Source organism: Miniopterus schreibersii (genome assembly GCF_964146895.1).
Source record: "Miniopterus schreibersii genome assembly, chromosome: 3".
Classification (NCBI taxonomy): Eukaryota; Metazoa; Chordata; class Mammalia; order Chiroptera; family Miniopteridae; genus Miniopterus; species Miniopterus schreibersii.
The window spans coordinates 77,272,353-77,414,304 of NC_138103.1; the positions used below are offsets into that span (position 1 = coordinate 77,272,353).

Sequence of the window (141,952 nt, forward strand, 5' to 3'; positions counted from 1 at the left end):
CCCTCCTGGGCTCCCTCTCCAAGGTCCCTCCCCCATGGGTCTCCTATCTTCTGAATCTCCTACCCCCAAGCTTATTCCCCCACCCATCACACCATCAGCCAAGGATGCAGGTTGTGTTTCCAAAGTCCTGGGGCAGTGGCCCAGGGTCCTCTCCTGCAAAAGGAGGGACTTTCAGTTCCTTTAGGGTGGGGGACCCCATGACTTAGCATGGTCTGGTCAGGAGCTTTCCCCCAAAAGACCAGCACAGAACCAAAGGGTCCACTGCAGCCCCTGACCACTCTCATAGGCGGTTCATCCAGCTCGTCGCTGACCGGTGCCTTTCCACCACGTCCGGGAACTGGCACATGCCCCAGGAGGGCCAGGCCCAGACCAGGCCGAGCAGGGCCTAGAGGTGGGTGGGGGTCGGGATACAGGGGGCGGTGCGCTGCGGGCGGTGGCCGAGGGGGGCGCTGCGGGGGCCGGCGTTAAAGCCCGAGCGCGGGAGCGCGCGCTCAGAGGGAGCCGGGCCGCTTCTGTCGCTTCTGTCGCTGCTGTCGCCACGCCCGCCCGTCCGCTCGCTCCAGCGTCCCGGCTGCACCGGACTCCGGAACCCCACTCCCCCCGACTTGGCGCAGAGGCCTGGCGCCCGGTCCATGCGGCCCCTCCACACGCCCAGCCCCGGCACCGGACCCCAGACCCGCACCTGAGCGCGCGCCCGGAGCGCGGGCGGCCGCCGGGGGCTGGGGCAAGATGGGGAAATTTCAGTCCAAGCACGGTGAGGCTCGGGCCCCGGGGCGGGCGGGCGGGCGGGCTGGCGGGGCGGGCGCCGGCCACTCACTGACCCTTCCCTCTCCCGCGCCCTCCCTCTGGCGCGCCGCAGCCGCCGCAGCCTTCAAGCGGAGAGAGAGCCCAGAAGGTGAGCGGGCCGGGTGGGGCGGCGACCGGGCCGGGACCCAGAGCCCAGAGCCCGACGTGCGTTCTGCCCTCGTGCCCTCGGGTGGGGGAGCCTTGCCGCGGGGTCTCCGGGAGTGCGTAGGCCCCCACCCCACCCCGCCCCGCCCCTGCCCCCGGCCCCGGCTCCCCAGCTGGAGCCCTGCGCCCCAGGCCGCACGGAAATGGGGTGGGCGCGCCGGGCGGCGGGGCATCTTTAAGGCACAGCGCCCGCGCGGCTCACCGCGCATCTCCTTCCCTCCTTGGTGCCCGCTTCCCGCGCTTCCTCTCGCCGGGCCGCAGGGGACAGCTTCGTGGTGTCTGCGTACGCGAGTGGCCGCAAAGGCACTGTGGAGGCAGAGCGGCGCGGCGGCGTGGAGCACCGCGCGCGGGACAAGCAGGTAGGCGTGGCGGGGTCGCCCTGGGAGCCCGGGGACGCCAGTGCCAGAGTTGTGCCCCCTCGCCCGGACCCAGACGTAGAAGGCGCAGGCTGAGATGGCGGGGCGGGGAGTGATGCCAACTGGGATGAGAGAACCTGTGCCTCTCAGCCTCCACAGGCCAGGCCGGGTGGGGCTCCTGAGGGTGAGCCCTGAATTTCCCAAGCTGGAGGCTTGGTGAGGGAGAGAGCATGATTTGCTTTAGGATCAATTGTTTGCACAGCAAAGATGGCCAGAATTAGAGGCCTCCCATCTGCAGGGTGAGGGACCACTGGCTTACAGAGAGGTTCATGGGAAAGCCAGGCTCCAGATGGACTTGGGAAGGGGGGGTGTACCTAGACTGCAGGTGCTGCCAGGGCCATCCAGAGCAGAGACCTGCTAGATTGGGGGGGGGGGGGCGCACCAGAGGAGCCTTGGGTAAACTAGACCTGCAAATGTTTGCCAAGCAGGAAAAAGTGGACGTTGGATGGGCATTAGTGTGAACTGGATCTGTGTGGATGGCCACTCCAGATGGCTGAGACCCCTACTTGCCCACTGCGTGCCCCCCAACCCCCCTTTTCACTGTTCATGGAAAGTCATCTCTGTTTTTGGAATTACATTCTTCTGGCCATTTGATAAATGAAAAGTTCTGAGTGTATTTGTAAACACTGCACCTCACCCTGGGAAGGGCCCAGATTTGCCCTGAAATCAAACCCATACTGGAGTTAGAGTTCCTGCTTTCTGGGAATGAAGGTTTAATGCCATGCCTGTGAAGGTAGGAAATACATTTTAAGGTAATTTCTGGGTATGTTATAGTAACGTTGGATGCTAACATTAGGTGGACTTATGCTTCTTGGTACCGAGGGCTGAGGGCTGAGGACGGGTACCCAGGGAGCAGCCCAGGTCTGTCTTTCTCCCTCCGAGAGAGGTGGGGGTGTTGATAAAGGGATGGTACCTCTTAGCTTGGTTCTCCTGTGTGTGGCATGTAAATGGGGGCAGGCAGGAAGATGCGTGGGCATTAGCTTCATGGTCAAGGGTTTAGGCTGGGCCTGCTTCCACCGGCTGTACTGCCTGGGGGCTTTCTCCCTGGGGACATGGGCAGGCTGGACCTCGAAGTGTTCACTCAGTCCTTAGGACTCTCCGGGCACTTGCTCTCATTTGTTCAGAATGTGGTGGCACTAAAGAGGGTGGCTCCAGCAGCACCAGGCAGTGCTTCTCCTGGGCTGAGAGGCATGCTCTGGTGTCACTATGAGGTTGTCAGAGCTAGGGCTGGAGCAGTCTTTTAGGCTGATGGACTCCACACTCCTGGGACATTTTTTGAGAGAATGGTGTGGGAGTTGGCTTAAGTTGTTCTCTTTTCATTTTGCCCTCTGTTATGGTCTGAATATTTGTGTGTCCCCAAAATTCATATGTTGAAATCTAACCACCAAGGTGATGGTGTTAGAAGGTGAAGCAATAAGGAGGTGAATAGGTCCTGAGGGTGGAGCCCTGATGGTGGGATTACTGCCCTTATGAGAGACTCCAGAGAGCTCCCTGTCCGTCTGCCATGTGAGGACACAGCAGGAAGGTGCTGCCTATGAATCAGAATAGGGCTCTCAGCAGACACTGAATCTGCCGGCTCCTTGATCTTGGACACCCAGCCTCCAGGACTGTGAGAAATAAATTTCTGCTGTTTATAAGCCACTCAGTCTGTGGTCTTTGTTGTAGAAGCCAGAATGGACTAAGGCACCCTCATTTCGTGAAAGAAAGGTCTTTTTAACACAAAGATGTAAAAAGAGCAAAATCTCAGAATAAAGGTTGGTCCTTTAGGTTAAATAGTTTTTAGCTTTAAGACAATAGCACTGCTTTTTTTTGTGTTTTCCTCATTTGGCCATGGGGGCTGTGAGCCCCTGGCCAAGCACTGGCCTGGAGTTTAGACCTCCCGGACCAGGCATACTTCACCCTGCCACAGATGCACAGGTATCCTCACCACCACTACATCACTGCTCCCTTGCTTGCCAGGCACCACTGGGCATACACTGGGATGGCTCTGGCCCAGGCTCAGTGTGAACCATGCCTCACCACCCCTGCTCCTGGTTCTTCCCCTGGAAGTTGCACAGTCGGGGGATGTTTGGGTGTCAAGTCCTACAAATCTCCTGTTTCCACCCAGGGTCCTGTGCCCTTCTCTTTGTGTGGTGCCCAGAGCTCCATCCGTCATCTGTGCCTTCCCAGGTCGATGGCCCTGAGGAAGGCCAGCCTGGATCAGGCAATGCACCCGCTGAGTCTGACTGGGGTCAGCAAGGGGACATGCTCCTCCTTTCCCTGAAGTTCATTCACCCTGCGTGTTGCCCAAGAACTGTGGCAAATGACCATGTGGAAATAAAGTGCATCTAACTGTCACCTGCCCTCCCCCACCCCCAAAATAAAGGAAATGAAGTTGGTTTTGCCCGTTAATTGTCAATGAGTTATGTTGTGCACATCTAAAAAATTTCTTATAAATAGTAGCATTTTCCAGGCAAGTGCACTCCCTGCTTCACAGTCTAGAATGGTGTTCCTTGTTGATTCTGAGAAATGCTGCAGTCTGGTTGTGGCAGGACCTTCATGGATTCATTGCTGAGTACCCCCTGAAGGGCCAGGGCTGTGCCAAGGCAATGTGGGATGTTGGCAAATACAGCGTAGAGGATCTAAGAAGTGGAGTAACTGAGGTCATACATGTGTTAAAATTATGAGAAGTGACAAGTGGTAGCACCAGCAGCACTTGGCAGTGCTATTTCTAAAGGTGGATTCAGCCATGGAGCAGCAGGGGTCATGGTTACAGGTGGGGCCAGCCATGGAGCAGCAGGGGTCACGGTGAGGCTCTGTAGAGACACAGTTTTCCCTATCCTGGAAACACAGCCTTCCCTGCACACAGTCACTCACAATCTGTCCGCCTTTCTGTAATTTCTCCAACACTCCCTGAGGCTGGCAGGCGAAAGCTCAGAAGATAAGAATCACTGCCAACAATTGAAATTTTGTTGTGGATAAAACACAGATTTCCATTTGTAAGCCTGAGAAAGGGATGTTTTGGCAACTTCGGAGGTGACATTTTAACTGAGACTTGAGACAGAAGTGCATGAGTCGAGGAGGCCACTGGGGCCTGGCTGAGGCCTTCTGCCTGGTAGGACTCTCAGCTGTCCTTGAAGGATGTAGCTTCTCAGCCTCTAAGGCTTTGTGACAGACAGCTGGGCAGGACTCTGCCCATACTGCCTTGGGCAGCTCTTAGCTACAAGGATCTATACACCAGTTCCACACATATGCACACGACAGTTTTGTGTGCGCTGACATTTTCCATGTTCTCCTGATGGAGGCTGCCTTGCAGGGAGTCTAGGTGGTGAGCCCTGAAACCCCACCAAGAGACTCACCCCTGGATAGGCCTCTGGCTTCCAGCAAACTCCATCTGCCCTCCATGTGGTCTTGTCCACAGGTGACCTTGCACTACTTTTGGAATCTGGGGGCTCAGCCCCATGGCATGGTTTGATGCCTTCCACCTGGTTAGAGTTCCCTGGAGCCAGTCACCAGGACCTTGGACCCCTCTTGTCTCTGCAGCAGGCTTTCGTCCCACTGTGGTGGGGCAGGGCTGCTCCTCCCACTCACCTGGCAGCCCAGGAGCCAGCTCTCACCTGCCTACCTACTCACTATACCACCAGAGTACATGGCAGCAGCAGGATTTACATATTTCAGTTAAGAGTTGTTGAGACGTTAACTCTGTGGCTTCTTGTCTGGGAAATTCCCTTGGCTTTGCATGAAGCCTGGACACCACCCCATCTGCAGTCAACAGAGAGCAATCAAAGTGTGTTCTAAGACGAGGTGTGGATGCCACAGCTCCTCCTCGGCTATCTGGCCACAGGCCTCGTAAAAGGAGAGGCATCCCCCTTGTGACTTTCAGTGAGACAGGTGGCAGGTCCTCTGGCCACAGTGCAACTCCTTGGGATGACCTTCATTCCTCTGTGACCTGTGCTTTGGGATACTAATCTCATGGAGTCCCAGCCTTTGTGGGGTGTCTGGACATCAGGGCTGGGAGCTCTTTCTTTCAACACCCACTGTGGGAACCTTGGACACAGGCAGCTGTGTCTCTGCCCTCAGACATGGCCCTGCCGTGTGAGGCTGGCACAAATGGGCACAGAGGCCTGAAGGCTTACATGGATGTGGGGGCACTGACAACAGTCCTGGGGGTCTAGGCCTTGTGGAGCACCAGGGGCCTCTCCCCAAAGTCAGCTGTATCAGCCCCTTACCCCCACCCCTGTTCCTGAAATTGCAAATGGCCCTCCTGGACACCTCTCTACCTAAGGGTGAGCCAAGTGATCCCAACTAATTCACATCTGAGGAGCCACCTGGCCACTTTGTGGGAAACGCCTCCTGGAAAGGGGTGATAGGACCAACCTAAGGACCCTGTGAGGGAGCTTGCTGCTCTGAGTGTGTTTCTGGAGTGAGTAGCTGAAGTTCGCCTCCTCTCCTCACCTGCAGACAGGACTCTTGGAAGGGAAGGGGATCCGCATACTCACCTGTCTGTCCCCCGTGTCAGTGGGGATTGCAGGAGTTGCTGGGATCATCTGTGGGCATGCAGCCAACAGTATCAGACATTCAGGAGGGGCTGAGGGCTGTATGGACCGGCTGGATGCTGTGCACCTGCACCTGCCCCAACCAGGTGCCCATGGAGGAGCTGCTGTGGGGGGTGGCTCAGCCACCAAGGGGCAATGTGTGTGCCTGCCTCTCATTAGCTCAGGTGCAGGCACCCTCATGTTGTGTGTCAAGGAATCTGATGTCCACCAGGCAACGCTGAGCTGAGACCCTGGCCTTGTGGCTAAGCCAGAAGATCTGTGTTGGGCACAGTGGGGCCACAGGCTGGCTGCAGAGCCTCTCCCCCATGCCAGGACAGTGGTCAGTAGAGGCACTTCCCTTGAGATGCTTGTCTGGAGAGAAGCTCCCAGGAAGCTGTTGGAGACGCAGCATGTGCTGCTGGCCTGCCGAGGGACATGGCACATGTGGAGATGTGTTCTCATGGGGCAGCAGCTTCAAAGAATATTGACCCTCCATGTCCACAGGTACACTGGGGCCCCACACGCAGACAAGGTGCAGGCTGCTCCAGGGATACAGTTCTGAGCTGGGGGATTTCACAGACAGTGAAGGAGCCCACATACTGCAGGAGATCTCTTGACAACTTCCTCGGGCACTGACAGCCCCGGTGGCTGCTGAACGAGCTGAAATTTCAGCTGCGCAAAAGGAAAAGACAGACCGGAAGTCGCCCTGCCCTCATCAGGGAGGGGATTGGCTGCTGTGGGAAAACACCATGCTGCATCCAAGTCATGCCTGTCACTTCTCCTACATTTTTACTGTGGCTAAGTTGTTTGAGTAACTTTGAGGGTGTTGGTTGTTGAAGAGCTTACATCTTATTTTTTCTTTAAAAATTCATGCTATTTTGCAGTCTTCAGAAATCAGCGCTCAGCCCTGGTAGCCATCTGGCCAAACTGCCAACTTTCTTGATCTGTGAGAGCACAGATCAAGACGAAGGTGTAAACTCCTGAGTGTGGGTGGAGAGCTGCTGCTGGTGAGGGCCAACACGGTACAGGGAAGCCACAGAGCCATGGGGCTGACCAGATGTCAGCTCCAGGCCCAGAATTCCTGTGTGAGCTGGACAGAGCCCTGGTGAGGAGTGAGCCTGGTCCTTCTGACTCTAACACTGCAGGATCTGAGGTGAGCTCAGAACGATGAACACAGGCCATCAGCAAGTGCTCTGTCCTGGGCACCGTGACCCCACCATGCACATAGGACACCTAGCCTCCTGAGTGATCTTCCTGGGTACCGTGACCCCACCGTGCTTGCAAGGAACAGACTAATCTCTCATTTATTTGAGCAGCAAAGTGATCGATGAAATCTGTATTTTAGATTCATCTCTCTTTTAAGCAGTACCTGGTTCTCCGTCACCCACTGTCACCTTGTGGCCAGCACTTGTCCCAACCTGGCTGGACCAGGGCAGCACATCCCTAGCTGTGCCAGGCCAGACCTTCCCTGGGTGTGGGAATTGGACAGCATTGTCCTACCACTCCATCCTGTCTCTAGGTTGGGTCAGGGGTTTGGTCATTTTTTTTCCTCAGGCGGTAAGAGGTCAAGGCTCATGTCTCCTGTTCTCCAGCCCTCGTTGTATGGCCAGGGGGCACCCACCCCGCCAGCCCCAGCTGAGGCTGTCAAAGAAATTCTGCTCACAGATAACAACTGGGAACCCCGTGACATGGCCATTTAAAAATGTGGCAGGCTAGTCCCTCCCAAGGATTCCCTTACAGGATTGTTAGTGAGAGGTGGCCTGTGTGGTGACTCAGAGCCACCCAGACCTGGCTCCAGCCTGGTGCTACTGCTCACCTTTGTGTCTGTAGGTCACAGCTTGGCCTCCAGGGCTCATAAGCCATGTGCTTCTGTTTGGAGTCCTATGAGGAAAGATGAAGTGACTGGGTGAAGAGTCAGGAATAGGAGCTGGCTCTGGCATTGCTGGGTTGTGAGCATGTCCTGCTATACAGCAGGCCACATGTGGTCAGTAGATACCAATGTCAGGCTCCATTCCCGACCTTCTTGAGCTCTGACACCAAGTGCTCCTGAGCTGGAGGGCACGAGGCCATGCATTTGTACCAGGATCAGTGAGCTATACCCACAGGGTCATCTCCTTATGAAGGAGTATCATGCTGCGTGGGCAGGTGCACTGAGCAGGCATGGGGAACATGGGGTCATGTGGCCCTGCCTCTCCTCTCCCCAAGAAAGGAAGTCTGTGCTACCGTGTCCAGGCTAGCAGAGGCTTGGTTTATGGAAGCAGCAGTTCGGGCCTGAGCTGGGCACAGTTCATCTCCTGAACTGAGTTGTCCAATAGGTGGGATTTGAGGAAAGCCACTAGCTGAGCCACTGTGATGTCATCACCCTCAGCTGGTCCTGCAGGTGTGAAGTGGAGCCTCTCCTAGGTTGACACCTGCCTCAGAAAGTGTCTGGGTTTGGAAGGAAAGGCCTGTGTTGTCCCTGGAAGTTCTCAGGACAGCCTCTAAGACTAGGGGCAGCCTGTGGGCAGGCCCAGCTGGTTCCCAGCTGCTCTCTGTGGGGAATCACAGGCAAAGGGCCATTCAGGGGGCAGCCTGCTACACCCTTTGCCCCAGGTCACTTTCCTGGGCCATGCCAGTCCCCATCACAGCTTCACTGGGTTGTCCTGGCCACCTGGCCTGCACCCACTATAGTTTCGTCCCCTTCACTTGTGAGGAGACCTTGGAGGTGGGACAGGTAAAACAACCCTTCATGCTGTTGGGTTAATGCTGAGCTTCCAGGAGAGCAGAGAGAAGTGTGTAGGCAAGGTCTGCTTTCTGCCTCACATGGGGACATCCTCCTAGTGCCTGGTGTCCTACCTAGCAAGATGCTCTTTTGATGATGCCACACATGTGGAGTGAGGAGCTGACACAATGTCAGAGCAGAAAGCCCACCTGGTATGAGAAGAGAAGGTGCTCCCAGCCCTGCATAGGGAGAGGGTAGGAGGGTAGGCCTTGGCAGCTAACTGCGTATGGATTTCCTGGGGCAGCCACAACCAGCACCACAAACGGGTGGCTTAGCAACAGGAATTTAGTCTCACTGACCTGCAGGCCAGAATTCTGAGGTTAAGGTGGTTTCTCCTGAGGTCTTTCTCCTGGGCCTGTAGACTGTCCCCTCCCCATGTCCTCACATGGTCATCTCTCTGTGCATCTTCATCTTTATGTGATGTTCCTTCTGCCAGAACACAGGTCATATTGGATTAGGCTCCACCCTAATGTTACAAAAAGTTTACACCCAGAGGCACCGGGGACAAGATTTCAACATATGAAGGGTGAGGGGCACAATTCAGTCCCTAACAGGCCACAAGGTTTCCTCAGCTCCCTTCCCCCACCCTGTCCTCCCTCCATGTCCACCCCTGTGCTCTCCTTGCTGCCTCTGCCGGTTGCTGGACTGTCCGTTTTGATGATCGGAAGGAAGCAGTCAGTCCCAGCCGAAGGACCTGGGGGATGCAGCCCACTCTCAGCCTTGGCTACTGGGCACCTTTTCCTGTCATTTTATTTTCTAAACCATGTCTTTTCACTGTACGCCAACTCTGCATCCCTGTCTTCAGCATCTTCCGTGGCCCCCTCATATTTTTCTGAGCCCCCCAGGTACTTAGGGGTGGAGATGCTGCTTGTCTCTCCTGAGATGGTCTCTCCGCATTACTCATCCCAATGTCAGAGTGCTTTCTTGGCTTTGCTGTCCCCTCACCTGGGACCTGTCATTTGGGAGAGCAGGGCCAAAGGATCTCTGGTCTTCAAGTGATGGAGGCTCCTACAGCCTTGTCCTCCAACCTGTAACAGCCCAGAGCTCCTCAGGTCCCAGCCAGGTGGTTGGTCTCCTGCACCCTGGCTTTTTGGTCTCTGGGCATTACTGTTCCTCCATAAGCGACCCCTGCTGCCACCCATAGGTCCCCCGGAAGGGTTCCTGGGGAGGGGAGCTGTGAGTTGCATTTTCTATTTCCTGTTTCTAGAGCCAATTCTTGTAACTCCTTTGGGTTGTTTTGTTTGGAAGAAGGAAGGGTGGATATTTTTCTGTGGTTCAACTATCCCTGTTTTAACTCATAAGAAAGTGTTTCCCTGTTCTCATCTGGAGAAGAAAATGCATTGAAACGCCCCTCCCTCTCCGAGCACTCATTTCCTTTCCCTGCGACAGACGTGAAGAGCCTCTGCGAGGGCTGGGCTGGGGCTCCTCACACAGGCCACACCACTAAGCCCGCCCTGGTGGGGTTGGTCTGCCTGCTGGACATAGTTCATGGTGAGGCAGAGGCCGGCCTCACCCCTGCCCCACTGTCCTCTCAGGGATGGGCACACTCTCCTCTCCTCCTTTCCCATCCTCCCCCTCCCCCTCCCTTCCTCCTCCCCCTCCCCTTCCCCTTCACTCCTGGCACCTCCTCCCCCTCATCTCCTTCTCCAACTCCTGCTCCTCCTTCCCTGTCTCTCCTCTTTTCTTCCTGTCCAGAAGCCCAGCAGACCCTGGCGATCTGGGGCGTCCTGCTGGTCTGGAGGGATATCTGCTTCTCTGAGATCCTGCTCCTTGAGGAGGACAGGCATCCCCAGCCTGCGGGGTTACAGAGGTCCACATGTGTGTCCTAAACTCAAGGGGGCTGGCCCACGGCCGTAGGATCCCTGGATCCTCAGGAGAAGTTGGGGACAGCCATATCCCACCAGGATCTGAGTAATTCTTCTTAAAGGAAGCCGGCCATGTGGTCTTGTCACGTGGTCAGCAGAGACGTCTGATGGTAGATCATTCAGAAATTATTGGACTTTGATAGCTAATCAATATAAGCATGTGCTGGGAAGGCCTTAGGGTTAAGTATTTTAAATAAAGATAAAGCAGCCTGAACCTACCCATGTTGGTATCATGGGGCTGCTGTGACCATTTCACAAACAGTGGCCTAAACCAACAGACATTGATTTTCTCACGGTTCTAGAGGCCAGAAGTCTGAAACCAAGCTTTTGGCAAGGCTGTGCTCTCTGCAGGCTCTCGAGGAGGGTCCTTTCTTGTGTCTTCCAACTTCGGGGTGCTCCAGGTGCCCTTGGGCTTCTGACTGAATGGCTCTAGTCTCTGCTTCTGTTTTCATCCAGCCTCTCACCTATGTCTGTGTCCTCTCTTACAAGGACACTAGTCATTGGATCAGGGCTGACCCTAACTCCAGCATGACCTCATCTTAACTAATCATATCTGCAAATACTTTTAAATACAGTCACATTCTGAGATTCCAGGTGGACGTGGACTCTGGGGGTACTGTTCAGCCCAGTATATTACCCACAAAAACATAAAGTTAGAATGCTCACCATTTTCTACTTTGTTCGGCACAAAAGGGACTTAGCAACAAATGCTGTCCGCAAAGCTCTTCTGTCCAGATTGGTGTGGTCTTCACATTAATGTTTCAATCTTTAATCCTTATTTTGAGGTCACCCCTTCAGTGTCCACATTGAGGGGCAATTAATGCTGCTCCATTTTTAGCATTTGTTGATTTAATAATGTTCCCAAGTTTGAGCTCTATGCTCAGGAAAACTAGTTGCTAAACCATGAATGCCGACAAACCTCTGGTGTAATGACGAGCTCTTTTTCAGCCACATGGAACTCGAGGGCTATGCTCTCAGATCACCATTTGGTACCCATCTGGGTCAGCTCTATGACTCTTGGGTAGCCCTGCCTGGAAGGGAGGGCGGCCGGCAGGGTGGGCCGGTCACAGCAGTCCAACTCAGCCCCACATCTGGACCTGCTGGAAGCAGGATTGTGGATGTGGTTGTCTCTACAATTGGAACAATTTTAATTAGCTTAGGGCCAATTTAAGCATATTGAATTATCTAGCTTGAGAAGAAACACTTCTGGAGTCCACTTTAGACTGAGGCAGCCCCCTTGACCAGGCAGATGGTGACACGTCACTCCATGCACAGTAGTGTCCCCAAATGTTAAGGAGACTTTCCGCTTTGCAATTTCCCTCTTCACAGTGCAGTTGAGGTAGGAGGAAGCTGCCTGCACCCTGTGGGAAGAAGGCAGGACACAATACAACTGGCCAGCTCCTCTGTCTCAGCAAAGTGGTCCTTCATCCTCTGTCTGTCACACCAGGTCCCATTCCTCAGGAAACCCGTCAACTTGGTCTCTCATAATAGGCTATTTCCACCACCTCCCCTTCCGCTGTGCCCCGTTTCCAACACCCTCCCCTCTAACCAAACCTCCGCTTCTCTTTTCCGCCTCTGTTAGCCAAGTGGGTGTTTGGAACATAAGGCCGGCCAATACTAGCACCTCCTTGGAGTGAAAGCCCAGTAGGCTGACAACCCTTACCCTATATCTTGCCCCTGAATCTCCTCAGAGAGTACTCACTCCACCCCGGCCTCCATGCTGGTCCTGCCCCAGGGTCTTTGCACATGCTGCCCCTCTGCCAGAAGGCCCATCCCCCACAGCTTGGTTTGCTGCCTCCTGCCTTCAGGTGTCTGTTCACACATCCCTCTCCAGAGGCCTTTTATTGACCCCTGCCTGGCACCCCCCACTGCCTCCCCTCTTTCTCTTCATAGTGCTGGGCTGATACCTGCAGATCAGGTGGTCAGCTGCTCCCTAGAGAGGCCTTTGCAGGCTCAGTTCTGCCTAATTCGTCCACCTGGATGCCAGGCAAAGCTTCCACAATGCCTGGCGCTTCGGGTCACTCTTCTAAATTGTTTAATTTCCACATGAGGTGAGAGCGATCCCACCCACAAACTGGATGTCTCACCAACTGTAACAGTCACCCATTTGGGTAGAGTTCACCATGCAGTCCCGGAAACAAAACAACAAAATGCAGTGTTGGCTTGGGTCAGGACTGCCTCTTGGGGGGCTGCCAGCTTTGCTGGGCTGACCACTTCTCTGGACTGCCCATCTCTCTGGGCTGACCACCTCTCTGAGTTGGCTGCCTCTCCACTGAGAAGCCTGAGTGCAATGGACTCGGGGCCTTGCAGGGACACTGTCCGCCTCACCATGAACTATACCCACTGCCGGCCTGGGAGCTCCTCACCCGCTTTCATGTTGATGGATACGTGGCAGGAACGCTGGTAGCCTTTTTCGTGCCAGAATGAAACAAATTGGGTCTGTTCGATCCTGTTCACTGTGCCAGCTGGAAGTTTGCTCACAGTGATGGCCAGGCCTCTGCAGCCACAGGAGAAGGACTTCCTTTTGTTCTGCAATGTCTCCCAAGGAATTGTAACAAGTTTTGAGCTCTGAAATCAGAGAAACAAAAACAACAACAAAACCCCAGCATATTTTAATATAAAAATTTAAACGAGATTATTTTAACACAACCCTGCAGTGTCTTGGTGGGTTTGATTTTGGAGTGCTGCTGTGGCGGAGCCCTCGGTGGGCCAGGGCTGAGTGGTTCATTATAGTGGGAGGCCCCTCCTGCCATCAGTGCTCGCTAGCATGAGGCTGCCAGCCATGGTCCTGGGAAGTCAGTCAGCAGTAGCAGGACCCTCCCTGGGCTGTGTCCTGCCAGTAACCCTGTGTGTCTCAGGTCTTAAGTGGACGACCCTCTGGAACACAGCCTCTCACATAAGTTCAGGGGCAAGTGAGGCCCAGGTACAGTTTGTCTTCTGAAATAAAAAAACAAACCTACCTTATCCTAGCATTCAAGAAGGACCTCCCTAGAGGTGGTGCACCAATCCTGGTGGCCTTTGGCAATCCTTCTCTCTTGCCCAGGGACCTGGATGGTCCAACTCTCCACGGTCAGCGCCCAGGCCTCTCTGCATTCCCCCGCATCCACCCCTTGAAGCTCCGTGCCTGGCGTACCTGAGGTGACACCCACAGGCCTTCACTCATTAACTCAGGAGTATGATGGGTTCATAGCACTTGGCGCAATTACTGGTTACCCTCACAGTGGTCATTTCCCCTTTCACAGAGAGGAAACCAAGGCACAGTAGAGTTAGGCAGTTTGCCCAAAGGCACACTGCATGGAGTCATGCAGCTGGGACCCCTACCCAGGCAGACCCCCACGGCCTGTGCTCTGACCAGCAGGCTTCCTTGCCTGTTCCAGGCACCGTGCTGCTCACAGGCTATGGGGGAGCCAGACAGCGAGTGACCAGAGCAGGTGCCTCCTGGTGCCATTGGTGCCTGGAGAACTAAAGTAAGGGTGCACAAGAAGCCAAGTGGGGTGGAGACTGCCACAGATGTGGGGACATGAGCACAGTTGGCTGTGACATGGCATTGACGAAAGGTCTGACAGAAGTGGGAGTAGCCACCCTTGCATCTCTAGGCTCGGAGAGCGGGTAGGACAGGGAGGGGGAGGGAGGTGTCTGGGCTTTGCCACGTTTGCCACTGAGGCCACGTGTGCAGAGGACTTGTGAAAATAGGGAAGTGGAGAGAATAACCATGGCCTACACCCTGTTCCCACCTCCGAGGAGCAGCTACACTAAATGTCAACATGGTTGCCTCCCAGACTCTTCTGTAGCTCTGGGAGGCTGGACACTTTGTCTATGACAAGTGCCGCCTGCTGGGAGAAGGGCCAGGCGGCCCTTGGGCCCCACACCCACCAAGTTGGCATTCTCGGGGTTCCCAGATGCCATCTTCCCAGCTTTGTTAAAAGGGGCTGGAGCTGAGAAGGGGACATCTTGCCCGTTCACACTTTCCATTGATAGGCTTAAAGTGGTTTAGGTTTTCTTTCAAACAAAACTGTCTCTAACCCTTGGGAAATGCGTGCGTATGGCCGTTCTATGAGGTTTCTCCAGAGGCCTTTTTAAGCAGAGGTACATTTTAAGCAGAGGCCAGCTCTAGTTTCTTCAGGAGCTCAGGGAGTGTTTGGGTGATGAGTCAACCACATCTGCGGTCCTTGTGCGGAGGTGGTAACACTGTGGCTCCCCGAGTCCCTGAGGTGAGCAGAGGAAGGTTGCAGGAGCTGGCAGCTGCCCAGTAGAAAGGCTGTCGGCTGCAGTGGGATAACTGTCCTACTGCTTCCAGCCTGTGGTCAGGAGGACCCGCACCAGCCTGACTCAGGCTCAGGCCCCTCGGTTGGGGCTGTGCATTGCTGTACAGTGTACTGTTGGAGTGGCCAGGGAGCTCAGGGTGGTGCCAACCTCCTGGAAGCAGCCTGGAAGGTCCTGGGCCTGGAAGGTTCCGGGAGCCCCCTCCTTAGTTTCACTTCCTTTTGGCTTGTCATGGAGAGAACGTGGCCCAGATAAAGAAGGAATGTGCTCGTCCTCTGGATGCAAGGAAAGAGGGAACAAAGTTGCTGCTTTTAGGTTTTTAAGGGTCAGTAGGCAGGGGCAGTGGACATTGACCACATCAGTCATGGCTTGTCTGGGGGTCTCAGAACCCCAGCAAGGCAAGTATTGGGGCAATCTAAGAGCTGTGTGACCAGGCTGCTGCCCTGAGTGGCCAGACAATGGGTCCTTGGCTGGCCAGTCAGCTTCACACATCACTGTACCAGATCTGTCTTCATCTCAAGAACCCTGCACTGGACCTTCTTCCAGCTCTGTGGTGTTGGGAACAACCTGCAGAAGGGCTGCAGGGCTGGGTATCCCTCACTTGGGCTTGTGCCCTGCCCCCAGTTTCCCAAACCATGCAGCGCCTGGCTTCAGGACAAGATTGTCGCTTAACAAACGTGTGCAGGTTTCCTCTGAACCCTTTTTATCTTTCACATGTGGGGTCTCAACTAAATTCCTTTAAGGGTGGATTTTGGCTGGCGTTTGTAAAAGTAGCTTGGGTTTCGCCTCTGCTCCTTTAAGATTCCGTTGCTGTAGCTGCCAGATACCAGAGCTGAGGGAGGGGTGCGCCTCTGGCCTCAGCCTCCTTCCTTTGATCTCAGGAGCCTCCGCCAACAACAACAGAGCTGGGCTGAGGTTATTACATCGTCATCGTCCTGTGCAGGGTGTGTTTCCACATGACGCTACAGAGGTGCTTTCTAAAGAAGAAAACAGGCTCATTACTTCTCTCAGAGTAGCTCAGCCCGGGGGTCCTGGTGCTGTAATCAGATAATAGCCCTTCCAAGTTTCCAGTCTGTTCATCTCTGCAAAAGTCACTGACAATGCGCGGTAGGTAGCGGAGGCTGCCTTCTACAGACTTTAAGGGTATATTGTTCCTCTCCAGCTTTGTAATAATCGTCCTTCGAAATAGGAAGCATGAGACTTTAACACTAATGAAAGAAAAGGAATAGTCCAACTGGTTTTCCCGTGGAAGGATCCAGGTTTGGGGAAGACTAATTCAGCATTCGAAACCCAGGGGCATGGACCTCGTCTGAATGGGGGTGGCAGAGGGTGCAAAGGGGTCAGGAGTTTGGAGATGTGGGTCTTGTTTTCATTGCGTGTGTTTGTGACCTGTAGCCAGCATGCTCAGAGGACAGCGGCATTTGGAAGATCGATCGCCCTTGATTGTCCTTCTGTGAAACTCTGAATCATTAGCTCTGAAGACAAAAACAGTAGCAGCACAACTGGGAGGAGAAAACGAGGTTTGCTGAGTGGCTGCAAAGTGATTCTATAACATTTGGTGTTGAACTGAAAACAAAATTCCAGGATGCTGAGGATGGAAATCCCTGAGGGTTGTGGCATATTTTATGGTCGCTTCTCAATTGTTGAGGGTAAAAAAGGTGTATGTGTGTGTACATACGTATTGTGTATATATAGTGTGTGTTACACCCGTATGTACATATGTATTCACAGACTAGATACACACACACGTGTGTACGTTCACATACATTTAGCATCCGTGCTGAAACTTTTCATCCCCCACTCGGGGGTCTGCTCACCCTCAGCCACACCTGATTCAAGTGGAGACTCTGGGAGGACATGGATTCTGGTCCTAGTGACAAGCCTGGGGTTTGGGGTCAGGGGCTCTTACGGCTTCCTTCCCGATCGTGTGAGTTAATGTAGGTAACATGAGTTACCTGTCGCCGGTGTCCTCAGTGGATGTGTTCCCATGGTGTGTGCTTTCAGTCATCCTTAGCACAGACTTGGCTGAAATTCTCCAGCAGGGTCCAAGTGTGGGGCTCTTGGGAACTCTCCAGGGTCAGGGTGCTTTTTGGGGTGGGTGAGTGCCAACAAATAAATCTCCATAGACCAGGGTGAGCGGGGTGTGTAATACATTTCATGTCTTATTAAAATGAGCAGAATTATGAGAAGCTGGGACAGGGATAAGAAGAGAGAGACCTCATACAGGACGTAAGTTACCACTGTCATGTGAAGAGACACATACACTTATTTTAGGAGACCCTTTGATCCCAAATGACTGGGTTTCTACATGTAAATTCCAAATTTGGTTATTACAAAGCCCGATTAAATACAGTAGTCCTAACACAGAAGTACTGACGGGCAAAAGCTAGAAACACCCCTCTTGGGTCTTGAAGCTCTGTTTTAATTTTGAAAGTAAGAAACTAAAACCATCTGCAGCTCGTTGGGAAGCCTGTTTGCACGGCCCCCTGCCCGTGAATGCTTGGTTTCATCGTCCCTAATCTTTCGCTTTAAAATCAGAGGTTCAGAATAACAGTTACAGCGGCCCCTTGAATGGGACCCTCCGTGGGCCTCAGCCGCACATGTGTCGGAATTATTAAGCCCATAAAACTACATTGTCACATCTGAAACTGTTTAGCCGTTGAAACCGAGACTTCCACTTCAAAGCTGCCGTGGTGTTTCCAGACAGACGCTGGCGGATCACCTTGAAGTCAAATTCCATCCACTGGCAACCAGCAGAAAGCGGCCTCCACCCCCTCACAGAGCGTTTCTTACAAACAGCCAACTCTGAAAGAAGCCCGATTCCCTCAGCCACTCGGGGGCAGATGTGTTCCCACACAGCCTTCAGTCTGGTGGCCTCTGGAAACCCGCCTTGAATTCCTGGCCCTGACGATGGGGCTCTTTTATTTAAACAGCCTTGGAAGCAGCTGCTCCCCCTCCCCCTTCCAGATAACCCCTGTGACCGAGAGTGTGGGCCCTGCAGGCCCATGATCCCAAACGTTCACCCAGCATTTAAGGCCCTCCTCTCCTGAGGCACCCACTGAGTCACTGAGGGGGCATCCAGTGACTGCTCTCTTAAGAACAGTTAGTTCTGGAAAAATGCCACCAACATGCCTACTCAGTTTTCCTCCTCCCTGCCCCCATCTTTCTGTTTCTCCCCCCACACCTCTTTCTCACCTGCTCAGACTCTGGTCTACACGGAGCCCCCTCCTGCCCCCCTCCTGCACCCCTCCTACACCTGGGAGGAGGAGACAAGACTTAGGAACTCACCCAGGACTCTGAGGGGCAGCCCTGTCCTCATACTCAGGAGGGCAGTACTTCCAGAAGCCCAGATGTGCTAGGGCTTTAGGTCGTGGTCCATCACAGCTGTGAACTCCACTGAGTGCGTCACCTGAGTTTGTTTTCATGGAAAAGAAGGGGCAGTTCTGAGGGCAGCAGTGGAACTGGAGCAGCTCCTGCGTGGGGGGTGAGGTGTGCGCAGGTGCCAGGTCCCCACTCTCCTGACAGTCACACTGGATTCTCATCACAAATATCCTGGACCCTTTCACAGAAAGGGGGCCTGCTCCTGGGCCTCAGCACACAGAGCTGTTTTCAGGACAGCATAAATATTTGTCCCTGAGGAACACCACATTCTCAGGAACACAAGCCAGACAGGCCTCTTGGAGTCTGCAGAGAATTTCCTTTGAGAAGCAAACGAGTTTCCGGCAGTATGTTCATCTCAACCCTCACTCGAAGCAGGAACTGTGTCTCCTCTGCCCCCAGCCTGTCACAGCCAGTGGTGTCACCTTGTCCTCACAGCACAGGTCTCCCCGTCGGAGTGAAGGTCCTACAATGCAGTGTGTGGATGCTCCTGGCACACGGTGGGCACCTGGAGAGCCCCAGCTCCCTCCTCGGAATCCCTTCCTTGTTTCACCGAAAGGAAACCGAGGCCCAAGTGATTAGGCAGCTGATTCAGGATTGCTGGCCAGTCGTAGCAGAATGGAGACTGGGTCCAGCTTTGGACAGTGGGAGCAGAGCACTGGCCCCAAATATCCTGTCCTCCTCCCTGGGACCTATGGCTGTGACCTGATGTGGAAAATTGGGGCCATGTGTGTGGCTGCCCTAGGACACGATCACACTGTCCCCCAGGTCCTGCTATCCTCGACAGACCCTGCTTATTGAAGCGCAACACTCCAAGACCTCTGCTGTAACCTCCTTTAAAGAGGTTGAGCTAACACGGATCTTTCAAGGAAATCACGTGCAGGTTTTATCTGTTTGGAAAAGAGACACCTGCCCTTCCTGGAACAAAACAACTGAATTAACCCCAAGGGCTGCTAGTTGGAAATGAAGGAGTTCTTACAAGGTCCTCCTTTCATGATTCTGCCTGGATCCATCGCCACATGAAGAAGTAGTAACTCTGTCACACAGGTTTCCTCAAAGATCTTTCCCAGAGGCAGGAATGGGAAGCCTTTTTTTAATGCAAGTGTTGGAGTCTAAGGAAAACAGAGGCCCCTGAAAACTGGGAATGTGTTTGCTAAGATCCCAGATGCAACAAATTTTGAAGGAATAGGTGAACATTGAAATCTGAAAAGCAGAGGCTCAGGTGTGGTTATTTGCATCACAAAAGGTTTCTCCTCTCCTACGTCACCTTCACTGCCTTAAATAGGAGCCTGTCTCCTGTCCCTCCCTCAGCCAGGTGTGGGAGATCTCCCAGACCTGGGTGGGGGTGAGGACTCTGGCATGGCCGCTGGGCTCCACCAAGTGCTGTCCCACAGGAAAATGTGGTCGGACCTTCTGGCTTTTCAAGGGAGGCCAGGAGTTGAGATTTTAGGTGAATCTCCCAACACCCTGCACTGGTAGACAGCTGTGGGGAACATCTCACAGTCTCACCTGAGCAGATGTGCAGTCCTGGGCCTTTCTCTGGGACCCTTCCAGGACAGGGCTGCTTGCTGGGAGGACAAGAAGCTTAGTCTTGTGCTGTGGCTTGTGGAGCAGAATTCCTCCAGAGTCTGAGCTCAGGACAGAGTTAGGCAGGAGATGTGGACGGTACCTTGGGACAGTTGACCCACAGGCCTGGGTCGGCTCTCCTGAGAGCCGCTGCAGGGTGAGAGGGGTAGGGATCAGACCATGGGGACCCCACAGCAAAGATCGCAGCCACCAAACATTGTTGTGCAAAAGAAGGACCTGGGTGCTTAAAAAGTATTAGGATGCATCGGGCAGAGATCCTGTGCCCAGTGGCAGCAGATGCTGGGAGAATGAATGGACAATGTACCAGGGCAGCTGGAGGTGGGAGCAGGAAGCAGGAGAGAATGCCTGAGTGGATCAGTAGGTCAGTAATGCTGGATGGGCGGAGTTGCCAGGAGCCCTGCTGGCTTGGTAAGGGAGCCCCAGGGATGGGGGGGGGGGGGGAGGTGGCAGGAACAGAGCTCTGTCAGCCAGGGGACTAAGGAGAATAGTGTTGAGCACCCTCTACAGAAACCTGGCCAGGCAGAAGGTGGGGCCAGATGGGGATGAGAGGCGGAGTTGGGGACTTTTATAGGCCTGAGGCTGGGACTCCTTTGGGGGTGGCAAAGGGAGTGAGAGCAGAAATTGATGCTTCAGGAGGGGGGTCTCCACCACAGGGTCCTCAGATCAGGGAAGGAGGGTGAGGCGCATCCCAGGAGGGCATAGGGCTGGGCCCACCTTGGGTAGGGCTCTGGGAGGTGGGCACTTGCTGGACTTTAGTAGATGGGGTGTCTGCTTGCCCCTCATCTCACTTGAGGGCCCCAATTATCTGCGATTCGGCCACCTAGGAGGTCACCCCAGCGGGGAGGGGTTGCACATCTGGCCAGCATCCCTGTGGTAGGTTTATCCGTTGCAATTAAAGCTTTTGGCCCTTCTGTTTAGCCAAAGCAGCACAGATTAAAGGGCCTTTTTATGTAACCAGGACGAATTTGACTGAAACCACCAGTCACAGGGACAAGAATTGTTACTTTTCTCCCAACTGCTGTTTTTTTCTTCCCCTTATTTGAGCCTCTGCATCTCAGAGGTAGTTGCTGATTTAGCTCGTAGATAAACACTGTGGATTCCAGCTTTGGGATATATGTGGATGAACATTTTTTCAAAAGGAACTTCAGGGCACTTTAGGGCACTAGTCACAGGCTGGCTGTTGTAGGGTTCCTGTTCTCATGGTTGGCTGTTGTATCCACCCTCCTTCCAGGCTCCAGCCAGCAGCATAGACAGTGACCTTAGAGCCTACAGCCCCAGCCTGGATGTCAACTGATCCTGACTACCCTTTAAAACATAATTTCTGTTTCTGTTGACCTTAGACCTTCAGCACCCTGTTTTTTCCCCACATCCAGGAAGTCTGGGTACTTGCCCCTGGTCCCCTCAAATGCCTGGGACCTCAGCTTCATGGCTTTAGTTTTGCAAAAATATGTAAACAAAAATCTGGTTTTTAGAAGTGATGATTGGGCTTTATCTTAATGTTAGTCTGGGTAGAGCTCGGCCCTGCCCACAGGTTAGGAAAGTGCTTGGGACTCTCAAGGGCCCGTGCTGCTTGGTGCATTGAGTATGAAAGGGCGTTCGTAGGACTCTGAGTGGGGCCTAAGCACTGCAGCAAAATCAAGATCTTCAAATGTCAGCAGGTTGTACAAAAAGGAAAAGAAATAGTATCTTTTAATAATTAGGTGTTATTTCTTGTTAAAACAAGCTCAAGCATATTCCCCAACTGGCATCCTAAAAACGAACTATGGAAGTAGCCTGGTTCTGAGGGTATGACATGGGGCAGGGGGCAGATGAGAAGAGAAGCCGACACTGGGCAGAGAGCAGGGGTCTTCCTCCTACTTGCCCATCCACAGCCCTTCCTGAGCACGGGCCATGTCCCCTCAACATTCCATCTTCCTCAAGGCACAGTCTCCGCAGCAATGGCTTCTGAACTGTCCTGGGCGCTCTGTGGTGGTGCCCATGCCCTGCTCGAACTCCGGGAAGGCTTCCCTTCATGTGCCCGGGGCCGCTGCCCACTCTGCCCATTCCAGAGCTCGCCTGCTTAGCCGGCTCATCTGAGGCCGAACACATCTTCCAAAACCCCCAAAGAACTGGTGCTCCATCCCTCAGGTCACCCCTGTTGTATTCCCAGGAGGTCCTGGGGAGACCCCAGGGCCTGCCAGGGTTCCATTCTCCATGCAGAGGGGATGTTCAGGCTCGTCCTCACCAAATTTGGGGAGCAAGTGCCCAGAATCGTGGATCTCCTCCGTCCCATGCACAGGGTATGTAGGGCATTTTATGTTCCTCCTCAATGCCTCCTGAGAAAAAATCAGTTTGTATTTTTGGGTGAAAGTGTTTAGGTTTGTGTTTTATTTTGTTTGCCATTGAGCCTCTCCAAAAGAATGAGCTGGAGACGCTGTGCTTTCTTAAATACTTCGCTTGCTCTGTGTTGGAGGAAGGCAGGTGTCCCTTTTCCTACAGCTGATGGCCATGGGCTGCCCTGGAGATCACTCGCAGGGCCTGGCAGGAGGGTCTGGCTGTTGGCACCAGGCCCCTTGGATGAGGAACCTGAGAGCACATGACAGGCATAGTGGCCATGTGGCCCGTGGCTGGTGTAGTGGCAAGTGGCTGGTGTAGGCATATGTCTCTCTGCCAGGCAGGGTCTTCTGGTTCAAGGTGTTTCCCTGATGGCTGGTGTATTGGCAAGTGGCTGGTGTAGGCATATGTCTCTCTGCCAGGCAGGGTCTTCTGGTTCAAGGTGTTTCCCTGATCACCCTGTTCATGTTTTCCTCCCTTGTGTTCTTCACTTTTGTGGGCTCTCTACAAGGACCATGGGAGCCTTTGTTCTGTAGAGTTTCTGTTGGGAGTCTCCCATTTTTCTGTGACTGTTTCGGGGATTAGCTCTAGAAGCTGAGGAGCTTCTCTGAGCTTACCCCTCAGCCCCACCTGGCTTCCCTGGGGGAGGCATCTTTCCCCCAGCAGCTGGGAGCCCAGTCACCTGGGTTCTTGGGCAGCTATGGGGGCAGCGCTCTTCCAGTTCTTGCGTCTGGCAGCTGCATCTTGTCCTGGAGATGGTTCTAATGGAACCAGACAACACTGTAGGATGTGCGTATGTTTTACTTTCTAAGAATCTGAGGCTTAGTGAGGTGTGCACAGGTTGGTGTCTCTGCAGCGACACCCCAGAAGGCTGATGTCTATGACCTGCCACACTGAGCCACGTGGTCACACACTCCCTCTTCTCTCTGCAGGAGCTTCTCAGTGGGGACCCCAAGGAGGGACCTTTCCGGGAAGACCAGTGTCCTCTAGAGGGTAAGTCCTGCTCCTCAAACCTCATAGACTCTACCCTGTATCCCAGGCGTATGGCTGAAACCTACCGTCAGAACACCTGGACAAGCTGAGGCCCTGATGACATAGACCCCTGCCCCATACTCCACACTTCTTAACTTCCCCACCAAACCCGGACCAACCCAGGGCAGCCTCCTCCCCGCCTTGATCTCTGAAGCCACTGCTGGCTGGGTGGGCAAAGCCAGGAGGACACACCTGGCTATGGCCATCCCAGGCGAGGGCTGAGGGCACACCTGACCATGGCTAACCGAGGTGAGGGCTGCCCTGCCCTCTGCACAGATCTCCTGATGCCTCCTTGTTCTGGGAGGATGGGCTCTCAGCTCAGGCACATCTGGAAAGGATCACAGGCTCCCTACCTGCACCTTCCTGCATCCCCACTGCCCTGAGTCACCTACTTGGGCTGCTTCAAGGGGAAACAGCTCTTCCTCACTCCTTCTACCTCCAGTGGCACTCCCCCCGGAGAAGGCTGAGGGTCGAGAAGGTACTGGACAGCTCTTCAGTGCAGATGATGTTGAAAGAGCTGCAAACCGTGAGGGCCCACGAGGCCTGAGCAAGAAGCGCCTGAACATCGACGTAGGTCTTTGCTCCACCTCATGGTGCAAGAGGGTCCTGGGATAGGTGCACATCTGCCCTAAAGCAGGGTCCTGCCTGGACAGTTTACCTGAGGTTCAGCTGATTGGGGGAGCTACAGCAAAGCCTGCATGTGCTTCCAGAGTCCACAAGCTTTGGGAAAGGGGGTGGGGGGTGCACAAAGAAGGTGTCCCCATGAATCCAGCCCAAACTGGCCAATATGGCACCAAATAATCCAGGGACTTTCCCAGGTGTTGCTCCAGCACCACAGGAATGACACAAAGGTCCACTATTGGTCTTCCAGCCCACACAGGGCATGAGCTCAAGGGAGCAATAGAAGGACCCCTGTTTTCCAGAGAGATGAGGGAGACCCAGGGCCCCAGTCCAGGGTGATGGCCCCACCTGCCTCTGTCCCCACCTGCCTTGCAGGCACTCCAATGCGATGTCTCGGTGGAGGAGGACAACCGCCAGGAGTGGACCTTCACCCTCTATGGCTTCGACAACAGTGGGAAGGCCACCAGGGAGGTGATGCGCTTGTGTCTTCGGAAGATGGTCCATAGGGCAGGGGGCTGGCAGCAGACAGATGCCTCTGTTCCTGGTCTCTGTGATGGGGAGACAGGCTGAGCTCTCTAGGGTGGGAGGAGAGACTAGACCTTTCCCAGGCAGGGGAGGGGGTGATGGACCCAGGCAGCCACTGGAGCCTAGGGAGTCTCATGGCCCCAGGCTGCCAGAGCTGTTTCCAGCAGAGCCCTTGCATGGCCTGTTTCTGGATCCCTCTGAGGGTCAGTGGGGCCAGCAGCCCCTGGACAAGGTGGTAAGGGTCCTGGGAATGCCCCCAGCGCTCACCTCCACTGGCCTGTGTGTCCAGGATGGGCAAAGCGCCCCTGGAAAGGAAGCAGACATGTAGGAAGATGGAAATAAGTGTTTTTGGGTTAAAGAGCAAACCTTTGGTAGTTATCTGCCTGCTGAGTCCTTTGAACATATAGATTCAGTGTGAAATTTAAAAGGTCCAAGAGATGTGATTCCAGCACTAACAGGGCTACTTACCCCTGCTGCCTGGTGCCACACAAGGCTAAATTTGGGGTGCAAAAGGCTGCTCAGTAAGTCATCCTGTCTGAGTTGGGGTCTGTATGTATGGGATGCAGAGTGACTCAAGCAGGCAGGCAGCCTGGAGGCTGTTCCCCAGCCCAGTCTGCCTGTGGCAGTGACGTTGGTGCCATCCTTAGGACATGTCCAGCCTGATGCACACCATCTACGAGGTCGTCGACGCCTCAGTCAACCACTCCTCTGGTAGCAGTAAGACCCTCCGTGTGAAGCTGACTGTCAGCCCCGAGCCCTCCAGCAAAAGGAGGGAGGGTCTCCCCACCGGCCAGGGTGAGGGGCTGGGCCCCCCACTCAGATGCCCAGAAGACTCTGCTTTAAATGGAAGCCCACCTCTCCCTGCAGACACCCCTCCTGGCACCCCACACCCACTCTGCATTTCCCCATAGCCCTTACCTCCCACCCACCAGGCCATGGGGGTTACTGTTAATTGTGCCTATTGTTCAGTGCTCCTCCCTCCCCTCTGCTGGGGCAAAAATCTCTGGTTTCCTTAACATGGAAAGCAGGGCCTGGCACCTGGCAGGGGCTCAGAAGTATTTGCTCAGTAAATGTATGAATGAGTGAATGAATGAACAAGTGAACAAATGAATGAGTGAATTCACTCTTTCAGACCGAGAACCCACTCGCTGCCGGACAGAGGGTGAGATCTCCGAGGACCCCAGGGTGGCCGACAGGAGGCTATCTGCTCACATCAGGTGAGGGGCTGGGATCTGGCTCTACCCTCCAGGTGTACCCTCCTCACACACACCCCTGCTTCCTTCAGGCCCAGGGGCTGCCCCCTCAGGGCAGAATTCCAGGATGAGTACCTGGGTGTGGAGGAGCCCTGGGTACAGCCTCCGGTTGGGGTGAGGGTGCTGTCTTGTGGCCTGGCACTCTGGCTGGAGCTAAGTACACCCAGCATCTATCTGAGAGATGGGTGAGGCTTGAAGGGTATAGGTCAGCCTGGAGACCCTCAGTATGGCACAGGTGGCTCTACTCACTGGCTATGGTGGTGACAGGGACAGTGGAGGTCTCAGAGCAGTGACCCTCTCTGCCTTGGGGCCTGACTGGGCATCCTAGGTGGATCGGAAGATGGGAGTTCCTGCAAGTTCCCTAAGGCAATTTACAACAGTGATCCTGGGGTTTTGATGGGGTCCCAGGCCAGCTAGGGACCTTGCTGTCCTGGATGCCCATCCTTTCTGATGCTCTCTGGGCGGTGTGTGCTGTCAGAGCCCACTGCCCAGGACCATCCGCTCCAGCGCCCTGTTTGTCTCCGAGGAACATCTGCTCTGGCCTTATGTGAAGGTCAGGCTCCTTCTTCCCTGTGCCCCACGCAGGAGGCCCAATGCTGACCCCCACCCCTGCCCTGTGAGGGGGCTGTACTGCGTGGATGAGAACACTGAGCGGAGGAACCACTACCTGGACCTGGCCGGAATAGAGAACTACACATCTAAATTTGGACCTGGTAGGTACTAGAGACCAGTCCCCTGGGTAAGAGGCCCCAGGGTGTGGATGCCTCTCTTAGGAGCATGAGCCCTGGCCTGAGCATGAGTTCTAGGGATCCTGCAACCATGTGGCGGTACTGCGTCCAGGTGTGTGGGGGGTACCTGGTCCAAGGTGAGATGTTCAGGCCCTGCAGAGGGTCTCATGGTCTGTATCCCACGCATGCAGGGTCCCCGCCAGCACAGGCCAAGCAGGAACACCAGGGCAAGGCCTCGCACCCCCCGAGCAGGTCTCGCTCCCAGGAGTCAGATGCACACACTGTGCACAACCGCAGGTCCCAGGTGCTGGCTGACCACGTCCTGCTGGCCAGCGAGCCCACTGCCCGAGCCCTGGATGTGCAGCCCCGGCTGAAGGGGCAGGAAAAGCAGTTCCTCAAGTCCCCCAAGGGCTCTGGCAGGGCGCCCGGGGTGCCCAGTGGGGGCGTGCCCATTGGGGGCAAGCTCGGGAGGGTCTTCAGCTACCACCCGCCAGCTCCCTTGCCCCAGGTCCCCCAGGACGGCCACCACCTCCCACAGCCCCCGCCGCAGCCCCCGCCTCAGCCCTACGGCCACAAGCGGTACCGGCAGAAGGGCAGGGAGGGCCATTCACCACTCAAGGCCACGCTGGGCCAGCCTGCGGTAATGGAGCATGAGGTGGTGCGGGACCTGCCGCCCATGCTGGTGGGGGAGGGCTACTCAGTGCCCGTGGTCCAGCGCCACGAGCACCACCACCACCACGAACACCACCACCACCACCACTACCACCACCACCACCCGTCCTAGCGTGCACGTCCCGACCCAGCTGCCCCTGCCGGCCGGGAGCCTGGCTCCAGGTCTTCGGTGTGGGCAGCTGCAGTGGCACCAGGTGGACACTCGTGGAGAAGGCCCTTCGCTCTTCCTCCGCTCTCCTTTCCTCCGCACTCTTGATGGATGTCATGTTGAGATGCACACGTTTGATGCCACTGACTTTTCCCAGTTATGAAGTGATTCTGTGTAACCCATAAAAGCATATGTAAGCATAGAAAAGTACCATTGTATCTTTCATTTATGACCCCAAAGTGAGCCTCGTGGCGTAGAAGGGACGCTACTCAGATGACTTTTGCATTTTTCTCATGGTGCCTCAAGCTTTGGGTGCCTTGGACTGAGACGTGCAGGTGGCGAGGCCTTGATGTTACGTAGCCGAGTGAACGTACAGCGTTGCAGCTCTCACGTAATTGTTCATTCTGAAGCCCAAGGTGGTGTTCATTCTGAAGGTGGTGTTGGGGAGCGGCTGTTCCTCGGTGCGCTACGTGTGCAGTGGTGAGTTCTGCTCCACACCGAGCGCGATCATAACAGAAGGGCAGCCACGGAGGCATGAGGTGTGCCTCAAACAGTGGTCGAAAAATTCGAGAGGTGATACAATTAGAGCAGAAAAGGGCACAGGTGGGGTGGGTCTGGCACCAGCATCTTAAATGGACACAGACATGGACAGCAGGGCCAGGGCAGGTGGTAGGTTCACCTGAAACACATACAGTTCGCAGGACAGGTGGCAGGACGCTTGTTCTCTGGGCTCACATAAGCCATCATAGTGCTCGCTCACAGCTTCTGTGATGCCCACCTGTGGAAAACTATGATGATCCCTCTGGAAGGGTCAGGAAAAGGGGCAGTGATGGTGTCTGGGGGTCATGGGACCTTGGCTGGCAGCATCCCCCTGTGGCAGAACCCTGCTGCTCCTTCCATCCGAGATGAGCAAGTGGACTTTCTGGCAACTTGAGGGTTTGTGCAGGTGATTTTGCATTCACCTTCTTGGAACTGTTTTTAAGAATCAGCAAACTGGTGATTGACTTGTAACTGAGTTTTCCATCCCCTGGCTTAATAAAAATACGTGCATTTTGTAATAATGTCATTCCCTATTTTAAAATGAGCTTTTTAAATAGATACGGTCAGTCCATGTGCACCAGCCTGTGGGGGCTCATGCTGCATGGAGAGCGTGTCTGTCTCTGTTTATACAGACGTTTGCAGAAGGAAAATTAATACTTAAGTCCAGGTTTATGGGTAATGTATTTTCCCTACTTTACTGCTTTAAAAAACAAACAAAACCTAAGCTTCAAATTGGGTTTATGATAACAGAGCACTTCAGGCCACTGTCTGGGGTTGCGAGGACCAAGGTTTTACATGGAGACCCTGGGCTCTGTGTGATGAGACCCTGGAGAGCCGATGTGTCATTTGCCACCGTTTCCTCCTCCCTTTTGCCATCACATCCCTGTTTCTGGCCATTGTAAAGCCCCTTAGGATTTCTGAGTAACATGTCTGTCCGTGAGCCGAGGCCATGTGTGTAGGGAGAACTGGGGGGTTCTCGGGGTCTTTCAAGGCCAGAGCACTCAAATCTCAGTTTTCCAGGCATTTCAGATCATCAGACCCCAGCTGGTGCCTGGCTGCCCCAGGGCAGAGCGCCCTCTCGTGGGGACACATCTACACTCCATTCACGGCACAAATCCTGCACAGTGACAGCCACACCGCTAGCATCAGGGTTTTACAGAAATGCCTGTCATAATGACCTGCGTGCGTTCCTCAGTGTGCAGAGCTCTTGCACCTGGTCCCACATTCAGGGACCTTATTTAGTTAATCCCAGCAGACCCCTGTGGCCCTGCCATAGCCCTCAGGCAGCTGCTCTGCTGACCAGCTGGCAGGGAAGTGGGTGGGCCCGAACTCCAGCCTCTGACCCAGACCCTGGTTTAAGAACAATTCTAAGTGCAGTGAACGCCAGCAACCACACCGGAAGCTGAGCGTGTGCTGCTTGTGAGTCCATGCAGGAGAGATGCATGTCATTGTCCGGATGGAAATGACCACGCAAGTCCATCCTACCAGCTCCCCGCCCCCGGCAGTAGCGGCCTCTGGCAGGCAAGGGTCACACACCTCACCTCCTCATGATTGTGGGTGCACTTTGTGATATCCACAGAGAAGAGATAAAAACAGCACCTGGCATGTGAATAAAAGCTCGAGCAGATGTTCCCACTTATGAACCATTAATTTCTGGACCAACAACACAAAGACCATACTTCCAGGGACGTCTCACAGATAATGGGGCTGGAATTCAGTGGGCGGTTTTCTCTGTTCGGCCCCCTTCTCCACAGCAGTCATGCTTATGAGGGCAGATGTGAGTGCTGTCTGGAGACCTCTTGGACCCGACTCCTGCACCTTCATCTGCCTCTCAGGGGATGAAGACAAGCCAGAGCTGCCCTCTTGTCTCCTGAGCACTTGATAAGGTCCCGGTGAAACAGAGCTTTGGGGGAAGTTGTACTCAAGAGGCCCCAGCAATGCCAGAGGCCAGAGTGGACAGGCTGTGCTGGCTGGGCCCCAGGGACCTGTGTGTGGGAGCAGAGGGGTGGGTGGCAGGGAAGTAGGGTGGGCAGGAACTCCAGCCCCAGAGTGGGGCTGAGTGGAGCTCAGAGACCAACTGCACCCAGGATCCACAGCCCAGGCTCTGCTTATGGGAAACCAGCCCCCAGGGTGGAAGGAGCCCCCTTGGAGGATGACAGACATAGGTGGAGCACTGGGTTTGGCTAGGTGCTGGCAGCCCACCTGGCAAGGAGGAGCCTGCCTGCCATGGCCGAATGCAGTGGAAACCTCAGAAAGGGCGAGTGCTTCCTCCGGGCACACAGGCACTGTGAGCTGTGGCTGGCATACACCAGCAGTTCTCATATCTTAGCAGTTCGAGTTTGCTTTTCACACCATGTTGGGGCTCTAGTGTCTCGTGCATCTGCACCCCTTTCCAGGGCTGTCCATTGGCAAAGGCACCACGCTGAGTGTGAGGCCCAGAGGACTCTGTGCTGCACTGACCACAATGCCCAAACTTGTTCCACCACAGAACCCATTACCTGGATGCCCATGGGTACATGGCCGAGTAAGTACCCTGGGACGCTACCAAGTCTTCCCTCAAGTCTCTGCCAGCCCCATGGGGCCTGATCCTTCCACTCCCCTGTGACATCCTCACTCCTTCCCCCAAAACCCTGGCCCTGTGCTCCAGGTCATGGATATAAACACACAGCAGAGACTGAAGCACAGCTCAGCACTCTAGGTCTCTCCTCAGCAGTCCTGTGTCCAAGGCCCCCAGGAGGCCTGGGTAACAGCTTCACACTGCATGGCATCTGGTGTTCTTACACATTCACACACGGTGTAAACTTCACCATGAACACTTCAGAATACCCTCACCCCAAAAGCAACCCCATGCCCACTCAGTCACTCTCCCCTCCCCCAGCCCATTAACACCAACCCTTGTCTGGATTCTACTATTCTGCAGTCTGTGTAAGTGGAATCATACGTGACCTGTGGCTGGCTTCTTTCACACAGCTCATCCGCGTGGCAGCACATGTTAGAATGCCATTCCTTTTAACGACTGAATTATGTTCCAGTGAATATGTTTACATTTTGTTTAATCACTTATCCAAGGATAGGTATTTGGGCTGTTCCCACATTTTGGCTGGTGTGACTAGTGCTGCTACAAACATGTGCACAAGTTTATGTAGACACACTTGTCTGGACTATACACCCAGGAGTGGCATTGCTGGGTCACACAGTGACTAACAATTTTAGGAGCTTCAACAGTTTCTACAGCACCCGCACCTTTACACATTCACACCACATTGCAGTTTTCCTGTCCCCTTGGTTCACCTCCATCCTGGTGGGTGTGACGTGGTCTCACTGTGAGCCTGTGTTAGAATAAGGGGTCCCTCTAATGACAGGTTTTATTTGCTGATTCTATCCTGATAGAAATTATACACTAAGTCATTTCAGCAAATTCCTCCAAGAGAAGGGAGGCATGGGGGCATTTTCTGCAATTGCCTAATTTTTATGCTGAATGAGACACATGAGATTCAACATAGATTTTATTCTTCTACTAACAAAAATCATACAAAGACGAGACTGTAAAAGGAAAACAAAATCCACTTGAACGGGCTGCAGTTACAGTTACACAAAGCTCAGTGTGGAGAGGCTGTGTGGTGCTCAGGGACTGGGCAGGCAGGTGGGACACAGACGCATGGGCCTCACCACACATCTATGAGTGAGGGGTTTCGCTTAACTCAATGCTGAACCAGGACGGTCAAAGTCTGGACCCCACCCCACCCCCAACCCGGCTGCAGCTATTTGGCACACACTCTGACCAGTGGCCACTCTGATGGCGATGCTGGCCCTCTAGGCTGTCCTATGGCTCCTCAGAAACATCTGGAAATACACACTTAATCTTTGTCCCAACACGAAATCCGAGGCCCAGGCCAATTCCCTTGGCACCCCATGGAAGCCCGAGAAAGCCAAGGGTCTGGTCCTTTGGGCTTCTTTCATAGATACGACGTCTTTATGGACAAGTTAATTAGCACTGAAACGTCCAGGTGTTTAAACAAATAAATAAGCCACACAGAAAGTGTGGCACAAATTACTGCAGCATCTACAGTGAGTGTGATCGCTACCACAAGCAGAAAGACCACAAGGTAAAGTGCAAAACCTACGGATCACTAAAAGGTACCGTGTCAGTGCCCTAAACACAGCTGTCACTGTCCCCTCCATTCGGTGGAGTGGCACAGGCTTCAGCCAGACAACTCAGTGCATGTGCCCTGCCCAACCCAGGACTCCCACAGCTGCAGACCTACCGGTACCCCTCCCTGGAGCCTGAAGGGAGGACATGAGGTCACAGGAGCAAGTGCATGTCATGCTGAACTGTGTGGTTTGCCTGTGGTTCTGAAGGTATGAACACTCAGCATTTACTATTTCCGTGTCCAGAAATGTGCGCACAAGGCTGGGCCCACCAGTGCTTATGAAGGGCTGGAGTTCCCAGCAGCACACACCTGGGCTAAGGGCTTGACTGGGGGTTCTTGCCCTGGGGAGCTTCCTGGAGCACAAACCCAGCTGGACAACCCACCTTGAGTTCACGAACAAGCACATTCCCTTACCAGTCGTCCCCAACAAGATGGGGACATGACCAAGGCCACCCAGCTAAGCCTGGGGATGAGGGCGTGGGTGGCTGGCTTCTCTGCCTTTACTTTTGGAAACAAACAAGGATATCCAAAGGAACAGACAGATCAGGGGCTGATGAAGAACCTGTACTGAGCCCTTAGCCACAGGCTGACCTTTCACCTTCATAAACGGACCCTAATGGTCCAAGGGTCAACTTCAGTCCAAATATGGCTTCTTGCGAATGTCCCGGATGCAGAAGAACTGAAATGTGACTGCCACAAAAGACCAGGCGGGTGCAGTCAGGAGAATTAATTCTAGAATCCAGAGGTTGAGTGCATGGCCCTCATGAGAGGGACAGCTGTGTCCCAGGTACTCTGAGTCTCCCTCATGAGCATATGGAGCACCAAGGGCATCTCATCTCCCCTCGGACTCAAGGAAATCTTTTCAGTCACACAGTGGCTCTCAGCCTGGACAGGAGAGCCCGATGGTATTCTAGAAACTTCTGTAGAAAGCCACGCTGGCAGGTCAGGCCATGGTCTGTGCACACAGCACCGTCCCTGCGCCTGCCCAGTGCGCTTCCAGAGTGGCTGAGCATTAGGAATAGATGGTGATCACCTCCCGGCCACTGCCCCTGACCAGGAGGACCCTGTTTAGCCCCTCGGTCAAGACCTCAAGGAACTCCATATCTGGGGTGGAACGAGTTAAGGCCAAAGCTGATCCCATGGACATATAGCCTAAAGCATGAAGAGTGACTTACTCAGGGTCCTGTGTCATTAGGACTGGGTTTGAGAAAGATGAGGGCTGAGTTAGGAAAAGCCAGACCCTAAGTCCCTGGTGTGGGGTGGGAAAGTGGCCCAGGACAGGGGAGGGGTCCCAGAAGTGCAGCCTGAAGTGCAGACGCAACCTAACAAGAAGCCTCCATGCGACACAGGTGGCCTGATTGGGAACCAAGAGGATACCCCTGCCCTCACCAAGGGCTCCAGGTGCAGACCCACCAGGACGGATGTGCCTGACATATGTGTCCACTATCCACCAAGACAACCAAAGAGGCTGGAATACCCTGGTCACCAAGACATAAAGTCTTAACTTGTAGTCAGCGTGAGGCTTGAACCTGAGAGCCAAGCTGCTGACTTCCTACTCACCTCTGATCCTACTCCCCCGGGGGAGGGCAGGGGCTGAATCCTGGAGGCCTGTCCCCAGGCCACTCCCCTAGGCAGCCTGGAGCCTGTGTGAGGACCTGCTCCTGCATCATGTGGCAGCTGATGCACATTTAGGGGCTGACAAACCACTTTGGGCAGGGTTGACCTATGACCTCTTGAGGTCAAAGCCTCCCACTTTGTGGCTGGCACACCCCGACCAACTGGGAGGGGCTGGGGAGCCCACATGGGAACATGGGGCACATGTTTAATGGGCAGCAAGGTGCCAAGAGGGGTCAGAATCGAGCTTGGAAGAGCCTGTGGACCCATTGCCTCAGGCTCGGTCCTTCCCAGAGATCGAGTCACAGGTGCCTGATAGGCCCCAGGGAAACACCAGGACAGGAGCTGGCCAGGTGGGAGCTCAGAGTCCAGAGCCCATGTAACCTGCTCCCCACCCTAAGGGCTGCACAAGGCAAGGATACAGTTCTCATCCCCCTGCCGGTTTTTGGGGGGTCCTGGCATGTTCAGCAGGACCAGCTGGGCGTCCTGGGACTTGTTCAGGACGACACCGTTGAGCTTCACAGCCGTGTGCATTCTCCTAACATTGGACTGGTTCCTGCAAAAGGGAAATGGTCACTCTGCACCCCCCAGCCCACGATGCTGGGCACCAGGCCAGGTCTGAAGCCTGATCTGCCCCACTTCATTCTCATTGGAAAGGGTCGAGTGGAAACAGATCCAATTCAAATGGATTCACAGCCCTAAAGGCTCCATGGGAGGTGATTCCGTAGGAGAATCGTTTTGGGAATTAGGGGACAGGGGAGAGGGGATTTATTTAGCAACCAGAAGGCTTTGGCCTCCAAACACTTAAGACTGAGAATCACTAAAGCTGCGGAGCTTCTAGTTTACAAGCAACTGTCCACACAGGCGGAAGCAAATGCTTTGGGGGCGAGCTTGCTGTCTGAGCACAGAAAGGCAGTCGGACTGCAGTCCTTCTACAAGGTCACTACGCCCTGGACATGGGAGGGACGGGCAGACAGATACACAGAGGCCGCACACAAGGGGTCAGGAAAAGGCCTGCAGGACGAGTGCCCAGGCCGCACTCTTTGATCAACTCAACCCTTAAACCAAATAAATCTGATTATAACCACCAATTATTACCAGGAGGAAAACAGGGACACAGACCCTTTATTTTCTCCCTCCAATTCCGTCTGATAAAATTAGAGATCAGGTCTGTCCGAGGCACAACCGGGATCTCTCATCACAACAACCATGAATTAGGTGCCTGGAGAGACCAAAATTACCAGTGTGCTTGGGGAGGGCAGCAATCCTAGAAATGCATGTGTGAGATATTAAAGGATCTCTTAGGGTTAAGAGTTTGAAAACACATATAATCTTAAAATCAAAGGTTTGGGTCTGGGAGGACCTGTGGCTCCACGACAAAGTGCCCCCGTTGGGGGGCAGAGACCCAAAGAGGGACAGGGTGTCCCTCATGGTCCAGAAGCTACTAGTCTGCTGTGAGTCCACAAAGCAGGAAATGTATCAGCAATACGCTGACTCTACCAGAGGGAGAAGAGCTTTCAAAACAGGTTTCTAAGGCTGGGAATTAAGGATCCAGGGTGGGGGGTACAGGGATGAAGAACCAAAATGGAGATTCTGGTCCCTGTTGGCGACATGGCCAGGAAAAAGAGAAAACACAGAAAAAAAGACGGGCACAACACACCCCAGGCCACCCCAAAGTGCACGTGCCCTAGGGATACCACAGCAAGTCACCCACAAGTCAAGTATGGGCTGACCTCCCACCTTCCAGAAGCCTCTCCCAGCCTAACCATGAGGAGAGCCAGACAGGAGTGCAGCCCTAGAGGAACGTCCACCTGTATGCTTAGTTCTGTCCATAAAATAGCCTCTTCCTGGTTCACTTGCTTCTGTGTCCCCAAGCCTGCAGAGGTGCACTCTGGCTCAATGCAGAGGTTAGGGGTTCAGGTGCATGGAGCTCCTGTCCTGAGCCCAAGTGTGCCGCGTGGGCGCAGGGATCTCAGCAGGCCATGGTTCAACAGTGCTTTAGGGAGAAACCCTATCCTGTGTCTACATGTTTTGTGTGTTTTTTTAAATTTATAGACTTTATGGGGGGGGACAGATTTTAGATTTACAGAAAAACAGAGCAGAATGTAGTCCCATGTATACCCCCGAGCACAGTCTCCCTGATACATCTACATGTTTGCTCCCTCAGTGACCAACAGTTATGTAATTAACTCAGGTTTAGGGGTCAAAAAAGGAAGTGTAGCCACCTAGTCCCAGAGTTCTGCTATAGACACTGCCTTGGGCTGCGCCACTGCAGGAGAAAACAGCCTAGAAGTTCCTGGGGCAGCCAGGGGAGGGGGGACACGATAGAGAAAGACGTATGGACAAATGGACCAACAGCAGCCTCAGGGGGCCCTCCCTCCCGCCTGGCCAGCCTGGCCCTGGAGCCCTGGAGCCCTGGCCATGGGACTAAGTCCTGGCCTGACCGTGCAGAAAACTCATCCACATCCCTTTTCACATAGATGGTAAAGGACAGCAGCTTCCCACAGGGTGAAAGGCATCTGATTGGGGGACACAGGAAATCCTATCCCCACAGAACTGAGGTTTTGTATTTGAACACCTTCCTGGATCCAGGGATGTGGGTGAATCAACTAACAGCTATCAAGACACAAGCTTCCACTCAGAGCCGGCTCAGGACCAACCGGCCCAGGACCAACCAGCCCAGATCCCGGTTCTTCCTTGGTCTTTAGAGAACGAATCTCAGGAACGTGCCATGAGCCGCTCTGAACGGAGAGGAGCAATCAGACAGGAAATAACTGAAAGCTACAGCAGTGGCGAGCAAGCTCCGCCTGCACATGGACGGGCACACACAGACACGCACGCACACATGGGGACATGTGCACATGAGCCACGCACACACGGTTTACTAGAGGTGCATGGGCCAGGCATGCGAGGCAAGCAGGCTAACAGGTATCCTAAACCAAGTGAGTGACTTACAGGTTTCCCCATTCTCTACATGGAAGAGAAAACAGAGAACATGTTACTTTAGCAGTGATCACGATGCACACTTTCAGACAATTTTAGGTTCACCCCAGGCCGCCCTTTCCTGGCCTAACTTGGTCCTTCTCTGCAAGGGGTTCTCAACTCCAGGGGCCTCAGAAAGCCTCTAGGCCACTCCCAACAACCTGGGCTATAAGGACTAGCCCACTGCTAAAGACCCGAGGGAGATGCTGCTCTGCTCTCCTATCCTGGGACCCAGACCCTTTCCTGGGGCCGAGCCACACTGTGTCCTCCATGGGCACTTTTGCCAGCCCTGGTGGTTCTCGGCTCAACATCACAGGCAGGAGCCAAACCAGGTGGACAGGCCCCTGGCCCTGCATCATCAGCAGGGTCCAAGCTGGGAATTCCAATCCATCTAGAAACCCTAACTTCTAGCTGCTGTAAGACCCACCAAGAACACAGACAAGCCTGGCTTCATGGCTGACTCACTGCCTAGGCCCTGGCTATCCAGCCCTAAGAGGACGTGGTGGCCCTTGGGCTGATTCCCTACCCTTCCAGGTCTGCCAGCCTGCAGCTGTGTGCCTGCTGCCCTGTCACAGGCAGCAAAGGGAGCTGGGACCTGCCACCCAGGCTACCAGGTTGACACTCACGGTTTCAGGCTGAAGAGGTCTTTGAACCCGGACATGCTGGTATCTTTGTTCTTATACTTCTCAGCGATCAGCTTCTCCTTTGTCCAGGTCATCTGAACTTTGTCCGGTGTGGAAGGGGCTTGGGTCCTGGCGGTCACCACAGAATGGGATGCAGTGTTCCTGTCATGAATTAGCTGAGCCTGGTGGAAGGGTAGGGGAAGCAATAGGACTCATCACAGCAGGACTCAAACCTCCCCAGGGGGAGGTGAGCACAGAAGGGAGAAGTCACTGGCCCACAGAACCACAAAGGTTTCGTGACCAACCTAACCTAGGAACCCCCTGACGGTCTCCCAGTTGGGGCCCCAGTACTGCCCCCACTCCTACCAGTCCACCCTCCTCCTGGGCTTCCAGACCAAAGTCATCACTTCCTTCACCATTTCCACCTGCTCCAGCTCTGAAAGCCACTGAGAAAGAACCCAGGACTCCATATTGGCACAAGAGGACACTGATGTCCAAAGTCTCTATTACACATGCTGCCTCCACCTCCTGACCTGCTCATCCACCTTTCACTCACTAATTAAGCTATCACCTCATTTATCCATTAATTCATTCCTTCACTCATCCATCCTTTCTTCCTTGCATTCATTCATTCATCCCTTTACTCATCATCTTTTCTATCATTTATTCATTCATCCCCTCACCCACCCATCCTTCCTTTCATTCATTCAATCATCTCCACTCATTCATTCATCCATCCATCAATCCATCCATTCGTCCACTCATTCATCAACAGCAAGGCGGGTGCCAGGGAGCCCATGCTCTGGGGTGGGCAATAAGTGCCATGGAGTTTGGGGGTGGGTGGGATGTGGAAGGAGGCAGCTATGGCATTACACAAAGCACCGTGGGAAGCCTGTGTGCAAAGAAGGTGCTGACAAATGGCCAGAGGGAGATAGGAGAGGCCTGTGAGGATGAGGTGGGCTCAGGGCAGGGGCTAGCATCACTGAGAAACTGCAGGGGCCTGTGTGGCCAGAGTGAAGGTTACTCAGGCGACAACAGGGTCATGTGAGGTCAGGCATGGAGCCTGGGGGAGGGGTTAACAAGTTGGCTCTAAGTAGACTGTGTGTGGGAGACCAGGGGTGACACAGCCTCTGAATCCAGCCTGGGCATAATCGACAGAGGCCAGTGAGGGTGTGAGACCTTGATCCACATGCGGAGAAGAGGTGGAGGTGGAATTCAGGCCACCCAACCATTCACAAAACCAAGGATGGAGATGAGTGGCTCAAAGCAACCGCAAAGAACCTGGTCCTGCACCATCACCCATGTGACTGGCCACCTCTACCAAGGGGCATCCGGCACGCACACGCACCTCCCTCTCACGCTCCGTCTTGGATAGCTGCATCTGCTTTAGCATCTGGCTCCTCTGTTCCATGACCAGCGTCTTCTCATAGGTGAACGCGGAGATGTCATTCTCAACCTAGAACATCCCAGGGCACAGAAGTAAACTCAATGCCTGGCCAGGCGTGGTTCAGTGGTTGAGCATCGACCTAGGATCCAGGAGATCTTCCTTCGATTCCCGGCTAGGGCACATGCCCAGGTTGCGGGCTCAATCCCCAGTTGGGGGAGTGCGGGGGGCAGTCAATCATTGACTCTCATCATTGATGTTTCTATCTCTCCCTCTCCCTTCCTCTCTCTGAAATAAATAAAAATATGTATTTTTTAAAAAAAGTAAACTCAACATGTACAGAACATGACGTTTTCACCACGGATCTCCTGCTTCAGGTTGAGCAGGTACTGAAACAATAGGAGGCTCTGCCCCTCCCTCTCTGCATCACCCTCTGCAGGATCACAGCCCCCAGCCCCAGGAGGGGTGAGCATGTGTGAGCACATATAAGTGTGATCCTATGTGCAGGTGAGCATGTGCCTGTACATGTGTGAGTGTGTGAGCACATATGTGAATCAGCATGTGAGCGTGTGTAAGTATATCTGTGAGTGTGCATGAACATGTATGCTGGTGAACATGTGAGAGGAAGAGTGTGAGACTGTGTAAGCGCATGAGTGTGTGAACAGCCTTCACAACTGAACATGCTTCATTCTCCACCCATACCCCTCCCCAGAACCCACATTCACTAACACGAGATGCCTGTGAGGAGGAAAACACCACACCAATAGCTAACCAAGCACACGCTATATGTCCAGGTGTCTACACCTGGCAGTGGCCACCAGTGCACAGCCCAGGTGTGAGGGACACGCTCACAAGTAACAGAAGTTGTTTCCTGTACCCAGGAGAGTTAGCTGCCTACACAGGATAAATTGTAACTTGCCCACTGACCACAGAGCTTGGTCCTTTCCTGACACTGGCCTATCCTTCAGTGGGTGACACTGGGTCCTCCCTGTCCCTGGGGTGTACCACCCCTCAGCCCTCTTGGCCCTGAGGAGATCTGCCCATAGGACCTCCATGGAGCTCTGTGCCCCGCCCACAGGGCTTTGTGAGCTGGGTGTCATTCCCTTACACATTCTTGTGTGTCACTCTGTGGAGAAATTAATTTTTATGCATTATTTCTGTCAGTCCACTCTACTAAATTCTTACTGAGTACAATGTTTATTTTCTTGTTTTCCCCCCAGGTATTTAAATCATATCCTCTACGAAATAAAAGATACCCTCATTTCCGGTACTTAAGGCTGCAACATCAGCATCTAGGAGGCAAGATCCTGTGGACAGATGGCCAGCTGACCTGACTGCTGGGGCGTGCTGACCCTTGGCGCTCACAGCAAGCTGGTTTGGGCTTGCATGCCCTTTGAGTCCATTAACTAAATTTCCCTGATGCTCTTAATAAAATCTACTCATTTTAAAGAACAGTCTTGCCCAGCCAGGCGTGGCTCAGTGGTTGAGCATTGACCTAGGATCCAGGAGATCGGGGTCGATTCCCGGTCAGGGTACATGCCCGGGTTGCAGGCTGCAGCTGATCAATGACTCTCTCATCATAGATGTTTCTATCTCTCTCTCTCCCTTCCTCTCTCTGAAATCAATAAAGATATATTTTTAAAACAGAAAAGTCTTAGCAAAACCCCAAGCTCTTTCGTGCTGATACTTCACAGTTCACGCTCCTGACTTTGGTCTTTCTGAACCTTGCTCGCTGGTAACACCTCCTTCCTTGTTAGTGGCCCTGATTCCTTACTGTTAAATTTTAGCCTCTGACCACTGGCCTCCCCTATCCTCATTCATTTTCACACTCCCCCCAAATCCATGGCCCTCAGGTACCCCGTGGGCCCCCTGCTTCCTGAGGACCTTACAGCCCCAGGTACCCTGGGCCCTTGCTCTCTGTCAACAAGGCTCCCAATTCACATAACTCCACGTGAGAACAGCATCATGGACCATCTCTGTCCCGCGATGCCCTGGAGGAACAGACTGACCTGAAGAAGATCCCAGGAGCAGCAGGAGGGGAAGGAGGGACCTAACTAACTGGACACCAGCCACAGCCTCCTCCTCCCACAGGAGTGCTCACCTTACCTATAAACCTCGCAGGACCCACCCCTCCGATGGGTGGGTAGCAGGGTGGTCCCAGGCAGGAGCAGGACTACTCTCATGTTCACAAAGGAAATGAAATTATGTTGTCCCTAAACCATAGATGCTTTCTACTTAAACCTAATTAGCAATCATGACTGAGACCAAGCAGGGCTGTAGATTTTAATGTTACTGTTAAATAAACGGGACCAACTCCCCACTTGGAAAGCTGAATGAGACCAGTGACTTTGAAATACAATAACCATAGTTACTCAAAATTATGACAGACACCATGACTCAATACCCCCTCAAATGGGGGCCAGATCATTTGCAGCTTAATTCCATTTGGCTTCAGGTGATTTAAAAATGTGTGAGCTTGCTGATGGATGGTTACAGAATGGGGGACAGTAGCAAAGGGACACAGGAGCCACATAGAAGACATCCCAACAGCCAAAGCTGGTGAACATGGGCAAGAGAATGAACAGTAGTGAACAACCCAAAGTGCAGAGTAGTGTGAGATCTACACACAAATGCACCCAACACATGCAGAGGAGATCCTGGCAGCTTAGCCTCTCCTGCACGCTGACTTGGGGACGCACTTCCAGAGAGAGAGTCTGGACTTCACAAAGGGGGCACCTGTGACACACCTGGATCACAGGTCCTCATCACCTGTGATGGGTTAAATGTCACATTCCCCTTAATGGGGGGCATTCTACAAAATACCTGAGTCCCTCTAAACTGCCACGGTCATTAAAAAAAAAGGGGGGGGAGAGAAACTGTCATAGCCCAGAGGAGGGAGTGCAGCCTAGTGGGGTTCTGAAACAGAGGAGGACATTGGGGAATGACAGAAGATGCTGGCAGTCAGCAGCACAGAGGGCAGTAACGTACAGGGCCAGCCCTCAGCTGTGACCACCACGGTGAATGTGAAGTCAGCACCAGGGCCTGCGGGAACCCTGCTCCACCTCCACGTGCCCACAAATCCAGAACTACACCAAACTTTAACAAAACAGCACAGCCGGCAGTGCTGCCCACCCGAGCACACAGGGCCTCACCATCTCCACCACCTCCACCTCTGCGCTGATCCTGAGGTGGTACAGGAACGTCTGCAGGTCCTTCTTCATCTGGATGCTATTGTCATCCACCTGAGCCACTGTGAAGATGCGCATCCGGCACTTCCTCCACACCTGGGCGGGGCAGGGGGCGCACATCTGCACTCAGCTTCTGACACCATTGGCCCCACTGCCCCCCTCAGGGGACACAAGCCACCCAAAGCAGCCCAACTAATGTGACCCTTCCCCAGCATGATGTGTCCCCCACCCCACCACTGCATGGCCCATGACCTCCAACCTGTGACCCATGACCCTCCATCTGTGACCCCTCCGCCCCTCCGTGTGACCCCTGACCCCACCTGTGACCCACCTCACGTGACTACGGTTCCCACCTTGTGCTGCCGCAGCAGGAAGGGCAGGAGCATGAGCAGGCCGCCATCGTGCACGATCCACCACACGTCGATGTGCCCGTCACTGAAGCGTTCCTGGTTTTGCGGAAACAGGTCCACATTTTTGGCCACCAGCAGGGCCTGCTGTGCTGCCGTGGTGTCACGGACGGTGTCTGTGGGGAGACAGCACATGGTCAAGAGGGCCTCAGGAGAACTGTGCACCCCACTGACTTGCTGGGCACCAGCCAGCACAGGAGGCGGCCACGGCGTTCCCATAAAGCCCCCAACGAGGGGAGGCTCCAAAGGCAGACCTTGCTCCATCAGCCACTTGGCAGCTGGCACAGGGGTGCAGGCGGCCAAGCTGGGTACCTCCCCAGGGATGGCCAAATTGGGGGGCATGGTTGGGAGACAGGGAGAGGGCAGCTCAAGGCTTTCAAATGGATGTTCACTTTTCAAATGTTTTCAAGTGAAACAAGCTTGGGGCGCCAACAGGCCTCCAGGGAGCAGCTATCGGGCTGGTGACCCTGACACCCGCAGCCCGTGGGAGACATTACCCACCGACAAAGTTCTTCCAGGAGAAAGGGTTGTCCTCCTCCTTCCAGGACTCAGGCCAGGCCATGAGCACTGTGTTGTGCTTCATGCCCCCAAGGCCAGCTGACTGGATCAGGTGGGACATGCCATCCCGCAGGTTGGAAGACACAACCAGCTGGCAGAAGCCTTTGGTCTTTTCGACACCCATCAGGGACCGGATGTTCTGGGGAGAGGCCAAGAGTCAGTGCCACAGTGTCCATGGAGCAGACCAGGAGCAGCATGTGTCAGCACCACCCACCCACCACAAGGGGCCTGGGCAGCCTGGGAAGACCCCACACCGACATCACTGCCTCAGGGTAAGGCCACAGGCTCAGCGAGGGTGGTACCTGTGGTACTAAATTCAGGACCCAGCAGGTGCTCTGGGGTACCTGCGTCCGTGTGTGTGTGTGTGTGTGTGGAGACTGGGGCAATGGTCAGCGCTATGCATACAACTTGAGGTGGTTCTTTCACGTGATCAACATCGTCACAAAACTGCCAACTATTTCACTGGGACATTTAAGTCCTGGATTAAACAGCTGGTTTGTTGAAAACTTCACTAGAACGTGTCAAAACTAACAGCTCTTCTAAGAAAAACTGTGGTATCTCACAGGTTCAGGGATGAAATACCAGGTGCATGCCATCTGCCCCACTGTGTGCAGTTTCTGCCCACTCCATCAGCAGGCATCTGACCAGGCAGCTTGATTTCAGAGGAGGCCCAACAAGCAGTAACCAACATGTTTTCCATTAAAGAAATGCTGCGTGTGGATGCTGGTCTTCTTCCCGGCCATGCTGAGCTGCCCAGAGGCCAGGCTCAGGGCTCCCTTTAGGCAGAGCCACAAACCATAGAGAAGCACTCCGGGATCCTGACACCAATGGGCCCGCCCACTGCATTCCAAATTCCTCAAATGTCTGCCTCCTAGAATGGGAATGTCTCTCCAAGGCCTGCCCCACACTGCATTTTGGAACACAGATCCCTTGTTTTCTTAAATCTCACAGGTCTATGGACAGGGGAATTTAGCCCTAGGATGAGCTACACCCAGAGTCTCACCAATACCCAGTTCAAATGATGGAGACAATGAGATTTGGGACCTCAGCTGCTGATAGAGGGATTCTGGACCGAGAATTGATGAGCTGAGACTGAGGAGGTAGTTGGGATAAGATGAATGTATTCTGCACATAAGACAGATGAGCATTTTGGGGGGCAGAGGACAAACTATAGTGGGCTGATGGTGGTCCCCCAAAAGATAAGTCTATATCTTAATTCTGATAATCTGTGAATGTGGCATTGTTTGAAAAACGGGTCTTTGCAGGTGTGATTAAGTTAAGAATCCTAAGATGAGGAGATCATCCTAGATCATCCAGGTCGCATTGAATCCAGTGACAAGTGTCCTTATGAGACAGAAGAGGAAAGACACAGACATGGAGAAGTCATGTAAAGACGGGCAGAACTGTGAGGAATGCGGCCATAAGCCCAGGGACACCTGGAGCCTCCAGGGCTGAAGGAGGCAGGACGGGTCCTCCTCCCAGTCTTGAGAGGGAGTGCAACCCTGTAACACCTTGATTTTGGACTTCTGGCCCAAAGAGAGGGAGGATAAGCCTGTATTGTTCTCAGCCCCTCAGGTGTGGTCATGAGTTACAGCCACTGCAGGACACTCATACGAAGGGCTAGAGTCACTCCCCTCTGCCCTTGCCGAGACCTCAGAACCTCTGAGCAGGCAAACCCAGCAGGACAGGGACCTCAAACAAGGAAGGAAACTGGAGCTGGGTCGTCATAAGGGCTCTGAAGAGACCTGTCCATCAGGAGGACTTTTCCAAGGTTTGAGCTAAATGGCCTTCAGCACCAGTTTTACAACCCTCCTGACTGTAACCTACACTGGCTCTCTTTAAGGTCTCAGAGCATCGCATATTGGGAGCATTTCATAAGCAGGTTTCAGTCCCGCATGTTTCAAACTGAAAGACCACTGCTTTCTTTGAGAAAAGCAATAGCGAAGCACACAACACTACCTGGGGCATTGGAGATGGAAGACATTCGTGCATCCCAGGCAGACATGGCTGCCCTCCCCACTGCTCTCCGCTTCTTCACAGGCCACCCTGGTCCCACCTCCCCCTTCCAGACCCAGCCGGTGCCCACCTACCTCCTCGGCCTGCTGGGCCTCCGTGTGCTTATCCAAGTAGGTCCCCTCCAGCACAGAGCCCACGATGGTCAGGCCCTTGCCAGCCTTGAGCTGCGTGGTGAAGGACAGCAGGCGGGGGTGCTTCACACACTGCTCAGAGTCCAGGTTCAACATCACCAGCACCTGGGGCCTGTGTAGGGATAGCAGTTACCATGGCAACTCATCACCACACTCTCACAGGTGGACAGGTGAACAGGTGGGACAGGTGAAATAGGCAACCATGGGAAAGGTGAACAGGTGAGACAAGTGAATAGTCAAATGCATCCTGGGGCCCCAAGCCTAAGGCTGTCTGCTGAAAACCCCGGTGGGCACCTCCCATCCCTGCTCGTTAACACCTCCAGGTAAGAGCAGGATGGGGAGACCAAGGGCTTTCAGTACAGATTAAATTAGGGGGAACCTTCCCCCGACCCCCTCCCAGAAGTGAGAAGAGGGCACAGCCCAGCTGTTACATGCTGAAGTCCTCCATCCACAGGAGGAGCCCCACTAGGAAAGCTCACCCACTTCCCACCCATCACACAGCCCAGGCCCAGCTTAGAGCCCAACATTGCCCTCCAGACGTCTGATCAGACACAAACTGATCACCCCCCCTCCGGCTGACCCGCCATTGACTGAGGGAAGGTGCTCCATGGGCTCAAAGGGCAGGGGCGGTGTCTGAGGTGGGCTGCGGGTGCTCACCTCCAGTTCTTGGTGTGGGGGGTGCCATGTTCCACACGCAACAGGGCGTAGCGGGCGGCATTAAGCGACAGTCCCCTGATGCCATCCCCCCACTCCTTCTCAGCCCTGTGAAAGAAAGGACAGCAGTGAGGCCCCCACAGCACAGCACACTCAGGAAGCAGGGCAGCCACCCCAGTAAGCCGACTTAGGATCTCTCTGCACTTCTGTAATAGAGGACGGGGCTTCCAGGCCAGTCAAGAGCGGAGAGGGGCAAGACATGGGGAGGGAGCACCATGGCTGGAAGAGGTAGGAGGAGGTGACCCTGGCACCATGTATGGGACCTCAGAGTTCCGGCCAGCTGGGGGAAATGAAGATGTGGTGGAGGGACTCTGACGGGCAGTGACCTGGGCAAAGCTGGCTCCAAAAGACGGCTTCACCAGCATGAGCAGTCACAGCCCCCAGACCCTCCTTCGAAATCACTCTGAGAGCTGGGGCAGAACTTCAGGCAGCCCACCCACCTGGCCAGAGAGGCCCCACCTCTCCCTGCCACCCCGCAGGGACCAGGGCGCTGGGGAAATGCCCCAGTGAGGAAACTACAGGCTCTGAGATGCAGTTAGCCTACTACTGTTGCCCACAGCTTTTTTTGACCATGTGGTTTCTGGAAATTTTGAAATCTGCCACTTATCAGTGCCGCCACTGGGTGGATTTTAGTTTCTAAAAAGCACACTAAAAAAGTATGGCTTTTATATATATAGATAAATCTAATGCTGTGTCATACAAACACAGAATAAACTGAGAACAGTAGATGTGGCAGCTCTCCACCTGTTATGACAACGGCTGCAGCAGAGATCCTGCTCAGGTCCCTGTGCACCTGTCTCCGGGAGAGGGACCCCAGCCCTCCCAGTCCTAACCCACCCTACACAGGACTTGGCTATAAAACCCCAGGAAGGCCCCACTCCAGGAGCACGCCAGGTTGGCAGGGACCCAGTGACCTTGGTGGCCGCATTGCCCACAGAACTCACCCTCGGTACTCAATGTACTTGTAGATACAGCCGGCGATAAGCATGGCAAACAGGGCATAGTACCAGGAGCAGATGAACATCAGTGCCAGGCACAGGCTCATGCCCAGGAAGGATAGCGTCCTGGGGGAGTGTGTGGTCATCTAGTGGCCGCAAGTGGGGGCCAGAGTCCATGCCCTGGCCCGCACCCGGACCCTCATACCTCACATGCCCCGTCCGTCCCCATGCCCCAAACTAACATCTAAGCAGCTGCCTCAAAAACGTTACTGGTCCCTTAGTGAAAATCTTTCTTTCAGTTACTCCTAAAAAACAGCAGGGATGCCTGGCAACTGGCTCCTCCATCCTGAGTTGACTCTAAGGGCTGAAATGGCCCCACTGACACCTGCAGAAGCCCTGGCTCTTCAACTATGCTGAACATCCACTCTACTCCCCAAGGCACTCAGCACCCCGCTGGGCACGAAACTCAGCACCTGACGCCCAGGGAACATGAGACCAAGCAGCCCCGGGTCCCATACTGAAAACAAGGGTTGCCGCACAGTGGGCATCCCAGGTGACAAACACAGGCACACTGCCCTCACCAGCCTGGCTGGGCTCTTCCACAAAGGACAACCAGGGCCCCTGCAGTCTTTGGGCCCCACAGCAGCTGGCCCTGCAGACGCACCATGTATCCCCTCCCAGTGGTAGCCTTACAGGTGGCAGCCTTACCAGTGGTAGTATCTGAAGCGTGGGCGCCAGTTAGGGGTGCGCAGTAGGGTCTGCACAGCGCAGGCCAGGTTCACAAACATGTAGCACATGAGGAAGAACCTGGGGAACCAAGAAGCAGCGTCAGAGGGGCCGGGCAGGTTCCACAGTGGTCCCAACATCTGCTCCGTCCTGCGGGAGTCCCTGCCCACCACCTCCCGTGAGCCCCCTCACCCACATCAGTGTCCTTCCTATGGGAATCTCCTTGTCCTGACCCCATCACTGCCCTCCAGGTCTGCCTGCCTGCCTCTCATCCACATCACTGTCCCACCATAACCATCTGGGCCCCTGGGCCCCTTCCCAGTCTACTGTTCCCTGAGCAGAAGGCCAGCCCTGAGAGCAGGGCCTCATGTCCCTGTAGTGGTCACAGTGGTGACCACATCCCCGTCCCTACATGCCGTCCGCACCCGCACTCACATGGAGAGGATGGGAGCCACACTGTCCAGGGAAGCGATGAGGATGCCAATCTCACAGATGAGAGCCGTGAGCAGCAGCGCCCACGTGGGCTCCCCGTTGGCCTTCCCATGGCCGAACACCTGCGGGGAGAATGGCACGTGGGCTGGGGACAGAGGCCAGCAGCAGCCGTAGGAACAAGGGCTGGAGCTGGTTGGTCCAACCCACAGGGTCTCAGAGATGCAATATACGCAGGAGTGGACTTTCATGACGCGTCCTGCACCCTGCCCAGGGGCCCAGGAAGAAAACCTGACACCCAGAACTCATAAAGCAGATGGAAGCCAAGTGCCATCAGGGTGCAGAGCAACATCCAGTGTGTTGGATGGGGGTCTCCTGGGGTCCTAAGCCCAGCCTTGAGGGGAGAGAATTTTGCAAGGACCTCATTGAACCTTCACCCACAGCGATGTGGGGGGGCAGAACCTTCCAGAAGGTCTGCCCCATGCTCAGGGACACCAGGCTTGGAAAACTCTTCCTGCCCACTCCCTGCTGCCCAGGGGTTCTGGGAAGGGAAACTCAGAGCACACTGCAGAAAGACACAGAATGAAACACAAAATGCAGACCCAGTGAAGCGGAGGGTCAAGGTGGGTTCCCCAACACTAGGGCCGCCCCTCACGCCACCTTTCCGACAGTCCAGGACGGTCCCCGTGCCGTCAGTGCACCCTCCACGACCTTGTCTCTCCTGAGCGAACAGAAAGAGCCGTGAAGGGTGAAGAAACCCGAGTCTGCTGGGATTGGTTTCAGGAAACTATGCTGGCACCACAGCGACAGTGTCACTCCTCAGACACTCAATAAATATGAAGGTCATGTCCCCAAAATTAACCTGGTGAAGTACTGACCCCAGCACCTCAGGACATGACTATGTTTGGAGTGGAGAGCTCTGAAGAGGTCACCAATGAGGTCACTGGGGTGGACCCTGATCCAATCTGACTGGGGTCATTATAAGAAGAGAGTAAAACTGACACACACACAGAGATGGCCATGTGAGGACAAGGGGAGAAGAGGGCCATCTACACCCCAAGAAGAGGGTCATCTACACCCCAAGAAGAGGTCTCAGGAGCAACCAGCCCTGAGACACCCTGACCTCAGATTTCCGGCTTCTAGCACTGGGAGAGAACCAGCTTGTTGTTTAAGCCACCCTGTGGCCTTTGTCATGGTGGTGCCAGGGCACTAACACATCAATGGCCTCAAGTTTATTCCAGAAAGCTTTAGCCCAACTAGAGGAAGAAGGGACCCCAGACACCATGACCCTCATCATCATCACAGTGGGACAGTCCTGGGGTGCAGAGTCCCCCAGGACAGATGCCAACTCCACAGGAGGTGAAGGCATCCACAGTCACTCATGTGAACTGCTCTGCCAGCCCAGGGTAGTGAGGGGCTGCCTCTATCTGCTGCACCAGTGCCCTCAGCCCAGTAACCATCTGGGGTGGGGGGTTGCCAGGCTAGAGATGGGGACAGGGGTGCCTCCCACCATCTTTAACCATAAAGATCATGCTCTGAGACAGAACCTCGGGGACCCTCCAGACATGTTCCTTCCCAAGGGTCCTGCTCTCAGAAGGGAGCCATTGATGTAACCCCAGACCTGCGGGCAGCCACTGCTCACCTGGAGGAAGGGGATGATGCCATCTCGGGCGATGGCCTGCAGCAGACGTGGTGCCCCCGTCAGGCTCTGCAGGCCAGCACCGCAGGTGGAGAAGAAGGAGCCGATGACGATGACCCAGGGGGACGGCCAGGCCAGCATGCCGATGACAAGGTTCCCCTGCAGGGCCTCCCCGAACCTGTGGGAGGGGCAGGCGGGTGGACTTTGAAAACATAAGCTGAAGAGCAAACATTTTCCCAGCTTCTGAGTGGGCATAATGGCACCTCCACTCCGAGTAAACACATGGGTCTCGCTCCCAAGGGTCCTCTCAGGAGCAGGGAAGCCATAACCCAGCCCAGGGTCCATGAGGCCACTGTCACTTGTGCAAAAGTGACAGACAGCGGGTATGGCCTCACTGTCGGGGACCTGCAGGAGCCCTCACACCCCGAGGGGCTGATGGACACACACCCACCAGAAAGCAGGGGTAGCGGGCTACAGCCTGGGGTGCCAGCCGCTCCTCCACTGAGTGGTGGGGCCAGGGGGGTTCCCCACGGCCTCTCCCGGGATCCCCTGCAACCCCAACTGTCGGGTCTGAGATTGCTCTATGGTCTCCCAGCTCCAGGCTGGAACAGGAGAATAGACGCATGAGATCAAATAGACCCTCAACCAAGCGGCTGTGGGGGCTTATTGCTCCACACACCAAGTGTAAAATCCTGAGTGATCTCAATTTCAAAGCTAAAGTCATTCAAGAAAACCGACTCTGTCCCCAGAAATTTCTATAGGTTGCACATAAAAACCAACATACTTATCTCGTAAGATCACGCCTTCGATGCAGGCCCCGAAGAGCACGATGCAGGAGAGGTCTGCAGCTTGTATCAAGGAAACAGTGGACACCATGTGCTGGCAGCAGGGCCCTGGTTGCGGATGGGCCTGGAGCCACCCTGTGCCCACCCACTCTGGGTGCACTGCCATGTCCCAGTGGCCCTCAGGCACCTTCCTCTCTGCTGAGTCCTGGCTCCACAGAGCAGGGCCTCAGGCCAGGGAGGACATGCCAGCCAGGCCTGCAGTGTGACGACCACAGGAGACACTTGGTTGCTTAGAAAGGACAAACTTCAGTGAGAGAGAAGGATAAGGCCAGTGACACAGCATGGTAAAACTGACTAGAGCGTATGTGTGTGATTATTACGTGATACACATGTGGTTGTGTGTTACTAATGTGTGATATGATGCTTGTGGTAACATGGTTACTGTATGTAGTTTACACACAATATCACAACCAACTATGGAGGTGGTGCCCAGGTGTCGTGTTTTATTTTCTTGCATCAGATCAGTACCTTTCTAAGGTCCCTCTCTAAGGGACAGATGTTGTGATCAGAACTTGCCTAAACCAGAGACACTCACCCAAAGCTGCTGATGGCACAGTAGTGAGCCACGCAAGGTGTCGGAGGCAGGAGCCCTCAGGCCCTGAGGGGCTGATGGACAGCCCCTGTGCCTATGCCTCCTACACCTTGACCCCTTTAAGGATACAAATAAAAGATGTGGTCACAATGGCCAGGATGGTTCCTGTGGGGATTGACTTCTGGGCATCCCTGAGGTCCCCAGACCGGTTCGAACCCGCCATGATGCCTGCAGGAAGAGAGAGGCAGAGCTGACCCGTTACCAAGCAAACCTAGAAAACTCCATCCCCACTGGCCAAGGCCCATCTGAGGCTGAGTTAGGATGAACAGTCCAGGACCTCAGCTGTGCCATGCTGGAAAGATGTGAGCTGAAGACCACATCTGTGTGGGACCAATGTCCCCAGCCCAGGTCTCAAAGAGCACAGCCTAGATGTCACAGTGCAGCTGTGAGATGGCTACTGCAGGGCACATGGGAAAAGGCTCCAAATGTCTCCCACATGCTCCACAGGGTCAGCTGACCCTACCATGAACTAAATCACAGTCAAGACCAGAGCAAGGCTCAACCCCGTTGATACCAAACCAGAGTCAGCCGCCAGGTGCAACCGGCTGCGATCTCATTTTCCTTCCAGATTTGGATTAATCCACATGGCTAGGGATTGAACACTCCCTGGACAATGATGCTAAATGCTGACTTCCTCACGGTGCCAGGTCTGAATCAAGCACTGTAAGAACATGACCCTAAAGTAACTCGAGGGCTCCCCACATTAACTCTGCACTGGGTTCAATCCTCCTTCTCCAGCACATGGCTGTGTCATTGCCCACACCCTGGAGACTCAAATAAAATGATTCCAACTGGGCTCAAAGAAACGCCCAACTGTTGGCAGGTTTGTTCAGCGCCCCATGAGCATGTTCTAGGTGTGACTTGATATGCCAACATGCTCAGAAAGATGGCAGTACTGGTGGCTGGGTGGGTGGGAGTGCTGGCACAGGGCCCACAGACAGGGTGCAACCAGGACTGGGAACACCTGCACCCACAGAGGATGTTTCCACACTCTCCACCCACCAGATCTGCTCTTATCCCAGAACATGTTCCGCAATGACAGGTGTCAGGGTATGGTATAGGACGATGACCCCCTAGGGGGCAAGATCCACAGCCCACCATTCACCAAAGTAAGTCCATGACCCCACCTTTGAGGGGAGACTAAAAAGAAGCACTTGCCAACACCTCCCCCACTCCCGCCTCTAAATCCATGGCTTTAGTAAGAGCTGAGGTGAAGTACAGAAATGCACTGAGCGGCGCCTTACAGGCCAGCCTTCCACAGTGCAGACAGGCTTGTGCGGGGCAGGGGTGGGGGAAAGACTTTCATACACTAAGGGCCGTATCTGCGTGGGACAAGAGGTCAGCTGACTCTCTTGTAAGGACAAGGGTGGCTGCAGTGCCTGACCACTAACAGCTCTTTGTGCTCTCTCCTAGGCGCCACCTAATGTGCACTGGATGTTCTCAGCAAGGCCGCACCACAGTCACAGACTTACTTCTAATAACATGGGCCTCTCAGGAGAGCGTGGAACAAAGCTGCCTTAAACCACACGACTTCCTGTGCTCCCCACTCAGAACAGACGGGGAGCAGATTGCGCTCATTACTTGAGCCAAACAGGAAAGAAAGGAGGGCGGGGGAGGGGGACAGGGTTGGCTACAGTATTGCTGAGGGAGGAGGAGATGGCTTGGGCCCACCAGCCTGGAACGCCTGAGGCCTCACCAGTCACGGAGGGAAAGTAGATGCCGACCAGCATGGTGAAATAGGTCATGATGTCGGTGAGCACGTAGGGCAGCCTGCTGCTTCTGCTCTCCTCCGGCACAGGCACCGAGGGTGTACCCTTCTTCTCCACAAACACCCCTTTGTCTGTGTACACACTCCACAGGTTATCTGTGGGGAAAAGAGGACGGGTAACAGGACTCTAGGGGCTTCTGTCAGGATTCCCGCCATCGGGAGGCCCAGCAGATGCACCAGGCACACTCCAATTTCACACAATGTCAAGGACATCAAGCTCAGAAACTGTTCACCTTAATCACTGAATAAAAGATTTCGGGCCTCAAGTCAAATTTGCAGAGAAGACTTCACTCAAACAAGCGTGTCCCTGACACGGTGCCTTGGGGCTCTGAGGAAAGTTCTCCAAGTGGAGAGAGTCAGTCAGCAACCCCTGCACATAGGTCACCTCACTGATGGATGACCCCTAAGGGGCAGCAATGGCCCCATCCCACACACACAATTGAAGTGACACCTTAGGCCCACCTCCTACCTGTGCAAATGCACCCCTGGGCAGATCCAGCCTGGCCAGACTACAGCCTGTAGGCCCCCTCTCCATACAGAACCCCCTTCCCTCCCAAACCCTCTAGAGGGTCCCTGCTGCAGAGCCCATCCCCCAAGGGCTCCCTCCCCTGACATGGATCCCCTCATCCCATAGACATCCCCCAATCCCTGCAGGTCATCTCTATGCCTCACTCCTACTTTCCACCTATCCCTGCTCCCTCAAAACAGGGCACCCTGTCTCCACCTCTACCTCCCTGAGTGAACTGTAAACAGCTGCCCCCTCCAAGGGAGTTGCTCTGCCAGAACCCAGAAGTAAATGCTGGGCTCACTAGCCAGGGGCCTATGAGCATTAGGATCCCATACTGAGGGATGTGTGGACATGTGCAGCCCTGACCCATCTCTGCCCACCCATCTCAACTCAGTCCAGCCCCCGCATTCCCCCAACACCCACTGTCATCACAGCCTTGGAGGGAACACATGATATCGATCTACCACGGGATGGACAGCTAGGGACCCAGTGATCACGGCCTCAGAATTATTCTACTTTCTTTTCCATAAAAGGTCAGGCCTCTCTCCTGGTGTGGTGGGGTGGCCAGCACAATCTCTCATCACAGAAGAACTCAGAGACAGGAAAAACCAGTCCCCACCGGTTAATTACTTTCCTCATTAACAGAGCTACTAAGAAGTCCTGAAGAAAAAGATGAACTTGGAGTCCCCGAACTGCTGGCCCCCACGACACGGCTGCATCTAAAGCCCCGGGGAGAAGCAGGCCGAGCAGGGCCCTGGCAGATCAGCATCGAGGAAGGGGTGGCACACCATGGACTGGGCAGCAGGATGGATCCCCGGGACTGGGATTTGGACAACTCAGTCCTGCCAAGATCCACTGGGCACTCACCCAGGAAGACGCCGCTGGCCACACCTGGGATTCCCTGAATCTCCGTGAGGTTGTTCTGGGCAAAGTACTCATCGCAGGTGGCGCTGGGCATGGAGTTGTTGCAGAAGAGGCCCCAGAGTAAGGTGGTCGCTGTGCCGTTGGTGGTGGTATAGACTTTGGCACAGATGTCAAAGTTGCGTCTTGATAACGTGCGGTTCCCTAGCAGACAGACCCTGGAGCGGGAGTGGGGGTGTGAGAGGACATGGGGAATATGAGAAATTACTTTACCACTTTCTTCAGTGATGGTGGAAGTTTGCAGGGGTCTCCTGGAAGTAGCTCTGACACTCTCCATTTAGCATGATGGGAACATTTGCATGAGCTGCTGGAAATCAGTGTCTAAGCAGGAGATCAATTCTCATGCGGAGAGGGGCTAAGGGACGGTCTGTTCTGCCACCCTGTTCTGGAGTGTCTGTCATAGGAATAAACAAGACTATTCCCACCCGGGGGGCTCCCTCCACATAGAGACAGCAAAGCATAGGATCCAGGAGGGGACTGGGTGCCAGCTGCCTCTCAGCCCACCCCACCCAGGCCAATGGGCAACCTGATGCTTGAATGCCAGCCATACCACCAGCTCACTTACTCTCTCTGTGACCTAGGGCCACTTCATTGTGACTAAGTGTACCCATTCAAAAGGGGGACAATGTAGGAATCCCCTTGAGGGTTTTTGTGAGGACCAGGGGAGTAGGCCACACCTGGGAGGAGCTCAATGCTGCCTGACTATCCTCAGGGCCACCAGCCAACCTATACATCCTTAGACCTTCACCAAACCTCCTGTCCTGTCCTTGCAGGTGGCTAGCTACAAAAGTAGCCTGACTGCTCATCCCCGATGCCAGTGAGAAAAGGTAAGACTGACAGACACACGGCATCGCCACCCCAGGCTCCACTGTTATGGCCACAGATGAAACCTGAATTACAAACCAGGAAACACTGTATCCTTACAGATCTGACCCAAGCAGAAGGACAGACAAGGGACCCCTAACTGAAGACTGGGACTCACGGGATGTCCGGAGGGTCGAAGGCGGTCTTGATGACGCCGGCGTAGATAGCAAGGATGGACAGCACCACGCAGGCCAGGAACACCAGCGCCAGCTTGTTGACGTACTTGACGCCCACGAAGACCACCATGGCCATGAGGACCAGTGTGCAGGTCCCATACACTCGCATGTTGTGCAGCAAGGCCACAGCCTCGCCATCTGGTGAATCGGCGTGGATGATGGATGCACCAGGGGAGATGTAGGTCTGTGGGGACAAAGCAGGTCAAGAAGGGCAGCCTAAGGCCCTGGCCAGGTGGCTCAGTGGGTTGGAGCATTGTCCAGTGCACCAAAAGGTTGCAGGTTTGATCCCTGCTTGGGGAGCGTACGGGGGCAACCAACTGATGTTTCTGCCCAGCTGGGCGTGGCTCAGCGGTTGAGCATCGACCTAGGATTCAGGAGATCGAGGTTCGACTCCCAGTAGGGGGCGTGCAGGAGGCAGCCAGTCAATGACTCTCATCACTGATGTTTCTATCTCTCTCTCCCTCTTCCTTCCTCTCTCTGAAATCAATAAAGACATATTAGAAAAAAAAGAAAAAAAAAGGGCAGTCTATCCACCCTGCCTGGAAAATAACCATATGCAGAGAGGGACAGGGCCAGGCACCACCTTCTGAAGGGGTCCTTCACTGGGGGGAGGGGGGGTGGCGGGGGGCGCTAGTGCTGGGCTTCCTCCTTCCCCGAGAGCCCCTATACCACCAAAATGCATCTACAGGGGACCTTCGGGTATACAAAACATAGGCATCAAATGGTGAGGGATGGGGCACGATTCTGAGACAAAGCTTAGGACCCTTCACAGTGAGTGTTAGACACAAGGATCCCCCACTTCCCTAATTTAAAAGGAGAGCAATGTTTTTCTAACAGGGATGTAATTCCAGCTTGGAGATCAGTGCCAGCCCAGCACAGTCCTCCCAGAACCACACTGGGCTGGCAACGAGTGCAGACACACTGACGGGTACTGTGTGCATCCTGCTGGAATGATGAACCAAGGGACTGAGGAACTGGCCACTTAGCTCTAAGAAGTGGGTGGGACTGGGTATGGATACCTGACAAATAAGGGCTTAAAGAGCATGTCACCCCATGGCCCACCATCAGGAACCCTGGTTTTTCTGGCAGCCATACCCTCAGCACTGGAGCAAGGAAGAAAGTCAGGACAAAAGTGTGGGGAGCCCCAAAGGTCTCAACCTCTGAGGGGTCTGGCCAACCAGGAAGGCATATCTACCTTAAAATACATTGAAAGACTGAGCATTAAGTACTTCAGTTTCAAGTTTTGGGGGAACCTAGAATATTTGCCAGAGGGCAAGGAACAGCTGAGAAGACCTGACAGAAAGCTCTGCCCTTGGGGTCAGTGCCCAGGCAAAGGGAACCAGCCCAAACAAAGCACTTACCAGAAAAATCTCAATGGTCCCCAAAATATACATGGCCCCTGCGAAGGTCGTACCCAGATAGAAGCAGAGGCCCACGGCCCCTCCAAACTCCGGCCCCAGGGCCCGAGATATCATGTAGTATGACCCACCAGCTGCAAAAAACGCCAAACAGGAAACAGGGTTAAGGACCCACCATGTACTGTGAACATGGACTTCACAGAACAGACGGCAGTTGTGACTAAACAGGGTCATGATGAAAAACAGCCACAAGCAGAGGATAGAGCCCATAAGTCTACACATTTTGATGTAAGTGCAACACTTCCATTCTCTTAACTTCTGCCCCAAAAGGCCTGAGAACCCAGGGCTGCTTAAGCATCTTTTTTGTATCACCCCCAGAGTGCAGCTGACACCCAGGTCCCACAAGTCTGTCCCTGGCCATTCTGTCGGACAGCCGAGTCCATGCTCAGACACCAACCTAGAGACCGCTGCATGACTCTGGGAAGCCTGAAGAATTTCTCAGGTGTGCCTTTTTTCTGAAAAGCAAACCTAAAAGCCAATCTGCCACTAGAATCATCTCTCCAAATGAGCGTGTCACAGCTCCTCCTGGAGTGGGTGTAGACTGAAGGCAGACTGGTCCCCATGTCTGGGCCAGTAGACCCACAGGGGGCCTCATGCTCCATGGCTAGTGGGAGGACAGCCAGCAGGAGGATGGCCAGCAGAAGAATAGCCTCTACACCAATGCTGCTCTTGGAGTTATGGGAAGTTCTGGGGGAGGGGCAGCTATTCAAGGACTTGGGGTGTAAAACATGCTAGACCTCACTTATATACACACAGGCTGCACAAGCTGCAGGGGAACAAGGTGGCGTCATTTCAGGTCCTTGAATCCAGGTGGCAAATAAACTAGGGGCATTTTTGCCTGCACCTTGGCTAATGAAGAGACAACACAGCCTAAGGTACAAACTGGGCACAGCACTGGCCCACTTGCCTACCCGCCTTCCCTTCTCTGCTGAGCTCACAGCCCTGCAGGCACTGCCCTCCCAGGACCAGGGATGGAAGCTGCAAAATGAGGGGAAACAAACAGCCATGATTTCAGGGCTCAAATGCCACAGTGAGCCCTGCAGGAAACAGAACAGAGCTCCCCCATCCCCATCACCCAGGCAGCCCCTTCCATGTTTTTACCCCTCAGTCACACAGCATTAGAGGCAATAAATGAAGCCTGTGGTGCTTTAGTTTTGTCCATTTAAAAACAGAATGATGGTTTGTGGGAAATTAAACTTCAGAATCAAAGGGACACATCTGGTCATAAAATGCTAGCCTCTTGTCCAGACAGCAAAAGCAAAAGTTTGACAAGAAAAAATCTTGGGGGTGTTGATGTGGGTGCCTGCTCTGAGGAGAATCCCAATTGTACAGCATCCTCTGAGCTCTTGGAAAGGCGCTGGGGACAAGCCACAAAATGGGCCCCTATCCTGGTATTAGCAAAGCCCCACAGTGCCCTTGGGGGAAACATGGGAAGAGGCCCCAGGAAACCAGGGGCACTAGCCCACGAGAATCCTTGTGCAGGTGGGAGCCAAAAGCATCACTGCCCAAAGGCGGGGGTCACTGCAGACAGAGCTTCTGGAAGGCTTGGCCAGGCTAAGGAAGTGCCTCTCCCACCCACCTGACCCCTCCAGATGTGGAGATCTCAGTGCTCAGACATGAATGATCAGCAGCAACCTCCAGGCGGGTAAGGGCACGTCCAACTGGGCTTTTGGGGACCGGGCCCTACTTCCTGCCTCACCTGCAGCCACCTTGGGTGAAGGGCTAACGTTAAGGTCATTGTCAAAATGAAAGTGGAGCATGCACTGAATCCACAGCAGGGCTCAATTCAGTTACTACCCACAAAAGGAAGGCTTCGTTTCAGACCACCCACCGTCCAGCACCCCCTTACCTGGGACCACGCCATTGGTGGCAATCGCACTCATTGAGATAGCAGTTAGCATTGTCTGCAAAAAGACAGGTGACCCTTTTAGAAGAGCATTTCTGAGGGCAACCCCAGAGATGAGAGCACAGCAGCAGGTCTGGGGCAGAGCCCAGCAGGCCCAGCTGCCTGCTTCCCAGCTCCTGATCACAAAAGGACTGCTGAGTAACCAGCAGGAGAAGCTTCAGACATTCAGGACTGCAGCCCCGAACCCCATGTTCTCTCCCACTTAACTCCCAAAACTGAGCTCCTACAGGTTGCCCAGAAAACACTTGACTCGGGACCCCATCCAGCACTGAAGGGCCAGCTTCTACCTGGGCTCCCATCCTCTATAAGTATAAGGGGGACTCTGCCTTGGATATAAGGTTCCCATCTGCTCAGGAAGCAGCCACATCCATTGGTTGGGGAGTAACTATTTTACAACCTAAGGACCAGAAAGAACAGCCTGGAAAGCGAAGGCGCCTGTGACCGTCACGACCTGGTTCTTGCTGGGCCATGTGCTACCTGAACAAGCCCTCCCCCCATTACCCTGCTTTTTATCCTTTTTGGTTTGTGTCTGGCACTACTCCAGGTACTTCCAAACTCTTAAACATAAGAAATATGCTGTGACCAGGGGAGAATGCCGCGGTGACGACACCACAGCTCCGGGAAGCCTAGGGCAGCAGGGAAAGTGGCCTGAGAGGAGCCCGGAGGACGCCCACTCATCTGCATTGTTTGAATTCTTTAGACAGCCCTCTCCAGGTGACACAGCTTAATCACCCTCCTAACAATAAAGGAAGTAGGAAAAATCAGGGCCGGGAGGAGGCAGTGAGGAGCATCCAGAGGGTAAACGAGATGCAACTGAATGGTGGAAAGAGATTACGTGTCGCTAACAGACAGGAACACAGGTGCAGAGGCCAAGTGCTGTGTCTTGTGTGCCAGGGTCTGGGGCTCAACAAGTCACTAACACATGTCCCTTCCTATAAAAAGGGTCCTGAAAATGTCTAGATGAATCCAACTGGAAGGGGCTCTGGTTGAAGTGCAGGACCCCTTTGAGTGGTGACAGTGCCTGGTGAAAACCCTCAGTCACTGGGTTGCCCTCTGTACTTCTGCAGATGCAACTGAAGAAGACTCCCTGGGGCTGATAGACAGCCTGGTCACAGCCCCCAGGCCACACCCATTTTCCCCATGATCACACCGGCACCAGTGAGGAGGCTGCCCTGGGATAGAATCCACATAGTCAACCTCAGATTGAAGGGCCTGGGCTCTGGAGAGTCCAAAGTTGTTCACACGGTCAGGTCTCTGGACTCCAGCTACCACTGCCCCAAAGGCAGAAACACCACACTTGGCAACAGGCTGGGTCACTCACGCAGGTGCAGCACATGAACACGATGAGGAAGGACTCCAGGACGCCGGCCACGCCCACAATCCAGGTCAGCCGCAGGAAGAGGATCACACCGAGAATGTTCTGCAGGCAGGGCAGGTAGACTCCGATGAAGGTGCCCATGCCTGGGCTCTAAGAGAGAGAACAGCAGTTCCAGGGAGGCCATGCCCGCACCCAGAAGGGGCCAATCTCTGCCCCTTTCCCCAGGGATCCCTCCTCTAGGAGCCCTGGCTATCCTCTCAGGCCCCAGGGAGAGGTCCCAGGAACAGGAGGGCAAGGAAAGGAACAGTCAAGGGTGGAGAGCTTCAACTGCCTGGACCTGGAAAAGTGGTTGAGGGAGGACCACACCTCAGAAGGAACAGAGGCTCCAGGAGATTCCAGAGTAGGACACTGGCTGCCCAGGAGCAGGGTGGCCTTCTGGGACAGACCAGACCATATCATCGCCAGCAAGCAGAGAGGGGAGCAGCCAGGCTGGGCCTCCCTCCTCTGTGAGGGGTACAGCAGGAAGGTGGAAAATTTGGGAAAAGATGAAAGCATAAGGCTCTAGGCTCTGGGCAACGCAACTGCAGGTCTGGGTTCTAGACCCTCAGGAGACCACAATCTGAGAAGTAAGGGCCATGGAGGATGAGACAGTAATGTTCCCTAAAACCACAGATGGTGCAATGATACCAACTCCAGGCAGAAATCAGCAATGTCTCAACCCACATGGAAGAAGTGATCATGGGGCACCATCAAGAGTTCAGAGAACTGGCTGCCTGGGCACACAGCGTACTCCTTTCCCCAAGTCCACAACTGCAAGTACAGAAACATGGCAGGGGTGCCACTGGATGTGGGGTAACTGCGGGGTGCTGCTGGATGTGGGGTAACTGCAGGACAGGGCAGTGCTGGGAGGGTCTACTGTGATCCTGGAAAGACTATGGGATGAGCAGCCCAGAGGACAGGGTGGCGACATGGCCAGGAGCCACCACAGTGGTACCAGCCCTCCCTGTGTCCTGGGATGATAGCCAGTGTGACGACACAGTCAGGCAGCACACTTGGGATTTCAGGACATCTGGCGGGAAAGACAAGATGCTGTTTAAGATGCTGTTTCATGGGGAAAGGAAGCTTTCCTGTGAATGACAAGGCTGACCAGAAACAAGGACCTCATGTGGCAGCTCAGAGAGATGCTACAGCCCTTAAGTTCAGGGAGACATAGCCCAGCCCCAGGAACGTGGCTGGAGGGCAAATACCCAAAGAAGAACGGGCTGAACCCCTATTAAAGGAAGTAGCTGGGCTTCTCAGGTGAAAATGGAGCTGTCAACAGACAGGAACACCTGCCACTCAGTGTAGACAAGGCCACAGAGCTCCCACAGATTCTAGAACCCTGGGGAGAATGACCTAAGAGAGCAGCCTGGGGAGTGGGGAGCCAGGGTCAGAAAGCCCACATAGACCCAGAGCCTGAGTCCTGGACTCAGGGCAGCGCCTTTAATGCCTGGCCCAGAGCTGCAGCTCCTGGCCAGGGCACTCCTCCCAAGCCCGCCCACCCATGGGATAACTGTGCTTTTTGTGTAAAGTATTATGGGTCTTACAGACAGGGTGGGCCTATTTCAATGGTATAAAATTGAGAATGGAAACGCAGTGACAGCGATGCTGGACAAACTGCTGGCTTCTATTTTATAATCTTAGTGAACATATGAAGAGATCAATAAACCACCACAGGAGGCTCAGAGTAGCTGGGACTTCAGGTCTCATGTGGGCCCCGCCTGCCTGGAGCCAGTTCTGTGCCCAGCAGCTGACATGGTCCTGAGTCACCCTGGAAGGGCACAGTGGCCTGCAGTTCTCTCATAAAAGGCAGCGTTGAAGGATCACCCAATCTTAGGCCCTGGAGGCGCCAGGCCTTGGAGATGGAGCCTGGGGGGAACAAACGACCCATCTCTGGGAATGAGCTCCTATGTCAGGTTGGTCAGAGAGACAATAAGAGACAGCCTCACCTCCCTTCCCAGGGGACCTACACTCAGTCCTAAGTGGGGTGACTAAATTCATCCCAACTGAAATCTGTTCACACAGCTACACAGTCCCGCTGAGGATCACGGGGTAACTATCCCTCCTGTGACTGAAACCCAATCCTGTTCTAGGTCCCAATCTGGCAGTGGGTCCACACCACGTGCCTTGCAAAGATTCACCAGGCTGACCACTAAGGCTACATCTCAATAAAAACTTCAATGAGGGGTCTGGGCTGCATTTCTGTCTGTGCTGCGAGAACATCTGTGACCCGCTGGGCTGTGCCATGTGGCCTGAAAGGAGCTGCAACAGCAGGTGGAGGCCCAGGTGGTGCCACTAGCTGAGGCTGAGGGTCAGTTCCGGGAAGCATTCGGACCCAGGCCCCTGAGGGAAAGCATCTGTTTCCTGGAGCAGGCTGATGGCTCCCTGGAACACAAGCTCCAGTAGACAGAGGGACAGCTGTGTACTGTGTGCATGAACAGCTGGACTCCCGCAGTGGAGCCAAAGCAAGAGCCCGTGAAACCACAGGCAGTGCCCCGAGCACTCGTCCGAAGCTGTAACCTCCCACATGGCATCACCTGGGGTTGGTATCCCTTGTGCCTTGCCTTGCAGGGGAAGGGTGGTGGCTCCATGAACAGCCAGGGTAGCAGCAGGCTCCTGAGGAGCCAGGAAAATCATGGCAAGGAGACCAGGAAAGGTGCAGTCAGGCACACCACTGCTGCAGAAGCCACTGCCCTCTGCCTAGGAAGGTAAACAGGGCTGGACATGGAGGCCACATCTCATGTCCCATGTCCCCCGTCTCTACCACTTTCATCCTGAACAAGCAGCTCTTCTGGAACACAAGGAGCCAATGCCCTCAAGTGTCAGGAAATGAGTGTTGATCCTACTGGGTTTACAGTCAGAGGGAGGAGAGAAGGAAGAGGGTTTTGGCTTGGAGCCCAAAGGGCCAAGGTCAGGCCAGGCATAAGCACAAGAGACGCACCTAGAGGGAGAGTGAGCAAGGCTGTGTGGTGGCAGAGCTCCTGGCACCTTGGCCCCAGCACCAGCCCAATGGGCAGGGTAGACACGGTGGGGTGGGGAAGAGATGGGCAGAAAGGCAGCCATTGGGATCCCTCCCATTTTGTCCCAGCTCAGCACTTTGGGGTCACTCAGTTGTCCTATCCAGCTGGCAGAACACTGAAAAAAATGCCAGACCCCCTTGGGGCTCAGGCCCCACAGAGCCTTTTGTCCCATCTGATAGGCAACTGCCCCGATTCACAAGCCCCTCCCTTCAGAACACAGCACCCTTTGTGTGGTGTTCTCAGAGTGGGGGGGGGGAATCACCATTCAAAATAGAGAAGAGCCAATTTTCACCCTTTAGCGATTTCCGTCTGCAGAAAAGGTGAACAGAAAAGAACTATTGGAAAGATTTGGGAAATGCCCATTTTTGTCAAAGTTTCAGAGACAGGCAGGGAGAGGGCCCATCAGGACCTCTGGAAGCTGCAGCCTGCACTGGAGGGACGCCTCTGGTGGTTAAATTTTTTTTTTTTAATTTTTAGTTTGTATCTTTGAAGTAATATGCACTTACTGCAAGAGAATTTAAAAAGTAAAGGGAAGTAAAAAGAGACTAATAATCATCCATCATTGTCCCATAGAAAGACCTTTAACTGCGGCATCCTCTGCACCCATATGAACATCGCCCTAAGTCATGAAAACTGTGTTTGGCTGCTCTGTCCCAGAGCTGCACACACCGCCAGCCCCCTCGGGGGCATCTGCGTGGTTTCGAAGTTTGGCTCTTACAAATTCTCCCAAAGAACCTGTTTCTACACGAATCTTCAAGGCGGCAACTGTGCTTATTTTTTAGGATAGATTCCTAGAAATACGTCCCTAAGAAACCAAATTCCTAGGAAAATGATAAGAGACTTACTGCACTATCATTGAAAAACAAAGGAAAGGAGAGGAGGCCCTGAGGGGCCCTGGGAGGTCTGGGGGTGCAGGCGGAAGGGGTACCTTGACCTCGCGCCTCCGGCTGTCCTCATCTTCCTCGTGCTCCACCACGCCTTGGCTCAGGTTGGTGTAGTTGGCCAGCTTGTTGAGGAGTGAGGACACCATGGGGTTGCTGTCCATTTCCTCCTGTTTGGGACCAAGATATGGAAAAGTAACCCAGACACTAAACTGAAGCACTCCCAAACAGACCCGGTCAACTGCCCAGCAGAGCTCCTGCAGTGTGGACACTCCAGAGAACCTGTTTCGAGGGCCACCTGGAGCCCAGCTCTGACCCTAGCCCTGAAGCCCACAAATCTACAATGGACCAGCCAGCCCGTCACAGCAGGTCTGAAGTGAGGGGTCAGGGGCTAGAGGTCAGGTTCCAGGACATGCTGAACAGGGCCACCCACCCAGCGAAGGGGAACAGGGTTCCCAAGATGGCCCAGGATTCAACCTCTCCAAGCCCCGTCACAGGGAAGGAACATGGTGTAAGGGTTGCAGACAGGGACAGCCACCAGCTCCCTCCTCACACGGTGTCCAGTCAGGTAGCCCAGCCTCTCAGTCCACTCTTAGACTAGAGTCTCAAGACCACAACCTCTTCACTTGTCCAAATTATAGCTACTATACTGCGTCATGCTTTTTGCAGGAGAAAGTGTAACTTACCTCAAAGAGCGCCATGTTCTTTCCTTCAAAGAAACTCTCTCTCTCCATGTCGCCATTGTTAATGATGGGGCTGTTCTCTCTTGACTGTCCATCTCCTGTTGGGACACAGCCTGGGTCAGTTTTAGGAGCTAAAAGGAGGTGGAGGCAACAGGGAACCAGGGAACAGCAGGCCAGGGGAGGGGATGGGGAACCCACAGCTGAGCCAAGCGCAGGGCACTGTGGACAGAGTGGGCACTGATGAGGGCATGGGACTCCGAGAGCCACATGTGGCCAGTCCTCCTTCGCTGGGAACACAGATATGCAGGTGGCCTGCCCAACACCACACTCTGCCCAAGTGTTCGAACCAGCGAGGCCCAAGAGGGTCCCAGCCCCCTGCTCTGGCTGCCGAGCAGTGAGAAGCCAGGACAGAACAGTGACTGCTGCACCTAGAATGCTCCCAGGCCAGGTGTCCTGTGTCTTCCTCCTCAGCACAGGTCCTAAGGGACCCAGGACAGGATCAGGCTATCTATCATCCACCATGGAGGTGGGACAGGCCAGAGCCTGGGTGACCCTCCACCAATACAACATGATAAGCCATGGAGACATTCAGCAGCCACAGAATGTCCTCAGCAAACAAAGAGGGGAGCAAGGGTCCCATCCCTGTCCACCCAAAACCCAGGCGGGAAAGGTAGTCCTAGAGAATTGGACCCGTGTGTTCTCCCCTCCCCCATTGGTGTCCACGTGGGGAAGAAACACCACCCTGAGCAGCCAGGCTAGATATGGGCACAGGTGGGGCTTCTGCAGTGTCCTGCCAACCAAGGCAAGCAGGACCCCCTGACCCAGGCTGCACTTCCTCAGCTGCCAAGTTGAGCACTGCTCCCAGATATTCAGTGAAACATGAACTGGATGCCTCAGGGGCTCAGACACGGTTATAGGACCCCCTGCAGAATGGCTTTCCGTTCCGTCGCATTACCCATACAAGTCTAACAATGAGGGGACAGTGCATGTGCCCAGCAGGAGGTGTGCCTCGGGAGCTTAAGGCCACAGGCACTGGGCCAGAATGCCTCGATCCAGTCTGCCAAGAGGACAAAGCAGTCAGCAACCTGGGAACACAGGCTGGCGGGAAAGTGTCCTGGCGCAAGATAAGCCCAGAGCATCTGTAGAGGGAGGTGCCCCCTTACCCCCGCACAGGGGTGGCCTCCTTGCCTTGAAGCCAAAAACACAACTCAGCAGCAGGAAACACTGCTTGTTGCTTCAGAAGAAAAAGAGAAAAGAGCTAGAACACAGAAAACCTCACCTACAGTGAGGGGCAAACAGGCTGAATCACGACACTGAAGAAGCCAAGGTCATGGCCACATCGCCTGTGCCCTGCCCATGGGTGCAGTGCCACCCTGGATCCCCCCACCTCCCACCAAGGCCGGAACCCCCCCACCAAGAGCCTGGAAACAGCAGAGCTCCCAGGTTCATGGCCAGCCAGCAAGGGAGGGACAGCAACAGCCCCTCACCTACTTCCCCAAGGACAACAGGCGGCTTGAGAAGAACCCAACACACGAAACCTGTCAACCTCAGAGGAAAGAGTCCAGAGCAAAGCAGTGACATTCTGGCCTCACTCCACTGTGCACCCCAGGCAAGAGGACGAGCGGTGGAAGGCAGACGCCTGTCCTGGGGTGCAGCAGCCAGAAAGGGAGGGGACCCACAGCAGGCACAGGCTTCTGGCAGGCGCCACATCTGCATCCCTCCCTACAATTAACCAGATACTTTCAGACCAAACATATAGCTCTTTTTATAAGGATAAACCTGCTCAACAACCAAATGGCCCATTAGTGAGAATTTGGTTTTAAATATGGTTCACTAGGTTAATGACTGTGCGCTTATTTCAAAACATATGGGGCTAAATTTGCCATGAGTGATGCCCATGGTGTGTTACATGAAAAGTGGGTAACACAGCATCATGTACAATAGGGTTGCAGCCTCTGAAAGGGCAGCTTGAAGTCAAGTGGGGCTCACTGCGGGGGCTGGGATACAGACAATAACTTAGTGTTGTTTTGACTTTTTAAAGCTCCCTATTGGGGACGGGAGTGCTCAGGTAAAAATAACTCCAAGTACAGCCTTCTGTTCAGAAACTTCAAGTCCCAATCCCGACCTTTCAGGTCCTGCAGGCCCTATGCTTCACCCAAACTCCTGGGGACAAATACCTGAAATGTAACTCCACCGACCACTAGTCTGTAACTTCTAGTAACATGAAAATGCTCACGTAGACAAGGGCCACATGGAGACAGCTGGTTAGTTTGGTTAGTTGTTTTGACAGCATTCCGAATGCTGATGGGTCACAGCGGCCTCACCTGCAGTCCCCCAGCTGTTTGGAGCAGATCCCGCCATGGGTGTAACAGACCCAAACATAAGATACGGTCTGCAGATAGTCATCTCAGACCCCCGCCTCCATGGCTATTCTGTCAGGACAGCCTGACCCAGGTCCCCAGGTCACTGCAGCCAGGTCAAAGAGGAGCCCACAGCCTGAATTCAAAGTGTGAATCCGCTCCCAGACCCAGAAATGTGGGGCCTGAACATACGCTCTGAATTCAAAATGGACAGAAAGCCCACAGTGGTGTCGCTCTGATAGCAATCCCTAAGTGATACAAAGCCCATCCCCTCTAGCACCTCCAGTACCTTCAACCAGGGATGCTGATGTCACCTGAGAAGCCACTGGCAGGGAAACTCACAGTGATCAAGGAGCCCCAGGGATCACCAGCCCCTCCTGTGCCTCCCAATCTGTATCCTACCCAAGTCCCCCAACACCGTGCCGACCTATGAGTCACTGCCACCAGTGAGTCGCTACCAGCACACTTTTTCTGGGTATACCGACTTTACTTTCTAGTGATAATGATCGATGGCTGATACAGAGCACAGTTCCCGACAGTGTTTCTGGAGTGAAGGCAAGATGCAAAGGGCTCTGTCTAGACCAGCCTCTGTCTAGAGGACCTTTGGGCCAGACCCTGATGTGGTGGCCCAGCACCAGAGTGGCTGACTGCCCTGGAAGAGAAGGAGGGAGGGGATGCACCCAATTTTGGGTTCTCTCTCTGATGAGCCAGGCTAGCCCCACAACCTTGGACAAAGTCAGGCTCCTGGGTCTCGTGTTTCTTGTCACCGGGCAAAGGCAGCCGATATGGGAAGGGCCTTGCTTGCTGCACAGCTCAGGCCAGCAACTCCCCAAGTGTCCCCGGGCATCCATGAGGTCCACTCTCAGATCACTGCCAGCCACAACCCCATGCTGTGTGTTGGGAAAGCACAGGCTGGTAGTCCTGACTCTTGGGATTTGTCTGCAAGTAAACGCCGTCCATCTGACCCCTCTGCCAGCCATACAGGCAGAATCATGCACACCCTGCAACTCCAAGTACTTCACCTGAGGGCCCTGACGTCTCTCCTAGGCATCTGACGCTCACTGGGAGCAGGTGGCTCACAGACATGCCATCAGAAAGGCGTAAACACACCCCACCTGTTCACTGTGATAAGGAACACCTAAGACAAGACATCCTGACAGAGGACTCAAAGGAAATGGAAACAGGTAAGAAGTATCCCCAGAGCTCCCCGAAGGACGAGAGGATATCAGGAATGACTTATTCAGCTAAGTGGCGTTTAGTGACTTGTTCACATTGTAGATGAGCCTGACAACAGAAATGGAAACCTGGTGGCATGAAGGACAAGTGAGCCGCCAGGGAACACAGGGAGCCAGGGCACCACAGGCCACTGGCCAGGGACAAGCTGCAGACCCCAGTACCTGGTTTCCCCTTTTGCGGGTTACCAAAGTGAAACATGCAATGAGGGCAAAAAATGGAGAACCACGCAAAGTAAACAAAAGGAGTAGCAGGTGCCCTCAGCATTTGGGTGAATCTCTCCAATTTGGAGACTGCCCCCCTTACGACCAGCCGAGCTTCCTCTTGTTATCTGAGTCATAAAACATGATTTTAGTCATTAGTCCTTTAAAGAGAATACATTTCCCTTCATTTCTGAAAAGTGTCCACTTAGTCAACCCTCAAGGATGCTTCCAAAAGCACTCATGTGCCCAGCAGACCAGACAACCTATCAGAAGATGAGAAGCGGCTCTGCATGGTGAACACCAAGCTGGAGTGACCCCAACCCAGCAGGCCAGGAGACTGGGACAGGGCCGGCGTTCAGAGGCACCTGACAGAGTTCTCGGACACATGGCCTCCACTCCCTGCTGCCACCCTGGGCGCAGGGCAGCAGCCCCTCCCAGTAGGAAGTGCCTGAGTGACTCTACCTCTCAACTCTGCAGTCAAGACACTCCCGTAAAAATCAAATGCTTCAATCTGAGGGACTCACCTACATCTCCATAATATGGAAACATGATTAAAACAGCACCTGGACAGTTCTTATTGTTCCCCTGGCTATTAGTACCTCTGAATACACTCAAATTTTGTTTTATATGTTTTAAGGAGGGTCAGGTTACAATTAAAGTTTGAACAAAGGAAACTGGGTCCTAAAGAACCCAAGGCCCTTATCCTTTCCCACACAGGGAGCTCAGAGGGCAGAGCAGACTTCAAACCCTCTCCTACTCCCCAGACACAGCCCTGATAGGCTCGCCAAAGCTCTGGAGGGCAGCGGTCCTCCTTTGGCCAAGACCCTGAGTTTTGGGGAGGCCACTCACCTGGGTTCATGCCCCCTTCATCATTCTGCTCATTCATGATGACAAGAACTGAGGACAAGCCTGAGCAGAGGAAACCGTGGGGCACAGGTGATGGAGGGGTAGGCCAGCCTCTCTAGGCCCCCCAGCATCCTCCTGGGCGGGCCCCTGGGTAGTACCCCACCAGGCACGAAGCCCCCAGGCTCCAGATGTCCTTGATGCACAGTGGTGGCCTCTGATGGGCAGGAATGAAGTTGAGGCTGTGTGATGAGGGAGGGCCCCACAGCAGGATCAGGTGTCCTAGGCCTAACTGGACTAGGGCAGGACCCACACCTGGTGTCCCCAGACAGGAGCACTATTGGCAGACAACCCGACCACGATTAATTTGCTCTAATGGAAGAGCCAGTGTCTGTCAGTCAGATGTTTTTAATCACAGTTATGACCCAGAGGTCATGGGATTAACCCCAAGTCATCCCCCAATAACACTTCCTCTTCCTGCCCAAAAGTAAACCCACTTCTGACTCACCTCCACATCTGAGGACTGAAAATGCGCACTGGCCTCACAATTACAAAAATAATTTTAAAATCTGTTGATTTTTACCATCTAGATGAAACTACCTGTTGTTTACTACATAGTAAAACAACACACTAAGGTAGAAGGTCACAGTTCAGGCGAGCCGGTGACTCCTCTCTCCAAAGCCGAGATACAAGGACATGTATGTCACTCGGCACAGAGAGCAGATAGGATTCCAATTCCTTACGGTAACATGTGGTGGGGGTTACGGACACAGGACCCATCCTAGGAAAACTCCCCAAAACCACCCTCCATGGCTTGGTACTGGTTCCTCTTGTCATTGAGAAAACAGACGAGTTAGGTTTTAAAACAGACCCTTCAGCCAGTCAAACCTGCAGCAGAACCAGTGAGCATGAGTTTCACTGTGCTCCTCCCACCAACCTGACCAGGAAACACTACCAGCTGGGCTGGGGTAGCACTGGGGGTGGCTGGGTGGCTCCCATTTGTTGGAGCTACCCCCAGGGGACAGGTGAGCTATGGATATCACACAGGAAAGAACTGAGGTGCCAATAACTCTTGAAGAACAGAAGAGAATTTTCCTAAAAACAGAGTGAAATGGAGAGACTTTATGGAAGGAAACATCATGGAAACACGTAATGGGTCCATCAAGTCATCCCTGAGTGGCAGCAGAGGGAGGGGTGACTCTATGTGCTGTGCTGGGCGTGGTGCCCGTGACAGTGGCCCTGAAGCAACTGGTACAGGCAGCAGACGCCGAGGAGACCTCCATCAGAGTTTAAACCCACAAAGACACCGGGGAGTGTCACATGGCCACAAGCCATTAGCATCTGCTTCACAATGACCTGGACTTCTGCCCTTTGGTTAGCTCTGAACTCTTGATGTGCTCAGGTCAGACCTTTGACTTTCTGTGACACAGCAGCACTTCCTAGAATTAGTCTTTTTATAGCCTCTAAAATGCATATTTAATGGTCCCACAGCAGAGGGCAACAGCGGCCCAGCTCCCTAACTGTTTCAAGGCCACCACCCTTAGGAGCATTCGGGGGTCCTGAGCCAAGGACACCAACACCAATCATCTATTAAAAGTAGAAATGTTGAACACTCAGCCCACCACCAACTCCACAGCAGGGTGGCTGTCTCAAATATGGGGTGACCTAGGCAGCAAGACAACGACACCTGGCTACAACGCGGGATAAAACGAAATCATACAGCCATTGTGCCACTCATTTTTAAAAGGCTGGGGTATGGACTTAATGACTCGTTTATAATTAGTCAAGTACAGAAAGCAGAAAAGAGCGATGTTACTGCAGAAACCTGGCAAGCACCCCTCAGCTAGTGATCAAGGCTCCCTTAGCCCCATGAGCCATGGTGAGGTGGGCACCCTTGATATGACAAGATGGGAAGGACACACTCCCTTTGAGGGCTTCCTCCCAAAACCCACAACTCCAGTCTAGTCATGAGGACAACATGAGCCACACCCCAACTGAGCGCATCCTCCAGCTCACTGCCCACCTCCTCAGAGCCACGCGCCACGGAAAATGAATAGTTTGAGAACCTGTTGCAGCCAACAGGACACTGAGCAGCACAATGGCTGAGTGCAGGATGGGGTCTGGAGACAGAAAGACGTCGGGGATGAGGTGAGATGCTGAGAGTCTGGAGGACAGTGGGCAGTGGCACACAGGACCGGCCCTCACCTGTGACCACCACAGTGAGTGCAGAGTGGACAGCAGGGCCCATGGGAACCCTTCCACCTCCACACGCCCCATAAATCCAGAACTATGCCAAATATAAAGTTCATTAAGTAAAATAATACTTCTCAGCTTGGTAGGAACACGAAGAGAAAATTTAAGAATCAAAGGCTGGAAAACACACAGACAGGTGTAGCTCGTGAATGTCAGGGCATGAGAGAGACCGTCATTTGTAACCAGTATATTAAGGGATTGGGGAAGAACCCGAGAGACACCCTGAAACCACCGGGTGAAAGGCGGGGGGGGGGGGGAGTCCCCATATATTGATTACAAAAGCAAGAGAAGCAGTACTAGGGTCATCTGAAGTCATATAGAGTGGGAGGTTGACCCCAATACTTTGGTGTTACAGGACATAGCACGGCATTCTTGCCTCAAAGCGTTTCTCCTGAAAATAGCCCCAAGGAAACAGGCATATATAAGTTTTGTGGCATTCTACAAGATATCTGGCCCAGATATCTTTGAGTGAGTCGATGTCAGGAAAGACAGCAAGGTGGGGAACATTCTAGACCATAAGCCAGCAAACTTTCTCTGTAAGGGGTCACACTGTCCCCTTACAACCACTCACTGCCACTGAAGACAATGTGTGAACAAACGCAGGGCCATGTTTCAAAAAAATTTTACTGACAAAAACAGATAGCTCGCTGGGCCATTAAGTTGCAGAGTCCAGCAGCCAGCTCTCAACACACAGCTCGTGTGACTCTCTCACCAGCCAGCAGGTTTACTCCAGCCCAGTGTAAGGTCTCCAGCTTTGGTACCTGGCCCTGACTGTGCCGCACCTTTCAGCAGGTAGAAGAGCCCACTCCCTGAAGAAGCCCCCTCCTCATGCCCCCAAGAAGTCCAAAGAAGCCAGCACTTCATGGGTTACTCTTCGACATGGCATAACTAAGCCTCAGTGACCACACACACCTGCTGTTCCCCTTAAGGTTTTGACAAAATTCCAGTTACATGACTGCTCACAGCACCTTTTAAACACAGCACACAAGATTATCTATCTCCAGAGGTATGGCTCTGGACAGATGGCCATTGATCAGCAAGCCTGGCCTAGGCCTAAGACCCAGAGCCACAGCCCACCAAGACCACAGACAAGCTCTCCCAGGAACAGATGGGACAGTTGGCACCTACTGGTGGAGAACCCAGGGGTTCAGGAAGCAACTGCAGCAGGATGGAGTAGGACAGGCCTGGGGCACACAGCCCTGACCAGCACCATCCTCCTCCCGCAGAGGCAGTGGCAGGTTTGCCCCAAATGAAGCCATTCATCTTGTGTCTTCACCTTGTCATTTCATTCCAAAAACATTTCAACACTCAGCAAAGTTACTGACGTTCTGTGAAGCCCCACACCCCTCACCAGTGCTGGCCACACCCCAAGCACAAACCCTTCCCATCCAGCTGAGGCCTGGGGCATTGCAAAACACAGGGCAGCCACCAACACCCTGTGAAACTGACCCCATAGGACATAGAACACCCACTGGCCCAGAAAGTTTTCCCATGCCCCTACAGGCAATCTCTGGTCTCTTTTTTCCTGCCCTTGATCAGTTTTTCCTACATCGATTTTGATGCCCATGTTTCTGGCTCCCTAAAATACAAACAGAATCCCAACATCAGTAAATGGTGACCAGGGACAGTGTTAGCCTGGTAAAGAGCAACTTCCTTCCCCAGGCCAAGCCTGAACTCAGTCACTCTGGAGACTGCACAGAAGCTGTGGGGAACTCGAGCTTTGTGACCCTGAGAGAAGAGTATATGTCCTTGTCATTATTGAGCAAACACAGTTGAGTCCTCTGCAGGGTCAGAGGGGGCAGCCATCATCCCAGAGAAGCAGGCAGGACAGTGGAACTCAGCCAAGGCTATCCAAGCTCAGGGGCAAAGAGGAGGCCAGCAGACCCACCTTCCTGCTCTGTCCTGGGAGCCTGGATCCAGGTGGTCTGTTGTAGACACTGGGTCAGGGCCCGAGTCCTGCCAAGGGCAGCATTCCCAAGCGGGCCCCAAGTGCACTGTGCCTTCTCCACTCTCTGGTTACAGCCTCCACCAGCCCCCCCAGCTCCACGCACAATCTCCCCTCCCGGAGTGAGCCAGCACATTCCTCCCCCACGCCTTCCTCCTCCAGCTCAAATGTGGGATTTCACCACAGTCTCTCCCAGAACGGCTCTCCAGGGAGGAGCAGAGTGACCTTTGAGGCTCAGAGCCAGACATGTTCCCAAGGGTCAGCTGGCTAGGCTGGACTAACTTCGGCAGCCATCACCCCTTCCTGCCACTAAGCACAGGCAGTATGCCCATCACTGGACACTGTGAGGGCGACAAAGGGTCCTGCACCAAGGTGCTGGTGATGGGGGAACATGTGGTCTGCCCATGGAGCTGCAAGGCACTCCAGCAGAGTGGAGTTTCCCTCTGGTGACTTCAGTGTATCCAATTGGCCAGACCCCAGAGCACACCACAGCCACTGCCCCAGTGGCCAGGTCCTCTTTGAAGTGGGCCAGGTCCTCTTTGAAGTGGTTAAGTGCTAGCATGAAGTGATTTTAGGTTCCACAATCCTAACAGTTAAATAATGATCCCTGGCCCTTGTCCTTTGCCCTCCAAGCTTTGCAGCCAGGATGAGTGCTGGGACCTGAAATCCAGCAGCCTGGCAATCAAGGCCAGCAGGGCGCCATGGGGCTCTGCATTCAGGCCAAGAAAACATGAAAGCTTGAGACTGAGTTCCCATGTTTTTAACAGCAAGTTTCTGGCTGAAACAGAAACACCTTCTGTATTGAAAACAGAGGAAACACTGAGAGGACAAGAACCACTCACAATCCACCAGCCATGACCACCACTGCGTCCTGAGGCATTTTCCCTCCAGCATCGTCTTCTGGAAGGAATGACAAGCCTTCACCTTCCCTTTTCCCAGTGGGGCTTCCAGGAAAGTAAAAGGGTCCTTTGAGAACATACCTCACATGAGAATGGCATCCATGTGCAGCCTCAGGTTAAAGCCCACCTGGGCACAGATGTGTTCCTCTGGCTCCCCCACCAACCAGACACATCCGATGGGGCTCCTGCCACTGTCTCCTACAGCATCCTGTGGGTTGGCAGGAGGTTCTCATGGGAAACACTGAGGAGATCTGGGGGATTCTGAGGGAAGAAGTCAGAGGGCTCCAGGCGCTGGAGGGAAGCACCACCTTAGAACCAGGCCCAAGGCCCCTGATCCCGCCTCAACTTACTCATCACTCCATTCAGGGCCCTGTCCCCACTGTCTGAACCAGACCCCACCTCTGGCATGTTTTTAAATCTGACACTCGGATCAACAAACGACAGGTGCTGGCGAGGGTGTGGAGAAAGGGGAGCCCTGGTACACTGCTGGTGGGAATGCAGACTGGTGCAACCACTGTGGAAAACAGTATGGAGGTTCCTCAAAAAATTAGAAATGGAGCTGCCTTTTGACCCAGTGATTCCACTCCTAGGAATGTATCCTAAGAATCCTGAAACATTAATCAGAAAGAAGATATGTACCCTGATGTTCATAGCAGCACAGTTTACAATAGCTAAGATCTGGAAACAGCCCAAGTGCCCATCAGTAGATGAGTAGATAAAAAAGCTGTGGGACATTTACACCATGGAATACTACACAGCTGTAAAGAAGAAGAATCTCGTACCCTTTGGGACAGTATGGATGGACCTGGAGAATATTATGCTAAGTGAAATAAGCCAGGCAGCGAAAGACAAACATCACATGATCTCACTTATATGTGGAATCTAAAGAACTTAATAAACTGATGAACAGAATAGATTCAATGACATGGAAGCATATATGAGACTGACGAATGTCAGAGGGATGGAGAAGGATGGGTGGGTGGAGGGGGAGAGAGTAACTAAACAATTTATATGCATATATGCACAACCCAAGGACATGGACAATGGTGGGGAGGGGGACTGGGGAGGGGGATGGGACGGGGTGGAACGGGTCATTGGGGAGAAAAAGGGACATCTGTAATATTTTAAACAAAAATAAAATTTAAAAAAAAAATCTGAAACTCGGTCTAGAAAGCAAAGACAGTACCAAGTACTCAGCTACCAAGAGGCACTGACACAGAGAAATGGCAAACCAGGAGCAGCCATAAAGTCCAGGTAAAGTATCAGACACAAACATGCGTGCACCCACAAACACACAGACACACACGCAGAACACAGCCACAGACACACAAGTACCTGCAAACACATAAACATACACACAAATGGCATGCACGCACAAACACACATGCACACATGGAACACACACAACACACTCACATTAACATACTTGTACAGGCACACACACTTGCGCGTGCAGATATATACATGCATACATGTTCACACATACATGCTCACACACGTGCACATACACACAAGCACAAGGGCATCACTGGGGACCACAGCCGAGAGCTTCTCAAGAGAAGAATGTGTTCCCAGACTTTCTCTAAAGGACGCACCCCCCTCATGGGAAATCACAGGCCCCTGGGGACCCCACTCCCCAACACCCACTCAGTCACATGGCTGCTCACTGCTCCTGGACCAACCTCTCCCACCTCAGGGCCTGAACTAGCAGTTGACAATCTGAGGGGGGGTGAGCAAGAACCCCCACCAGCCCCCTGGGGCGGCTCCCATTACCAGCCTGGCTCCTGTCTGGCTGTGGTCAAGACCCTTGGTGGGAGGGAAGAGGAAACCTAAGAACAACCTGGCGCTTCTCGCCTCTGATTTCGGCTCAACTCGATCCCTCCCCAGTGACCATCCTCTGAGCCTCCAAGAACCCAGGCCCAACCCACAGGCGCCGTGAACAGATGAAGCCCAGGAGATGAAAGGTCACTGCCACCTCTGGGACAGGCTGGCTCCTGGAGAGGGAAACTGAGGCACAAAGAGAACTCAGGGATGGCCTTGAGTCCCCTAGGGCCACACATCACCCTGAGGTGCACGTGCCCGCTCGAGCAGAGGGCAACAAAGATGTGGACGCATGGTACACCACCCCCCCATCTCGCAGACGGCGCCAGGCCACAGCCACTGTGCTGGCCAAGGGCACGGCCTGCATGTGAACACCCAGACAGGCTCAGTGTCAGGGCCGCATCACACAGCCGAATCGAAAGCAGTTCTGGTGCTCAGCAGTGAACACAGGCCCCAGGCGCCACTGGCTCTCCTCCCAAGAGCCAGAGACCCCAGGCCTGCCTGTGAGTCATGCAGGATCAGGCAAGTGGAGACTGTGCTCGAGAATGACCCAGACACAGGAAACTAAACTGCCGCCTGGAACACAGCTCCCACCCCCATCCACACAAAACACAAACGCACTTCCACTCCTCCCCCAACTGTTTTCTCAGAAAGAAACCGCCCAAGGAAAGAAAGAGGAAGCGAGCCAGGAACCCCAAGGAGGCACCAGGGCCTTGCTCAGGGCCCTGCCTGAGGTGTGGGCCGTGGGGCCCACACAGACCCCACCCCCACCCCAGGCCAGACCCCAACACCAATAGTTCTTGGCCTTCCTGGCCAGGGACCCAGGGACATAGCCCCATTACCCCCCAGCCCCGTAGCCCCCCACCATCTACAGAGACTACCTGGAGGGAGCTTGTTCACCAGGGCTCCTGGCAGGAAGTTCAAGGACCCACATGGCGCCAGGAGCCATGAACGGGGGCACCGGGTCACCTCATGCTTGGCCGGTCTGCTGAAGCTCAGGGGTTATCTTCACAGAGCAGCTCTCTCTGCTCTAAAAAGTGAGTTCCCCTCTTTTTCACAAAAGAAAGGTATTAACCCTTTGTACTCTGCTAACTCTGCTGAACAGTACTGCCCCAGCATCCCCCAGAAGGGGACCCAGGTCCCCTGGGGCCAGTCCCCAGCAGCTGCCTGCCAGGGTCTGGATGGCCCTTTCATCCCTCGATTCCTGGTGCCGTCCATGCCACTATTACTGGGCCTCAGCCCCTCGGGGCCCATCATGAGGGTAGGCACACCCACAGAGGTGGGTCTTCCCTCTTGAGGCCCCTGGTTGACCTCACATGCCCAGAGCTGCTTGCAGACATCTGCACATACTCCCCAGTACAGCTGTACAAAATGACTCTATGGGACACCCCCACAAACACGCTGAAATGGAAAGCACCCGGCTGTGTGAACGGTAGTTAAAACCTAACACTGAACATCACACTTTACCCTCCAGTCTCACATCTGCTAAGAGTGACGCTTATAAAATTCATACCCACAGAGGTGATGACAGGAGACCAGGGTGGCTGGCAACACAAAGCGATCAGCCAGACACCAGCATATGCAGCTCCAAACCTGACCGCTGTCTCATCTGCTGTGCCCCAGCTGTAACAGGGCAAAACTCTATTTCTTTAACATGACCCTTTCTCCTTTCTGTCCTTCCTCTAAGAACTTCCCTAATCATTAAGCCCTCAGGACAACAGATTCTGGTCAGCATCAAACTGTCTTAAGAACAAAGTCTCAGGTCTGCTGATCATGGAATTTCCCTCAAGCTAAAAACAGACCGGCTGTGTTTCAGCCCCAGCCTCAGCCCCAAGAAAGCATGAAAGTGGATTGACCGTATGGACCACACCTCATGAAAATAGAGTGAACGGTGCCATTGTTGACATCAGGATCTGACACAATGATCAACTACCCCCTACCCTGGCCCCAGCCAATCAGTCTAGTCTAAGACCCTAATTCCCTTAGTCACTATGATTAATGATTTTTCCCCTATATAACCCACCCCCTAGAAGCCATCGAGGAGCCGGTTCTTTGAGCTCTAGCTTACCTGTGACTCCAGGTTTGGGACCACTTCTTCAAAATAAACCTTTATTTTCTTGGCTGCAAACTCCTGTTTGTACATTACTGGGCTTTGATGTGAACAGGCAAATGACCCCTTCAGTCTGGTAATAGCTGTGCGGCTGCAAAAAGCCATCTACAGTGGCCCCTCCAGCACAGCGGCCCTGGAAGGTGTTCTGTTCCAAGGTCACCCATCCCCTAATGCAGGACCCCAGGCCTGGGGTCATCTGGTCAAGTCCCAGGATCATGGCCACAGGTCTACTGGTCAAAGGTCCTGACAGAGGCTCCCTACCATGGCTGAGTCCTCCAGTGGGCAGGGAGGCAAGGACAGCCCACCACTCACCTGCTAGGTCCAACCTGGACAGATACCTCTGGCCCACTCTGACTGCCCCAGCATGGTATCTGTGAGCCTGAGCTGCAGCACATGACCACGAGCCAAACATCTCCCAAGCTCCTATGTGGCCTTGGCCCTGACCATCTCCGAGACCACAAGGTACCTCACCCTTGCAGCACCCTGTTTCCAAGAGTCCCATGAGAACTTCATCCAAAACCTCAGTGGTACAGAATAAACCTGCCACACCCCTCTAAGTAGAAGACATTCGAGGTCAATTATTTGAAGGAAACATCCTTGAAATTCAGTTGAGCCTGGGCCACCAAGGAAGAGATGGATGATGCCACATGGCTCCTGGTCCCCTCCTGGGTCCCAGGGCAAGGGTGAGAAAAGAGGTTCCCACTCTCCAACAACACAGACACCAACAATACACAGGCCCCATCAAGGTGCTAGGAACAACAGGAAATTCCACAGGCTCACCCAACCCCACAGAACTGCCTGGCACAGAGAGGTGGGTTGCATGCACAGCACCACTCATCCAAGCCCTGCTGGACTGCACAGCCCTCTCCTTCCCAGCTAATAGTGATGAGAGCCCTGCCAAGCACAGGGGCCCACTCTGCCAAGGGCCCCCAGAGCCCATACACCAGGCACTCCTCCAGCCGCCCCTCCAGTCCCTGCACCTCAGCAATGTAGCCTCACCAGCTCTAGGCTGGCCCTTGTGGAATTCCTCTGGGCCAGTCCACCATCCCTGGCTTCAGACCTGGACTCAGCGCCCAGGCGCCTCTATCCAGAGCCAGGGTCACCCACAGGCCAAAGCATTTCACTAAAGCTGGGGGCTATATATAGGGGCTGCATTTCTGGAGAGCTGCATTTCAGGGGACTCCATCCTGGGGGCTGCATTTTGGGGAGCTGGCTGCTCATCTGTCACCAAACAGTCTGACTCCAGCTGGTCAGTTGGGCCAAAACGCGATATGGGGACAGCCACAGATCCAAGTGCCCCATGTCACCAGACAGAAAGCCTGTCTGCAGGGTCAGCTGCTCCCTGCTCACAGCCCTAGCCCACCTCATGAACAGTGACAGGTGGGCAGTGGGTTCACCTGGATGGAGCTATTCCAGTCTTCGTGACTCCTGGCAGGCACCCTCTGGACAGTGACAGAGCCAAGGCATCAGAAGCAGAACAGGCCCCAAAGCTTGTGGTTTCCACGTGGACAGGGCCAGGGTTCAAGTCTAAAGGTCCACCTTGCCTCCTCACCACTCTCCCTGCCAGTGCCACTGTCCACAGCCCCCAGCCCCCAGCCCCCAAGGCCTGCACAAGTGTCCCTTCCTGAGAGGCTACCCTGACACCCAGAGCCTCATGGTGCTCCATTTTCCCCACTGCACCACAAATCATGTGCTAGATCCTACAGCTGCCACCCCTCAGGAGGAGTACTGAGACCCTTCGGTTCACTGATACACCAAGGACCACAATGGATCAGCTGTGGTGGATACTCCACAGCCTTCACAGGAGAGACAGCAGCTACCGTAACCAGTGCCCAGTGGTCCCAGAGCTACCTGGTCTTTTGGGGCTGCCATTGGAGGCATCCCTCAAGCCTAATCCCATGGCAGCCACCCCCCTGAGCAGCAGCAGCCACCACCACTGGTGCCCACAGCTCAGATACCCACTCAAGAGCAATGAGATCAGATCTGGGGAACTTTTCCGAAGAAAAAGACCACAGAACTGGACCTAAGAGGCAATGGGCTCCTACACTGTTCAAAGGGCATACAAGCTGGAAACACATTTCTTTTTTTCTTTTTTTTATATATCTTTATTGAATTCAGAAAGAGGCAAGGAGAGGGAGAGACATAGAAACATCAATGATGAGAGAGTCATTGATCAGCTGCTTCCTGCACGCCCCCGACTGGAGATCGAGCAGCAATCTGGGCATGTGCCCTGACCGGGAATCGAACCTTGATCGCCCAGGATCCTAGGTCGATGCTCAACTGCTGAGCCACGCCCAGCCAGGCTAGAAACACATTTTTTGACCAGGGTGCAGATGTGTCACCACTGCCTGCACAGCCTAAGATGGGGATGGCACCCCAGCCATGTGACTGGACCCAGTCCCCTACGGGGCTACAGGAAAGAACAGATGCCCTCACACTACGTGACCAAATGCCAGTGATCAAGCCCCTCTCTATTCACCGTGTGCAGTTATGCACACACATGCCCACATGTACACGTGCACACATACATGAGTGCCCACATGCATGCACACTGACACGTACACACATGTGCAAATACAGGCAGTATGCCCACAACACACATGCCCACAGAGACATGAACACACGGGCTTGGCAGGAGGCCTTAACCACATCTTCACTTGATTTATAAGAAAAGGGCCTATCACCTAAAGATGGTCTGGAACCCCCATGAGCGCACAGAGGACTCATGAACACAGGCCATGTTCCCAGCACTTGGAGCCATGCTCCATTTGGTGAATGTCCAACGACTTTTTGTTCCTTTGCCTTTACAAATGGAATTTGGTACAAAATATATGTTTGGTAACCTCTACTGCCTACCTAATATGAAATCCCCCTAAAGAACATCTATGAGCCAAGCTGCCTACAGCGAGTCCCAAGGACAAAGGCCAAACATAGGGTCTGCCTGGTTGGGACAACTGTGCCACCTGTCCTTCCTGTGTCAGTGTGATGCATCCCTTCCTTCCTGAAACCCAGTGACGGATGGATGTTGCTCCATGTCCTTGCCCAGCAGGACAAAACCTGAAAGCTTTGTCCTGTCCTGATTATCAACTGCACTGCTCCCTGAACCCCCACATACCAACCCCCAGAGTTGTGCTCTCACCATCCCAGTGGCAGCAGCCCCACGCTTGGCAGAAAGCTCGCTCAAAACCTGGGGTCATCACCTCAGCGGCCACATGATCCCTGAACTGGCCTAGCTGATGGCCTCACAGAATGCTACCAGCTACCAGCTGCCCACTCAATGGCCAGTCTGCCATGGGCCACGACAGGACAAAAGTGACACTCCCCAGGACTGCTTGGATCAGCGCATCAGGCTGTTCAGGTCCCCTTCACAGAGGGTGGGAAGAGAGACCCCTGGGTGAGCTACAGGACCTGAGCAGCAGGGAGTGAAATCACAGAAAGGAGTCCAAAAAGAACAGCAACCCAAGGAAGAGGAAGTGGAATCAGAGCCACGGGAAATGCCACGTGAGGAACAATCTCAGCTAGAGGAAGGAGACAAGGGGGTTGCAGGCCCCATGCACCCTCCAAGGGAAGACTCCCACCCCGTTAGCCATGGAAGCTGGGGGTGGAACTTCCATTGGGGGCTGGGGCCTGTGGCCATGCCTCACTAGGGGCCTGCATGCCTGTCTACTCTGTGGTCCCACACAGGGTACCCATGGCCTAGGACTCACCTCTACCTGGAGTGGGTAAGCACCAAGAGAAGGGGTCAGGCTCCCCGAAGTCAGTTAAAAACCCACCATAACAGCCCTGGTTTGTGCGGCTCAGTTGGTTGGAGCATCATTCCATACACTGAAGGGTTACGGTTCAATTCCCGGTCAGGGTACATGCCCAGGTTGTAGATTCAATCCCCAGTCAGAAGGCAAAGGATCGATGTTGTTTTCTCACACTGATGTTTCTCTTTTTCCTCCCCCTCTCCCTCTCTTTCTAAAATCAATTTTTTTTAAAAAAAAATCATAATAAGAAGTCAGAAAAAAGCACCCTCCTCCTCACCACCTCCCCTGTGTAAGGTATTTCTACCGTGAAACAAAGTATTGAGGACACAGGGATACATAAAAACCTGTCCTTTCCACTTCCAGACCAGTCTCTCATCACAATAAAATGCAGAATAAATGTCCCATCACGCAGGGGACCAGGGTGTGGTACCCATCCTCAGGGAGAGAACCAGCCTCCAGAAAAAAGAACCCCCATCATATCAGAACACCAGTAGGGAGGGGCTGAGGGCTCCTCTGGGAAAGCAATGGCTGCTGGTGGCCAGAAGAGCTCATTCTTGATGCTCAGAACCAGAACCATGGGGCAGTGGTGAGAGAAAAGCTGAGCTTACAGACTCTGCATTCATGATCTACCTGGTCTCAAGCCCCTGTGCCAGAAAGCAGCCAGGGAGCAGCTGTGACTAGCCCCACACTCAGCAGAGCAAAGCTGGGCAGCTGCCTCACCCTGAGGGAAGGGACACCTGAGAGAGGGGACAGGGCCCTAATGACCGATAATGCAACAGCCCATGAAGACATGTCTTCCAGCAGGCTCCTAATGGTGTCCCCAGGAAGGCCTGGCCCTTCCTGCCAGGGTAGTGACCACTCAGGACCTGTGGCCTCCACTGACCTCACCCTCTTTCCTTAAGTGCCTGGAGCTGGGAGCCTCCTCCCAAGGCTGCAATGGGGAAGAGGGGGGACGGAACAGACAGGGGGAGCCCCAGCTGTGGCTGCTAGACTGGGTCCTCTCACTCCCCCAATTTCTAGAGGAGAGCTGAGAGCAGAGATGAAGCTGCTTACTGAGGGGGAACTAACTCATCCATCAGCTACAGGAATCCAGGCCTGGGGCCTGGAGCAGGGATGGGGAGGAACAGGCCTGGGGGAGCCCCCACAAGAGAAAGTGAAAGTGTTACAGACCTGGGACTCCAGAACAAAGAGGGCCAGAGGGACCCTCAGCCTGAGCACAGCTGGGGGGCCTCCCTCAGCCCCACCAGGGCTCTGCTGTCCCTCCTGCTGATGACCCAGAGTGGGCGCACACAACTAGGACCTCAGCAGGGTCAATGTGACCGGCGGCCCTTAATCCAGCTGCGTGGGAGCAAAGGCCTGAGGAAGCAGGAAGGCACTCCTGAGAGCGAACCACCCCCTGTGGCTCCAGCACCCCACCCTGGCCGAGGGTTCTCACTCGAGGCCCCTCCCCCGTTCCCATAGTTACCCCGGGGCGTCTCCCACCTCCCACACCTCCCCACTGCCCCACCCAGAGTGTGAGAAAGTGCTTCCCGGACCCCAGGGGGGCAGGAGGGCAGGGGGGCGGGGAGGCAGGGGGGCGGGGAGAGGGGGGGTAGGCGCGGCCAGGAACGTGGTCCCAAGATGGGGCTAGCAGGGAGGAGCAGCACAGGGGGGCCCACAGCCCTAGGAGAGCGGGGAACCGCAGATATCCTTCGCCTTGGTCCCCGCGACTAAACTTGGTGGGGGGCTCTGCAGGCTGGAGGGGGGTGAGGGAACCTCAGGAGGAAGCGGAGTGAGAGCTACGGAGTGACCTTGGGAAAGGGGAGGCAAGGGGGGAAAAGCAGCCCCACACTCTTTCCTCCAGTCCCCCTCCCGCCCCTGACCGTCCCAGCCCAGCGCAGCCGGGCTCCGCCTTTGTCCGGCGGACAGGTGCGGCCGCGCTCACCCGGGCTAGAGCAGTCGGGCTCGTGGCCCTCGGGGGCGCCTGGCGCCTCGGTCAGCTCGGCCGCCTCTTCCTGGTCGCCTTCTGCCCGCGCCTCCACGGGCACCACGGTGAAGTTGGTGGGCATGGTACTCCGGGCACTGCGCGCTCAAGGCCACAACGCGCGCTCCAGCCGCTCTCCGCTCCGCCCGCTCCCGCCGACGCGCCGCGGGACTTGGGCGCAGGGGCGGGGTCCGCGCGGCCCGCCCCCGACCCGCCCCCCGGCCCTGTCCTCGCCCCGCCCCGGCCAGCCACGTGACCACACCTGCAGTACCCCAAGCCCCAAAAAAGTTTGCATTGGGCGGGGCCAGGCGCCTTTCGCGGACATCTCTCCTCCAGCCTGTGTCAAGTCTGCCCGTGCCCCTCGCTCGCCTAGTGTCACTCTCCCCGCAAAGGGTGACTCTCCGCTCTTGCACTGCCTCCCCCCCGGCCCCGCGCCCGCCGCAGAGCAGGCCCCACCACCCCGCCAAGTAGTTCCCCGACACAGTATGGCTCCGCGAAATAGAAGTGCCCCCCCCACCCCCAACCAGGCTGAGCTGGAATTTGGTCTCCCCTCCCCCTCCTTGCCTGCCTGGAGCTAACCCAGCGCATTGGAAGGGGTTTCCTGCAGAAACGTGCTATGGTTGGGGCAGGGCGGGGACTGCTCCAGGGGATTGGTCCACAAGGGACTTCATCTGGTATACAGAAGTTACTAAAGCTTTGCGACAGGACCCCAGACCCATCCCTGCCTGCTCAGGGGAGCCCGCCGTTCTCCCACCCTACTGGTCGGGTCTGGGGAAGCCACAGGGAAGGGAGGCTTGCATCCTAGTGCAGGGAAGGCCAGGCCAGGACGACAGAGCCCCGATGGCATTGTATCTTACAGCCTCTGCTAACTTTCTTAACCGATGAGGACACTGAAACGGGTCAACACCCGATGTCCATCAAAGTGAAAGAAGCTAGTCCGAAAAGTTAAGGCATCTAGGTGCAATGAGTCACCCCAAACAGTTTTACACCCATAATAAAGAAATACAGGTGGTATGGGCAAAGGTGGTCACAACATATTGAAACAGAATAATCAGAATGGTCTGATTGTGCTTGAAAAGTGTGGGTGTTTCTGCAGGCCCAAAGGCAGTGGAGACCAGTTTCTCTCCGAGTGGAGGTGCTGCTTTTCCCCGACATTGTATTACCATAACAACCAAACAACATAAAACCAAATTCAGAAAAGCCATTTCCAAAGAAAGACAAAGGAGAGAAGAAGGTGGGGTGGCTTGAGTTCCCACCTTCTGTCCCAGGCTCCTGGCAGAAGCTGGAGGCCTGATGTCTTAGGTGCAACCCTGGTAGGCCCAAGACCACTCTTGACAAGAATTCCACCTGTGCTTAGCCTGGAAGGGCCCAGCCCACCCAGGTGTATGCGCTGGGGGCCTGGCAGGCCCCCCACCCCCATGAATGAACCAATCCCCCAGACAAAGAGAAGATACCCACCAGCTGTTGCTCCCTCTACCGGAAAAGCAGGGGAGGGGAGGGGCAGAAGTGGGGGAAGGGAAAGGTGAGAGGAGGGAGGCACATTACCTAAAGCTAAAGTTATATTTTTTAGAACAAAAAGTGTGGTGAGCCTTTCCTGGTAGAGTGGGGATGTAAAGACCACAGGGACAAAAGCCCAGAGGGGAGAGGACGTGTCCAGAGCCTTTGGCTGCCCTGTGAGACCAGGACTCTCCTGGCCATCAGGGTGGGAAGAATTCTCTGGAAGAGGACTCTCCAGGTGTAGAGTGGTCTTCCAAGAACCCAGGTCTGTCCCACCTGCAGTGGCTCAGAAAGGGGCTATTGCAGTCAGGGACAGCAGATGTCCCCTGCCTTGCCCCAGCAGACAAAGGGGGTTCCAAGTGGGGGCTTTTCCACTCTAGGCTCCACCCCTGTGACCGAGCTTTTGTGCCCCTCCTCCTCAGAAGCCCTGGGTTGGCCCTGGGGATATCTCCCTCTCAGGGAGGAAGAGCAGGTTGGGGCAAGCTGCTTGCCCTGAGGACCTAACTGGTTCTGGGGTTCAGCAAAACAATGTCCTGGATCCTGAAACACGTCATTGTCACCTGAGAACACACGAACAAAAAGCATGGGGACTTGCCAGACGAAAGGAACTAAAAAGACCCACAGGACAGGGAGGGGAGGGGCAGCTAGGAAGGGCAGTGTGGAGCTGCCAGTGTGTGAGTTGCCCACATACTATTCGACTTTTCTATCAATTTGAAATTTTTCAAATAAAATTATTTCATAAGTCTAGGTGAAAGCTCCTCGTTTCAAAGTGACAGAGGGCTATATTGAAAACAGTAGTGGTAACAACCTTCAATGCCCCTAGTGAATTATCCTGCTGCCAACTGGCCTTTCTCTGCTCCTCTGTCCCCAGCTCAGGACATCCTAGGTGCCTGATGGCTGGATGTCTCAAGCTGCCCACACTGCCCTTCACCTCCAGGATTGGGGTGCAGGGAGGTGCAGGGGGCAGTCCCTTAAAAATGGGAAGTGGGATCTCCACCACCAGAGCTCTTGGAGACCTTGCTGGGCCTTTTTTTTTTTCCAATACTCACCCAAGGATATGCTTTTATTGATTTGAGAGAGAGAGAAAGGGAAAGAGAGGGGGAGAGAGAGAGAGAAAGAAACATCAATGTGAGAGAGAAACATGGATAAGTTGCCTCCCATAAGCACCCCCTGGGTATGTGCCCTGATCAGAAATCGAACCCACAACTTTTTGGTGTCCGGGATGGCACTCCAACCAATTGAACCACCTGGCCAGGGCACTGGGGCTTTATTTTGTATTTGAGAAAAGTAAGGAGTGTTAAAAGAACAAAGAAGTTGGGACCTGAGCTCTCCAGGGGGTTTTAGGTCCTTTAATGGGCAGAGTTCCAGCTTTAGGTCACACTCCTCCCATGGCCCCCAGGGGCTGGCTGTGGATCTCCATCCTCTCATTTTTTGAGGCTTGGAAACTTTAGTAGCACATGCACAGATTTCCTTCCCTTGGGTTGTTACTCCTCTGACGCCGTGGAAATCCTGCACACACGTGGTGACTTCACTGAGAGCACTTACGACGAATTACGTGACAAACTGAAGGCTTAAAGGGGGGCTGGTGCAGAGATGGCAGCCAGCCATCTTGAGCACATCGTAAAGTGTGAACCAGCCCAAACACCATTTTGCCCTCCAGCCCTTATACTGGTTCCACAGGTAACATTTTCAAGTAAATCTTGGGCAAATGTTTGCTGTTGGCTCCAGGTAAAGGCTGTGCCAGATTCCAGGCTTTAGAGTTGGAGAGTGAGCCTAAGAGTGACGCAGGGTCCCTGGAGCTGGCACAGTCCCTACTGAAATACGGACAGCCTTGACAAGATTAGGAAGGGAGAGCAGACCAGACCCAGCCAAATTCTCAAATTCTCAGCAGCAGCAACACATCCTGAAACAACTGCAGTAACCCCCCCAGATATGTTCAAGGACAGTCACTCTGGGCCCAGATAGCAGGCCCTGAGAAACTCAAGCATGAGGCCAAATCCAGCTATTCTTGGGCATGAAAGGTCTCCGGGGTCATCCACCAGGAAGTCGCGCTGAGTCCATGAGGAAGGAAAACCCTGGCCCAGGGTCTGACCAGAAAGGGTTTGGTCAAGTCCATCCCTGTGGTCTTGAAAAATGGGGAAAACCCAAGAACTGCCCTCATAATAAACTGAGCTAAACCCTGAGGACATTGCAGTTTGGGGGGATTTCTTCCAAGGAGGGAAGGTGGCAGGAGCAGCCTTTGGCCTGGCTGACTGGAAAAGCAGAGTTGGTGGGTCTGGCTCAACCCTTTGGGGCCCTTTGGATCCGCAGGGCAGAGAGAGGGAGACCCAGCACCTGTGCCTACAGACAGAGAGCCCCACCTTCCTGGTGGCCCACAGCCTCAGGGGATCACAAGCAGCGACTGTTTGTTGTTGTTGTTTTGATCTTTTTAAATTTTTATTTTTAAAGAGAGGGAAGTGGGGGGAGAGAGAGAGAAAGAGAGAGAGAGAGAGAGAAACATTGATCAGTTGCCTCCCGCACATGCCCCAACCAGGGACTAAACCCACAACCTGGGTATGTGCCCTGCTGGGGAATCAAGCCTGCCACTTTTTGGTGTAGGGAATGATGCTCCAACCAACTGAGCCACACCAACCAGGGCCCCATTGTTTTAATTTAAAAGAAAATAAAACATTGCCTGAGCATCTGTCAGTGATAAGCACACCAGACCTTCTCCTCTGCCGAAATGTTCTGAGGGAGAGAAGAGGGTGTGGCAGCATTTTATAATTGGTCCTGAAAGGAGGGTCTGCCTCATTTCTGTGAAAGCAAAGCCTGATCTGTGAAAATTCAGTCTATGAAATACAGATTGTTCTTCCTGACACAAGACAATACATGTAGTAGGTTAAAGGCATTTTGGGGAAGCTCTAAGAATATGTTCTCTAATCAGCACCTCATTTTATGTTTCACCAGTGGAGATGAGAGACACACCACCGCAATACCACTGGCAGCATTTTCAAAGCCAGCAACTGGGAACCTGGGGGCAGAAGCCAGACCTATGAGTGCTCCTGCCTTCTCCCCAAACCCCCTCCTGGGGGTCACAGCCAGAGCACAGACATCCAGGGCCCTTGCCTATCAGCCAGCACTGGCCACAGATGGGGGACCCTGCTGTCTCCCTCCACCCTCACTGTACCCCCAGATCCCCAAAGGGCCGTCAGCTCCAAGGAAAGGCTGGGAGGAAGGACACATCTCTGCCCTAGCCACAGTATAACCATCTGTCCATTCCTATCCAGGTATTGGTACCACACTGTCATCTCACCCATGGCAAGTGCCCAGGGCCAGGTGCGCCTGTGACCTGGCCTCAGCCCCTCCTGAAAATGCACGGTCCCAGGGCAGGTGGTAAGCACCAGCAGTAACTGCCAGGGCAACAGGGCTTTGTGGCACCAATCTGGCCCATCCTGCCAACCCTCTGCCATCTCTGTACCAGGTCTCCTCCCCTAGACTCTCACCCACACACCATAGGCCAGGATCGAGATGGCATGCGCAGGGCAGGCCCCACCCTTTTCCAGAAGGCTGTGTTTCAGGGTGCAGGCCAGGAACACACCCCATTCTTCTGGGCTTTCCCCAGAGTTCCAGGGAATGGGCCAGCCCCAGGCTGTCCTTTGCCAGTAATGGGAACAGGAGCATTCAGCTTTAGGCTCTGGTACTTCTGACCTCCCTTCAGACCCAACTGCTCCCCTTTGCTGCTCCATCTCCCTCCAAAATCCAGTCCACACCAGCCTAACACATATTCACCTTACTCCCAGCCATTTAGTCCCTCTGGGGCCATCAAATGTGACCCTCTCTTACTCTATTGCAAGTTGCTGATGTTAACTAGGACCTTTTTGCTGCTGGGGTGCTGGCCAGGTCTCCTGTTTCACCCCTCAGAGTGTCATGGATCCCTCCTGGGGCTGAAGTGAGTCTGGCCCACCTGGCAGGCTCACAGGACACCAGGGAGGCTACCCCCCTGGGCTGGGCCTAGACAAGAGGCAAAGCCATCAGAGAGGCCTCAACCTTGCAGGAGCACAGCCTGTAACAAACAGCTGCCAAACACAGATTCACACTATAAATGGCGGCTGCGGAATTCCTTTGTGACCTCTAAGGCATTCTTCATGAAAGAGAAATTGACAAAGTGTCATCCTTAAGGTCAGATACTTCTGTTCCTAAAAAGACACCATTAAGAGGAAAAGCCAGCCCCAGTGTGCCCAGATAGTTGCCATCGATGCACCTGACCCAGGCATGTACCTGGGTCCTATAAACAGCCTACAGAGGAAAGGTCAATACCTAGAAAAAAGGGTGAGGGGGGGAAGAGATGTTCCACAGAAGAGGAGGAGCCAGCAGCCATGTATGAGGGACATATATGCCTACAACCAAGAGCAACATGGAAAATAGGAAGCAATGGCCCTCTGCACCCTGGGGCATCCCCTACACACATGGGTTATAAAATATGCAGTCACCTTGGACATTGTTTGGCAGTAATCTGGGAAACTACACACACACCTCTTTTATGACCCAGCAGTTCCACTCCCAACAGAAACATACAGGCCCAGAAGACACACACAAAGATGGTCACAGACAGGAGCAAGGATGGTCACAGCAGCACCTTCATGTCAGCTGGGCTGGGAAGAGCCCACATGCCAATCAACATTGCTGAGCAGACAGACAGGTGTATGTGTCCAGTGAAATTGCACATGGTGGTGAGAGGGACAAGCCATGGCCACATACACCACACTCCATCTCACAGTCCTATGGTGGGAGTCTGTGTGAGCCTGTCTACTTCAAGCTCAATGGCAGGCAGATGGCAGGATGGTGGCTCCTTGGTGGTGGGAGGGCAAATCTGGGGCACCGCGGGCCCTGCTTTGACCTGGATGGGGGCTGCACGGCACAGAACTCACCAGGTGTAGACTTGGGTGCTCCACTGTTGGTCAGCCACTCCTCACAGAGTAAAGAGGGGGCTAGGAGCCTCTGAGGTGTGGGTGAGTGCAGACTGACCGCACAACATGCTATGAAACAGAAGCAGCACCTGAGCCTAACCCTCCACATGTGTGCACCTCCGCTGGTCCCTGAATTCCTTCCCAGTTCCCCAATCTCTCATTTTCCTACAGTGGGAGACCTGGGCCTGTTTCTGTCACATCCTTCTGTCAATAAGGAAAGAACAAGCCAACAAATATTTGTTAAATCTCAAAGCCTTGTAGGCAGAAAAAGAACTCCATCAGGCCTGCAGTCCCCAACAAAGGCACCTGGGCAGAGGTCTGGAGGGCACACGTGGAATTCCATTATCAGTCCCCAGACAATGGTCTGTTCAACCTAGGGTGTTTGGCCCTGTGGGGGGCCTGTGCCGGGGCCGCAGAGGAGCCAGAGCACTTCCATGTGTCCTCTTCAGTAGCTCACAGCCTTGCTGGGCAGCGTGGAGCCGATGTCCCAGGCCCTGTGCACTGATCTCCCCATCTAGGCCCCCAAGCCCTCTTAGGAGAGCCATCAGTAACAGACACCATGGCAAGCACTACTCTGAGCCTTTACGTGTGGAACCTCAACTGTCTTAGCACAATAGTGATGCCCATCTGTGGGCCCAGACAGGCTAAATAGCTTGCCAGACCTCTCGCAGCCAGTGAGTGGTGGTGCTGGGACTAGGAAAGGAGCTCCCAGATCTGGGTGTCCCCAGTCTCTTGCGTGGTAAGTGGAGGAGCCAGGATGGAGCTGTGCCTTTCCTAGAAGGTCAGCCCACTGCCTGTCCAAACCTCCCTCAGGACCGGTGAGGTGAGCCCTGGATGAATGTCCACAGGCCATCCTTGGGAGTTGGTGTAGACTCTCCTAGGAAAGAGCAGCTGTGTGCACACTCAGCTAGGAAGGGACTCTAGTCCTGTCATCCTGTGGCCAGCGGTGGTGGTGGAAAGTTCCCGCCAAGAGTCAGAATCTCAACCCATGTGGTCAGTGGGGATGAAAGAACCTCTGTGGGGAAGAAAGGGGGAGGGTCTGGGCCATCCAGTGCCATGCCATCACCATGTGTGGGATATGGCCCTGGGGTCACACTGCTGTGGCTCTTGGTGCCATGTGACCCCCCTACCTTCCTCAACACCAACCTCAGGAATTTGTCAAAACTGTTTACTAGTTTTGACTTTTCTTTCCCTATTAAAAGAAACTTAATTTTGTTTGTAGTAAAGCATACATGACATAAAATCAGCCATATAACCACATTTCAGTGTGCAGCTGGTGCAGGAAGTACACTCGTGTGTATTTCAGTAATTAAACAAGGAGGCCGCCTGATGCAGACAAAACGGAACCTCAGCCAAAGTCAGAATCCGGGGCCCGAGGAAACGGAGCCTGGTCAGAGGCACCCGCGAGGCCTTCCCAAAGGATCCAACGCTTCAGCTGAGGCCAGCCAACCAGTTCCCTGCTTCGTCTCCACATCTTTTTTATAAAGTCCGCTCCTCGCTCCTGTGGGGGAGCACTCCCAACCACTTCCACTCCATTGGAATGGGTATTTGCTCAGATAGACTCTTAAAAACTTGAATGTGCCTTTCAGCATGTTGTTGAACAGCCATCACCACCTTCACCTCCAGAACGCGTTTCATCCTGCAAAACTGGAACCCTATCCCCATTAAACACTAGCTTCCCATCCCCTGTCTCTATGAATGTGACTCCTGTAGGGACCTCATGTAAGTGGAATCATACAGTGTTTGTCCTTTGTGACTAGCTTATGTCACTGAGTATAATGTCCTCAAGGTTCATGTGTCTTGTAGCATGTGTCAGAATATCCTTCCATTTTAAGGCTGAATAATATTCCACTGTATGGAGAGATCACATTTTGTTTAAGTCATTTGTCAGAGTTGGGTTGCTTCCACCTTTCAGTCATTGTGAATAATTTTTGTATTACTAAATGATTTTCCCCTGTATAGAGCAATGTGGAACAAGTTGTTACCATTTTTGTAAAGAATCGCACACACATGCACACACACACACACACACAGGCACACCCCTCTGTGTGACAGAGGGACATCTCAGCAGGGACTGGGGATGGGCAGCAGGAAAGGAGATGGAGTTTCCACTGCATATTCCTCTGTACCTTTTACATTTTGTAGCCTGTGCCAGCATTGCTAAGACAAAAATACTTTACAATCATTTAAATTAGGCAGCTGCTGAGCCCAGAGATAAGCAGGTCACACTCTGGCGCCCAGAGTGGTGATTTCTATCCTATTATTACCCACGGCCCAGATAAGGTGACCAACGGCCTGGCCCAAGGTCACATCAAGGGGCTCAACAAACCAGTGAAAACAGAGGCCCAGGGAGAGGACGTGCCCATGATGGGCTTGGGGCCGAGCTTGGCTCTGGGCTGAACCCCCATGCCAGTATCTGTGGCACACGTGTGTCTGTTGGCCAAGGACCTGGAGTCGTGTGGGGGCCCAGGGTCACAGACTCAGCTGTAGTCAATTGTGCCAAACATTTTCCAAACTGGCTGAGCCATCACCCCAAGTTTTAAACTTGAGATTCTGCTTGGTTAACTGAACCAAAAGCCACCCCTTTTTCTTGACTTACTTTCTTCTATTCTGTTTAAGAGGAGAGAGAAGGGAAAGTCTGATGAACAGTTTCTGAGTTAGATAACTACTTCTTGGTTTAATTACCTCATTCAAACCTTAAATATTTGGCTTGATTCACATGAGAGCAGACAGACAAATGTACTATTAAGATTTATTGCTACCCACAGAGAACTACTTTTTGTAAATACTGAAAGTCAATGATTTCTATTTTCTCAGGGTAATGATTTAAAAACGCATTTTCAAAATATGCTTTGATTGCCATGGAAGGCTACCAAGGTTACACGGAGCCTCACAACTCTGTCGACATAGGAAACATTCAAACCTGTAGAGAATTTTTATAAGAGTATATTCGAGCCGAACTGATGACATGTGCCAGAGAGCAAGATCTCAGATGCTCCAGTTGCAGCTTGTTTTACAAATCTGAAAATAAGGAGGGAATGTAAGGAAGATCACGTGGAGGTGGGAGCGAGCAAGGCCAGGATTGGGTTACAGGAGAGTCAGCAGGACTATGTGCTCTCTTGAGGGTGGTTATTTCAAAGGTGTGTTAAACTAGATGCACAGAAACAATGGACAGGGCTTGCTTAGGGCAAAGACAAACCTTTCATGTTCTGCTCTCTCTTTTTTCTGAGCACTCGGAGCCTTTCCTCCCTCTTTTGTCTCTCAAGGCTCACCTCTCATTCTCTCTCCCCACGATGCCCCAAAGGGCCCTTCTTTTGCCTCTGTGACTCATTTCCTCAGCCCATTTCTTCTACGGCTCACTTCTCCTACCTCTGAAACTTTTAAATAAACTGTCTCTTATAAAACAAACAAACAAATAAACCTTTTACTAAAAAGTTATATGCCTGGGGTGTGATTGCCCATCATGACCTGCCCAGTTAGGAATTTAAGATCAGATCACCCTGTGAGGCTACTTTCCAATAGAACTGCCTTTTTCATCCACAACTCAAAACCCATTAAACAGCCAGATCCTTCACAGATGAAGGTCACAGGCCAAAAACATGTAATACAAAGGTGCACAGAGAAAAGGAAACAAAAACAGGGCCAACTGACTGAGACTGTCAGATTGCTACACTCTGCTTTTGAGGAGATAAGGGACGCCCATTAAAAACCCCAAACAGAAAGGTTTGCACCTTGAGCTTGGGCCCCCACGAACGCCTGTGGGGGGCAGTCTCGGGAAATACAGCGGAGGATCTCTTCAAAGCACACAGGGAAACGGCTGCCAGCCGGGTTTCCACACCAGCAAATCAGTCATTACAAATGAAGGCAGAATAAAGACGTTTTCAGACAAAACCTGAGAGAATTCTTTCCAGACTGAGGCAAATGGCCTCTAATAGAGGCACAGAAATGCAGAATAACTGTGGGGTAAAGAATGCAGTTAACGGGCAAGAGCATTGACTGGACAGGGCAGCAGTGGAGATACGTGTGGACCTTAAATGTACAGAGCGTCACATACGTGTGCAGAATGAAACATGCAGCAACGGTGGCCCAGGAGGTGGGGTGAGGTCGTGGATTCCCACGCTGCGTGGGACACGGTCCCTGTGCTTCTTTATGCAGACCCCATCGAGCCAGGGCAACATGACATAGAGTAGCATGTGTAACTAACGAGCTAATGGAGAGAGAACACAAAATAATAAAAAGGCATGTTTAATACCAAAGAAGGTAAGAAGAGAAGATCCACGCTCACGACTGGGTGGCCACCCTGGCAGATTAGCGGATCCCACTCCTGTGCTAATGGCACAAACCCAAACAGCAGCACCTAATGGAACTAGAAGAAACAGGCACTGCCATACCAAAAGTTAGAAACGTTAAGACGCCTCTCTCAGTAACTGATAGAACAAATGGGAAAAAAAATCAACAAAGATAAAGAAAATTTGAACCACAAGTGTAACAAGATTGACGTTAACTGACAGGTACTCGGACCTGCATCCAACAATTGCACAACTCATGTTCTCTCCAAATGCACACAAAACATTTAGCAAAACAGACCGCATTCTGGACCATAGAGCAAATCTCAATCACTTTGAAAGACTAGAATAATAGTAGGATCTCTGACCACAAAGGAGTAAAGCAGAAAATTAACCACAGAGAGATAACTGGAAAATCCCCACCACATTCCAAGAAACCAGTGAGCTAAAGAAGAAACTACAATTGAAAGCAGTTAATATTTTGAACTAACTGATAATAAAAATACAGCTTATCAACACTTGTAAAGTAAAGCTAAAACTGGGCAGAAGAAAAATTTGTCACCACAGGAGATCCTGCAAAAATTACAAAGATAGTGTAGTGGGTTGAACTATGGCCCCCCCAAAAGATAATGCTGAAGTCCTGGCCTCCAGTAGCTGTGAGTATAGCCTTATTTGGAATAGGGTCATTACAGATGTGACTGACTTAAGATGAGGTCACACTGGAGTAGGGGGGTAGGAGGCCCTGATCCAATATGATTTGTGCCTTTAAAAGGAGAGATATGAAGACACCAAAGGAGAGATGGGGGAGGGGAAGTCATGTGACAACAGAGGCAAAGGTTGGAGTGACGTGGACGAGCTAGGGGATTCCTGGAGCCCCCAAAAGCCAGAAGAGGCAGGAATGATCCTCCCCTGGAGCCTCTGAAGGGAGCATGGTCCTGTGAAACCTTCTGGCCTCAGAACCTGGAAAAAATACTTTCCTGTTGTTTTAAGCTATCAGACTGTGCGACTTTGTTACAATAGCCCTAAGAAATTATACAGGTGGTAAGAAGATACTGTGAATAACTTTGTGATAATAATTTTGAAATCGTAGATGAAGTAGACAAATTCTCTGGGAAACGCAGCCTACCAAAATTTACGCTAGAAATAGAAGCTCTGAATAGCGTCATATCTCATGTAGAAATTAAAGCCATAATTTGAAACCCTCACATACACACACACACACACACACACACACACACACACTCAGGCCCAGATGGCTTTACTAGTAAATTTTTCCAAACATTTAAGGAAGATATAATACCAATTATACTAAACTCTTTCAGAGAGTTAAAAAAAAAAAAAGGAATATTGCCTAACTCATTTAATCAAATTAGCCTTGGTCACCAAGGTACTGAAAGATACAGCCATGATGAGATATCCTACATGCCATGAAAATGTCTAAAATGCTACTGATTGCCTGGCCGGCGTGGCTCAGCGGTTGAGCGTCGACCTATGATCCAGGAGATCTTGGTCTGATTCCCAGTCAATGCACATGCCCAGGTTTCGGGCTCTATCCCCAGTGGGGGCCGTGCAGGAGGCAGCTGATCAATGACTCCCTCATCATTGATGTTTCTATCTCTCGCTCTCCCTTCCTCTCTCTGAAATCAATAAAGACATATTTTTAAAAATGCTACTGAATGCCCTATTTTTCACCTGGTGGGGGGGGTTAACAAGAGAAAAATTCTGAAATGTCCTAAATTAAATCACAGCAGCTTGAAGGTGGGAAGAAGAGACAGGGAGTTGGTCAGTTAACAGAGCAAAAACAGAAGAAGACTTCACATTTCTGACTCTGTTGAAACTTTGAATTGATCTCCAGGTAGCTATTTCAGCTCTTATCTAGAGAGTTAGAGGACCACCAGACACCACCGCATCCTGCTTACATGTGAACTTTCTGAGCTGTGGCCCACAACCGGTGTAGAATCAGCAAACGCTGCTTTCTTATGGATTCTTCACCTGTCCCAAACCAGCCCCGCTTTACCTTCTTCCTCCCCGTATGTAGCCAGTATAAATTCTTTCAAAGCAACTGACATTCTTCCCCAAGCTTATTATAATCAAAGGGCCCCCGTCAGCCCCAGGACAGCGGACCTGTTTGCCTTCTCCATCCAGCCCTTCCTCTAGTGGTTCAGGCTGATGGCCCAGGACCTGGTCCTTTTCTGGGTAGCACGTGGCTCGGTAAACCCCTTCTTTCAGAAAAGCTTCCAGTCGTGAAGGTTTCTGTTTAACGGGGCTAGTTACATGCAAGCAGCAAATGCAGAATTTGTGTGCATCTGGCTATGTCACAGGTTGGTGCCCGTTTATGTAAAAAATGGACATGTCCATCAGGAAAGACCAGAGTGGACAGAGTGGTTGGAGGGTCGCAACATCAGCTTCCAGCTGCAACTCCAGTCACCACAGAACCAAGCGTGGTTCAAGAGCTGCCTGTGCCACCTATTCGCGACCAGGCAGGAAGTCAGCATTAACTCAGTCCACTGAAACCGGGCCTCTTGTCCCCTGGCTCCCATCAATCCCTGCAGGGCTGCAGTGGAGCGTGTGTGTGTGTGTGTGTGTGTGTGTGAACATGAGTGTGTCTATGTGAGTGTGTGTGTGTGTTAGTCTGTGTTGGTGCATGAGTGTGAGCATGTCTGTGAGTGTGCCCTTTTGCTTGTGCCCGTATGTGTGCTGTGAATGTGGGTTAGTTTGTGGGTGTGTGCTCACATGGGCACACTGTGTTCCTTAAGTGGCCTGGGGCAGCCCACAGGCTATGCATGCCTGGGCAGTGGCCCTGAGGCATCCTGCTCATGCAGACACCAATCTGGACCCACTCGCACAGAGGCCAGACCACCTCCCTCCATCAACCCACAGGGGTTGGCCCTTCAGTCACCCTGGGCTCCACCTCCTCACCTTAACCCACTGCTCTTTCTGGGTTTATTCTCTCTCCAAATTGCCCACTTGCACCCTGCTGCCCTCTACAGGGAGAAGGAGGGGCCCCTTGAGATCCCAGGTCTGATGGCCTCACCCAACCCTTCCTCAACTGCCCACACCCCTGCCGACCCTTGGTCAAGTTCTCACCCAAGGCTCTATCCTTTCTTAGGTATGGCCATGTGTCCTGAACATCAAGGGCACCTCCCCAAGGGGCCACCTGCAAGGGGCCACAGGTATGACCAGGCCACTCCTGCTGGCCCCTCTGCCCATTCCAGGGGAATGGGGCACAGGGTAGACGTGTGCAGCTGGGGCCTCTCACTGCTGCAGGGAAAGCTGTGCCTCTTGCCTCTGAAATGGGAGATACCCTGAGCCCAGCTGGGACACTCCTGAGAGTGCCCGGGTGGCACCAGGCAGGTCTGGAAGTGTTTGGAAAGTAAACACACACACCCCGGGCAAATACAGCTGCAGCCAGGCTCTGAGGGCACACACTACACCACCTGACAGGCAGGGTGGGGGCCCACTCTGGAGGCCCCATGCTTTCCTGAAAGATAGGAAGCTGAACCTCATTGCTCAGGCCCAGGGTCAGGGGACTCTAAAATGTACAGAAAAATGTCACCCCAGACAGAGACACTGGGGGCCCTGACTCAGGGAGACGTGAGGTCACTGAATGGGACCAAAGGGTGAGTGTTGGCCATTGATCACCAATGAGCATCTGGAATGTTCCCTGCATCCTGGGGAGCAGCACCTGCCTTTGGGGAGAGAGGTACTGGAGGAGGTATGTGAAGTGCGAAGGGACTGTGGAAATGCAGGTGCCGAGTACAAGAAAGCAGGACGGTGGCGGCTAAATGTATCAGGGATGTTTCCGGGGGGTCAAGGGTGAGGAAAGTGAGAAAATAAAATGGAGTCATTATAATCAAGCTGGTAAATTACTAAAATCACATAGGTGTGAGGAAATAATTCTTGTTTTAACCATCCTGGCTGGGAACTTAAACTTCCCAGTCCTAGGTCAACGCCCAGATATACACCAAACCTCCAAACAACCCTCTGATTACCCACAGAGGAGTTAAGGAAAGAATTGTTGTTGTTAACCCTCACTCGAGGATATTTTTTCCATTGCTTTGCTTTTCAGAGAGAGAGGAAGAGAGGGAGGGAGGGGGAGAGAGAGAGAGAAAGATCGATGCGATGCCCAGCTGGTGTGGCTCAGTGGTTGAACACTGACTTGTGATCCAGGAGATCCCAGTTTGATTCCCAGTCAGGGCACATGCCCAGGTTGTGGGCTCTGTCCCCAGTGGGGGGAGTGCCGGAGGCAGCCGATCAATGACTCTCTCATCATTGATTTTTTTCTCTCTCTCCCCCCTCCCTTCCTCTCTCTGAAATCAATTTTTTAAAAATAAATAAAAGAAATAGTAACAATAAAAGAAACATCGATGTGAGACACATGGATTGGTTGCCTGCCCTGACTGGGGACCGAGAACCAGGAATCGAACTCGCAATCCTTCAGTGCGCAGGCCAACGCTCCAACCACTGAGCCACACAGGCCAGGGTGGAAAGAATGTTTACATGTCCAGATCCCGTGCCATCCATCATCCAGACCACCGGTCATCATCTCAGACCAATCCAGAGACTAAGAATGTAGGACTGATTCTTCTCAAAAGTGTACTTCTTTTTTCCTTCTTTTTCAGAACACTCTGCCTATTGCCTAGTTGTGCTTCCAATATGTAACTCCTAAGACCCTTGAATAAATCTTTATCATTTATTCCTAGCTAAGCTCCTGGTTCATTTATGCTCTGTTGGTTGACAAGGGTGATCAAGGGATGGAAAGGAGCAGCAGGAGGAACAGGCCCACTGAGATCTGTGAGGTGTGCAGGAAGAGTGGAGACAGGGCCACCAGGGCTCCAGCTCACTGGTAAAACACGTTGGTACCGACAAGGAAAGCGCCCACAAAAATCTGCTCATGGGGCCGCCCATGACCCAGGCTCTCCAGAGGCTCCGGGGCCTGGAGGGTGCAAGGGGAATGAATGGGAGGTTAGTGTTTCATGGGGACACAGTTCCAGCTGAGGAAGATGAAAACTTCTAGAATGAACAGTGGTGATGGCTGTGCAACATTGTGTATGTACTTAACGGTACTAAACTGTACACTTAAAAATGGGTATGATGGTAAATTCTATGTTTTGTATATTTCACAATCGAAAAATAAATTTAAAAGGCCTGAGCAGTTCCAAGCAAGATCAGAGGACTGCTGGTTTGTGCTGCGACTCTTGTTCCTAAACTGTGAAAGCCCAAGGGGGTGACACCCACCATCTTTCCTCCCCGAAGGGTAGGGTCTCACGGAGCACCCTCCCAGGCATGGGCTGGTAAGAGGGCCCCCAGGAGTGTCCTTGGGGGCCATACGGGGTCAGCCTGAAAGCCCAGGTTCAGGAGGCTGGAGGAACTTCCAGGTCTTTCCCTGGTATGAGGTGCAGAACCGGGTTCCCCACTCCCTGCCCTGCAGTCCTCTGGGTTGCGTGCTGAGGCCCAGACCAAGAGAAGGCACAGCGTCCCCAGGGTACCCAGGGGTGGGGAGAGTGTGGCCTGCAGGTGCAGGGACAGCATGCAACCAGCCTTCAGGAGGGGCCAGGCTAGAGCCTCCACAGCCACCCCATGAATGAACATGAGAACACCCAAGAGTCACCAATAGTAGGCATGGTCTTGGGAGGAAAATTACAGCCCTGACTGTGGGTATAACTGACATGATTAAACAGGAAGAAAATAAAAGATTTCAGATGGGGTTACATTCACAAACACACGGAGCTGCTTCCAAGGAGCAGCATTATTCCTCTGCCCCAAAACCTGGTGATTCAAAAGGAAAGCGCCTCACTGTCGTCAGAGGTTGAAAATCCGATCCTGGGCCCTGAGCCTGAGGGCCTGGGGTCAGACCACAAGGGAGGGACATTCATGCCAGGGCAGCCCAGGGCGCAGGTCTCAATTTTCCCCTAAAAAAGAAAGTTAGAAAACCCAAGGCCCTGGCAGGTGTGTTTCAGATGGTTGGAGGGTCATCCCATATACGGAAAGGTTGCGGCCCGATCCCTGGTCGGGTAGCATGCGGGAGGCAACAGATTGATGTTTCACCCTCACATGCATGTTTCTTTCTCTCCCCCCCTTCCTCTCCCTCTAAAATCAATAAAAGCATGTCCTCCAGTGAGGATTAAAAAACAAACAAACAAAAAAACCCAAGAAACTTCTGATGTTATCTCCATGATTATATTTCTGGGTGCGGTTCAGAAAAAATGCTGAAAATCACCTAAAAATTGTGCTTGTTTGGTTATAGGAGGCTTAGCTGAGGTAGCGATGGTCCTGCTGCCCTGCTCCTCCATAAAGGTGGCCAACTTTGGCGGCTCCAGAACCCTCCAGAATCTTCCAGAAGCCACAGCATTTGCTTTGGCCAGGTGCAGAGTGGGTCCCCCAGTGAGGATGGCTGCAAGGAGGTGCCCTTATGCAGAGTGTCCTGAACAGGGCACACCTCATCTGAGCAGCCTTTGAGGCATCAGGGGCAACCTCATACGGGCAGGCCCTGAGCCCCAATATATGGAAGAGACCCCTCTACATATGGGTAGAGTAGCGGGAGGACAGCATTTGCCCTCCCTGGGCCTGAAGTGAGGGAGAGAGAGGTTCTATCTCCCAGGAGCAGACATGGAGGGATGGGGGGCAGGGGGCTGCAGACCTGCCCAGCCTCCTGCTTGGTGTCCGTCCCCCTTATTGGGCTGGTGGGGGAAAGGGAGGAAGCTTCCATCTTTCCCCCTGACACCCTAGATGGGTGCAAGGAGAGACCACAGCCCAGCTTTCCAGGAAAACCGAGAGAGAAGTGGAGGAGGAGGGCCACTGGGTAACAGGAGGGGAAAGGAGGTGACGAGGCCCAACAGGCAGAAGGGGAGGCAGAGCAAAAAAAGACCTAGGCACCCTCACAAGAGAACAGGCTCGAAGGAAAGCTTGGGCACTGGACGCAGGTTTGACTTTCAAACCCACTCAGGTCCCACTGCACAGCCTTCCTCACGGTCCTTCCCTGCCCCCTACTGGTCATCCTATTAATCAGCGGTCAGTTGGAGGCCAGAAGCCCTGAGCCCTGCCCTCTAGCGGGAGTGAGGGGAATCCCAGGACCCTGATGCTTCCCCCACAGAGCTCTGCAGTACCCAACCTTGTCATACCATGCCCCCCACAGAGCTCCACAGTGCCCCGCACTATAACACCATGCCCCCCACAGAGCTCCACAGTGCCCCACATTGTCACACCATGCCCCCCACAGAGACAATCCACAACTTTTTGCTGGTCAGTTGGAGGTCACTATCTCCCCTGGGGTTTCCACCCCACTGAGCTCACTCTGCCTGTACTGGAAGGGTTGTCCACCCCCATCACTGGTGGTGCCACATGGGATCCATGAGGTTCCTCCTGTAAACTTAAAACTGAATAACCTGAAATAATCTGCTCCCCATCGTCTGTGCCCTGAGCTACTGTGTAAACAGCAGACAACCGCCAGACCATAGACAGCACACAGCCCTGCCCCACGACCTCTGCAGCCAGCAGCCCAAATAGCCCAACCACAGCCTCAGCAGTGATGGGTCCAGATGGTCAGAACTTGGTCAGTGACTGCCCCACTTCCACTCAGGACCAGCCACAGAAAGCAAACCACTCACACAGGATGCCCCCTTCTAATTCCTGCCTTCTGTTTCCCCATGCTCATGGCCCCCATCAGGGTACTTTTGTCCACTTTTCTCTGCTGTGACACTCTCCCACTCATCTACCTGCCCAGGAGTCTCTGCCAAACACAGTGATGGGCTGACCCCACCACAGCCAGCTATGCCCATTCACACTGGCAGGTTTCTCTTCACATCCACAGCCCTATCCAGAAATCAGCACTGCCCCAGGGCCTTTGCACTGCTGCACATGCAGGCAGCTCAGGGCATCTCCTCCTGGGAGTAGTCTTTTTGTGAAGGTCCTTCCTACTCACTCCAGCATGTCATTGGAACCCACAGTCAGGACTGATGGGGAGGCAGAAGCTCACATTGAGATCTGAACTGTGCTGGCACGTAGGCGACCCACACATTTCTGAGATGATGGAACAGATTCTGCCAGGACGGTTTCTCATTCCCATTGTCACTTGTACAAAGGGTTTAGGTTCAGAGTGTCACCCAGTGTGACGATTCCTCTACAACCAGCCCCACTGGTCCAATGGGAAAGTAAAAGTGCCCGCCACCAGGAGCACCAACACTCAGCTCAAAGAATAACGCCGTGGAACCAAACAGGACCCTCTGTCTTCAAATACAAGTGCAGGAGAACAAACACTGCCCTCCCAGAAAAGGCTACAGCCACTTGTACACCAGTTCCATTGACCAGCCGCTGGCCCGCTGGCCCGCTGGCACCCTCCCTGCCTACCTCTGTGGCTCCACGCCCTGACCTCACTGTCAGGGCAGTCGCCATTCACCCCCTGCTGGGTTTTAAAGTCACAACCTGGCTTCCAAGTAAAGCCTGTTACCAAACATGAGCAAAGTTCAAAGGGCTCAGGGGACAAAGTGCAGGTGGGGCCCAGGGCCCAGCTGGGCCTCCCATTCTGGACTCCAAGAGACACCTTGGCTTTTGTGAGGATCACTGACACACCCACCCACACTTACCCACCCACGCACCCACCCACCCATGCACACACGCACTCATGTGCAGTTCCCAGACCCTGTGCTTTGTCAGCAATTCTGTGGATGCCAGGCCTTGGCTCTGTGCAGGACACCTAGAAGTGGTCTGCATAAGAGGGGTCTCTGGCTGAGGGGAGCAGGTGGTATCGCTGCTTCTTAGGCCCTGGAGGGTGGCACTGCTCCACCCCTTCCCGCTCTTCCTTAGGGCGGGGGGGAAGAGGGAGGCAGCTGTCAGGTGACTCAGTCGCTGGTGGGGCTGCACTTTGGAGCCAGGTTGGCTCTGGGTGCTGTTTTCTGGCTCAGGTCCCAGCCTCCTTCGATCACCCCTCAGTCCTACTGTCTCCACCATCCACAGACTCCAGGACACAGGAGTCACCTCCCTGCTAGGGTCCAGTCTCCTCCTGGGACTGCCCCAGGAGGCCCTGGGCTCCTGGCTGCAGAGTATGTGCGCCAGGATGGGCTGAGTCTGAGCTGGGGGCTGCTCCCCCAGGAACCCTCTCTGTCCCTGCAGACACAGATAGTGGTGCTGCCTTATGAGGTCAATCTGGGAACCCAGAGCAGTAGTACAAGGGAGAGCCCCTGGATGGCAGTCACCATGCCATGTGACAGGGAGGCTGACGGATGAGGTTGGAACAGGAGTTATGTCCATTCTCCTTCTGCACTCCCTCCAACCCTCAGAGTCCCCAGCACTCCAGAAACACCTCTCAGACAAACCCACTCATCCTCTGCAGGCACCTCAGAGAGCCTGTAATAATTCTTACAGCTGCTGTACTCAGAGCCACAAATGGTGGCTTAACACAGAAATGGTTGCTCTCACAGCTCTGGGGCCAAGAGTATGAGATCAAGGTGTCCCAGGGCCAAGTTCCTTTTGGAGGCTCCTGGGGAGGGTCCTGCCCGCATCTTCCAGCTCCTGGGGCTCCAGGCATCCCTGGGCCTGTGGTATGGCGCTCCAATCTCTGCTTCCATCTTCAGGTGGCCTTTCCCTATGTGTCTGTTCCCATTTGTGTCTCTTACAAGGACATTTGTCACTGGATTCAGGGCCATCCGGATAATCCAGGATGATCTCTTCATCTTCAGATCCTTAAATTAATCACATTTGCGAAGAGCCTTTTTCCAAATAAGCCCCATTCACTGGACCCAGGGGTTAGGGCGTGGGCATAATTTTTGGGGGCAACCATTTAGCCCACTACAAACCTCTAAACTAAAACAGGATTCAGGTCCAAACTTGGAAGTACATGAGCCCCAGAGAGGGGTCCTGGTGAGTGATTCCGCACAGCACCCCTGCAACTTTCTGTGCACCACTTCAAATAGTTGGACAGGCAGGTGGAGATCACCTGTGTCCTGTCCCCAATAGATCCTGACTGTAGAACTGGTCCTGACTAGAAGGGATGCCAGAGGTGTCCACTCAGCCACCTTGAGGGGCCTCAGGACAGCAGCAGATCCACTCTGGGAGCCCCCTATGGCCCCTCAAGCTGGGCTCCACCTTCACCCTCATGGATCTGCTGGCCAGGTCCCCACTCACAACCTCACAGCCCAAGGGTGAGAGGAAAGGGAAGGCTACCCTGGACTCTGTGAAGCCTCGCAAGGATTCCTTCAGAGGGTAGCTGGGCTGGTGATAGCACCTTCCCTGGACACCATGGACCTACACATGCCAGAGCAGGTGCTGAGGGCAGCGCACAAGCGGGCGGGTAGAGGGGGAAGGCAGCACTGTGGGGGCTCAGCTTCTCGTGAGGCCCAGGCCCCCCAACCAAGAGGGCATAGCCTGGCCAAGACTCAGGACAGTGAGGTGAGATTTGGCTCTCTCTGAGAGAGGTAGTCCCTGTGGAGGATGGGGTGACACTGGAGTAATGGGGCTTGGGGAACCCCAATACCTCTCAGCAGGAGTCCACTCAACCATCCTTTCCACAATGGACAGAGTGGCCTGGCTTATTCCCTTGAGCAGCCATCCTCCACTTCTGTGACCCCGTCCCCTTCCACCATCAGGCCTGCTTCTCTTGTGTTCCACCTTCCCTTTGCTCAGGATCTGGGTGCCACCCACTCTGTGCCATGTAGTCCAGGGGGACAGAAGTGCTAGGGTCTCCAGGCAACGAGAAGCAAGAAGGAGCCCAGGCCTCGAGGGAGGGCTCAGGTGGCCAGGAGGGGAGCATGGATCGTCATGGAGGTGTCTGCCAGGAAGGAAGCCTCAGTCCAGGTGAGGTAGTCAACTGAGCACCTGGCTGAAGAAGGCACAGGGCTCTGTTGTGACAGCTTAGAGTGACCTCATGGAGGACCACCATGGGGAGACTGTTCACAGGTAGCCAACTGGGGACCCAGGACAGAGCAGAGCTGTGGGGCATGGCCACCAAGGAGGCTGAGCTGAGATAGGCCCACCTGAGAGTGACAGGGGTGCCCGCAGGCTGTAACAGTTGAACAGTTTATCTCAGCCAGCTCTCGCATAATAGGCACTACAGATGGGAAGGCTTAAACAACAGAAATTTATTGTCTCAGTGCTGGAGGTTGGAAGTTTGACCAGATTTTGGGTCAAGCATTTTTCGGAATGTTTTTGTGAAGGTGTTTTTTGGATGAGATTAACATTTAAATTGGTGGAATTGAAGAAAGCAGATTGCCCTCCCTAATGTGGGTGGGCCTCATGCAATCAGTTGAAGGCTGACCTCACAGAGTGGAAGTAATCTTGCCAGCATATGGCTGTAGACTAAACTGCCACTCTTCCCCAGGTCCCCAGGCCCTCTGGCTGCACTGTGGAGTTTGGACTTACCACTCTGGCATGGCTTTGAGAGAACTTTTCAGAGTGCTGGAAGGCACACCAGCCCATCCATCCCCCAGTGGGGGTGGCATCAGGTACAAGGCTGCTACAGGAAGGGCTCTGGCTCCCCCATGGCCAGTGAGGGGTGGGGGGCCAGTTCTGCCCAGCTCTTGATGATATCATGGAGGCAGTCTCCACCGGGTGGCACACCTTGTCTCTCACTCACTGGGCTGTCACAGACACAAATGAGGTAATGATTTGGCATTGCTTTGCAAACTGTCCAAAGTGAGGACAAGGTGGGATGGCACCTCTACTAAGGCAGGAGAAACCTTGTATGCATGCACACACACATATGTGCACACACATATACACTCCCTTCCCATGGCCAGGACACAGAATGTCCACCAAGGGAACCATCATGATTGTCTTGCCTTGCATGCAGTCCACAGGCCCCTCCTTGGGCACAAAGCTAGAACCTCAATCCCTCCAAGGCCAACTCTGAACAGCCCCAGGCAAAAAACCAACATTTGCTGCCTCCTGAGGGAGGAGGCAGCCAGCTTCCTATTTCTGGGGCCATGCCGCTGATGCTAAGAAAAGGGCAAACACCAGCAGATAGGACAAAGAAGGACCAAGAAGGCTGGTGAGGCTGCCCTGGAGCACCCAGCCAGCCCCTCCTAATAACAGGAGAGCTTGCCCCCACTCCAGGGTCCCTGGGAAAGGACATTAGAGGCCAGGGTGATGCAGGGGCTGCAGGTCCAGCAGCCAGGACATGCATCTGTGCAGCCTGCTGTGGCCCACCCTGGGCACCAAGAGAGCCAGTGCATTTCCTGGAAAGTGGGTCCTGAGTGGGCAGTAGGACTCAGGGCATGAAGGGACACAGCTGCCATGACCACCTCTCCCCTCATGACCGGCTGGATGGCTGAGGCTGCTGCTCGATCTTTGTGCAGGGAGAAACAGGTCCTTGGGGGAAGCAGTGTAAGGAGGGGCTGTACCAGGCCTGCAGCCCCCTTCCCAGAATCTGCATGCAGGAAGCCAGTCAGCGGCCCCCTCTTCTGTTCTGGGACCAGCCCAGAAGGAGTCACGCAGGGTTCTTTAAAACAGGAAGGTTCCTGGACAAAAATATCTCCTGTAAGAGGCCTGAACTCGCACCTTGCAGAGAGCAATTTAGATTAAAAAGGGCCCACTCCTGGGAGAGCCCCAAATGGTGAGAATTGATTTAATCAAACTGGTCTCCTCCCGGAAAACCAGAGACCAGGGGTTCTCTGGCAGGAACAGGCAGGGAGGGGAGGGATTTAGTTCCTCTTTGGCCCTTATTATCTGTTTGCTTTTTTTTCTTGTATTGTGATAAAATATATGTAACATAAAACTCAGCATTTTAGCCATTTTAAGTGTACAGTTAAGTGGCATTAAGCACATTCGCATTGTTGTACAACCATCATGTTCATCATCTCCAGGATTTTTTCATCTTCCCAAACTAAACTTCTGTCACCATTAAACACTAATTCCTCAACCCCCTCCCCTAGCCCCTGGCACCCACCCTTCGACTTTCTATGAATCTGACTCTTCTGGGGACCTTGTATGGGTGGAATCATTCAATATTTATGCTTTTGTGACTTGCTTATTTCACTCAGCATAATATCCTCAAGGCTCATGCATGTTGCAGCATGTGTCAGAATGTGTCCTTTTTAAGTCTGAATAATATTCCACTGTTTGGATGGACCACATTTTCTGTTGACAGACATTTGGGTAGCCTCCACTTTTTTGGCTATTGTGAATAGTGCTGCTATAAACATGGGTGTACAAATATCTCTTCATGATCTTGCTTTCAATTCCTTTGGGTAAACACCTAGGAATGGAACTGCTGAGTCATATGGCAACTCTATGTTTAATTTTTTAGGAACCTCCTGACTGTTTTCCACAGCAGCTGGACCATTTTACATTCCCACCAGCAGTGCACAAGGGTTCTAATTTCTCCACATCCTTGCCAACATTTGTTATTTTCTATTTTTTATGATAGCCATTCAAATGGGGATAAAGTGCTATCTCATTGTGGTTTTGGTTGCATTTCCCTCATGATCAGTGATGTTGAGCATCTTTCTATGTGCTTATTGTCCATCTGTATGTCTTCTTTGGAGAAATGTCTATTTAAGAACTACCATATGACCCAGCAATCCCTCTTCTGGGTATCTACCCCAAAAATTTGAAAACATTTACTCATAAAGAAATATGTACCCCCCATGTTCACTGCAGCATTATTCACGGTGGCCAAGACATGGAAATGACCTAAGTGTCCTTTGACCGATGACTGGATAAAGACTATGTGGTACATGTATACAGTGGAATCCCACCCGGTCCTAAGAAAGGATGAAATACTGCCATTTGTGACAACATGGATGGGCCTTGAGAGCATCGTGCTAAGCAAAATAAGTCAGATGGAAAAGGACAGGTGATTTCACTCATGTGGGATATAAAACAGCAACAAGTAAACAAACAGACCAACTCAGACACAACAGTATGGAGGCTACCTGGGGAAAGGTGGGGGGGGAGAATGGAGAGGGTAGAGGGGGTCAAATATACGGTGATGAGGGGAGACTAGGCTTTGGGCAGTGAACACACAATGGAACACACAGGTGACATGTTATAGAATTGTACACTAGAGACTTCTTACATAACCTTATTAACCAATGTCACCACAATAAATTTAATTTAAAAAAAGGTCTATTCAAGTCCTTGCCCATTTCATAATTGGTTTGGTTTGTTATTGTTGAATAGTTATAGGAGCTCTTTATATATTCTGGATACTAATCCCTTATCAGATATGACTTGCAAAATTTCCTCCTGTTCTGTGGGTTGTCTTTTCATAGTGTTCTGTGGTGCATGTTTCCATTTTTTAAGGCCTGTGCTTGTAGTTACCTTTTTACTGCCCCCCAACCTCCAATATTCATACAGTAGTAAACATCCATGGACACAGATCCAGAACTCAAGCCTGAGGCCATGGGGATAGAGGCCTGGGTGGAGGCTGTGAGGGCAGGGCAGCCAGGGCCCCAGACAGGCACCACCCGCAGGGCAGCAGGAGGGCTGTTCCAGGTGTCTCCCCTGGGGTCCTGCGCCTGCACACGGCATCCCAGTGGGTTAAGGATGTTTGTGTGGCCGCACAAACACAGATGTCCCCGTGTTTGTTTCCTGTATGAAATGACCACTGCAGGGATTGGCAGGGAGAACAGGGACCTTGGGAGTCCCTGTGTGTGGGGAGCTCTGCAGAGAGGCCAAGGGGCCAATCCCACTGTGTAGACCCCAATTCACACTCTTCAAGACTAAGCTGTGATTCTCTTGTTGGATGTTAAAGTCTTTATTTAAAGAAAATTTTGATGCATAAAGGAAGTTGGTGCCTCAAAATTCATGATATCCACCACATGGAAAAAGAGGCCAAACTGAACATTAAGAAGCAAAGAAGAGAAACAGTGGCTATGGCTTCAAGTGTTTTCTTTTTCCCTTTGGTTATTTTTTTCTTTCTTAGAGGCCATGGAAGGGAGGGAGAGTGAGAGAGAAATACTGAAGTGAGAGAGACATCGATTGGTTGCCTCCCAGTGGTATGTGAGGCAACCGGGAATCAATCCTGCGACCCTTCAGTACACAGGCCAACGCTCTCACCACTGAGCCAAACTGGCCAAGGCTCAAGTGTTTTCTTTTTAAGCCAAGTAGAAATCACCAAGGAGAGAATTCTTCAGGATTAGAGTGACCAACCCCTCAGGTGTTCTGGACAGAACCACTGAGCCAAACTGGCCAAGGCTCAAGTGTTTTCTTTTTAAGCCAAGTAGAAATCACCAAGGAGAGAATTCTTCAGGATTAGAGTGACCAACCCCTCAGGTGTTCTGGACAGAAGCACGGCTCCCTGAGACCTGGAGGTGGCTAGCAGATTAACATGCGCTGAGCTCCATAAAATATTTAAGGGAGAGGAAACAGAGTCTGCCCAGCGCACTGGGGAAGGGTGGGGGTGCCGACACCAGAGACGCCCGCCAACCCTGGGTGTCAGTCAGCCAAGAGGGAACCACAGCAGCCTGGGTCCTGACAGAAAACACCACATTTAGCCAGAAAAATGGGGCTTTTCCCTGAAACTTTCTTCAAGCAGAAACCTGTGACCAATACCATTAGTGACTGCGATGAAGGTTGCACAAAGTCATATAAAAAGCACAGATGCACCGTCTAGGAGGAGGTGGAGGGTGGGCTGTCGGGGGGTCCATGGACAGGCTGAGGGCCTGTCACACAAGTGACCTGGGGAGCCAGCCTGCCCTCTGGCCCCTCAATCCACCCCATCTGCGTGTCTGCTCCACGCCCTCCCGCCTCTCCTGGGCAGCTGTGGTGCTGAGGGCCGGTGCCTGACAGACCAGGTCCCTTGGCTGCTCCTCCTGCTACCCAGAAGGACAAGCTGTCCAATCCTCCATCCTCATGTTCCCTTGGCCAATGTCGATGGCCTCCTGCTGTTCCCATCAGCCCAGGGGGATGCTCCCCTCCCAGACAGCCCCTGTGGAAGTGATAGGCTGCTCCACTGTCCTCCTCACATCCAGAACCTTCCACTCAGAGTCAGCTTCAGGTGCAGCCCACCCCAGGCCAGGGAAACTCAAAGGTGGCCTAGGGGAGTCTGGCCCCTGGGGAGCCAAGCTGCTCTCCAAGGTGTGGCCCTGGGGGTGGGGAGCAGATGGAAGAAGGAAGGGGTGGGTGAGCATGTGTTCTTTGGACTGCCTCCTCCCACGTGGCCCAGAGCTGGTTTTGACCCTCCCCGAATGTCACAGTCCTCAAGGCGCCCCCTACACAGACTCTCCTTCCAGGCTGGACCCTCTCCCCTTCCTCTGCCCTCAGGCTGAGGGGGGAACATGTCCATCTCATGTCTTGATTCTGGCTCTGTGACCACCTCTGACTATCCCACCAAAGGAACTGCACTGGGGCTCCCACCAGCATCCCTCTACTGGGAACGAAAGGAGAGCTATGGTTCAGCCTCACTAACCTGAAACCTCCCAGATCACGTGTGACATTTCCCATGGCAGCACAGCCAGACCTTTCCTGTGAGTGAGACAGAAGGCTCCATGGGCCCCTTATACACCAGGTGTCCCGTCCTGCAGCAATGTGGGGGAGGGTGGGAGGGCAGGTAGTCACACCTGCAGCAGCATCTCTTACCTCCTGTAGGTAAAGATGAGCAGGCCACTCCTGTCCCAACACAAGATGATGCCACCCTTAATGAACTAACTGAACAAGGCTCAGTGGTACACTGTCATGACCAGCGTGTGCTGTGGGCTCAAAAGGGAGCTCTCAGGAAATGCTGGCTAAGCCAGAGACACAGGGATGGGACTCAGAGCTAGGCTTATGTCCTGTCCTAGGGAAGGGAGACCCCACAGTGGCCTCGAGGGGAGCTGGTTTGAGAGCAAAGTTGAATGGATTAGACTCTGCAATCCCCACTCCAGGCTGGACACTGAAGGAGGCACCAGAGAGACTCTGATAAGGCATTAGGAATCTGTGAGTCAAGAGGCTGAGGTCCCCAAGGATTAGAAATTCTCCCCCATCACTCCCTCACACACATACCTGCTTGGAAGTAGAAGGGCCCACCATGCTCCACTTCCTGGCTTGGACTTAGGAGTGCCAATAAAGCCAGGTTACATTGTTTAAATGGAGCACCAAATAATAGGGATTTTGTTCTTATATAGTGGGCACAACACAAAATCATTTCATTGACTGCTGGCTAGAACTCCTGCACCATAGAGCCCAAAGTCTGTGGGTAAAAACTAGCCAGCCAAGCAGTGGAACAGGAAGTGGCCACAGGCTAAGCAGTTTTTACACCTGAGGACTGAGGTGGAGGAATGTCTGGGGTATCCCATATCTGCCTGGGTGATGGTGGGGAGGGAGAGAGGGAGGCCTGCCCCCTGGACAGCAGCCCACAAGAAGAGATGAAGGTGGGTGTGGGGGAATTCTAGGGTCAGGCGGGATCCCCTGGCCCCCAACAGTCCCATCTCTTGAGTGCCACATCAAGGACTCTGGTGTAATGCCCTTCTTCCATGTCAATGTGAAGATGAAAATCTCAACAGCCTGATGGGGAGCAGAAGGAAAGTCAAGACCTGAGCAAGTCTCCTGGCACCAAACCCTTTTCCCAGGGGCACAGGCCAGCACACTAGGTGCCAATGGCCAGGAAGGCAGAGGGGCCCAAAAGGGGGATGTGGCGAGAGGAAGACCTTGAGGGTTAGCTGACTCAGGGCCATGCCCCTGCCTGGGGAGCTGGAAGCTGAGCCCTACTGGCTGGGAGAATAGCCCCATGATGGGGTGGTGCCCACTGGGAGTTCATCTTCCAGCCCAGAGGTGAGGCCAAGGCCACGGAGGCCCCAGTTCCTGTGGGGAGAACATGGCGGTCGAGCAAGTCAAGGTTGGGGTCAGTGCAGAACCTGGACCACTACCCTCCAGGTCCTCCGGGGAGGGAGTATGGACCCAGCTCCACAGCCCAGAAGGAACGGCCCATCTCACTGCTGCTGATTACAGCCAGGGAGTGTTACCCTGCTGGGCTCTCAGACATGGTTCCTTTTCCTACCCACACTCTCCCTGAAATTCCCGCTGAGTCCTTCATCAAAGCCATTTCCCTCAGAACAGGCTGGACACCTGCAGGACCCCTGAGAAATAATTAGCTGCTCTGACTTATTCTAATCAGTGACCTGCGGAATTACTTGCTCACAGAGGAAAACAAAAGGACCATGTTACTGGGTGAGCAGGAGCAGGGGAAACCGCAGCCCCCCGCTAGAGAGCGCTCTCCACGTGGGCCATAGCCGGTTTGAGGGTACGACGAGAGGGTCCCCCGTTCTGGGGTTGATAGCACAGGTGCACAGCAGATGCTGCACACACCCCTGTAGAGCCCAAGGAACGGCTCCCAGGGTTAGAGGATGAGAGGAAGGGAGTAGGGTCTGAGAACCAGCCACCACCAAGGTGACAAGTATCCTGTCCACATATCCACGCCTGACCTAGAACTCAGAGCAGAATTGGATGAACACACACATCTCACGTCTGTGCCAATGGTGCTGTCCTAGAGAGCAGGGGTCTGCAACACATACACACACATGCATATGGGCACGCATACTGCATGCACACTGGCACCATGAAAAGCCCGCTGCTCACATGGGGAGGTACCACTCAGATGTCACCATGATGCTAATGGAACTTCCCAGTAACTCAACGGAAGGTCTTGTGGAACAAGCATCCAAAACCTCTGCTTCTCTCAGCCCTAATGCTTAGAGCTACCCTCCCTCATCGTGTGCACACACATGACACTCACATGCACTGAGTTTCCCCTGGGGGGGGGGCAGACAGGAGGCTCTTCTACCTGAAGAGCCGCCTCCCCCCAGCTGACCTGCAGGGACTATTGGGGATGGGAGAAGCTGCAGGTAGCTGGGACCAACGACAGCCCTGAAATGGCCAAGGTCCTGTAGGCAAGTGGGAGCCCCAGGACAGTCTGTCCCAGGAGCGGATGGGGGTGAGGCTAAGCCCCTGGGCAGGCCTTCCTTCCCAGGAGGGTAAAGCCCCCACAAATAGAAAGAGGCTGCAGTGGAGAGGCAGGGCTCTAGCAGCCTTTCAAAGTTAGTCAAATCCTGCTTCTGCTCCCTGCTGGCTGGAAACTAGGCTTTGCCCTGTCCTCCAACGTCCCCACCCTCCCCACCCAGGGCTGTGGGCACCCACCTGTGTGAGCAGTGAGTGGCCAAGAGGGACACTGTCTGTACATCCCCCCACACAGGGACAAGGCAGGGGTCATCAATGTGGCTGCCAACACTCCTCAAGTCATTGAGAGCAGAGTTCTCAAAACTGAAGGCACACGAAGGTAGACGTTAGACTATTAAAGTGATTAAAGACGGGTGGGGTCACTGGGGGAAGGGACATAAACCAAGCGACTGACTAGAGGGCCGAACACGCTGTAAAAGCACAGCCCTGAAGGGAGGCCTCACTGACCCTCGGCTGCGTCTCCCAGGCGGGAGGAGCCCAGCGCCGCATTTCCTGGGTGGTCTGCAAGCCCCACCCCCACGCATATCCGGAAAGTGGCCGAAGGCACGCTCGGGCTCCAGGAGCCAGGAGGTCAGAGGGCTGGGAAGCTGTCGCCCGCCAACTCCCAAGGACATGCCCTAGCATCTGCTTCCAGGTCCCGAGAGAGGGCAGACCGCCAGCGGGACCTGGCTGCTGTCAAAGTCCCGGAGGAGAGCGCTGTGGACGCCCCGCACCGGCTCAGCCCAGCGCTGACCACGCGGCGACACGCGGCCGGCCCCAAGGCCGGCGCCTCGGCGGCTCTTCCACCCGGGCCCCTGGCCACCATCCCGCGATGCTCCGGACGCCCGCGCGCCCCCGAGGGGACGGCCCCGTCGGGCCGCACCTACCGTAGCGGCTCGGCTCACGTCCGTAGTGCAGAATGGGCAGCGCGTCCACTCGCGGCGGCTCCGGGGAAGCCGCGGGGCTGGGATTCCCCGCTCCGCCCGCCGCGGGGGTCACCACGAAACGCTGGGACATGGTGGCCTCCGGTTCCCAGGCTCCGCGAAGGCTGCGGGACGCGAGCCCGGCCTGTACCGGGAAGGCAGGTGGGGGCGGGGCAGGGAGGAGTGGGGGCGGGGCGGGGAAGGGGTGGGGCTGAGTTGGGGAAGGGGCGGGGCTGCGGTGGGGAAGGGGCGCGGCCAGCCTGGAGGAGGCAGTCGGATGGACTCCGCGTGGTCAGGGTCCCGGGAGCAGCCAGGAGCGCCCCCGGGGGAGTGGGCACCCGGGAGGAGGCGTCTGGCGGCCAGGGCAGACTTGTTCGCTGACCGGTGCCGAGATCCCTTGCTCACCGTGAGACACAAAAGTCTTGATCTTGAACACAGACCTGTCCCTTCTGAGCAATACAGCCTCGGGGGTCGCGTTGCAAGACGTTGGAGACCCTATCCTGTCCCAGGCTTCAAGGGTCAGCAAGCCAGGGCCTGGTCCAGGAGAAGGATAGGCCATGGGACGCTGGAGGTCTCTGGTCACTCCCAGCTGGGGACGGGCCTGGGACCACTGACCACGCCCACTGAGGGCAGGTACTAATAATGATCCCGGAGTGAGGAAGCGGTGAGGGCACAGTCCGTGGAGGCTGGGAGAGGGATGCCCGGGAGAGTGGAGGGCAGGAAGGGGGAGGTGCCACTGGGAGTGCGGAGGGGTGGGAACCAATGGACAAGGAAACCTGGGTGAGAATCAGCCACTCTGTTTATGGGCTCCTACAGCACATGCGCCGCCACAGCTTACTATTACCACACCCTTGTTACCACTTTACATTTATTCACATAGCACTTTACAATATGCAACGTGGTTTGCACATTTACTCATTCAACAAATATTTATTAACGCCTAGCAATACCAGGCCCTGTGGGTGACATAAGAAGGCAGAAATCCCTGCCTCTTTGAAGCATATATTCTAGAGTGGAGGCAGAGATAAGAGCTCTGATTAAGAAGCAAACAAGAAGGGGTTTGGGAGGGGTGAAATTGTGAATGGGGTGTCCACGAGGGCCCCAGGAGAAGAGGACATCTGAGCAATGACTTAAAGGAGGTCAGTGGTCAGCTGTGTATGGCTTCAATTCACTCACCTCATGGTCTATAATGGCTGCTCCTGGTCCAGCCATCATATTTGTATTCCAGTAGTGGAGAGAAAAAACAGGGGAAGGGCAATTAGCTCTCTTTCCAAGAGCCCAACCCAGAAGTCACACACAGCATCTTTGCTTGACCCATCAGCCAGAATTTAGCCATATGACCACACCTGCCTATGAAGAAAGGCTGGGAAATGTGCCCACTAATGTTCCGGGGCTGTTAATGAGGAAGAATGAGAGGTGAGGTGTTAGGGGCACAATGAATACAGGAGAAAAGACCCAGGGTTCTGGAGGATGAGGGCTCCATTCTTGCACTCACCCTCTCATTATGTCCCCACACCTCCATTCATCGGAGGAGGGAAGGACCAGGGTCCAAGTTCTCACGCCTGCAGGAACACCTGGCCACACCCATCGTCTTCCTGCACAACCTTTTGGGTTCTTCTGGGTGCTCAGGAGCCCCTCTTTCCCCCTTCACAGATCTTGGTCTGTGACAAATGGGGATGACAGCCCTCCCCCTCAGCCATTTATTCTTCAGTATTTTCTATCTTTGCCCAAGATGAACATTTGAATCACTTTGAAAAATTTCTCCCCAAATACCTTTATGTTTTCATTGGAATGGCATCCAATCTATAAATCATTTTGCTAAGAATTGACATCTTTATGGTGTTGAACCCTTCTTCCAGGTCCTGAATGTCTTTTTCATTAAGTTAATTCACATTTTTTGTTACTACTGTAATGGATCTTGCAACTATGCCGAAATGTAAGAACAAAAACAAAACAAAACATTACTGGCTTTTGGGTATTTCTTTTGTAACCTGCCACCTCACAGAATTCTAAATTCTATTACTCAATTGCCTTTTCAAGTTCAACTTCGTAGTTTTTGCAAGGGAATCATTTTACCTATAAAGAATGATAGCTTTGTCTTTCTTCGTTGTTTTTACCTCTTCTGTTTTCTTTTCCCCCTTTTGTTCTTGTTTTGGAGATTTCTAGAAATTCCAGGGCAATATGAAATACCATGTTTGGTAGAGCTCCTTGTATGGTCTGAACAGGAGTGGGACCAGTCTTGGTGTCTTCCCATGAAGCATCGTGCTGGTCAAGGGCTGGGATGAGTGCTCCTGCTCTACTGCCCTCCCTCACTGGCCCTGGTCGCCATCATTAGCTATCAGAATCCAGCAAACACCCTTAAGACCCAGAGGCAGCTGTGGAAAGACTTGACCTGGGAGGTCTAGAATGGAACTGCTAAGGGCAATTCCCACACTTGGCTCTCTTCCTCAAGCCTTCTCTTCCCTCTGTTTCAGGCCTGTCAGAGGACAGCCTGTAAGTCCAGCTTTCCCTTCAAAATGTCCAAACCTACCTGGTCCAGCCACACCCTTGATGAAACAGGTTCTCTGTCCACCTCATCCCTCAGCTCGTGGACATTCTAGAAATCTGAAGATGTCAGAGCTTCACAGAAAACCCTGGCCACTCAATCTCAGCCTGGATGAATGGCCCCATGTAGGTGGTGGTTGCAGCACCTAACCTGGGAGGGCCGTGGGGAATGCCTCTGGGTGCCTCAGAACCTCTGCCTGTCCTGGTGGAGGTGGATGGGACCCAACCTGGGAGAATGGCCTCTGATCATCGCTATCCATTTGCAAGAGAGTGTTGTAAAATATCTAGTTATTTCTTTAAAATATTCAAACCAGAAAAATACAGCCTGGTAAGCTCTCAATGTGCCTGGTAAAGGGAGATGAGAAGGATGAAGGGCTGTGAATACAGAGTAACAGGGGCCCGAGGAAGGAACTCAGGGGTGCCAGAGAAACATGCAGAGGGACATGAGACAGTCATAGGGCGGAGAGGGTGCAGGGAATGAGTTAGCGATCAGTCCTGCTTTTCCCTTTTCTCCCATTCATTAAATTCTGCTTTTATCTTCACTTATATTTTCTTCTTTTTTTTTAATCTTTCTACAATCTTGATCTGAATACTCAGTTTAAAAAAACTAATCTTCACTATGTCTCAGTAAATGAAAGCACTGAAGATTACACATTTTCCTCTGAAAATAGCATTGGACTCCTCTCTCAGGCTGATCTTCTCTAGGCGTTCTCTCAATGTCATCATTTTCTACGTAGCCTGTAATTATAGTTTTAATCTCTTCCACTAAAAACCTTTGTATAGCCTCCACTTTTAAAATTATCTATATCTATATCTACACATCATTTATTTGTTGATTTGTTGTTAACTGAGGTCTAATGTACGAATAGTAGGAGTCACCATCTCTCAAGGGAGTTCCATGGGTACTTGCAAATTTGAGCAGCAGGACACAGAACACCATTGCCACCTCTGTCCCCCCAGCCCCTGGAAGCACCAGTCAGTTTCTCTCCCTACCTTCTTTTCCAGCATGTCCCATAAGTGGCATCCATGATACAACTTGTAGCCTTTTGAGTCTTAGCCTGGAAAAATTTAAAGCTGATGTTAAAAGTACCCACCCTGGCTATAAAAACATCCTAGGAAAGTCTAAATTTCAGGGACAGTGCTGGCCAGGCCTCTATGCTGGAGTGATGGCACAAAGTGTGGGCTCTTCAGGGGGACCTGGCAAGTCACAGTCTCGGAGTCAGTCAGATGATAGAAGATGGCCTGCAGAAGACAGGTGTGTATGCTTGTGTATGTGCGTGTGCATGCATTGGGGCAGAGGCTCTGGGTGTCCATGAGGGGTCAGCATGCAATTTGACAACTATGGGTGGGTACAAGCAGGTAGGAATTGGCAGTCCTCTGTGTCATCTAACCAGGCATGCACAGTAGCCCCCCACTGTCCCCAATGCTGAACTGACTACCCATAAGTCACCCCAGGGGCTTCACTGCCATTCTGGGCTTGTCTGACTTGACCATGCTGAGCCATCTACAGGGTCAAGACCAAGGAGGGCCCCTGTGGGCTGCGGTCCATGTGGCCCAGGGGAGCCTCTGTCTGCCTAAAGCCACCCCCCTCCTCAGTATGTGCTGGCCAAGAGGCCAGCCCTTTGATGCACAGAAGGAGCACTGGGACACACGTTAATCAGAACACATAGCTGGTTGATAAGTCCAAGTGGACAGTTTGGTGGTGGGGAGACTTTTGGGCACTCTAGGTCTCATCAGAAAATGTTATGCCCTGGGGGCAAGGGCCCAACAACCTGGAGCCTAGAGCCCTCACTTTGGAGTTATCTTTGATGGCTCCCCAGGCAAGACAACCCACCCCCAACACACACACACATACACACACACACACACACACACAAGTCCAAGGTGGCAGGAAGCCTTGTGCCAGCATTCTGAACCTGAACCCTGGCCCCATACTCATCCATGAGGACAGACAGCCATGTGGTCCAGGGCTGAGCCATGCAGGCTAACCGGCCCCAGGCCCTGCAGCTTCATCCCCAGTTGGGCTCAGCTGTGTGTCACATGCCATGGGCCACTCATGGGGGACAGTGAGGAGGCCTATGCACTGGGGGTCCATGCCATGGACCTCTGACCTAATGCCCATCCCACCCGTGGCTCAGCCCCACCAGCACTCCCCATCTATCCCCACCTGTTTTATTTTGAATGAAATCCTAGCCATCAGAGGGTTTTACCTGTAAATACTCAGGTTCCCTTTTATCTAGTAAAACCCAGTCCTCCCCGCTCACTCATTAACAATAATCCTGGACATTCCTGGGGGCTCAGATCCCACTTGGGTTTCAAGTGTCACCTCTGTGAGAAATTCAAGGTTCTCTTGTGAGAGCCAGGAGAGGCCACACCTCATTCCATAGGAGGATCAGAGGTGAAGGAGGCCTGGGCAGTTCTGGAGCCACTTCACACTGAGGTCCCTTTAAAATGAAAGTCCCCCTGTTCTTAGTTGTCCTTTTTAATGCTGTGTTCTGGGAATCTGCGACAATGGTGCTGAACGTGGGGTCCTGGCTATGGTCTCACTCCCTCTGAATGGGGAAGGTGTTTATTCTCACACACTTCATGGTTTCATTTAGGAAGGAGACAGGCTTCCTTTAGGGCTCCAGGCTTCGAGGGGCGATGCCCACCTTGTTTGCAAGAGCTGCTTCACCAGGCCTCTCACTGCTCCTTGACTTGGTGGAAGACCTGCCCCCCAAAGCCCCCAGAGGACAAGCTCAGAGTGGAGTGTGTTATGGTAACGTGCTTCCCTCAGGAAGAGGGGGGCCCCTCCTGGCTGCAGGACACAAAGCCCCTGCTGAGGGTGTTGGTGCCCACAACCCAGGGCAGGGCATCTGCTGATCAGCCCCCTCCTGCCTCAGCACTTCCCTCCCCTCAGCCAGTGGGGTTGGGAGACTTGCAGCAAACCCACAGCAGCCACCCCGTCCCCAGCCTTGGAGCTCTTGATACTCCCCTGGGCCTTGAAGAACAGGGGTCACTTTCTAGCCAAGCTGGCCAGCTCAGCCCTCTGCTGCTGGCCACCAGGAGCCCGAGGGAGGGATGCCGAGAGAAGGGGTTGAGCGAGGCTGGGAGTAGGTAGGGGTGTGATGGAAGGTGCAGGACATGCGCTGTGCTACTGAACATCTTCCAGGAGTGATTCACACTGAAGACTGACAATGATGATCCTCATTCATACATTGTTGGGTCATCCAGGGGTGGCAGAGGAGGCTCAGGAGGGGACACAAACCCTTGGCCCTTGCTGCCTCTGAAAGATGCTTCCCAGATGGCGGGTCGTCACTGTGTCCACAAAGGGGTTCCCAGCCTTTCTGGGGAAGCGGAGTTGGACCCGGTATATGCAGGGCCATAGCAGGTGCCTCCCAGGGTCCACAGGACAGCCCAAGGGGGGGTTAGTTTTCTTTTAGTGCAACTCTCCCACTTTTAGATTCTCCCCCACCAGCTCTGAACGAGCAGCCACCAGGTCTGCTGCGTGCCCACTAGATGGTTCCCTCTAGCCCACCACAACCCTTTGGACAAAGGCAGCTGGCCTTGGCCCTTGATTTTCTGGGGGGGGGGGGCCCTTCTGTGTTATTTCCTGCTTTGCTCCAGCACCCGGGACAGTGTGCAGTGCCTCTGACAGTCATAAATTAAAGTGGAATGATGGATGGATGGATGGATGGATGGATGGATGGATGGATGGATGGATGGAATGATGGATGATGGAGGGAGGGAAGGAGGAGGGATGTACGGTGGATGAAAGATTGCTGGCTGGATGGCAGGGGGACAGGTGGGTGGGTGGAGCATAGGTGACAAAGGGATGGATAACAGGTGGATGGATAAAGCCTGACTCTAGTCAGCACTCAGCAAATGTTCATGATCCTTCTTTTCTTCTAGAAAGTGTCGAAATTGCTACTGTTTGCCTGGACCCTGAAGTGAACCAAAGTTTTACCATCCTGAAGCTGCCTTTTTGGGATATTAATTTTAAGCTGTTTATTAAGAAACAAAAGACTCAGAAAGAACCTTCTCCTTCCCCCTTTCCTGCCCAAGAGATTCAGACAGGGAAATCTGCTCCGGGAAGACCTTAGCGTGTTGCCTTAGCCTAATTTGAATTGAGTAAACAGAGGGCTTCAGACAGGGGTCTGTTGCTAGATAGCCTGTGTCCCACTGTTTCTGAGTTGCTGAGCAAGAATTTTCCTGCCTTGTATGTTTTGCTTTTTCTCAACTACCTGTAAATGGCCCATTCTCACTTCTGAAATCTAAAACTTGTTCCCCTCCTTTCTCCTTTGTCCAAAATGTGTTATGTACCCAATGTTGCCTCAGTGTCTTTGGACTTCTCATGCTCATACAAATGCCTCATGTGCATGTATTAAAACTTTGATTACCCCTGTTAATCTGTCTCTGTTAAGTTGGTTATTAGCCCAGCCAGAAAAACTTAGAAGGTGGGAGGAAAAATATTAACATTTTTTAGCCTCCCCCCCCCCAATCCTTGTGGCTGTTGGGCTTCGGTTTTGCATCTCTACGTTGAGCTCTGGGTTGAGGTAAGATAGTGTGATTATGCTAGGGAGTTTAATCTAGAGGAGGAGGGAGAGAAAGAGAAAGGTCAGGAGCCAGGCACATTTGAGGGTGGAATGTGGCAGGTTTCTTGGGGAAGATGCCAGGACTGGCCTCAGTGGTGGGCTGACTGGGATCAGCAGGGCTGAATGGAAACCAAAGCAAAGGGCTGAGGGAGACCTCACAGAACCACAGGCGGCAGGTTGTGGTAGGGTGGAGGGTAGCCCCTTTGCCTTTCATCTCCATGGCCAACCCCTCCTGTCATTCTATTCTGCCGGGGAAGCCCAGGTTTGTCCAGGTGCCCAACACATTCAGGAAGGACTGCAGCAGGTTCAGACACTTTCGTCCATCTCTGTAGCTCCCCCCTTTTTTTGCTGGCTTTAGGTTGGGTAGATGCTAAGGGTCTGGCCAATGAGCTATGGGGATAGGTGTGTGGGAAGAGGGTTGGGGGAAAGGGAAGCATTACTGAGAATGATTTCTGCAGAGCCAGGTGAGGATGGCCCTGTCACAATGGCAGTTTTTTCCTCAGGCCTGTGGCAGAGGTGTAGGGACCCCTGTGCCTGGGTATGGTCTGTCTGCTATACCCTGTGGCCAGTGAATGGGAGGTGACCCTGGTCCTTATCTGGGCTCATTTAGCAGTGGTGTCTGGTGCTGTGGGGGCTTAGTAATCTCAGACAGGACTGTCCTGGGGCTGAGATCAATCTCAGAGAATCGCAGCATCATGATGCTCACAAACCCCCATGGTAGACCCATTTTGTCTCCGCCAACTGGAGGCCCCAGTCCCAACCCTGGACATGTTGCTCCCATGTCATTGGTTCAGCCCTTGGCTGTAGACCCCTCCCAGCAGCGAGACGTGCTCTACTTTGGATGTGTAAACACGGAAACTTGGCCACCCGACCCGCTGCCTTACTCATCATAGTGACACGATCCCTTGGGCTCCTCTGGCCCCTCGCTCCCCTGGGAGGTCGGGTTTCCAGGGCTGGGCATCTCAGCCTGCTCTAGCAAGGGGTGGCTGAGGTAATCCTGGCCCTGAGCCTCCTCAAGATGCCTCCCATGGTTTGAGGGGCACGTAGTATATCGAAGCCTGTGGCCCCCAAGCCTCTAGGAGCTGCAAACCCAGGTTAGCTCTGCCTCCTGTACTGGGTGGCGTGGGCAATGCCCACAGGTGCACAGTCTGAATCTCGAAGGCCTCTCACATAGCAGGCATCCTGCTCTTTGAGAAGATCTAAGACAGAATACATTCAGTACATGCTGTCTACTTCCCATTGATACCATTGTAATGAACCCGGTTTTTAATTAACAGGAAAGAGAAGGCCAGTTACTATAGGCATGCCATTTGTGCAGCTTTGCCAGTAAGCTGCAATTTAGAAGCATGCGCAATCAAATATGGGTGAAATAGGGAAGGTGCTTTTCTGTCAGTCATGCCTGGGAACAGGTCATTGGCTGCGTAGGCATGGCCACTGCAAGTGCAAGAAGATTTAAGATACTTAAGCTCCCAAACAAAGGAGTTCTCTCTCTTGCTCTCTTGCCTCTTGTTGGACTCCTGGCCTGAGACTCTCACACTCTGTATTTGCCCACTTGGCTCACGGCCATGTGGCCCCACACACAATAGACGAATGGACTGTAGCTAGCCTAATGCTGTACCAGACCCAGCTCCACCAGGAAATGGAAGCTCTGGACATTGGCTTTGCTTCTAGCTCTGCTCAATCTCCAGCTACGTTTTCCAGGGCTGGTTTAAGGGAAATGGGACTTTGCAAACCCAGAGATGTAATTCCACGCAAATAAAAATCACTCATCCTCCCATGTGAGTCTCAGAAAATTCTTTTCTCGAGCTATCTTAAGGGTCCGACCCCGAGCACCCAGTGGGGAAGGGGATCCCCCACTTCCACTAGTGGACACTCCACTTCCACTGATAACACCATCACTCATCCATCCACTCATCACCATCAACATCCATCAATCCATCCTCCATTATCCATAAATTCCTCTATCCATTCATCCATCATCCATCCATTTATCCACACACCCCCCATTCACCATCCATCCATCCATGGCATAGGCATGTGCAGAGAATGAGATGCTGCACAGGGGTGGGGACACAAACTGGAGCCCCCTGTGGTGGCTCTCTGGAGGTGCCTGCTATCAGAAGGAAGGTGAGAGGCGCCAAGGGCATTTGTAAGGAGCTCAGAAAAGGGCAAAGTCATGCGGTGGGCAGAACAGGAGGGGAAGGAGTGTAGGCCCCACAGTGAGGCCCACCCTGCCCATCAGGCCAAAGATAAGAATTCAGAGCAGTCAAGAAGAGGAGGCAGAAGGTGTTCATGCAGAGAGGCTGAGGCTGCATGCAGCAGGGAATAAATGATACAGGGTGCAGAGTGAAGATGACAGGCCACAGTCATCCCTGCTCCCATCTTCCTGGCCACACTCTGCCTATCAGGAACCTGAGCCAAAGTAGCCTCTTTGTTTCATTGTTGTTAAGATATTTTTAACTTGTGTGCCTGCCACTTATAGTCCAGGAGCTGCTGATGAAAATAGCTGAAATAACCTCCTTGATTCAGGTGCTTCCTTTTTCCTCTACTAAGACTGCCTTCCACCTAAAATCTTTAGTGGCTCCCTATTACCAACTCGCCCTGTGTGGCTTTCAGGGCTCCTCGTGGTTCCTGCTCACTCTCCACACACACCCTTAGTCTCATCCTCCCCTCTGAATACCCTGTTGGAGCCTAGTGGCCTTGCTCCCAAGATGGCCTCATTTGCCCCTAGAGCCAATTAATCCCTCAAGGTTGGAATGCCCAACCCTGTCCCTCCTCCCCTCCTCTGGGCTATCTCCTGTTGCTCCCTCAGCCCTGCATTGTCTATGGAATCTCCTACCTGGCTAGGTATGTCCCGAACTACTGTCCCAACCTTCTGTCCCTAACTCCTGCTCCAGCTCAGATATGCCAGGAGATGTCTTCACTTGCACAGGCCCAGCTCAGAGCTGAGCAAATGCTCACAGCTGAGGACAGACACACTGGGCACTCTGAGGAAGGGCAGGTATGGCCAGGGTGCAATTTAAGGCAACAACAGATTTCTGTCAGAAACGTCTGTCGTCCTGCATGGCTTCCCAAGCAGACCCTAGCAACATGGGATGCATTTGCTTTCCTGGGGGGGGGGGGGCTCTCCAGGTGGGTGCTTGGAGAGGCCACAGCCGGGCTCAGAGACTAGGGGTCAGGGGGCCCTTGAACTCTTTTTTACATAGATTTTACATGTGATAAAGTGCACAACCTTAACTGCTCAGTTCAGAGTTTAGAGAACGGTGTGTACCTGTGCAACCACCACCCAGAACAAGATACAGATGTGTCGAATGCCCAGAAAGTTCTCTCTTGGACCTTCCTGTTGGCCCCTCTTCATAGGTAGCCAGTGCCAGATCTATCGTGCCTGTTCTGGAACTCAGAGTAGACAAGATCATGTGGTCTGTGCTCTTGGCTGTTACTTATCGGTGGGTCAGCAGTTCGTTTCTTTCTGTGGCTGAGCAATATTGCTGCACAGATGAACCACATTTGGTTTCTCTCTCTCTCCTGCTGAAAGACACTGGCTGTTTCTGGTGGGGCTGTTAGGAATAAAGCTGCCATGGACCTTTGTGTACGAGTGTCCATGTGAATATGTGTTCACATCTCTTGAGTACCTAGGAGTGGAAAGACTAGCCCACAGAGTAGGCTTATATTTAATTTTTTGAAAAAGTGCCAACATTTTCCCAAAGTGGTGGTACCACTTTATACGATGGACAGGATTGGGGCTGCCCTCAGTGGGGGTGCCAAGAACCTGTGGGGAGAGGACTCTCTCAGCAGCATTATTGGTAGCTGCACCTATAGGCCCCTTCAGCACCCAGCAGCCTGAGTGGGCTGACTATGCTCACTGGCTTTAATAGGTCATTTAACACCCACTTCCCAGATTTGACCACCCCAGGGAAGGAGGAAATTTGGTGAACATCTTGCTGGACCCCTGATGCCTGACCCTGCCCTGTTTCCTTGGTAGGTGTATGGGGCCAACCATACCAATCCTAGACCCTGTCCACAAGCAGGCTTTTCATTCAACCTACAAACCCTCCATCTTCTTACCTATAAAGTGGGGTCTTCCATCTCTGTCCCTCAGTGTGTGTTTCTGTCTCTTGATCTCTATTTCTGTCTCTCTTTGCTGTTGACTGAAGGATGAATCTTATGCTCAGGTCTGAACACACACAAACTGCAGCCTGTGGTGTGGGGGGAGAGGAAGACAGGGGCCTGCACTCAGGGGGCTGCCGGGTGAGGTCCCCCCGTATGGATGGGTCGGTCCCCGCCGGTGACTCTGATTCCCGTAGTGAGCAGTCAGGACCCTCAGCCCTCCCCTTGGCACTGCCCACGCCCCGAATACCCGTGTGCCCCCCCTTCTGCTCCGGAGTCCCCACGTATAGCCAGTGCAAGTCCCTTCTGGGCTCAGCGCTCTGCTCACCTCTAAAAAGCTGGGCTCCCAGAGCAGCTGTACCCCAACCCACAGCAACGCATCCCCCCTTTTTAGCTGGCATCCATGAGCCAGGGCCCATTTCAGGCTCAGCTGACCCCAGGAGGAAACGGGCTCACAGGGATGGAGCGACCGGCGCAGGGTCCCCTGGAGGGGGTGAAGCGGGGTGAGCAGGGGTGCGCCAGGGCACTGAGCCGCTCCCCGTCCGTGCCGTCTGGGTCTCGGGGAGACGCTGCTGGCCCCGCACCTGAGATGAGAACAGCTGGAGCCCGGGGCTCGGGTGGGGGCGGGAGGAGCTCTCCCAGGAGTGCCCCTCCCCCGCGCCCCCGCCCCGCGCAGTCCTTGGCGGCACCGGAGCCCGCATCCCGGCCCTGGGGTGCCCCCTGCTGGCCACGGCGAGCACAGTCAGGCCTGGCAGCGTCGGGGGTGGAGGATTGGGCGTGGCCGGAGGAACCCTCATTGGTCCCTTGAAGACCGTGGGTCTCAGAGGCCACTTGGGCGCTCAGCACGTTCTCCTGTGCTGCGGCGCCCTCACCCACAGCGGTATTGGCGGGTGGGCGTCTAGGAGCAACCCCGCCACACTGCGCAGGCGCCGAGATGCCTACCTGCTCGGGTAAGGCGCACACCTGTCGGTGCCGCCCCTTCCCACCGCCCGCGGGGAGCGGGGCTAGAGACGGCGTTAGGCAATAGTTTTTCCTTCTCAGCGTATGAAACGATGGGGGGCCTGCGGTCCACGCGGTCTTTGGTCTGTGGAGTGGGCAGGCACGAGGGAGCACGGAGTACTGTGATTTTTCCCCTTTAATCAAGAGAACCTGCCAAGAAGCCGGGCCCGCGGGCTCCCCCGCCGTCCTAACCACGCCCTGTAGTGGGCGGGGAAGGCTGCGGGAGGCCGACCCTCCTCCCTCCAGACCCGGATGGGGAGGCGGGAGGGAAGGCAGGGAGCCCGCGGAATGGCTTGGGCAGCACTACTCACAGAGCTCGGTGCAGAGGAGCTGCCTCTGGTCCCCTTCGGGGCAGACGCCATCCAGTACCTGAGTCCTGGGCTTGCAGACCCTTGGCGCTCCCAGGAGCTGGCAGTGTGGCAGGAGGGATGGAAGGGAGGAGCCCTTCCTTCTGTCCTAACGTCCACCCAGACTGCTGAGTTAATGCTCTTGGCCTTGACCATTTCATTGAGGGGAAGCAATCACCCCTCTAGTGACTTAAAGGGCTGCCGTCTGTGCACACTGCCTCTTCCACTCCACCCAACCCCATTCCTACTGCTCAGAGCAGGAAACTGGACCCCAGGGCTGGTGAGACCAGATAAGTGCAGCCAGGATGTGACCCCCTCCCCCCCAAGGCAGTGCAGCCCATGTGGCCCTGCCTAAGAGGGTGAGTGCTTGGTGAGTGGGGGTTGGGAGGGTTTGTCCCAGGGACAGTGCCAAAGAGGTGGGGACAACAGAACCTCAGGCAGGGAGCCCCCAGCCCAGAACCTCCCCTGGTTGTCTGCTGCAGCAGGGACAGTGGGTTCTTGCACCGCAAGTATCAGGAGCCTTAAAAAGAGCCATGTTGGTCATCCATGCAGAGGAACATGAACTATGACTACACACAGCATTATTTATAGAACAGTAACTGGCACCACCCTCCTGTTCTGTGGGAGAGGAAGGACCGGGTAAGTGAAGGAACCGCAGGCACCAGATGCACGTGACCTTTATACATCAGATACCTGAGGCGTGTTCACCAGCACGGGAAATGTTCGGTATATGAGTTCAAGTGGGGGGAAAGCAGAATGGAAAGCCAGTAAACAAAGCATTTCTCCTGACACAGGACAGGGGACAGGAACTCAGGTCACCACCTTACTATCCAGGGTCCCAGGGCTGAGCCAGCCTGTCCTCCCAGTAGGTCCTGCAGGACTCGGAGAAGCAAGGGAGGCACAGTGTGTGCTGATGGCCTAACAGAGACCCTCTGCCAAAATGTGGGGTTGAAGTGATAGTCCGAAGGGGGGTGGTTCCTAAGATGCCAGCAGCAGAAGCTCACAGAAACCAGAGTGAGTCAACCCACCCAGGACCAGCTCACATTGGCTTGTGCAGACTCTTCTCCGGGCCTGTCTCCATCTCCCTGTCCTGGTGACGCCAGCCTGACTCCTTCGTGACTGCTACATGTGACCCATGACCAACACGTGAGGAGGACTCATGCAGCGGCTGTGAACAAGGCCTGTTATTCAGGGGGTGGTGCTTGGGATTAAAGGGAGCCAGCTGTTAAAAAGCAGGTGGCTCTTAGCACCTGGAAGGAACAGTGAAGAGCAATGTTAGTATTTGCTGGTGACAATGGCTTATGGGGATGTATCTCTGAAAAGAAAACTCCTCCTCAGTCTTCCTCTGGGAAATGACCCCTCCTTTGTGGTCCCCTTCCTTACTCTGGTCACCCATCTAAAGCACCCCCCTATTCTTGTCATCCTAACTGCCAGCCAGGGTGATTGGCTGGGAAGGAGGGGGGTGCTGGTGACCACACTGAGGTAGCAGCATCCTCCTGAGGTCCCCAGCTGGCAGAGCCTTTCCTAGGGTGTGCACTGGGGGGTTTTCAGCCTCAGGGTCTTCTCTGTGTCTCCCGCCCCTCCTGTGGAGGTGGCAGCCTGTCTCTGTCCCCATGCTCTGTGACTGCCTCTTGGTGGATGCTGCCCAGAACTCAGTGGCAGATTCTCTGGGAAATAAAGTACCTGAGTCTCTGAGTAAAGGGCTCAGAAGAAGGAAAGTGTCAGGAGACCAGGCTGTGTGCTCCATCCCATGGGCCTCTAGGAACACCCTTCCCAAATTTAACCGTCAGGGCTGATGCTCCAGCAATACAGTGCACCCCCCACCCATGCAAATGAAGATGCTCTCCTATGCCCATCTGAGTATCTGAAGTCCCATCAGCTATCGATCACCTCCGGATGACGTCTCCTCACCTGTCCCCGGCACCGGCCTTGGATTAAAGACTCTACTATAAGATTAGCAACACCCACACATTTATGTGCAATCTGAGGGTAACAGAGATGGGAGGAAGTGATTATTGAGCAGAGAGATCCCCAGCATGGCGACATGGAAATCTGCATGATGCCCCCCTCCTCCAGCGGGCACCTGCCTGGTGTTTGCTTAGTCTGTCCTTCCTCCACTCCTGGCTGCTGAGCTCAGTTGCTCATAGTCCTGACCTGGAAGGTGAGCCATCCCTCATATCTGAATGGTCTCAATCATTTGGGGTCTTGCCTGCATTGGCTGCTGAAACTTTCTCCTAACGTCCCCTCTGGAAGCACTAAGAGGCACCTTGGAGAATGCCTGCATTGTAGACATACTCCTTGCTGTGGACTGAGATGGGTCCCCCCAAATTCATATTGAGGCCCTGACCCCTGGTGTGGCTATATTTGGAGATGGGGCCTGTAAGGTGGTAATTAAGGTTAAATGAGGTCACAAGGGAGGGGCCCTGATTTCATATGATTGATCTCCTTATAAGAAGAGATGCCAAAACTGTCTGTTTCTGCCCTATGAGCACAGGAGAAGGTGTCTGCAGGCCAAGTAGAGGCCCTCACCAGGAACCCATTGTGTTCACCCTGTCCTGGGACTTTCGGTCTCCAGAACTGTGAGAACAAATGTTTTATAAGTCGCCCATGTGCACGGTATTTTGCTATGGTGCCCAAGCAGCCTGACAGTCCCCTCACCCCTTGTGTCCTTAGAGTGATGGTTCCAGCCAGCTGCTGTGTGGTTTAGAGGCCAGCAGCCGAGAGGTAGAGGTCCACTGCTTGCCAGGGACCTGCTGGTGTCCCTGCAGGGACTTTTGTCTCCCAGAGCTGCAGGGCTGGGGACTTTGCAGTGGGACACTAGGAGCAGCGGTCAGAGCCTTGACTCTCGAGTCTTCCTGCTCCCCATGGCACCTGGAGACACGTCCCCATGCCTTCACTGGACTTGTCAGTTTTATTATAGAGCCCCTTTTCATCCACACCTGGCTGCCTCTTTTGTGGATTTCTTAGGACTCCAAGTGGCTCAGAGCAGAGTCTCCCTTGAGAATCCTCCTTTCAGGAGGAAACATCTTGGCCTTCTCAGCCCCCTGCCTCAATTGGTCCCATTGCTGGAATGAACCCCAGGGCCTCCTCTGGGCCTCCTCTTGTACACATCTCCTGCTTACTTTGGGCTTGGAGGCACTATCTTTGTAAAGGGAACTGGTGTCTTCTCAGCACTCACATGGGTGGGGGTGGGGGTGGAGGTGGAGGTTGGGATTCCCTGAGGCCCTTTCCTGACCCATCTGATCTGCCCTTTCTGCGGCCAGGGTCATCTGCCTCAGGGTTTGCACCTTCCTGAGCTGGATGTGGTGGGGGGAGGCTGGGGCTCTGTGTTATGGTGGGGTCAGGCCTCATCCTGGGGCCAAATGTGGATGAAAAAAAGGAGTTTTAGGGAAAGTAACCTCACAGGATGATCTCATCATAAATCTCTAACTGGGCAGGTGGTGGTGGGTAGTCACATCCCAGGCACATAACATTTTAATAAAACACTCATCTTTGCCTTAAGCCAGCTGTGCCCATTGTTTTTGTGCATCTAGGTTAATAAACTTTTGAAATAAGTCATAACCTACCCTCAAGAGAGCACACAGTCCTGCTAACCATCCAGTAATTCAGTCCCAGCTTTGCTCTCTCCCACTTCCATGTAGTCTTCCTCACGCACCCTCCTTAATTTCAAATTTGCAAAAGAAGCTGCAAGTGTGGTGAAGGCTGGGGGGGGGGGACTGTGGCTGGGTGGAGGTGGGCAAAGAGAGGGGAAATGGGGGACACCTGTAATAGTGTCAACAATTAAAAAAAAACACCGAAATAAAATAAAAAGAAGCTGCAAAGCTCTTACTCTCAGGAGCATTTGAGATCTTTCTCCCCTGCGTGTGTTATCAATTTTACTCAAATAAACTCTTATAAAAACTCTACAGGTTTGGACATTTCTTATGTCAACACAAGTGAACCAGAAGGGACATGGCTTTAAGGGGTGACCCCAGGCCGAGTGGCAGGGGCCAGAGGAGCAGACCACACCTGTTCCTGGAATGTAATCTTGCAGGGTGATCTGATCATGAATTCCTAAGTAGGGTGGTCATGGTGGGTAGTCACACCCCAGACATTTAACTTCTTTAATAAAAGGTTTAACTTTGCCTTAAGCCAGCCCTGTCCATTGCTCTTGTGCATCTAAATCAACACACCTTTGAAATACCAGAAGTAACACCTCCAAGAGGGCATTAACCCTCAAGAAAGCACATAGTCTTGCCAACTATCCTGTAATCCAATCCTGCCTTGCTCTCTCCCACCTTCATGTGATCTTCCTTCCGTTCCTTCCTTAAGTCCAAGTGCATAAAAGCAACTCCGGAGCATCCAAGATCTGCTCCCCTGCATATGTCATCAGTTTGGCTCAGATACACTCTTACAAAAATTCTCTACAGGCTTGGATGTTTCTTACATCCACATGGGGGGGTAGGGGGTGAGGGAAGGGCGAGGGAGAAGGGGATGGAAGGGGAAAAGAGAATGAGGGGAGGGGAGGGGAGGGGAGGGGAGGAGAGGGGAGGAGGGGAGGGGAGGGGAGGAGTAGAGAAGGGGTTCCCCCCCCCAGGCCCCTGAGGAGCCCCACCTCCCTGTACAGAGAGAACAGGATGGGCTCCTGACCCTTGGAGCTCATGCCCCTTGCTCAGGGGTTCAGCTGAAACCTCAAGAGAGGGGTTCCCTATGCTGTTTCTCTCCAACTCCTTCCCTCCAGGACTTCAGGTTGGGGTGTCTGCTTTGCTCCCCCAGCAGCCTGCTGAACTGCCTTGTCCCAAACCACAGCCCCTGCTGCCCTTCCTCCTTTCTCTGACCTCAGACCTCTGACCTGGGCCCCTCCTCTGAAGACTCTGGTCTGGTCTCCACCCTACTCCTCCCTTGTTCCCAGAGCTGACTCAGGCCTCCTGCCAGTGACCTTGCCCTCTGAACCTTGGCCTCCATCCCAGACCACACCCATGCCTGACACTCCCCAAGCCCACTCTCTGCCCACCATCCAATCTTACCCCCAGTCCCATGTCTACCTGCCTGGAATCTGGGGTTGCTTAACTAAGGTTTGGCCTGGTCAGGGCCCAGGGCCCTGGGCCCCTCTCCCCCAGCCTGGTCTGCTTGCCCTGGAGACCAGGTCAACCTCCCTGACAACCTGGGTCTCCCACCACAGCCTCCATAGCCCAGGCTGAGCTCACCATGACCCTTGACCTTGCCCCACTGCCCTCACCTGTCCTTAAGCTCTGGAATGTCCTGAGCACCACCCTTAGGCCAGGGGAGAGGGGCAGAAACCTTTACGTCCCCTCCTCCAAATTTCCTGAGTCTTCTCTAGGCCAACCCCAAGTCTTCCCCCCCACCCTATTGTTATCAGACACTCTGTCCCTCACAAGGGTCCCCAGGAGCTTGGGGGTCCTGTTTTATTTCCTTTCCATTCCTCATCTCAGCCTTTTAATGGGGTCCACAATCCTAACCTCCAACCTGACTGCTCCTGACAACCTTTTGGGAGGGGGCGTCTAGATCCTCAAGCTTCTCTCTGTGTGAGCCCTTCCCCTCCAAGCACCCCTCCTTTTTCTCCCATCAGCTCTTCTTCTTCTTCTTTTTTTTTTTTATATATATATATATATATATATATATATATATATATATATATATCTTTATTGATTTCAGAGAGAGGAAGGGAGAGGGAGAGAGAGAGAAACATCAATGATGAGAGAGTCATTGATCAGCTGCCTTCTACCTGCCCCGGACTGGGGATCGAGCCCGCAACCCGGGCATGCGCCCTGACCAGGAATTGAACCTCGACCTCCTGGATCCTAGGTTGAAGCTCAACCACTGAGCCACGCCCCAGCCAGGCTCCATCAACTCTTCTCCCCTCCCCCATCCCTACCCCCAGCTGGAGAGTCAGGCAAGAGAGCTGACCCTGCACCTGTACCTGGCTTCTTGCATCTCCTTCCCTGTCCCAGCAACTCTTCTGAAGAAACTTACTTTGTTTACATGAGTTCTTGGGAAATGTGTGTGGTTTAATTTAAGAAGTAATATTCTGCTCAGAACTTTCTTCTCTTTCTTACTCTTTTCACTCAGTTATCTTTGTAAGAGCCACTCTTGGCTTCTAACCTCAGATGTCCCTGAAATCTCCCATCTCCCCACCCAGGTGCCTCCAGCTCTGCATCCTGCAGCAGCTGCCACAGACCTAGGACGGGACACCTCGCACCTGTGCAGGGCAACTGCCAAGGGGGATTCTTTGTAGCTCACTCTCCTTGGGTCTCTGGGCGTCCATTTCAGTCCTCTCAGCACACCTGTGTGTGCCCATCCACAGTGCCCCCGACCCAGACGAGGCCCCAGTGCTCCCTCCCTAGGCCATGGCTTCCTCTCTGCCCTCTCCATCCATACTCCTGCTCCAGCCAGCACCTCCACCCAAAAATTGAGGGGACCCCAACCTGCCACCCTGATGCTTGGAATAACTCACCTCTGGTTGGTGAGGCCTCCCTCCCCGCTGGCCTGACCCCTGCCTGCCTCTCCCTAGCTCTCTAACACAGACTCCCACAGTGGTCTTTGAACATGAGGGCCTGGGGCTCCTCTCCACTCCTCCACATAGTAGGTGCACAGGAAGTGCTTGATCAGCACCTGATGGACCAGGGGCTGCTGTGTCGAAGGCCATAAATGACCGCTCCGCAAGGTGTCAGACCAGCCCACAAACACATCAGTACAAATGTAAGACCCCCCCTGTTTGTAATACCTGTTTATAAAAGAAGGACAGAGGAACTTAGGCCAAGGGAACCGTGGCAGAATCTGCAACCTCCCCAAGTTCACACTGAAGAACTAACTCAGCTGCTTGCCACAATCAAGGTGGCTTCCAGTGAAGTCTCCTACATGGCCCCTCTAGCGCAGGAACAGGGAGCCCATGGTGCAGAGAAGTGATTCCAAATGGTGGTTACAAATAAACTGCAAATTTTGCTCTTTTGATGAAAAGGTTTCCCACAACCCACATTTCCTTTAAGCACCTCTTTCTCAGGGTGCAACAGCGTGGTTGCTCCACTTCCCTGTCAGAGGTCCACACTGAGCCTGGAGACAAATGCTCTTTTAATGACAAGTTCCAGCTCACCTGCAGCTGCATGTGTCCAAGGAAGAAATGTCCAAACCTTTAGAGAATTTTTATGCATTTATCTGAGCCAAACTTATGCATATGCTTGGGAATTTGATCTCACATGCCCCGGAGAGTAAGTTTTGCAGATTCTTTTACGCATTTGGATTTAAGGAGGCATCTAAGGAGGGTGGGAGGAAGCAAGACAGAGGTCCAATTACAGGATAGTTAATAAGATTAGGTGCTCTCCTGAGGGTGGTTGTGGCCTACTGTAATTTATTTTATTTATTTTTTAAACAACAGACATTTATTGCCTCACAGTTGTGGAGGCTGGAAGTCCAAGATCAAGGTGTCGGCAGGTTTGGTTTCTCCAAGGCCTCTCTCCTTGGCGTGCACACATACACGCACATACTCATGTTGGCAGATGTAGAGATGGCTGCGTCCTCCCTGTGTCCTCACATGGTCTTTCCTCTGTGCATTCATACCTTGTATCTCTTGGTTATGGCTTATTTTTTATTTTGTTAATATATCTTTATTGATTTCAGAGAGAGGAAAGGAGAGGGAGAGAGATAGAAACAGCAATGATGAGAGAGTCATTGATCGGCTGCCTAGCCCACAACCTGGGCATGTGCCCTGACCTTGAATCGAACCCCGATTGCCTGGATCCTAGGTCCACGCTCAGCTGCCAAGTCACACCTGGCCGGGCAGTTATGGCTTATTTTAAGTTAACCTACATGCACAGAAACAATGGACTTAAGGCAAAGATAAACATTTTACTTAAAAAAAAGTTGTATGCCTGGAGCGTGACTACCCACCATGACCTGCCTAGTTGGGGGTTTATAATTTATCACAATACTCCTTTTTTGTCAACACACGGTTCCTGCAAACAATGGGGCTCTGCTCCCGAGAGGACACTGCTGGGGCCTCCCAGCCAGCTCTGCCCAGGGTGCAGCAGAAATGTACGTATGCCAGGTACTGAGAGCCTTGACGAGTGAACTCCCTCGGAGCTGCTCTGTGTAATCTGTGTGCACCTAAGCTCTCCTTTGACATTCAGACTGGGTGTTGTTAGGTGGGGAGCCCTGCCCCCATGGGAGGGTATATGGGGGGGTGCCTCCCCAGGCCTGGGCCTGCTGAGCTCATTCTGCTTGATCTGAGGAAGGATTCTGAGCATCATGGAGAAGCTGGGATGTCAGAAGGTGCTGACCTTTGGGGTCTGGGAAGATGCTGGGGCTGCTCTGGGGTGAGCCTGGGGGTGCGGTGACCAGGAGGTTTGGAAAGAAAGGGCTTGGATTGGGAGAAGCAGGGTTCCGAGTGGGTGCTGTGTGGGGCTCCCCAAAGGGTCTGCAGGTGCAAAGCCTGGGTTCCCATGTTACTGGTGGTGTCGGTGGTAAAAGGGCACCAGTTGTTACCTGTAAAGTTGGACTTCAGTTCTTGAGTTCTGGCTAAGAAAGTATTCAGAGCCAGACCCAAACTATAAGAGAGAGTTTATTTAGAAAGTTACAGAAGCAAAAGAAGGGCCCTTCGACCTTAGGAGAAAGGTAAAGGTAACATGCCTGGGGGGGGGAGGGGGGAAGAAGAGGGGGAGGTTAAAGGCACCGCCCTGCTCCAGGTGGGAGAGTGGGCCCTGGGTCCTTTGTCTTGAGAGTTTTAAAGGCTGGGGGTTTAGGGGAGGTCTTAGGGGAGGATCTGGTAGAATATTCATCAACTTTATGGTGATTCAGCAAAATGAGATTTATTCCTCTGACTTTATTGGCCCTTGTGTGTGGTTGGCACAGATGGCACTGATTGGATTTCTGTTATCTATCTCCCTGAGCACGGTGATTTAAGCTATTTACTCTCTGGTTGGGGAGGAGAGTATAAACCATTTGACTTCCCCTGCCTTTTTTTAAGAGAATTTTTATGAGTTTGAGTCAAATTGATGACATATGTAGGGGAGCAAGATCTCAGATGCTCTCCCATTTGCCCTTAAGTGTTCTCGGTTCAGGAAAGATGGGATTTTGCGATTTACTAGATGTCTGTAAACTGCTTGGCTGTTTAACTATCTCTCAGTTTCCCCATCCCACTTGTCCTGGCTTACTAGCCTGTCTCTCCTAGATTGCCCAGTCCTCCCCACCTCCAAAGGGACACAGGGTGGGGAGGGTACAGGGCCTCTCGGAAAAGTACCTGGGAGTCTGCTGAGAAGTCACTTCCTCAGGTTGATGGTTAATCACGTTTAGTCAGTTTGAAAACAACTTGACTCTCTTCTGGTAATGCCCTGAGCAGGGAGGAGCCAGAGACAGCTGCGCAGGGGGTGGTGGCCTGGGTGCTGCCCTCTGCCCCCTGCAAATGCTGCCCTCTGGAAGGGTGGGCCGGGACTCCTCTGCTCCCTCAGGTCGGTGGATCTGCATGCCATATGCCAGGGATCCCAGCCCTGTGCTTGCCTTTGCTCTGGGCTTTGGAGCTGCCCAACAATAGAAAATGGGCAACAATTCAACAGGTCCCTGTGTGAGGGCGAGCACGCAGTGTGAAGTTTATGGCATGGAAAAATACAACACGTTAAGTGTAAAAATGCAAAATGCTACCAATTATAGATATATATCAGAATATATATGTGACATGCATGTATATATGCATATATACATGTATGAGAAGGAAATGCTAAATTAACTGTTTATAACCACCTGTGAACTATGAAATTATGAATGCTTTTTACTCAACTCTTTGTTCTGAATTTTTCAAATGTTACAAAAATGTGTTACTTTTATAATTGCAAAAGTTATAGAAATATAAATTTTCACATATTGCTTTTTATCTGAAGGGAACTACCTTAGGCTGTTAACCCAATACTTGAATAACTTCTTTAACCTTGTAAAATAAAGCCAGTGCTCTGTGTGATGGACCCTGGGCTCCCAGGTGGATGTTCCCTCTCCCCAGGCCTCCTGGGGACCATTTAGGGGAGTGGGGCCCCAGATACCCCCTGTGCCCCGCCCACTGCTACCAGCTGGGCTCCAAGGGCAGCTGTTGTCATAACATAGGCAGAATCACACCACATCCTGTCCCAGCTTATCTCTGGGTTGTTTCCTCAAAGATCCAGGTTGTTAACAACCCAGTAAACATATAGATTGGCAGGAGACTCAGGTTACTCTGGCCACCCCCACGCCCCAGGCCAGGCTGGCTGAGAGTACAAAGCAAGCATCCCTGAGTGCCAGCTCCACTTGGGGCGGGCCTACTGGGGATCCACTCCCCGTGAGCATAGCATTTGGGGCAGAGGCCTCCTGTGAGTGCTCTGGCTGTGATCTTGAGCTGGCAGGTGTGGGGTAGCTGGACTCTCCCTCCCTCCCTCCCTCTCTCCCCCTCCCCTCCCCCTAGCCTCTTCTCTCCCTCTCTCTCCCTCTCTCTTTCCCTATCTCCCTCTCCCTCTCTCTCCCTCTTCTCTCTCTCTCTCTCTCTCTCCCTCCCTCTCTCCCCCTCCCCTTCCCTCAGCCTCTTCTCTCCCTCTCTCTCTCCCTCTCTTTCTCCCTCTCTCTCCCTCCTCTCTCTCTCTCTCTCTCTCTCCCTCTCCCTCTCTCTCTCCCTCCCTCTCTCCCCCTCCCCTCCCCCTAGTCTCTTCTCTCTCTCTCTCTCTCTCCCTCTCTCTCTCTCCCTCCCTCTCTCCCCCTCCCCTCCCCCTAGTCTCTTCTCTCTCTTCTCTCTCTCTCTCTCTCTCTCTCTCTCTCTCTCTCTCTCTCTCTCTCTCTCTCTCTCTCTCTCTCTCGGACTCCTGTCCCTGCACAGACAGCACTCTGCTCCCTCTTCCTGTGGGAAGACAAAGGCAGAGGGAATGCAGATAAAAGGCCAGAGCTGGCTGTCAGATGGGGTGACACTAACGCTGTGGGTTTAACTCCTGCCCACAGTCAGTGAATGCAGACTTGGGGGTGAGGGCAGAGAAGCATCGACATCCCGTGACTTCTGAGGCTACTACTCAGTAACTCGGGCCTTATAAACACAAATTCTTCATGCAAACAAACCACTCCATTCAAGACAAAGGTTAATGACTGGCAATAATCACCAGTCTGCGGCCCTCCCTCACCTGCTGTGACGCAGTGCTGAGGACTTGAGATGGTGGGCATGTGGCCCAGCAGACATCAGTCACTAATAATCAACTCCAGTCCCGTACCTTGTTGTCCTAGGGCTTGCGGTGTCCTCCTGTCCTTTAGTATATCCTGTCTAGGGGACATCCCAGGAGCAGGGACCCCTCCCTTGGCTCCTGGCCCAGCACAGTAACAGGTCACAACTCAGGCTTCTCCACATACTTCCCATTGATTTGAAGGGTGAGGTGTCCTCTTCTAATACTAATATATAAATACCTGAAGCTGAAGGAGGGCTCATTGAAATAAAATGTGAGAGACAAGCAACTGAGGTACGTGCCTTTGATGGGAATCAAACCCGAGACCCTTCAGTCTGGGCATGTGCGGGAGACAACCAATCGACGTGACTCAATGGAAAAAATATCCTTGGGTGGGGATTAACAAAACAAAAAAAGTCAATGGTTAAAAAGGTAAAAAAAAAAAAAAAGATTTCAATATAAGGTCTGTATACAAAAATTATTTATACTGTTATATACATCAGCAATACACAAGTAGAAGGTAGACTTTTTTAAAAATACCATTCACTATAGCATAACAAATAATCAAATACTTAAGAACAAATCTAATGAAAGATCTTCAAGACCTCCACACAAAAAACCTATAGCATTTATTGAGGAAAGAAGGCATATGTTAATGGAGGAACACACTGTGTTTGTGGTTTGAAAAACAATATTGTTAAGATTCCATTTAAATTGACCCATAAATCTATAAATTTAATGCACTTCAATCAAAATCCCAGCAGGTTTTCTGTGGACACTTACAAGCTTATTCTAAAACATTTACATTCTTTTGGTGGTTTTTTTTTTGGTTTTTTTTTTTTAATATATCTTTATTGATTTCAGAGAGAGGAAAGGAGAGGGAGAGAGAGAGAGACAGAAACATCAATGATGAGAGAGTCATTGATCGAGCCCACAACCGGGCATGTGCCCTGACCGGGAATCGAACCCAGATCGCCTGGATCCTAGGTCAATGCTCAACCGCTGAGCCACGCCCGGACGGACAACATTCTTTTGGTTTTTTTAAAAAAGAATAGTTTATTTATTTTTTAGAGGGAGAGAGAAACATGGATCGTCTGCCTCCTGCATGCCTCCTACCAGCGATTGAGCTGGAAACCCAGGCCTGTCCCCTGACCAGAAATCTAACCTGCAACCCTCAGGTACATGGGACAATACCCAACCAATAGAACCACACCAGTCAGAGCTAAAATATTTACATTCTTTTTTTAAAAGAAAAATCTTTGTTATTTATTTATTTATTTATTTATTTATTTATTTATTTATTTATTTAAAAAATATGTCTTTATTGATTTCAGAGAGAAGAAGGGAGAGGGAAAGAAAGATAGAAACTTCAATGTTGAGAGAGCCATTGATCGACTGCCACCCGCAAGTCCCTGACTGGGGATCGAGCCCGCAACCCAGACGTGTGCCCTGACCCAGAATCGAACCTTGATCTCCTGGATCCTAGGTCGATGTTCAACTGCTGGGCCACGCCCGGCCAGGCCTTTTTTTTTTTTTTTTAATCCACACCCAAGAATATTTTTCCATTGCTTTTCAGAGAGAGTGGAAGGGAGAAAAAAAGAGAGAAACATTAATGTGAGAGACACATGGATTGGTTGCCCCCTGCATGCACCCCGCCCCAGGCAGGGCCAGGGATCGAGCCTGCAACCAAGGTACATGTCCTTGGCCAGAATCGAACCCAGGACCCTTCAGTCCACAGACTAGGGCAACATTTATATTCTTGAAGAAGAACACAGTTGGAAGACATATGCCATCAGATATAAAGACCTGGTATAAAGCCACAGGGATGAAGGCCGTGGGGCCACGACAAAAAGACCAAAGGAAGAGAGTAGAAAGTGAAAAAACAGACCACACAGATTTGAACAATAGATCCATGACAGAAGTAGCTTACAGAAAGGAGAGAGGGTGATAATTTGAGTAAACAATGCTGGATCATTTATTTGGATATTGGGGGGGGAAAAAAGGAATCTTGACCGCTACCTCACATGACACATGAAAATCAATTCCAAGGAATTCCAAGTGGAACGTTGACTTAAAGGTCTAAAGCCAAACTAACCATAAAGCTAGAATAAAACCTACAAGGATACCTTCATGATCTTGAGGTAAGCTAAGAAATTTTTTTTTAATGTTTTAATTTATCTTTATTGTTGAAAGTATTACAAATGTCCCCCTTTCCTCCCCCCCACTGATCCCCTCCACCCTGCACGCCTCACCCCTGGCCTTCACTACACTATTGTCTGTGTCCATGGGTTATGCATATATGCATATAAGTTCTTAGGTTAAACACTCCCCACCCACCCACCCACCCCTGCCTTCCCTCTGAGATTTGTCAGTCTGTTCCATGCTTCTATGTCTCTGGATCTATTTTGTTCATTGGTTTATTTTGTTCATTATATTCCACATATAAGTAAGATCATGTGGTGCTTGCCTTTTTCTGACTGGCTTATTTCGCTTAGCATAATACTCTCCAGGTCCCACTATGCTTTCTCAAAGGGTAAGGGATCTTTTTTTTTTTTTTTTTACAGCTGCATAGTATTCCATGATGTAAATGTCCGAGAAGATGCTTGATATGATTTCAGTCTTCTTGAACTTGTAGAGACTTGTTTTGCATCCTAACAGGTGGTCTATCTTTGAGAATGTCCTGTGTGCCCTTGAAGAGATTTTATATTCTGCGGCTTTGGGGTGGAATGTTCTATAAATGTCAATTAAATCCATCTGATCTAGTGTGTCATTTAGAGTCACTGTTTCTGCCCGGCCAGCGTGGCTCAGTGGCTCATAATTGTTGACCCGTGAACCAGGAGATCATGGTTCGATTCCCGGTCAGGGCACATGCCCTGCTTGCCGGCTTGATCCCCAGTAGGGGGTGTGCAGGAGGAAGCTGATCAATGACTCTCTCATCATTGATGTTTCTATCTCTCCCTTCCTCTCTCTGAAATCAATAAAAACATAAAAATAGAGTCACTGTTTTCTTGTTGATATTTTGTCTGGAAGATCTATCCAGTGGTCAATGAGGTGTTAAAATCCCCTACTATGACTGTATTGCTCTTCTCTCCCTTAAAATCCTCCAGACGTTTTTTGTTTTTTTTCAGCCTGTGTGAGTCTTTTGTTCTGAGGTGGGTCTCTTGTAGACAGTATATATCTGGGTCTTGTTTTCCTATCCGTTCAGCTACCCTACACCTTTTTTATTGGAGCATTTAATCCATTTACATTTAAGGTTATTATTGATAGGTACTTATCTGTTGTCATTTTATTTCTTTATGCCTATGTTTCTCTTTCTATTCAGCTTCTTATTATAGCAGACCCTTTAACATTTCTTGCACTGATGGTTTGGTGATGATAAACTCCTTTAGCCTGTTTTTTTGGTTGTTTTTTTTTTTTTTTTTGGTCTGGAAAGCTCTTTATTTCACCATCTATTTTGAGCAATAGTCTTGCTGGATAGAGTAGCCTTGGTTTCAGATCCTTGCTTTTCATTACCTTGAATAATTCATGCCATTCCCTTCTGGCCTGTAGAGTTTCTGTTGAGAAGTCAGCTGACAGACTTAGGGGAGCTCCTTTGTAGGTAACTGATTGCTTTTCTCTTGCTGCCTTTAAGATTCTCTTTGTCTTGAATTTTTGGCATTTCAATTATGATGTGTCTGTGGGTGGGCCTCTTTGGGTTCTTCTTACTTGGGACTCTCTGTGCCTCCTGAACTTGAGTGACTTTTTCCTTCACCAGATTAGGGAAGCTTTCTGCCATTATTTCTTCAAACAGGTCCTCTAACCTCTGCTTACTTTCTACCGCTCCTGGTATTCCTATAATGTAAATATTGTTGTTGTATGTTGTCCCACAGTTCCCTTAAATTGTTCTCCTGTTTAATTGTTTTTTTCTTTTTGGTTCTCTGATTTGTTTTTTTCTACCTGTCTTCTAAATTCACTGATCCCATCCTCAGCTTCCCCTAATGTGCTGTTTATTCCTTCCAGTGTTGTTTTTAAATTTCTACTGTCATTCTTAATTTCCTTCATAGTTTCCATTTCTTTTCTCATGCTGTTGAGCATCCTTATGATTAGTATTCTGAATTTTATATTTGATAGATTGCTTATCTCCATTTCATTTAGCTCTTCTTCTGGAGAATTCGTTTGTTTTTTTCATTTGGGGTTTGTTTTTTTGTCTCCCCATTTTGGCTGCCTGTTTGGACTTGTTTTTGTGTATTGGGTATATCTACTAGGACTCCCAGGCTTTTGGATGGTCCCTGGTGTAGGCCAATGTCAGACACTATTTGTGACTGTCCTCGGGGATCTTGTTTGAAGCTTTCTGCACTTTACAGCTTTT

The 141,952-nt window shown here is 53.1% G+C and overlaps 2 protein-coding genes across 8 annotated transcripts; one reads left to right on the forward strand and one right to left on the reverse strand.

Annotated features, from left to right (window-relative positions):
* The first annotated feature begins 479 nt into the window (after nucleotides 1-479).
* NKD2 (NKD inhibitor of WNT signaling pathway 2) lies at nucleotides 480-28,088 on the forward strand. Of its 3 annotated transcripts, none has more exons than XM_081133744.1 (10): nucleotides 480-754; nucleotides 860-895; nucleotides 1,213-1,310; nucleotides 22,981-23,041; nucleotides 23,523-23,650; nucleotides 24,077-24,172; nucleotides 24,874-25,021; nucleotides 25,359-25,443; nucleotides 26,065-26,192; nucleotides 26,399-28,088. In XM_081133744.1, exons 1-10 carry the CDS (start codon nucleotides 730-732, stop codon nucleotides 26,989-26,991), a joined length of 1,398 nt encoding a protein of 465 aa, XP_080989870.1. In that variant the 5' UTR covers nucleotides 480-729; the 3' UTR covers nucleotides 26,992-28,088. The 3 variants fall into 3 exon arrangements, with proteins under 3 accessions (XP_080989870.1, XP_080989872.1, XP_080989871.1); XM_081133746.1 differs by having other exon boundaries at nucleotides 486-754; nucleotides 24,874-24,937; XM_081133745.1 differs by lacking the exon at nucleotides 860-895 and having other exon boundaries at nucleotides 486-754.
* A 2,967-nt stretch (nucleotides 28,089-31,055) lies between these two features.
* On the reverse strand, nucleotides 31,056-114,025 carry SLC12A7 (solute carrier family 12 member 7). 5 transcript variants are annotated; one of them, XR_013998450.1, is made up of 24 exons: nucleotides 113,845-114,025; nucleotides 64,010-64,104; nucleotides 63,371-63,493; nucleotides 59,387-59,533; nucleotides 58,009-58,063; nucleotides 56,103-56,233; nucleotides 54,684-54,925; nucleotides 53,648-53,859; nucleotides 52,201-52,368; nucleotides 50,574-50,672; nucleotides 49,852-49,909; nucleotides 49,071-49,245; nucleotides 47,435-47,553; nucleotides 46,982-47,080; nucleotides 46,280-46,399; nucleotides 45,279-45,383; nucleotides 44,565-44,733; nucleotides 42,418-42,613; nucleotides 41,863-42,032; nucleotides 41,474-41,605; nucleotides 38,286-38,393; nucleotides 36,926-37,119; nucleotides 33,755-33,888; nucleotides 31,056-32,822 (listed from the first exon to the last, which is right to left on the reverse strand). XR_013998450.1 is itself a non-coding variant. In XM_081132426.1 (24 exons), the coding sequence occupies exons 1-24, from the start codon at nucleotides 113,972-113,974 to the stop codon at nucleotides 32,731-32,733; spliced, it is 3,258 nt and encodes a 1,085-aa protein (XP_080988552.1). In that variant the 5' UTR covers nucleotides 113,975-114,025; the 3' UTR covers nucleotides 31,056-32,730. The 5 variants fall into 5 exon arrangements, 3 of the variants coding, with proteins under 3 accessions (XP_080988552.1, XP_080988553.1, XP_080988554.1); XR_013998451.1 differs by lacking the exon at nucleotides 113,845-114,025 and adding an exon at nucleotides 83,347-83,565; XM_081132426.1 differs by having other exon boundaries at nucleotides 36,941-37,119.
* Between the last annotated feature and the right edge of the window lie 27,927 nt (nucleotides 114,026-141,952).

What these genes read in the sequence shown, in the direction of transcription:
- NKD2 (XM_081133744.1), top strand. Translation starts at nt 730, where the DNA reads ATGGGGAAATTTCAGTCCAAGCACG. An exon ending in GCGGAGAGAGAGCCCAGAAG is followed by an intron (nt 896 to 1,212) that starts GTGAGCGGGCCG and finishes GCCGGGCCGCAG; the next exon opens with GGGACAGCTTCGTGGTGTCT. An exon ending in CACATCTAAATTTGGACCTG is followed by an intron (nt 26,193 to 26,398) that starts GTAGGTACTAGA and finishes CCACGCATGCAG; the next exon opens with GGTCCCCGCCAGCACAGGCC.
- SLC12A7 (XM_081132426.1), bottom strand. Translation starts at nt 113,974, where the DNA reads ATGTCCCAGCGTTTCGTGGTGACCCCCGCGGCGGGCGGAGCGGGGAAT. An exon ending in GTGGCTCCCATCCTCTCCAT is followed by an intron (nt 47,081 to 47,434) that starts GTGAGTGCGGGT and finishes TTGGTTCCCCAG; the next exon opens with GTTCTTCCTCATGTGCTACA. An exon ending in AGACGGAGCGTGAGAGGGAG is followed by an intron (nt 37,120 to 38,285) that starts GTGCGTGTGCGT and finishes CCCTTCCACCAG; the next exon opens with GCTCAGCTAATTCATGACAG.